Here is a 144,179-nt window from a genome sequence, read left to right as displayed (position 1 = left end):
TGAAGTGTGGGCAAGGGTCCGAGGGGGCACCGGAGTGGATGGAGTTCATGGTGGCTTTGGTCTCTTCCGTGTTGATGTGGGTCCAGGCGTTGAGGGTGATGGCTGGGGTTGTGGGTTCTGTGGTGGTCGGCTGGGTCTGGTGTCCGAAGCTGTCGTGTAGGTCGGTGATCTTACGATGGAAGAAGGTGGCGAGGGAGTTGCAAAGGTCTTGTGAGCGCGTGATGGCATTGGCGTTGGCGTTGGGGTTGGAGAGCTCTTTGACGATGTTGAAGAGTTCTCTGCTGTTGTGGCTGTTTTTGTCCAGTTTGGCGGCGCGGATCAGTTGGTGGTGTTCGCGGGTAGTGTTCTTGAGGGCAGTCATGTTATCTGCAGTGTGGTCCTTACGCCAGGTTTTCTCGAGAGTGCAGCAGTTTTTTTTTTATTCCTTAAGGGTGTCAGTGAACCAGAGAATAGACTATAAGAAGGGGAGCTTAATGGCCCCAAAATTGTCAACTTTCAAGCAGGCAGTCAGGCCGTCCGAGGTGGAGAAGACTCTCTGAATCAAAGAGCATCCTTTGAAGTGTACAGAAGAGCGTGGCTCCACCTTCCACCACTGTGTCCCACCAGGCTTACAGGGATTCAACAATCACAAACCTGTCTGGGGAATTGCTCTACCTCCTCATGTTACTCAAGTTAGTCTTGGGTCTAAAAAAATGGAACCCAGAATCTTCCATGTATTGCACCATTCGCAGGCACACATACACCCAGCACATGCATTTAGTATGCATTCTCTGCACTGTACCACAGCCTTTATTGGCTGTTCCCATATGCAAATCAGTCTCGACCCTACTACAGTCCGTTTGAACCTCCAGGCCAGGTCCTTCTTGAACTTGAACTCAAGCACAACCAAGCCGGTTTCACTTTATTAGGGCTCAGCAGTTGGGCATAGCTTGGTGCAGGAGCACATGTTTCACATGGCGGGCAGGGAATCACCTCTGTGTGATCACTGCTTACAGTAATGCCCACAGCGCATGGATAAATTCTCTGAGGTGCTTTGTGTCCTGAATATATGAGGACGCTTGCTGTCACCTTGAATTATGTGTGCTGTGATATAAGCTTGCGCCAACTTAACAGTATTGAATTTTGTTCTGAATTTCTCAAAACAAAAAGATGTTTTCAAAAAATATATACTCACCTTGATGATATAGTGGCGGTTGATATTCAATGTTTTTTTCTGGTTTATATTAATAACTTGGGCCCTGATTTAGAATTTGGCGGACTAGTTCCTCCGTCACAAATGTGACAGACATCCCATCCGCCATATTATAATCTATAATGGATCACTAAATGGCAGACAGTATATTTGTCACCTTTGGGAGTAACCCCATCTGTCAATTTCTAAATCAGGCCCTCAGTATTTTCAAAGAACACTGCAGCATCTTTTTCATAGTCCAGTGTTCTTTGTAGCTTGGATGTTGGATAATTCAAAAAAATGTACTCCTGTCTTTAGTGTCCACACGAATGAGGATTTCATCCTATTGATCTATGAAGTGTTGTTTTGTTTTCCTTTCATCACTCCCTTCTGGTCCTTGGCTCCCAGGCTGGTCTTGACTCTCATGCTTCCATGATGAGGCGAGTTCTCTGACTGGGCAGGTCTCTTCCAAATGTTTGGTGGGTTCCTCTGTTCATCTTTTTAGTATCACAATGCAGCACTATTTGGCCTGAGTGGTTTGTTTGTGCAGGGCACTGCTTAATTTGTAAATAAAAATGTGCTGGTACCCAAAGCCCTGCTCTAAAACATGCGGCTGCTGCAATTAAATATGCGAGCACTGAATACCGAGGCAGCGTAATCCTGAAGCCATCTCGGGACTCTTTAATCCATTTACAGCCACTCCCTGCCCCTCCAGCTGACTCCTGCAGCTTTCTGCTGTCTACCATTGTGACGCTTTTACATTTTTCTCTTCCTCCATCTTTCCCATATGTGTCTTTTGCTCTCAGTAAATGCTTGAGGCAGAAAAATAAGTTCCGGCCCTCAAAAATAGGTGCTGGTGCTCCGCACCGGAAACAAAAATCAAAATGAAGCACTGGTGCAGTGTGTTGTGTGGCACGGTGTGAGTGTGCTTGTCTGCTGTATTGATCAGTATTGAACTCTTAGTATAATTGATGGCCATGTAAATTGGAAGGTTGGCTCAGTGCATTTGATTCCTGACTGCGTTGCCCAACAAGTCCTTTAGTAAATCTAGACATGAAGGTTTAACCACAAGGAAAGGCGGAGGCACCTGCACAGGTTACTGGGTTTCTTGCTGGTTTTCAAGGGGTTACTAGTCTTGGTTGCTGAGATTGTTGGTAAAGCGGGATCACATGTGATAATATGGAGCTATTGAAGATGTGGGTGTTTAAGATGATAGCAGTGTTAGGGCCCAATGACATCACCTACAGCTCCTGGTGCCACAATGATGAGAAATAGATCAGAGGACAGGCTGGACGAGCACAGCTGTGCCGGACAGGTGGCCTTGTAGATAAAAGTCTAAAGTTTTATGAAATTGCAAGGAGTGTTCAGTCAAGCAGAGACACGCCTATAGTTTCAAGAGATATTTACTGTGCGACCCATATGCGTGAGGATCAGGTGTGCAGTCCAAGGTGACCGCTTCTAAATGCAGGGTGATGCTGACAGGTGAACCCTGCTGGGAGACATGTAAACAAAGCCAAAGAATTCTGCACTTTACAAACATAACACAACCCTAGGTTGTCAGGGCAGTTTTATGAACCAAGGCAGAGGTAGTTAAGGCGCGAGTGTCACAAACCTTTCACAGAAAGATGTCTCTTTCAGTTGTTTGCTGTTTTGTTTCGGATGATTGACGTCATATGTGCTGAATGATTGCCAAGCAGGCCTCAGTTTGCCCCAGTGTCTGTCAGTCCCTTGGGTCCTGAGTCACAGTAAGGTGTTTGGAAGTGTAAAACCTTTAACGTAAACAAGGAGGCAGGAAACGAACAAAGATGGTGGGGATGGCTGGTGGCACAAATGGAAACCACTCTCCTGTGACCTTAAGAATCATTACTACAATCGAGAACAACTTGGGAGAGATGAGAACCGCGTCACAAGAAACTACCCCCCCCTCCTCTCCTCCACCCCCCGCGCAGAAAAATTGTGAATTATCACAGACGGACCAGAGCATGATCCAAACACACAAACAGAAGCTCATTGGGATAAAGGAGAGACGTGCAATACAATGCACTCAGTGGACGGTGCACTGATAACAATGCACTATATCCATCAAACTGTTAGCTGAGAGGCGAGGGCGCGCACAGAAACTGAGCCGGAGAGAAAGGCTTTCAGTGGCAATGAATCAGTGATGTCTGGGCTTGAGTATTACTCGGGGCAGGTCAAGGAATGAAAACCCCGCGTTTCTGGAACCTTCCGAATAAAGTCAGATACCTGCCCCCCCCCCCCCCCCCTCCCCATAGTTACAGTGACCAACGGGGAACACCGACGTCTAAGGCAAACGTGTGTGCATGTAACTCCATCGTCCGTTTATGAAACTCCCACTGAGCCCAAACACAAACAAAACATTTACCACTTCCATCCATTACTGACAAGCCTCACTCTCTACACTTTTCCTTAAGAAACTCCAAACTGCTTTGGTTACAGTAATGTAATCTTTTGCAAACTTCACTTCAGCACAAAAAAACAACAACATCTTTGTTATTCATCTAGTTCCATCAACAAAGGCCTGCATGTCGCTTCTTTTTGACTTAATACTTTCTTTCCCAATACATTGGCTTAAACAGTCCAGTTCTCCTGACAAATTTTGCATTTTTTTTGCTTTAGACTTAAATAATCTAGAACATTCTCCAAGTTCCGATGGTGTTCAGGTTCATATCTCTCAAAAGCTAGAATATTTTGAATTGTGAGTACCTCATCCAAACTTTCCAGAATAATGTCCACACATCTACCCATGCCAATCCAAGTGGAATGGATTTCTTTTGGATGATTGTTTGGCAGCAACCAAAAACCATAAAGAGTTTTGATGTAAATAGAGGTTGACTCTCAAACCATATCTGTTAGAAATTGGGTTACTGGTTGACTAAGGTCACTCCTGGTCAAGCAATACCCACAATCCTAGTCAGGGTAAGAGGCAGACAAACCCTAAATGAACCTGTGTTCACCCTCCGGTAGGTTGGCATAGAGCATAAGGCTTAACTCTAGAGTCAATGTGTAAAGTATTTGTGCAACACTTTAAACAGTAACACAGTGAACACAGTACACAAAATGATACCACACCAAGGCAGACAAGCATTTGCAATATAATAAGTCTCGCACTTGTTTGAGTTATAGCTAATGGCATTGTAAATTTATAACTGGACATTTCTTGCCACATAAATTGCTCAACCCTACCTCATAATTTGGTCTTTTCCTGCCTCATAATGCGAGTGGCCCTGCACATAATTAAATCACTTCCATTTACCTTCTTCCTCTACCTGCAGCAAAAAATGAAAATGTTGTCATTTTGCATCCTATTTTAAATCTGCCATCACTGTTCAGAAATGTCATAATATGACAGGGGGTCAGGCCACTGTCTTGACAACTGCCTCCCCTCCGCCATATTGGAGTTTGTGGCGATTCAACTGCCCAACTCATAATCAGACTCTAAGTATAATTTGCCAGAATTGATTATCCTAGAATGATGTGATTAACTGTAAGCAAATTTGAACAACATGAATACATCTTTGGAATATAGTCATAGTCTCAATAATTAAAAAGGCACAAGTACTGCAGCAGGTGCCTCATGCTACTACATATGTAAATGGCTTTACCTATTTGTCAATGTGTGATACTCTCCTTCATTATATGCTGTTTATGGAGCCATTGGTGAGTTTTTAGTGAAAATGGTGAATCAAATCCTGCCCGCAAAAAAGGGAGCAGTGAAATCTACAAGATTTAATTCCACATTTCTTCTGTCATTTTTAATGTCTGCACGGGTGAGCAGTGTGCTTTACAGATTGTTGATTGATTGATTGATTGATTGATGGGCCTCCCTAGTACTTTTCTGGACTTGGATGTAATTAATGGCGCTAATCCAGCAAAACACCACAGTAGCGTCATAAATTCTGACGCTATAGTGCTAACGTGTGCCAGACGCAGAGGGAATTACACGGCTGTACTGTATCCAAGTAAATATGGCACATCACTGTGTATCTAAACTGCTGCAGTGTAATGCATCACATCTTGCAACTGACTAGAGCCATGCCAAATGAGGAAATATCTGCCCTAAAGCTTGCAACCTGTGGAACACAACCCATACCGGGTGAACCCACAACAACTCACACACAACCATTTGTGTCATTTGGGAATGTCCACAAAATAAAATGCATACAACACATTGTTCATGTATGTGAACATCATGTGTGCAGCTGAACAAGAGGGTGCAATCTCACCATTTGACAAGATAGAGGGTGAGATCAAACAGAAAATGATGGTGCGTGCTGCTGTGCAAAATTAGGCAGCATCACGCACCGTCATTATAAAAATGCAGGGATGCACCATATACATAAAAATACACAGCACCCCTGTTTACCTCCCTGCGCAAGTGGAAATTAGATGTGTGCCATTGCAGCCACCCTTGCATCATAGCGCAAGGATGGCTGCGTTGAGGGGGACAGTGTTTATATGCAGATAGGAACACCATCCCGCACAACAACAACCTTAAAGTGCAACTTGCTCTTACTCTGTGTGCAGCATAATGCAGCATACATAGTATAAGCAAGAAATGCAGTACAAATGTAAGCATTAATCCTAGATTTTGCCATGCTAAACCCATGACTGGGCTGGTGTCAGATATTGGCACAGTGTCTTGAATACCAATACTCAACATTCTGAGGCAGTGTCAAAATTCAATGAGTGTTGGCTTGGTACGCCCACAGCAACACCCATTGCACACATCTTCCAGGCAAAGTGTTGGGTGTGAGCGGCCATATATACAAGGTGGCATCAAGGCACAAAAACTGGCTTCATGCAACCTAGTACATACGGGGCAGGGCATTGTGCCACATGAGCCTCACCAAAAGTCACACTCAGGTGGCATTTGGGCCACCTACATATGCCCTAAAAATCCCTAGGGGCATATTTATGAACTCCAAGCACCACCGGACCATCACTTTTTGTGATGCTTCAGTGGCGCAATTCCGTGTGTTGTATTTACAAGGCAGTGTTAGGCCACTTTTTGTGCCTAAACACCACCCTGTAAATATGGCCCCTACACACCAGCACTTTGTGTGGAAAGGGCATGCAATGGGTGTTACTGTGGGCGTGCAAAAGCAATACCCATTGCATTTTGACACTGCCTCAGATTCAAATCAAATCAAATCATAAACAATTTTAAAGCGCGCTACTCACCCGTGCGGGTCTCAAGGCGCTAGGGGGAAGGGGTTACTGCTGCTCGAAAAGCCAGGTCTTGAGTAGTCTCCGGAATGCGGAGTGGTCCTGGGTGGTCCTGAGGATGGTGGGGAGGGAGTTCCAAGTCTTGGCCGCCAGGTAGGAGAAGGACCTCCCACCCGCCGTGGAGCGGCGGATGCGAGGGATGGCGGCAAGAGCGAGGCTGGTGGAGCGAAGAAGACGGGTGGGAGTGTAGAAGCTGAGCCGGCGGTTGAGGTATTCGCGTCCCTTGTTGTGGAGGACTTTGTGTGCACGGGTGAGGAGTCGGAAGGTGATCCTTTTGCTGACGGGAAGCCAGTGCAGGTGTCTCAAGTGGGCGGAGATGTGGCTGTTGCAGGGTATGTTGAGGATGATGCGGGCGGAGGCGTTTTGAATTAGTTGCAGACGTTTCTGGAGTTTAGCGGTGGTTCCGGCATATAGGGTGTTGCTGAAGTCCAGGCAGCTCGTGACGAGGGCGTGGGTCACGGTCTTTCTGGTGTCGGCGGGGATCCAACGGAAGATCTTTCGGAGCATGCGGAGGGTGAGGAAGCAGGAGGATGATACGGCGTTGACTTGTTTGGTCATGGTGAGAAGTGGGTCCAGGATGAAACCGAGGTTGCGTGCGTGGTCTGAGGGGGTCGGTGCGGTGCCAAGGGCCGTGGGCCACCAGGAGTCGTCCCAGGCGGTCGGGGTGTTTCCGAGGATGAGGACTTCCGTTTTGTCTGAGTTCAGTTTCAGACGGCTGAGTTTTATCCAGTCTGCAACGTCTTTCATTCCATCTTGCAGGTTGGTCTTGGCGCTGGTAGGGTCCTTGGTGAGGGAAGGTATCAGCTGAGTGTCGTCGGCGTAGGAGGTGATGATGATGCTGTGTTTACGTACGATGTCGGCGAGGGGGCTCATGTAGACATTGAAGAGAGTCGGGCTGAGCGAGGAGCCTTGTGGGACGCCGCAGATGATCTCGGTGGGGTCTGAGCGGAAAGGTGGGAGGTAGACTCTTTGGGAGCAGTTGGAGAGGAAGTAGGTGATCCAGTCTAGGGCCTGTCCTTGGATCCCGGTGGAGCGGAGGCGGGTTATTAGGGTGCGGTGGCAGACGGTGTCGAAGGCAGCCGAGAGGTCGAGGAGGATGAGGGCGACTGTTTCTCTGTTGTCCATCAGGGTTCTGATGTCGTCTGTGACTGAGATGAGGGCGGTTTCTGTGCTGTGGTTGGCTCAGAATCCGGACTGAGAGGGGTCGAGAAGGTTGTTGTCTTCAAGGAAGTTGGTAAGCTGCTTGTTGACGGTCTTCTCTATGACTTTGGCAGAGAAGGGGAGGAGCGAGATGGGGCGGAAGTTCTTCTGGTCGCTTTGGTCCGCCGTAGATTTCTTCAGTAGTGCGTTGACTTCAGCGTGTTTCCAGCTCTCGGGGAAGGTAGCAGACGAAAAGGAGCTGTTGATGATGGTCTGGAGGTGAGGGGCGATGATGTCGTCAGCTTTGTTGAAGATGAAGTGTGGGCAAGGGTCCGAGGGGGCACCGGAGTGGATGGAGTTCATGGTGGCTTTGGTCTCTTCCGTGTTGATGTGGGTCCAGGCGTTGAGGGTGATGGCTGGGGTTGTGGGTTCTGTGGTGGTCGGCTGGGTCTGGTGTCCGAAGCTGTCGTGTAGGTCGGTGATCTTACGATGGAAGAAGGTGGCGAGGGAGTTGCAAAGGTCTTGTGAGCGCGTGATGGCATTGGCGTTGGCGTTGGGGTTGGAGAGCTCTTTGACGATGTTGAAGAGTTCTCTGCTGTTGTGGCTGTTTTTGTCCAGTTTGGCGGCGCGGATCAGTTGGTGGTGTTCGCGGGTAGTGTTCTTGAGGGCAGTCATGTTATCTGCAGTGTGGTCCTTACGCCAGGTTTTCTCGAGAGTGCAGCAGTTTTTTTTTTATTCCTTAAGGGTGTCAGTGAACCAGAGAATAGACTATAAGAAGGGGAGCTTAATGGCCCCAAAATTGTCAACTTTCAAGCAGGCAGTCAGGCCGTCCGAGGTGGAGAAGACTCTCTGAATCAAAGAGCATCCTTTGAAGTGTACAGAAGAGCGTGGCTCCACCTTCCACCACTGTGTCCCACCAGGCTTACAGGGATTCAACAATCACAAACCTGTCTGGGGAATTGCTCTACCTCCTCATGTTACTCAAGTTAGTCTTGGGTCAAAAAAAATGGAACCCAGAATCTTCCATGTATTGCACCATTCGCAGGCACACATACACCCAGCACATGCATTTAGTATGCATTCTCTGCACTGTACCACAGCCTTTATTGGCTGTTCCCATATGCAAATCAGTCTCGACCCTACTACAGTCCGTTTGAACCTCCAGGCCAGGTCCTTCTTGAACTTGAACTCAAGCACAACCAAGCCGGTTTCACTTTATTAGGGCTCAGCAGTTGGGCATAGCTTGGTGCAGGAGCACATGTTTCACATGGCGGGCAGGGAATCACCTCTGTGTGATCACTGCTTACAGTAATGCCCACAGCGCATGGATAAATTCTCTGAGGTGCTTTGTGTCCTGAATATATGAGGACGCTTGCTGTCACCTTGAATTATGTGTGCTGTGATATAAGCTTGCGCCAACTTAACAGTATTGAATTTTGTTCTGAATTTCTCAAAACAAAAAGATGTTTTCAAAAAATATATACTCACCTTGATGATATAGTGGCGGTTGATATTCAATGTTTTTTTCTGGTTTATATTAATAACTTGGGCCCTGATTTAGAATTTGGCGGACTAGTTCCTCCGTCACAAATGTGACAGACATCCCATCCGCCATATTATAATCTATAATGGATCACTAAATGGCAGACAGTATATTTGTCACCTTTGGGAGTAACCCCATCTGTCAATTTCTAAATCAGGCCCTCAGTATTTTCAAAGAACACTGCAGCATCTTTTTCATAGTCCAGTGTTCTTTGTAGCTTGGATGTTGGATAATTCAAAAAAATGTACTCCTGTCTTTAGTGTCCACACGAATGAGGATTTCATCCTATTGATCTATGAAGTGTTGTTTTGTTTTCCTTTCATCACTCCCTTCTGGTCCTTGGCTCCCAGGCTGGTCTTGACTCTCATGCTTCCATGATGAGGCGAGTTCTCTGACTGGGCAGGTCTCTTCCAAATGTTTGGTGGGTTCCTCTGTTCATCTTTTTAGTATCACAATGCAGCACTATTTGGCCTGAGTGGTTTGTTTGTGCAGGGCACTGCTTAATTTGTAAATAAAAATGTGCTGGTACCCAAAGCCCTGCTCTAAAACATGCGGCTGCTGCAATTAAATATGCGAGCACTGAATACCGAGGCAGCGTAATCCTGAAGCCATCTCGGGACTCTTTAATCCATTTACAGCCACTCCCTGCCCCTCCAGCTGACTCCTGCAGCTTTCTGCTGTCTACCATTGTGACGCTTTTACATTTTTCTCTTCCTCCATCTTTCCCATATGTGTCTTTTGCTCTCAGTAAATGCTTGAGGCAGAAAAATAAGTTCCGGCCCTCAAAAATAGGTGCTGGTGCTCCGCACCGGAAACAAAAATCAAAATGAAGCACTGGTGCAGTGTGTTGTGTGGCACGGTGTGAGTGTGCTTGTCTGCTGTATTGATCAGTATTGAACTCTTAGTATAATTGATGGCCATGTAAATTGGAAGGTTGGCTCAGTGCATTTGATTCCTGACTGCGTTGCCCAACAAGTCCTTTAGTAAATCTAGACATGAAGGTTTAACCACAAGGAAAGGCGGAGGCACCTGCACAGGTTACTGGGTTTCTTGCTGGTTTTCAAGGGGTTACTAGTCTTGGTTGCTGAGATTGTTGGTAAAGCGGGATCACATGTGATAATATGGAGCTATTGAAGATGTGGGTGTTTAAGATGATAGCAGTGTTAGGGCCCAATGACATCACCTACAGCTCCTGGTGCCACAATGATGAGAAATAGATCAGAGGACAGGCTGGACGAGCACAGCTGTGCCGGACAGGTGGCCTTGTAGATAAAAGTCTAAAGTTTTATGAAATTGCAAGGAGTGTTCAGTCAAGCAGAGACACGCCTATAGTTTCAAGAGATATTTACTGTGCGACCCATATGCGTGAGGATCAGGTGTGCAGTCCAAGGTGACCGCTTCTAAATGCAGGGTGATGCTGACAGGTGAACCCTGCTGGGAGACATGTAAACAAAGCCAAAGAATTCTGCACTTTACAAACATAACACAACCCTAGGTTGTCAGGGCAGTTTTATGAACCAAGGCAGAGGTAGTTAAGGCGCGAGTGTCACAAACCTTTCACAGAAAGATGTCTCTTTCAGTTGTTTGCTGTTTTGTTTCGGATGATTGACGTCATATGTGCTGAATGATTGCCAAGCAGGCCTCAGTTTGCCCCAGTGTCTGTCAGTCCCTTGGGTCCTGAGTCACAGTAAGGTGTTTGGAAGTGTAAAACCTTTAACGTAAACAAGGAGGCAGGAAACGAACAAAGATGGTGGGGATGGCTGGTGGCACAAATGGAAACCACTCTCCTGTGACCTTAAGAATCATTACTACAATCGAGAACAACTTGGGAGAGATGAGAACCGCGTCACAAGAAACTACCCCCCCCCCTCCTCTCCTCCACCCCCCGCGCAGAAAAATTGTGAATTATCACAGACGGACCAGAGCATGATCCAAACACACAAACAGAAGCTCATTGGGATAAAGGAGAGACGTGCAATACAATGCACTCAGTGGACGGTGCACTGATAACAATGCACTATATCCATCAAACTGTTAGCTGAGAGGCGAGGGCGCGCACAGAAACTGAGCCGGAGAGAAAGGCTTTCAGTGGCAATGAATCAGTGATGTCTGGGCTTGAGTATTACTCGGGGCAGGTCAAGGAATGAAAACCCCGCGTTTCTGGAACCTTCCGAATAAAGTCAGATACCTGCCCCCCCCCCCCCCCCCCCTCCCCATAGTTACAGTGACCAACGGGGAACACCGACGTCTAAGGCAAACGTGTGTGCATGTAACTCCATCGTCCGTTTATGAAACTCCCACTGAGCCCAAACACAAACAAAACATTTACCACTTCCATCCATTACTGACAAGCCTCACTCTCTACACTTTTCCTTAAGAAACTCCAAACTGCTTTGGTTACAGTAATGTAATCTTTTGCAAACTTCACTTCAGCACAAAAAAACAACAACATCTTTGTTATTCATCTAGTTCCATCAACAAAGGCCTGCATGTCGCTTCTTTTTGACTTAATACTTTCTTTCCCAATACATTGGCTTAAACAGTCCAGTTCTCCTGACAAATTTTGCATTTTTTTTGCTTTAGACTTAAATAATCTAGAACATTCTCCAAGTTCCGATGGTGTTCAGGTTCATATCTCTCAAAAGCTAGAATATTTTGAATTGTGAGTACCTCATCCAAACTTTCCAGAATAATGTCCACACATCTACCCATGCCAATCCAAGTGGAATGGATTTCTTTTGGATGATTGTTTGGCAGCAACCAAAAACCATAAAGAGTTTTGATGTAAATAGAGGTTGACTCTCAAACCATATCTGTTAGAAATTGGGTTACTGGTTGACTAAGGTCACTCCTGGTCAAGCAATACCCACAATCCTAGTCAGGGTAAGAGGCAGACAAACCCTAAATGAACCTGTGTTCACCCTCCGGTAGGTTGGCATAGAGCATAAGGCTTAACTCTAGAGTCAATGTGTAAAGTATTTGTGCAACACTTTAAACAGTAACACAGTGAACACAGTACACAAAATGATACCACACCAAGGCAGACAAGCATTTGCAATATAATAAGTCTCGCACTTGTTTGAGTTATAGCTAATGGCATTGTAAATTTATAACTGGACATTTCTTGCCACATAAATTGCTCAACCCTACCTCATAATTTGGTCTTTTCCTGCCTCATAATGCGAGTGGCCCTGCACATAATTAAATCACTTCCATTTACCTTCTTCCTCTACCTGCAGCAAAAAATGAAAATGTTGTCATTTTGCATCCTATTTTAAATCTGCCATCACTGTTCAGAAATGTCATAATATGACAGGGGGTCAGGCCACTGTCTTGACAACTGCCTCCCCTCCGCCATATTGGAGTTTGTGGCGATTCAACTGCCCAACTCATAATCAGACTCTAAGTATAATTTGCCAGAATTGATTATCCTAGAATGATGTGATTAACTGTAAGCAAATTTGAACAACATGAATACATCTTTGGAATATAGTCATAGTCTCAATAATTAAAAAGGCACAAGTACTGCAGCAGGTGCCTCATGCTACTACATATGTAAATGGCTTTACCTATTTGTCAATGTGTGATACTCTCCTTCATTATATGCTGTTTATGGAGCCATTGGTGAGTTTTTAGTGAAAATGGTGAATCAAATCCTGCCCGCAAAAAAGGGAGCAGTGAAATCTACAAGATTTAATTCCACATTTCTTCTGTCATTTTTAATGTCTGCACGGGTGAGCAGTGTGCTTTACAGATTGTTGATTGATTGATTGATTGATTGATGGGCCTCCCTAGTACTTTTCTGGACTTGGATGTAATTAATGGCGCTAATCCAGCAAAACACCACAGTAGCGTCATAAATTCTGACGCTATAGTGCTAACGTGTGCCAGACGCAGAGGGAATTACACGGCTGTACTGTATCCAAGTAAATATGGCACATCACTGTGTATCTAAACTGCTGCAGTGTAATGCATCACATCTTGCAACTGACTAGAGCCATGCCAAATGAGGAAATATCTGCCCTAAAGCTTGCAACCTGTGGAACACAACCCATACCGGGTGAACCCACAACAACTCACACACAACCATTTGTGTCATTTGGGAATGTCCACAAAATAAAATGCATACAACACATTGTTCATGTATGTGAACATCATGTGTGCAGCTGAACAAGAGGGTGCAATCTCACCATTTGACAAGATAGAGGGTGAGATCAAACAGAAAATGATGGTGCGTGCTGCTGTGCAAAATTAGGCAGCATCACGCACCGTCATTATAAAAATGCAGGGATGCACCATATACATAAAAATACACAGCACCCCTGTTTACCTCCCTGCGCAAGTGGAAATTAGATGTGTGCCATTGCAGCCACCCTTGCATCATAGCGCAAGGATGGCTGCGTTGAGGGGGACAGTGTTTATATGCAGATAGGAACACCATCCCGCACAACAACAACCTTAAAGTGCAACTTGCTCTTACTCTGTGTGCAGCATAATGCAGCATACATAGTATAAGCAAGAAATGCAGTACAAATGTAAGCATTAATCCTAGATTTTGCCATGCTAAACCCATGACTGGGCTGGTGTCAGATATTGGCACAGTGTCTTGAATACCAATACTCAACATTCTGAGGCAGTGTCAAAATTCAATGAGTGTTGGCTTGGTACGCCCACAGCAACACCCATTGCACACATCTTCCAGGCAAAGTGTTGGGTGTGAGCGGCCATATATACAAGGTGGCATCAAGGCACAAAAACTGGCTTCATGCAACCTAGTACATACGGGGCAGGGCATTGTGCCACATGAGCCTCACCAAAAGTCACACTCAGGTGGCATTTGGGCCACCTACATATGCCCTAAAAATCCCTAGGGGCATATTTATGAACTCCAAGCACCACCGGACCATCACTTTTTGTGATGCTTCAGTGGCGCAATTCCGTGTGTTGTATTTACAAGGCAGTGTTAGGCCACTTTTTGTGCCTAAACACCACCCTGTAAATATGGCCCCTACACACCAGCACTTTGTGTGGAAAGGGCATGCAATGGGTGTTACTGTGGGCGTGCAAAAGCAATACCCATTGCATTTTGACACTGCCTCAGATTCAAATCAAATCAAATCATAAACATTTATAAAGCGCGCTACTCACCCGTGCGGGTCTCAAGGCGCTAGGGGGAAGGGGTTACTGCTGCTCGAAAAGCCAGGTCTTGAGTAGTCTCCGGAATGCGGAGTGGTCCTGGGTGGTCCTGAGGATGGTGGGGAGGGAGTTCCAAGTCTTGGCCGCCAGGTAGGAGAAGGACCTCCCACCCGCCGTGGAGCGGCGGATGCGAGGGATGGCGGCAAGAGCGAGGCTGGTGGAGCGAAGAAGACGGGTGGGAGTGTAGAAGCTGAGCCGGCGGTTGAGGTATTCGCGTCCCTTGTTGTGGAGGACTTTGTGTGCACGGGTGAGGAGTCGGAAGGTGATCCTTTTGCTGACGGGAAGCCAGTGCAGGTGTCTCAAGTGGGCGGAGATGTGGCTGTTGCAGGGTATGTTGAGGATGATGCGGGCGGAGGCGTTTTGAATTAGTTGCAGACGTTTCTGGAGTTTAGCGGTGGTTCCGGCATATAGGGTGTTGCTGAAGTCCAGGCAGCTCGTGACGAGGGCGTGGGTCACGGTCTTTCTGGTGTCGGCGGGGATCCAACGGAAGATCTTTCGGAGCATGCGGAGGGTGAGGAAGCAGGAGGATGATACGGCGTTGACTTGTTTGGTCATGGTGAGAAGTGGGTCCAGGATGAAACCGAGGTTGCGTGCGTGGTCTGAGGGGGTCGGTGCGGTGCCAAGGGCCGTGGGCCACCAGGAGTCGTCCCAGGCGGTCGGGGTGTTTCCGAGGATGAGGACTTCCGTTTTGTCTGAGTTCAGTTTCAGACGGCTGAGTTTTATCCAGTCTGCAACGTCTTTCATTCCATCTTGCAGGTTGGTCTTGGCGCTGGTAGGGTCCTTGGTGAGGGAAGGTATCAGCTGAGTGTCGTCGGCGTAGGAGGTGATGATGATGCTGTGTTTACGTACGATGTCGGCGAGGGGGCTCATGTAGACATTGAAGAGAGTCGGGCTGAGCGAGGAGCCTTGTGGGACGCCGCAGATGATCTCGGTGGGGTCTGAGCGGAAAGGTGGGAGGTAGACTCTTTGGGAGCAGTTGGAGAGGAAGTAGGTGATCCAGTCTAGGGCCTGTCCTTGGATCCCGGTGGAGCGGAGGCGGGTTATTAGGGTGCGGTGGCAGACGGTGTCGAAGGCAGCCGAGAGGTCGAGGAGGATGAGGGCGACTGTTTCTCTGTTGTCCATCAGGGTTCTGATGTCGTCTGTGACTGAGATGAGGGCGGTTTCTGTGCTGTGGTTGGCTCAGAATCCGGACTGAGAGGGGTCGAGAAGGTTGTTGTCTTCAAGGAAGTTGGTAAGCTGCTTGTTGACGGTCTTCTCTATGACTTTGGCAGAGAAGGGGAGGAGCGAGATGGGGCGGAAGTTCTTCAGGTCGCTTTGGTCCGCCGTAGATTTCTTCAGTAGTGCGTTGACTTCAGCGTGTTTCCAGCTCTCGGGGAAGGTAGCAGACGAAAAGGAGCTGTTGATGATGGTCTGGAGGTGAGGGGCGATGATGTCGTCAGCTTTGTTGAAGATGAAGTGTGGGCAAGGGTCCGAGGGGGCACCGGAGTGGATGGAGTTCATGGTGGCTTTGGTCTCTTCCGTGTTGATGTGGGTCCAGGCGTTGAGGGTGATGGCTGGGGTTGTGGGTTCTGTGGTGGTCGGCTGGGTCTGGTGTCCGAAGCTGTCGTGTAGGTCGGTGATCTTACGATGGAAGAAGGTGGCGAGGGAGTTGCAAAGGTCTTGTGAGCGCGTGATGGCATTGGCGTTGGCGTTGGGGTTGGAGAGCTCTTTGACGATGTTGAAGAGTTCTCTGCTGTTGTGGCTGTTTTTGTCCAGTTTGGCGGCGCGGATCAGTTGGTGGTGTTCGCGGGTAGCGTTCTTGAGGGCAGTCATGTTATCTGCGGTGTGGTCCTTATGCCAGGCTTTCTCGAGAGTGCAGCAGTTTTTTTTTTATTCCTTAAGGGTGTCAGTGAACCAGAGAGGTTTTTTGGTGTTGGTCTGTCTTGGGAGGCGTCTGAGGGGAGCGAGGTTGTCTGCGCAGTTTGTGATCCAATTCATGAGGCTGAGGGCTGCGTCGTTGGGGTCGGAAGAGAAGGTGGGTTGGTTGTCGATGAGGGTGGAGAGAAGCTGTTCTTCGGGGAATTTGTTCCACGTTTACGAGGATCAGTAAACCTGAGGGAGTGCCAAATTCAAACTCCATCCCAGGGGTGGTGTTAGCAAGTGCAACGAGGAGGAATACTTTTATTTGAGACCAACAACTCCTGGACAGCTCCCAGTCTGGCTTCAGCAGCAACCACAGCATGGAGACAGCCCTCCTTGCAGCCACCGACGACCTCCGATTATTCCTAGACCGCGGCCACACCGCAGCACTCATACTCCTCAACCTCTCAGCAGCATTCGACACGGTCTCCCACAGCACTCTGCGCACCAGACTCCAGGACATAGGAATCCTCGGAAGAGCCCTGGAATAGATACACTCCTTCCTCTCCGGGAGGACGCAAAGGGTCAGACTCCCGCCCTACACTTACAGACCCACAGGAGTCAACTGCGGAGTACCCCAAAGATCTTCACTGAGTCCCACACTGTTCAACATATACATGACCCCTCTCGCTGCCATCGTCAGCAGCCACAGTATGAACATCGTGTCGTATGCCGATGACACACAACTCATCATTTCCCTCACCGAAGACCCAGGCACGGTCAAAAGGAACTTCCACTCAGGAATTGAAGCCGTCGCCACCTGGATGAGAGAAAGGTGCGTCAAGCTCAACCCCAACAAGACTAAGCTCATGATCTTCGGAAATGCCACCTCAGCTTGGGACGACTCATGGTAGCCCACATCCCTCAGCACCCCCCTGCACCGACTGAACACGCCCACAACTTAGGAATCATCCGCGAGTCCTCCCTATCCATGACCCGCCAGGTAAACTTTGTTCCCTCCTCCTGCTGGCACACACTCCGCAAACTTTGGAAGATGTTCAGATGGATTCCAGCAGACTGTCGCAGGACAGTCACCCACGCCTTAGTCACTAGCAAACTCGACTACGGCAACACCCTCTATGCCGGCACCTCAACTAGGGACATTAAAAAACAACAACTCATCCAGAACGCCTCTGCCAGACTCATTCTGGACCTCCCTCGTCAAGAACACATCTCCCAACACATGAGGACCCTCCACTGGCTACCGGTCGAGAAGCAAATCACCTTCAAGCTTCTCACCCACACGTACAAGGCCCTACACAATGCAGGACCAGCCTACCTGAACCACTGCGTCTCCTTCCACACCCCCGCCAGATCGCTCTGCTCCACTCAGATGGCCCTGTCCACCATCCCTTCCATCAGCAAAACCACCGCTGGAGGACAATCCTGGTGTCCCTTCCTGCACATAAACAATCATTTGAAAATGACGCTTTGGCACTTCTGCACGTTCTTCAGAATGCAGCACACACAGAATTGCCAAATCACCAATAGTGATTGTTTATGTGCAGGAAGGGACACCTTCCCACACATAAACAATCACACCCCTCAATGCAGAAGTCCTTGCACGATGGTGCTAGGATGCCTGCATTGGCGCTGACAGCTAAATTTAGCACCAGCGCAGGGGACAACATAGGGGTGCGCCGTATTCAATTAAATACGGGGCATCCCTGCGTTGTGATAGGGGGTAGTTGTAAAGGGCTTGGGTTGGAATGGGGATTGGGCAGATTAGGGTAGGGGGTTGTGCTAATATTGTTTTAGGTTTCAGGGATTGGGTGGATTAAGGGTTTGGGTTAGGTGGGGCGTTTAAGCTGAATGTTATTTTTTAGGGCTGGGGTGGGGGTGTTGGGTATTTTTGGGTAGGGGATTGTGCTATTTTTATTTTTTAGGTTTGGGGGTTGGGTGGAATAAGGGCTTGCAGTGGGTGGGGAGTGGTATGATAGAACCACACATGCCGTTTTCACTCATGCCTTTGCTAGGCATGCTTTTGCAACGTAAAATTGTTGAAAAGGCATATGTGGTAAAGACATGCGTGGTAACAACACAGTCATTCCGACCATGTTGTTAAGGCATGCGTGGTTCCAGCATGCATGGTTACATCATGCATTAATTGTAAACATGCATGCTATGTACATAAACAGCTGCCCTCAGTCATATCATAGTAGACACCAATGAATTACTGGCCACTCATGTCAATTCCCATTTCACACAATTCCATGCCATCACACGTTGCCCCTTGAACGACATGCAAGCCATTCTCATTGCACAACATTCCAACATACATGATGTCACCATCCATTCTCCAGTGATATCAGGTCATTGGTCAGGCAAAACCATCTTACATTGCATTCCACACTTCAGACTGACTCACACCAAACCCTGGATTAGTAGCCATGACAGACAAGATGACACTTACTGGATACATCAGGGTATTCGAATTGGGCAACCTCTCCTACTCCTATCACCATTGATACATGGCATTGTCATGCAGGTGTCCGTTAGCTCAACACCCCCATGACTATATGGGACTGCTTGACACTGTATATTGCATCTGATGGGCATGCAATGGTTGTTTCAGTGGCTGTCCCATTATGACACCCATAGCATTAGCGCCTGCCTCAGATGTTGTAGTCATATGCCTCATTGTCACAGCAAACTGACAAACGACTACCCAGGAGTTGCAACAGATCCTCACAACTTCTACTGAGTACATTGGGGGCCCACCTCATACATTTTCATCCCCCCAGATCACACCTGCTCTCTGCAGCCTTTCAGAGTGCAGGTAAAATTGTCCTAAGGGATTTCTCAGCTTACTCATTGGTTCATATATATGCCACCCAAACATGTTTTTGGACCCCCTTCCATACATGATACATGGTGCAGGCCTCATTCGGTGCTGCTCATTACCGAGTTGCCCTGTGCATGCATCACAACACTATTAAATGGTTGTGCTGGGACAATGGTACATCTGCCCAGCATCGGCTACATTATTATACACCTGACTTGCAGGCCTAAGGTGGTGCTTGGACTCATCATACAGGTAGCATACGACATGTCCACATCCACAAACATTACATGCAGCACTCAAACGTATCTGCAACTGTCACGCACATGCAAAACTAAGGACTTTGTATGGTAATGTGAGACTTACCAACTGCTCCACCAATCTCAGTTCCCAGATGATCCAGAAGGTCCTTCTCCCTTGTCACCAGATCTGCCCATTGGTGTTTCAGTTGGTGGTAGTTCCTGCCACTGCTGAAGATTCTTGTGAGGTGGTGGAGCACGTAGCTCCACTGCAGCTGCTGTGCCTCTGTGGGGTAGCCAAGGATTACACAGCCACCCATTTGAGGCATCAAAGGAAGGTAGTGCTGCACAAGCCAGATTAACCCCCAGCTCATCAGCAGACATATGTGGCATCCTCCCTTTCCTACTTATACTGCAAATGCATTTCACCCAAATAAACTAAATGCAAAACACCTAATTCCTAACCCAACTACCCCAAATACCCCAACAACTATTCTACCCCAGACAAACACCCCACAATACAGAGACAAAAACAAGACAATCATACTACAAAAGACAAGTTTGAAGGCAACCAAGGACAAAACCTACAAGACACAGCACAAAAAACACTACTAATACTCAAAAATTCACCAATCTAACAACAACACCAGCACCACACACCCTCCTAAAGTCACAGACAAAAAGACTGTAAAGTGAAACTAAACTCACTGTATACTATTTGCGTGAAAAGGCCTGTGCATGTGCGATAGACGCACAGGGGTTAGGCGTCTATTAGCTTGCGGGTATTGTATGGCATATGTGTATGCGTGAAAATTGTTGACGCATGACGACATTGCGTGGATTTTTGCATTGTGTGCCTTGAGTGAACACTTATTGACTTAACATGTTATATGGGCTGTACAACAATGCTGTATATGTGGTATGGCAACATGTGGGTGAATGTCCAGTACTGTCATTACGGTGACAATGGTGTGTTGGACCTATGGGTTTGTTTGTGAGTCTGCTGCATGCGATTACTCATACCTTATGCGCATGTGCATTTGTAGCTTCACTGTATCCACATACATGTTGGCACATGTGTGCTATGTGTGTATACATGTGTATATATACTAATTTGGGGGTGGACTACATTTTTATGTCTGAGATACAGATGTGCACATACCTACAACACCAAACATGTTTGGTGGCCTATGTCCAACACATGGTAAAACATGTGACAACCATGACAGTTTCTACTCACAGTATTCAGTATACTTGGACTGCACTGACATCACGTAAACCCTACCAGTTTTTGTGTGCATGTGTGTCCACTCCATGGTGTGTCGTTGAATTTTCCTTCATGTTGCTCTGCTACACGTGTGCCATTTCTACCCCCGTGCACCTCAGTTGCAGGAGATGTCATGTACATATGTGTTGAAGACTGGTATATGCCGTGTGTGTGTGTATAGGCATGTGTTTTGTAATTTCCTGTCACATATGACAACAGTGGTGTGTTCATGGGATGTGAAACTCCAAATTACTTTCTTCCTTCAAGGACACATGTTGGCATTTGACAAATGCATGTGTTGTCACATCAGTGCCACCTCTATTTCTGTATGTCGGAACACATGTGAAGGTCATTTCTGACAGTCACTGATCTTGTGAAACCTATGCCCTTACTATTGTGCTAGGTTGCCTTTTGCTCTGAATCCATACACATTTCCATGCCTGAGCTAATACAGTGGTGCATATGTGCAGAGATATCTGGCATATGTATGCATGCCATCAACTAGGCACTCATATTTGTCCACATCATGTTTGTATTGACTGTCACAAACAATGGCATACCACTGTGTAACAGTGTTGCAGTCTGGCATAGCTGGCAGCCTACTCATCATCACAACAGTGTGCGTTTCTATAGCAACACAAACCCATGGTTGCATGTGAAGGAGAAAGTCAATGGAGCCCCAGTTTAATCAGCCCCCTGTGCATGTGCATAATACCCCTGACAATTTGATACATTAATGTAGCTAGAGCAGTGGTGTGTGGGTTCATTGAGCAGGGACACACACTTTTCATGATTTCTACCTAGCAGACAGACACATGCACAACTGTGGTTATACAGACCTGGATCTCACATTTACCTCTGCAGTACTTGATGTCAGCTTTCCACTCTCATATACAACGCTTGGGTTTTGCACTGTTGGGACATGTGACATGTTTTGATGTCCTTAGTTGTTTCCTTGGGCAGCTTGTTGAGCTTGTATCTCTGTTGTGACTTAAATATTGGAAACGTGCCAGGGTACAGATGGTGTTGTCTGTCACAGCCTCCTGTCATGGCGGCATAAGATGGGCAAACACCATAGTATGCTAGTGGCCGACATGACTGGGTTATGTACTGACTTGGCCAGTTTCTCTGTACATATGTGAAATGTTGTCATGCAGACATTGATCCATTGAGCAGTCTGTGTTGGTCTTTGTGTGTCCCTTCTCCATGTATTCCTGCACTATTGGTGAGGCATGTATTGTCACCTACATTGCTCCCATTCTTTAGGCTGTTTGCACTTTGTACACATTCTACTGCAACATTGTCTATTCATACATGGACATGATACAACATGTGACTTGTGTACATGGAAGATGTAGACATCTCCTTCTCCTGCCTACTTGATAGTTACACTTCCATTGACCGTATTCGTGAGTTGTCATGAATTCCACACACACATGTCATCACTCCTGTCACAGCACTTGTGTTGTCTCCATTTCACCTCCTGTGTTGTATTTACAAGTATCTGTGGGTGTCTGGGAGCAGTCTATCCACAACCTCCATTGTTTATGTGTTTGCATTTCTTCCAGCATGCCACAACCTAGGTAACTCTTACCATGACTGAATGATATTGAGGTGTGAAATCATCTCTGTGCTGTAGAGTTCATTTGCCAATTGCAACATATATGGGTAGGTCTACTCCCACTCAGTTTGGCGTTGTGTCTCAGACATTTTTCAACAATGCTGAACATAGTAGCACATCCCACACCTGATTGCGATGAGGCCACAGCATGTATGGGACTATTTGTTAATGTTGCTATCATGCACTTGTTCTGTCATGTGAGTGACAATGAGTGGTGTGTATTGCTTTGTGCTGTGTGATGTAGTTGTACACAGCATACTAGATATACATGCTGACACGTCAAGGATTGTTGATCCTGGCAAGCCTGTTGCTACCTAGGATATACACCCATACATCAGTCTTCACATATTTTCCAGGATTTGCTCTAGCCATGTATCAAGACAGCAGATTTGTGTGACAAGTGTGCACCTTCTGTACATAGTGAATAATTGAAACTCTCCCTACATCAACTCCAGTTGAAAATGTGGTGGTGCATTTTAAATCGATGGATCGTGACTATGGGTTGTGTGTTTGGATAGTGATTCTGCATCCATAGCTGAATATGTAATCAAGGCAACCCTTTGTGCACTCCACAGCCAACGTGTGTGCCATACCTGAGGTACAGTCCACCTTGTGCCAGGGTTGTGCACATTGGCAATGCCAGGACACAATCCCATGGATACACTGTGCAGGCTCAGCATCGGACATTGGTTACAATCCCTGGACATTTACTGAAGGACCACAGTTAGCAATGATGTTCCACCCTTGTCATACATGTACCATGTAGGTAAAGCTACCGTCACTATGATCTGTGACAGTGTTCTGTTCCTACATAACTTGATATCCATTTATTGACAGCCCCTACCTCATTTGTGCCCCACTTGCATACATCCTGTTATGCATGGTGTTGTTGTGGTGAATGAGCTAAGTATTTGCACCTTGCCTACTTGACGGGACAATATATGTAGTGGTGCATGGATCTAGACTTTCAGGAGTCACATGCCCGCAAATTGTGTGCCACTGATATGTGAGATGGTGGCAGTAGACCCTCTTATGTCACAAACATTCCTGCTACCATACTTGTCACATTTGTGTTACTTACCTGCTCACTGAGGTTTGGTTCACATTCCAATGGTGTATGTAATGGAGAATGAGTAGACCAAGGAGAATCATGTGCAAAGTCATTTATTTGTGCAATTTACAATGTGATGTTCATATTATTGTGACTATGCTTAGAAGTTCTTAACAATGTGGTGTCTCCTACAAACTCCTGCAGCTGTGTTCTGTTTTTCGCCCTCCACAGTATCAGCTCCATCATCATCACCCTCCTCATTGAGGACATCAACCTGTGCATCCCAGGGGATATTTGTTGTCACACAGATGTTGTGCAGGATTGCACATGCCAGAATTATCTTGCAAACAATTGGTGGACATACAAGAGCCTTCCTCCTGTCAGGGCCAGGCACCTGAACCTGGATTTCAGGAGCCCAAATGTCCTCTCCACCACACTGAGAGTTTTCCTGTGTCCCTTATTGTAGGCCTGCTCTTCCACCATTGTGGGATTAGCAACTGGGGTCGTCACCCACAGCTGCATGTCGTATCCTTGGTCAGCCGCAAAGGATAGAGAGAGGATGAGTTGGTGAGTGTTGATAGTGGTTCAGAACATACCATGACAGTTGTACTTTTTAGTTGGAGTGGCGACACAGACTCCCTTGTGGTGTAGTGTATGTTCTTGTGAAATTATTTCTTTGGACTGTGTTGATGGACATGACAATCTTCGGTAGTGGCTCAAGAGCCTGAGAACTTTTTAAGTTGATCCCAAAAGTGATGGTTATGATTTAGGTAAATGTGCTGTCCATATTTGAAGCAGTGTTCTATTCTTACATGGCACATACCACCTCCTAGCACCACAATGGTGCCAGATGTTGAAACAGCATAGTTGCCCTACAAAGCCAGACTGTTCCGTCCATCTTACCATGTGGCACTATGCATGCAGTTTGATACTTTGTGACCGTTTGTGGCAGATGATGGTTGTGCCAGCCATCAAGTGTACAAGAGTATGTATCCCACATTGGTAGGATGATGTCATTTGGTGCAGTAGTATCTCCTAGCTTTCAATACATGATTTCTGACAGACACTTTCTACACATGCACAGTGCAGGCTTTGGGAGGGGGTGCAGCTATTTTTCATATGGGTCCCTTAGTACGGTGCATGTAAGGTTAGGTATCTCCTCTATACTCCTACCACGTCCTACTATGACATCCATGAATGTTAGTGTTTTTTCACAGACTCAGCACCATGGTGGACCATTTCTGGTATTTGCAACAGACATGGTGTTCTTAGGGGGCAATAACAGTGCATGTGAGGTGCCACTGGAGTAGGTGCTGCCCCATTTCTCATGATTCAGACCCATGGTCTTCAATGGCAGATATTTTTGTATACGTATGTGTGGGACACAATGCAGCAGATAGGTGTATGTGCACACTACAGGTATGTCAGGTATGTGTAGCTGATATATATTTGGTTATGGCACCACTTGGGTGGCATTGTATTTAGGTTCTGCCCGAGGCTTGCACACCATGGTTTACGAGGGACTGTGCCTATGTGTGACAAAATGACCACAGCCTATGCCATTTACATGCCTGTGCGCTTCTTTGTTTGGTGTAATGTGTGTGTGTGATCTGTATTTCATTGTGGACACTTGTAGTAATTTGTGAGCAGCTTCTGTATTGAAAGGGGACTTTGCTCCACCTGTCCACACGTGGTTTGCCAGTCAGGGTGTTGCTGTTTTATGTACATTTGGGTGCATGTGTTTGTGACATGCAATGTGTGCAGTGTAGTGTGGCATGTTGCATATGTGTTGTTGCCTGGACATCTCTGTGACCCTGCCCATGTGTATTTATTGTGGTGTTTGTCTTGTTTGTCCTCGATGGTTGCTGTGTTCTGTGGTATGATTGGTATGGTGGCTTACCTATAAGTAGCCCATTGCCATATTGGCAATCCTGGAACCGCTCGTTGATGGTGCAATGGTGAAAGATGTATGCATCATGGACGCTGCCAGGATATTTCGCAAGGATGTTGGTGAAGAACCCACGATGGTCCAGGATGGCCTGCACATTGATAGAATGTGTGTGCTTGCGGTTCCTATATTGGTGTTCTGTTGCTGCAGGTGGCACCAGTTGCACACGGGTACAGTCCACTGCACGCAGTACCTGTGGAAACTCAGCAATTTGATAGAAACCGTGCTTAATCTCCTGCTGCAGCTGATGGGTGTTTGGGAAGCAGATGTGTTGGGCTGTGAGGCGTAGGATTGTGTCCAGAATGGGAAGCAGCCTAAACCATGATCCCGAAACAACGACGTTGTTGTCCACGAAAACGGAAAACCGCTTTCCTGAACAACGACCCAGTTTTCCTCTGCCTTAACCACGCATGTCCGGAGCAACGAACATGCGTGGTTAAGGCAGAGAAAAACAGATTCTGGATTGGAGAGAACGGGGTCAGGTAAGTGGGGCTGGGGTAGGGTTGAGGGGGTGGGGGTAGTTTTAGTTTTTTAGGGGTGGGGGTTGGGGGTAATATTAGGATTTAATGGTGGGGTGGTGTTTTGGGGTAGTTTTAGGGGGGTTGGGGTAATTTTAGTAGTTAGGTGCGGGGTGAAGGGTTGGGGTAGTTTTAGGGGTGGGGGTTGGGGTAGTTTAAGTTTTAGAGGCGGGTGGGTGGGTCAGGGTAGTTTTAGGTTTTAGGGTTGGGGAGTCGGGGTAGTTTTATGTTTTAGAGGCAGGGGTGGGAGGTCGCTGTAGTTTTAGGGCTGGGGTGGGGGGGTTGGGGTAGTTTTAGGTTTTATGCTTGGGGCTGGGGGGTCACAGTAGTTTAGGGGTCGGTGGGGGGGTGGGGTAATTTTAGGTTTTAGGGGCGGTGGTGGAGGGTCAGGGTAGTTTTAGATTTTAGAGGCTGGGTGGGGGGTCGGGATAGATTTAGGGGCGGATGTGTGGGGTCAGGGTAGTTTAGGTTTTAGGGGCGAGAGTGGAGGGTCACAGTCGTTTCAGGGGCAGGGGTGGGGGTAATTTTAGTATTTAGGGGCAGGGGATCAGGGTTGTTTTAGGTTTTAGAGGTGGGGTCGGGGTAGTTTTAGGGGCGTGGTGGTGGGTAGTTTTAGGGGCAGGGTTGGGGGGTCGAGGTAATTTTAGTTTCCAGGGGCTGGGGTTGGGGTAGTTTAGCTTTTAGGGGCAGGGGTGGGGGTCGCCGTAGTTTTAGGCGTGGTGGTGGGTGTCAGGGGGATTGCATGCTGGAACCATGCATGCCGTTCCACGCATGTCTTTACCAGGCATGCCTTTACAATGAAAAATCATTGTTAAATATTCGTGGTAGAGGCATTAGTGGTAACAACGCGGTCGTTGTTCCGACCATGTTCAGGCATGCGTGGTTCCAGCATGTGTTGTTCCGACGTATATTCGTCCAAGGCCTTTGGTAGGAAGATGGAGAAGGATGACTGGGAGATACCAGTCACTTGTGAACCTATTATCTGGAATGATCCAAACGTCATCATGTGGAGGACAGCAAGGAGTTTTGTCATGGGTGCAATGGGTGGGAGTTTGCAGCCTTGTCATGAGGTGTGGCGCAATCTGGTGTAGCAGGCATACAATGGACTCCCGGTTGAGTCTGGACCACATCTTGTTCCCTCATTCCAAGGATGGTTGTGCTCTGTGTGAAGATCCTCTCTCTCCTTCTGCGCTGCCTTTCTGCGGGTCTAGCGTCAAAATATAAGTATGGAGTTAGGTTAGCGCCGTTTTAGCGTCAAAATAAATGATGTTAAAATGGCTCTACCCAGGTATAAATGTGCACCTAAGGGCGGCGTAAGAAATGTGGTGCACCAGGACTGATGCACCAGTTTCTTGTAGACCTGGTCCTATGTTGAAAGAGAGATTCAGATACATTTTTTTTATTAAAACTTTATTAAACATGTTTATAACAATCACTTTTATTAAACATATCATTGTGTGAATTACTGGAATGTACATTTGATTAAAAATATTGGTGATTTCTGGAGAAAGATGATACATCTGATTTATAAATATATTGATGTGGTCACCCCTTGCTAAAGCCAATAGTCACACTTTTTATATTTTGGTGACTCTTTAAAAAAGACAGTAGGTGTGCTTTCCGAGTGTTGGACAGAGAGCTTGCCACAGGCCATGCCCTGCACTCATGCACTAAGGTAACTCTAACTCATGCCCTTGAAATGCACTGCTAATGACCCCACTAACTATGGCACTCATGAAATCTGTGATAACATCATTGATAATATCAATGTAATATTTGCAGTAAAATCTTTGATGAAAAAACTGCATGGCGAGGGCGAGTTATTGTTGCCTTAGGGCACTTGTTATAGTTACTTGAGGTAACTCTAACTATAACTGGTGAATTTCTAAGGTTTTTGTACGTTTAAAATGTGAGCCTAACTATAACGTCCCTGTAACCTTTGATTTTTTTAATGAATTTCTATGGTTATTTTAATTCTATATACTAACTATAATGCCCCTGTAAGCTTAGGGGTTTTCAGTGAATGTCTATATTTTTTTTAACATATAGTAATTTTCCTTACTATACTTTAATCCAACCTCTGCTGCGCAAAGCTTTTGAGCCAAGCACGTGGCGGTTGGCCAAAGGGCCTGGCCTGTGGCCCGGTCCTAAGACCAACCCCCTATAAGCACCCAACCTAGCACCATGCTTGGCCTTCGTCTGTGCACAGTGGAGGTTGGCTGTAAGACCTGGCCTACAGCCAGATCCCGCGGTCAAACCGCCTAACCACCCAACCCCACACTGTACACAGCCCTTTGGCTATGCATGGTGGGAGTTGGCCGTGGCCTCTTTGCGTGTGAGAATAGGTGTGAGAGGGTGTATCTAGGTGTGAGAGTGGCTGTAAGAGTGTCTGTCTGGGTGTGAGAGTGCCTATATCAGTGTTTTAGTGGGTGCCTGAGTGTGTGCGCGGGTATGTGGGTGGGTGCATCAGGGTGTCAGTGGGTCTGTGAGTGGGTGCGGAAGTGTCTGAGTGGGTGGGAGAAATTGATTGAAAGAGAGACCGAGAGAGAGTGAGAGAGAAAGAAAGTGAAAGGGAAAGATATACAGAGTTCTGTCATCTGTAAAAATCAAATTAATTTGTACTTAAAAAAAAAAAAGGAGAGGCAAGAGAGTACGGCTTGACTCAAACCCTGAGTGCTCAGTATGACGGTCTGAGACCTTCACACTGAGCTATAGCTTTTTTTTTTTTTTTTTCTACCTCTTTGTGGGCTATATGTTACCATGAGGGAGCATTTAAGGGCTCCCCAGTGGTCCCTACTTATTTATTTATTTTCCTATGTTTAGTCACTAAAATGCCCTTACGGGCTATCTGGCACCATGGGGGAAGCCTTAAGACTTCCCTCGCAGTGCCATTGCTTCAGCAATTACAGAGCTGCTATAACAGTAGCTCCTTGCTCGCTGATGCTTTTCATCTCTGTCCCCTGCTCTCATGCACAGGATAGAGATGAAAGCTTCCGTTTTTGACAGCGGGACCTGCTTTACAGATCCCGCAGTCAAAAACCAAAGTGTTTGATGTGGCTTGGCTGAAGCTGCAAAGCTGCAAGCAAGCCACAGCAAACAGCTATGTCCTGGGGGTGGGTACCCCAGGAGATAGCAGGAGCTGGCCTTGGGGGTGGCGCTCCCCAAGGCCATCAGATGCTCCTAGATGGGAGCCACGCTACCCCTCTCCAACGTGAAGGTAGCCCAGGGGAATTGGGGGTCCCAGGGGCTAATGGGAAGTCCGAAACAGAACCCCCTTTCCATATTTTTACTCTTTGCTCCGGGGAGGTGGTGGTTCATGGGGCGCAGGAGGCGGCTGCCCCCCACATATATTATATTCAAAGCCCCAGCGAGGTGGGGATCTCCTCCACATCATATATAGACATTGCCCCGGGGAGGTGGTTGTCCCGGGGCTTTGGGGAGCAGCACCCCCCCATATGTACTATAAATAAAGCCCCAGGAGGGTAGAGGTACCCAGGTCTGTGGGGGGGCAGGAGGCCCCCCCCACAGAATTATCAATGCCCCCGGGACCTGGCCCACCCGGGGGCCTATCATAATACAAGCATGGGATCCTGCATTTGTTTTTTTATTTTTTTTTACCAGGAATTCGTGAATTCTGCGAATTTGCAGCAAAAAAAATAATGAATAAAATGCTTTTTTTCTCTGTGGTTTATCCTTCTGGGACCTCCCCACCAGAGCCAGGGAGTCAGGGTGACTCTACCCTGGCCCCTCTTCTTTTTTTGGTTACTTTTTTACTGGGACTTGGCTGAAGCTGAGTACCAAGATGGCTCCCAACACTTCCTGGTTTGAGGTGTTGGCAGCCAATCAGAGCTGTGCCTTTCCCCGCATGAGCTCGTCTTTGTTTGTGACTACTTCGTGGCTAGATTTATACAGATTTGAACTTCCCTACATTTCTCAAAAACTACTGATTGGATTTACACCACAAAAGCTACAGATCAATCTGCATACAGAAAGCTAGCTTTCTGCCAAATTTGGTGTAATTCCATCCAGTGGTTCGGGCAGTAGACATGTCTAAAGGTCCCATGGGAAATAACATGGGAAATTCTACTGTTTTGACCCTTCTTTTTTCTCAGCCCTCACTTGACGGATCACTCTGAACCTTTCAGTGCACAACAAGAATCACCTCAATGCTTTTTTTTAAAACTTTTGTGACGATTCCTCAAACAGAGCCAAATGAAATAACCAAGGCAAGAAACGCCTTTTCTATGGAAACAAGTCCTAACTATAACTACATAGTGGCTACCGCCCACCGCTAGGTAATATGTATATATATATATATATATATATATATATATATATGCAAAATACAAGCGAGAACTCTGGGTAGTTCCCAAATTTAGGCGGAGAGCAGCTCCAACAAGGAGCACTCTACAACACCAGCGACACTCTAGATTTGCTCACCTCAAATGTCTGTTTATCTAGCAAAGATTTTAAGCATAGGATAAGCACAGTGCTATCCACGCCGAGCTAGATAGGGACAAAGTCTTTTGCCATTTGTACAGCAAAATCTTTAAGCATGGGATTGACATAGTGTCATCCTTGCCGAGCTGTAAAATGACAAAAGCTATTTACCACTCCAGATATATATCAACTCTTAGACCCTTTAACTATGATCAAACAGATGGCTTCAGACTTTAGCACTGCATCCAGCTATAAATTCAATTGTACTAAAACTCAGATTATATTGTTGGAGATGGAATTTATCATCCATAGGGTGTTTTCTGCAAAGTCATGTTTAGATGTTATACAGGTATGTTACATTGACATTTGTAGGGAATACATTTGGAGTCATTACATTGTTAAGGTTACATTGTGAGTCGTTGCATCTAAAGTACATTTTCAGTTTTTTCTTTTGCAGGCCTTTACTTAGGAAGTGCCCTCATTTTTATTGTCAATAAGGACCCATATGAGGGTATGAGACTGGCAGAAATTATTAAATTAAAGAAAGAAATAACCATGCCCCCCCAGGTACAATCACAGAAGCAGTCAGTCATTTGGGAAACAATTCTGTAAAATGAGCAGTTATTAGAAATAGGGTCTCTGGTTGGAAGTCAATTTGTACTCTTTCCAAGCAGGGACCCTCGCTCTAGTCACGGCAATGGAGATACACACTTCAGATAACCCCTGCTCAACACCTTGGTAGCTTAGCATAAGAAGAAAGGCTTATCTCAGAGGTTATTTGTAAAATATTTGTACCAACACACACAGTGATATAGTGAAAACACTACAAAATAGAGATCACACCAGTTTAGACAAATAGTCAATATTTATCTAAATCAAACAAGACCAAAACAACAAATTTCCAACATACACAAGTCAAGATATGAATTTTTAAAATAATAAGAGTCTTACTCCATAGAAAACAATGGAAACACAAGTACCTGGTTTGCGTCAAAAATAAAGCTGCACGGGTGAGCGTGCGTTGATTCCTTATTCGCAAGTGAGGCCGTGCGTCGTTTCATCTTTAGTTGGGTTGGCGCTGTGTCGTTTTTCTCTACCGTAGGAGAGCGATGTGTCAATTTCCAGACGGGCACCTTGGATCCCTGAAGGCTTGCATTGATCTTTGACGGGCAACAATGACGCGTGAGAAATCCTAGTTGTGCGGTGATGGAAAACTACGTTGGGTGGGGTTTGCACCATTTTCAGAAGCCGTAAGCGGGTGTTGTTTCAGTTCTTCAGCTGTGGTGCAGGTAATGTGTTGAAATCAGCCATGAAGTGGGTGGAGCATCATTGTTCAGCCACGTTGCAGGTGGTGCGAACATTTCCCCTCACAGCTCCCTGTGCATGTATTTCAGTTCTTGTTCTACCAGCTTACCTTTCAAATGCCCAGGGACTGCATAGAGCACCATTTGCAAAGGCAGAAGGCTCAGCAGAGAGTCCAGGTAATGGCAGAGGATGTCTTTGATGGCCCTGAGACTTCAAAACAGGAGGCAAGCTCAGTCCAAGACCTTAGAGATTCTTCACAAGTGGGAATATACCACAAAGTCCAGTCCTTGTCCTCTTTCAGGCAGAAGCAGCAACTGCAGGCCAACCCAGCAAAGCACAGTCACAGGCAAAGGGGCAGCTCTCCTCCCCCAGCTCTCCAGATCGTCTCCTTGGCAGAGTTCCCTCTTGAATCCAGACGTAATCTGAAAATCTGGAGTTTTGGGTCCACTACTTATACCCCTTTCTGCCTTAGAAGTTGGCAAACTTCAAAGGAACGTCTCTGTTGTTTAAAAGATCCTGCCTTGCCCAGGCCTGGCTCCATGCTCATACCAGGGGGTTGAAGACTGCATTGTGTGAGGGAAGGCGCAGCCCATTCAGGTGTAAGTAACCAATCCTCCCCCCACTCTAGCCCAAATGGCACATCAGGGTATGCAGGCTACACCCCAGCTCCCTTTGTGTCATTGTTTAGTGCAGTTTCACAAACAGCTCAAATGTCGGTCTGATCCAGACAGGGAATACACAAGCAGCCAGAGTCATAGAATGGTTTAAGCAAGAAAATGCCCACTTTCTAGAAGTGGCATTTTTAAACAGACAATTTAAAAAACAACTTTACCAAAATATGTATTTTTAAATTGTGAGTTCAGAGACCCCAAACTCCATAACTCCATCTACTCCTAAAGAGAAACTACACTTAAAAGATGTTTAAAGGCAGCACCCATGTAAATCTATGAGAGATTGGCCTTGCAACAGTGAAAAACGAATTTGGCAGTATTAGCAGGACATGTAAAACACATCAGTACATGTCCCACCTTTACCATACACTGCACCCTGCCCATGGGGCTACCTAGGGCCTACCTTAGGGATGCCATACATGTATAGAAAGGGAAGATTTGGGCCTGGGAAGTGGGTACACTTGCCAGATCGAATTGGCAGTTTAAAACTGCACACACAAACACTGCAGTGGCAGGTCTCAGCCATGTTTACAGGGCTACTCATGTAGGTGGCACAATCAGGTCTACAGACCAACTAGTAGCATTTGATTTACAGGCCCTGGGCACCTCTAGTGCACTTTACTAGGGACTGACTAGTAAATCAAATATGCCAATCATGGAAAAGCCAATTACACGTACAATTTACCCAGCGAGCACTTGCACTTTAGCACTGGTCAGCAGTGGTAAAGTTCCCAGAGTACCAAAAACAGTAAAAACCGAGTCCAGCACACAGTCAAAACATGGTAAGCAGAGGCCAGAAATACAGAAGAGACGGCACCAAGGATGCCAGGTCTAACAATTCAGAAGGTAGGCTTTGGTATTTCTCTGTGTGCTACAAAATTTGCAGAACACATAGAAGTGCTAAATCGCCATATTAGATTGTTTATGTGCAGGAAAGGAGACCTTCCTGCACATAAACAATCTATCCCCTGAACACAGACACCCTTGCACAATGGTGCAAAGATGCTTGCTGTTAGACCTGACAGCCTTAGGGTAGTCACCCCTAACTTTTTGCCTGCCTCCCTCCACTTTGTGGATACTGTTTTTGCTGGTTTTTAGACTCTGCGCACTTTACCACTGCTAACCAGTGCTAAAGTGCATATGCTCTCTCTCTGTAAACATGGTAACTTTGGATCATACCTGATTGGACTATTTAATCTACTTATAAATCCCCCATAATGTGCACTCCAGGTGCCTAGGGCCTATAGATTAAATGCTACTAGTGGACCTGCAGCACGGATTGTGCCACCCACTTAAGTAGCCCCTTTTCCTTGTCTCAGGCCTACCATTGCTAGGCCTGTGTGGGCAGTTTCACTGCCACCTCGACTTGGCATTTAAAAGTACCTGCCAAGCATAGAGCTCCCCTTTTTCTACATATAAGCCACCCTTAATGTGTGCCCTGGGTATCCCCTAGAGCAGGGTGCTGTGTAGGTAAAAGGCAGGACATGTACCTGTGTAGTTATATGTCCTGGTAGTGTAAAAAAAAACCCTCAATTCGTTTTTGCACTGCTGTGAGGCCTGCTCCCTTCATAGGCTAACATTGGGGCTGCCCTCATACACTGTTGAAGTGGCAGCTGCTGATCTGAAAGGAGCAGGGAGGTCATATTTAGTATGGCCAGAATGGTAATACAAAATCCTACTGACTGGTGAAGTCGGATTTAATATTACTATTCTAGAAATGCCACTTTTAGAAAGTGAGCATTTCTTTGCACTTAAATCCTTCTGTGCCTTACAATCCACGTCTGACTAGGTTTAGTTGACAGCTCCTTGTGCATTCACTCAGACACACCCCAAACACAGGGTACTCAGCCTCACTTGCATACATCTGCATTTTGAATGGGTCTTCCTGGGCTGGGAGGGTGGAGGGCCTACCCTCACACAAAGGACTGCCACACCCCCTACTGGGACCCTGGCAGACAGGATTGAACTGAAAGGGGACCTGGTGCACTTCTTAGCCACTCTTTGAAGTCTCCCCCACTTCAAAGGCACATTTGGGTATAAAACAGGGCCTCTGCCCTACCTCATCAGACACTTGCTGGAGAAGAAACCGGAACCAGAAACTACATCCTGCCAAGAAGAACTGCCTGGCTGCTCAAAGGACTCACCTGTCTGCTTTCTACAAAGGACTGCTGTCTTGCTGTTGCCCTGCTGCCTTGCTGAACTCTTGTCTGGCTGTGAAAGTGCTCTCCAAGGGCTTGGATAGAGCTTGCCTCCTGTTCCTTGAAGCCTCAGGACCAAAAAGACTTCTTCCTTTCACTTGGACACTCCGTGCGCCGAAAATTTCGACGCACAGCTTGTTTCGCGGCGAGAAAAACGCCGCACACCGACGCTGATCGACGCGACGCCCTCGGGACGATCGAGACTTCGACGCACAACCTCGCAAGGACAAAGCCGCCCGACTTTCCAGGAGAAATCGACGCGACGCCTACCGTGAGTGCGAAACTTTGACGCACGGCCTCGCAAGGACAACGCCGCCCGACTTCCAAGGAGAAATCGACGCGACGCCTGCCGTGAGACCAAACTTTCGACGCACGGCCTCGCAAGGACAACGCCGCCCGACTTCCAAGGAGAAATCGACGCGACGCCTACCGTGAGATCGAAACTTCGACGCGCAGCCCCGCAGAACGACGCGCAGCCGGAAAACAAGCAGGAGAATCCACGCACAGACCCGGGACATCTGGTAATCCCCGCGATCCACAAAAAGAGACTGTCTGCGCGCCGGAAAACGACGCCCGACTTCCCCGCGTGGAAAAGAACGACGCAAGTCTTTGTGTGCTGAGGAGAAATCGACGCACACACCCTTTTTCCACGCATCCCTTTTCCTGTGGCCCTCTGAGGAGATTTTCCACCAGAAACCAGGTACTTTGTGCTTGAAAGACACTGTATTGCATTCTAAAGACTTAAGACACTTTATATCACTTTCCTGTGATAGTTCTACAATTTTCCATTGCATCTTTATTCTTTTTGACCTACAATTATCCTGATAAATATTATATATTTTTCTAAACACTGTGTGGTGTATTTTTGTGGTGTTATATGGTGGTATTGTATGACTTATTGCACAAATACTTTACACATTGCCTTCTAAGTTAAGCCTGACTGCTCGTGCCAAGCTACCAGAGGGTGGGCACAGGATAATCTTGGATAGTGTGTGACTTACCCTGACTAGAGTGAGGGCTTTTGCTTGGACAGAGGGTAACCTGACTGCCAACCAAAAACCCCATTTCTAACATTGGTGATCAGCGGTGAGGATAGGACTTGTATTTGTGCAGTGACATACAGTAGCTAAGTATTTCACTACCTACCCACAGTTGAAGGTCAACTTGGTTTTTATCTCTTTTTGAAAATCCGTTTTTTCCTGACAATTTTCAAAAACTAAATCCTCACTCAACATGTCTCTGACTGGGTCTCAGACAGGGGACTTTGACCTAGTCCAGTTGGATACATACACGGTCAAACAACTAAGAGGATTCTGCAGGGCATTAAGGGTACCCACCCAAGGGGCCTCCAGAAAGGAGGACTTTCAAGTGGCGCTGAGGGCCTGGGCAGAAGCCCATTTAGAGGATGAGGAGGAAGAGGAGCCAGAAAATGGCCCCTCAGAAGGATTTTCACTATCTATGGATGGTGTTACCACTGCAATTGTGCACCCTTCCAGACCAGGGAGCAGTGTCTCCATGCAAAGCCTGACCGCAGAGGAAAGGAGAGAGGAAAGGGAGTTCCAATTGCATATGGCAAAACTGAAAATTGAGGCACAACAGGAGGAGAGGAGGGCAGAAAGAGAAGCCAAACAAGCTGAGGCTGAAAGAGCAGCCAAACAGATTGAAGCTGAAAGGACAGCCAAACAGATTCAAGCAGAAGCTGAAAGGGCAGCCAAACAAGCAGAAGCTGAAAGAGCAGCCAAACAAGTGGAAGCTGAAAGAGCTTTGGCTGAAAAGAAACTATTGTTAGCTCATGAACTGAGTCTCAAGGAGCTGGAGATCAAGGCAAGACAGTCTGAATCCAGCAATAATGGTGGCAGCATACAGACAGGACCTGCTGGAGAAAAGAAGGTTCGTATACCCAAAAATGTGGTGCCCAGTTTTGTGGTGGGAGATGACATAGATAAATGGTTAGCTGCTTATGAAGTTGCACTAAGGGCTCATGAGGTTCCTGAAGGGCAATGGGGGGTAGCTATGTGGGGTTATGTGCCGCCATTGGGGAGGGACACACTTCTCACATTGGATCCACCGGATCAAAACACATACCCACTCCAGAAAGCCACTTTACTTGCCAAGTTTGGGCTGACCCCTGAGGGATACCGTCAGAGGTTCAGGGACAGCACCAAACAAACCACACAAACATGGGTAGATTTCTTTGATTTCTCTAGTAAGGCACTGAATGGATGGGTGCGGGGCAACAAAGTAGCAGATTATAAAGGTTTATATGACTTGATCCTGAGAGAGCATATGCTTAATGTTACTTATACAGATTTGCGCCAGCACCTAGTGGATAGTAAGCTGACTGATCCCAGGAAGCTTGCTGAGGAGGCGGACCTCTGGGTTAGCACCAGAGTGTCCAAAAAGGTACCTGGGGGGGACTCCCACAAAGGTGGTCAGGGTTCCCAACAGAAGAAAGAGGGGGGAGATAAACTTACAGATAAGGAACTCTCTAAAGGCCCCCAAAAGAATTCCCAGGGAGGGGGTGGCAACCCTTCCTTTTCCAAATTTGGGAAAAAGCCAGGGACATTTGACAGGTCAGGAAAATCTAGCCCCAAATGCATGGAGTGTTACCAATATGGTCACTACAAAGGCGATCCACAGTGCCCCAAGAGGGCACCGTCCACTACCGGACAGGCACCTGGGTTGACTAGTGTAGCACTCGGGGGGGAGATGGACCCAACTAGCTTTGGGGAGCAGGTAGAGATTTCCCTAGTGTCCCTGGGAGAAGGAGAAATGGTGCCCAAGGCCCACATGCCCAGAAATACTTCCAAGTACCGGCAGTGGGTCACCATTGATGGGCAGAGGGTGGAGGCTCTGCGTGACACAGGAGCCAGTATGACTACTATCAAGAGTCAGCTGGTGTCAGCAGAGCAGATAGTACCTAATGCATTCCACCAGGTCAGAGTCGCTGACAATCGCGAGAGTCACCTACCGGTGGCTCTGGTTCCCTTTGAGTGGGGGGGGTCTCTGGTACTCTGAAAGTAGCTGTGAGTCCTGCCATGCCTGTAGATTGTCTGTTAGGCAATGACCTTGAGCACACTGCCTGGAAAGAAGTGGAGCTCAGGTCTCACCTCGAGATGTTAGGGTTACCTGAGTGGGTCTGCATGACCACACGGTCCATGGCTGACCGAGAGGGAAGTCAAGGGCATCTGGAGCCTGGAACGATGGCCCAGAGAGCTGCCAGGAGGAGGGACCAGGGGTGCGGGAAACCGGCCCCCGCTGTTCCCACAGTGGCTGACGGGGCTCCTGAGGAGGAGGCTTCCGAGCCAACTGGGGAAGACATCGCCGCCCTAGGTGACTTACCTGAGCTTGCTGGCTGGCAAGTTGAGGGTGGACCCACCAGGGAGGAATTCTGCAAGGCGCAGAAAGAATGTCCCACTCTAGAAGGTTTGAGGAAACAAGCCTCAAACCAGGCAGCCGGCGACGCCTCTGGCGATCACCACCTATATTGGGAGAATGATCTCCTCTACAGTGAGCCTAAGGTTCCGGGCTTTGGGGCAGCACGTATGCTGGTGGTCCCCCAATGTTACCGAACCTTCCTACTGGGTCTGGCTCACGACATTCCCCTGGCAGGACATTTGGGGCAGGGCAAGACCTTTAACAGGCTTGTCACCCACTTTTTTTGGCCCAAAATAAGGACACACTCAGACAAATTCTGCAGATCCTGTCCTACCTGCCAGGCTAGTGGTAAAGCAGGAAAAAGGATTAAAACCCCCCTGATTCCACTTCCTGTCGTTGGCACCCCCTTTGAAAGGGTGGGCATCGACATTGTTGGTCCCTTGGACCCCAAAACTGCCTTAGGCAACAGGTTCATCCTGGTTTTGGTGGACCATGCCACCCGTTACCCAGAGGCAATCCCTCTAAGGACAGTAACTGCACCGGTGGTGGCCAGAACCCTGATGGGGATATTTACCCGTGTGGGATTCCCCAAGGAAATAGTGTCTGACAGAGGCACTAACTTCATGTCTGCATACATGAAGTCTCTGTGGGATGCGTGTGGGGTAACCTACAAGTTCACCACACCCTATCACCCCCAGACGAACGGTCTTGTGGAGAGATTCAACAAGACCCTGAAAGGCATGATTGGTGGCCTTCCTGAGGCCATGAGGCGTAAGTGGGACGTCCTCTTACCATGCCTTCTCTTTGCTTACAGAGAGGTCCCCCAGAGAGGGGTAGGGTTCAGTCCCTTTGAACTTCTCTATGGGTACCCTGTCAGGGGACCCTTAAGCATTGTCCAGGAGGGATTGGAGAAAGCTCCAAAGACACCCCCTCAGGATGTGGTCAGCTATATGTTGGCCCTCCGCAACCAGATGACCCGCTTCTGGAAAGAAGCCCAAGATAACCTTGAGGCCAGTCAAGAGGTGATGAAACAATGGTATGACCAGAAGGCCACCCTGGTAGAGTTTCAACCTGGAGACAAAGTGTGGGTAATGGAGCCAGTAGAGCCCAGAGCTCTCCAGGACCGCTGGTCTGGCCCATTTGAAATAAAGGAGCGGAAAGGGGAGGCCACTTACCTAGTGGACCTCAAAACCCCTAGGAATCCCCTAAGGGTGCTCCATGTGAACCGACTAAAAGCTCATTGTGAGAGGTCGGAGATCAACATGCTTCTGGTCACAGATGAAGGAACGGAAGAGGAGAGTGAACCTCTCCCCGACCTCCTCTCTGCACAAGAAGGTGATGGGTCAGTAAGCGGGGTCATTCTGTCTGACTCCCTGACTCTAAATCAGAAAGGAGACTGTTATGAGCTGTTGGAGCAGTTCTCCCCCCTATTCTCCCTTACTCCTGGGCTGACCCACCTCTGTGTTCATGATATTGACACCGGTGACAGTCTCCCTGTGAAAAACAAAATGTACAGGTTGTCGGATAAGGTGAAGGCCAGCATCAAGGAGGAGGTCTCCAAGATGTTGACTCTAGGGGTCATTGAGAAATCCAGTAGTCCCTGGGCCAGCCCAGTGGTATTGGTCCCTAAGGCTACTGCCCCAGGTGCGAAGCCAGAACTCCGGTTCTGTGTGGACTACCGGGGTCTCAACTCAGTCACACGGACTGATGCTCACCCCATCCCCCGAGCTGATGAGCTCGTGGACAGGCTAGGCGCTGCCAAGTTCCTGAGTACGTTTGATCTTACTTCAGGGTACTGGCAGATCGGCCTAACTGAGGGGGCCAAGGAAAGATCCGCATTTTCAACCCCGGATGGCCATTACCAGTTCCGGGTGATGCCGTTTGGGTTGAAAAATGCCCCCGCTACCTTCCAACGGTTGGTTAACGGGGTCCTAGCTGGCAAGGATGCCTTCTGTGCAGCCTACCTGGATGACATAGCTGTCTACAGTTCCAGCTGGGAGGAACACCTGCTTCACCTCAAGGAGGTGCTTCAGGCCCTGCAACAGGCAGGCCTGACCATCAAGGTCAGTAAGTGCCAGATTGGGCAGGGTTCCGTGGTGAACTTAGGACACCTAGTGGGTGGTGGCAAGGTGCAGCCACTCCAGGCCAAGATTGCAACTATCAAGGCCTGGCAACCACCCCGAACACAGACGGAGGTGAGAGCCTTTCTAGGCCTCACAGGATACTACCGCCGATTTGTCAAGGGCTATGGTACCATTGCAACACCCTTGACAGAACTCACTTCCAAGAAGCAACCTAGGTTGGTGAATTGGACAGAGGCTTGTCAGAAAGCCTTTGACGCCCTGAAGGAAGCCATGTGCACGGCCCCCGTGCTCAAGGCCCCTGACTACTCCCAGGAATTTATCGTGCAGACAGACGCTTCAGAGCATGGCATAGGGGCAGTTCTAGCACAGCTAAATGAGGAGGGCAGAGATCAACCGGTAGTCTTTATTAGCAGAAGACTATTACCACGGGAACAGAGGTGGAGTGCTATTGAAAGAGAAGCTTTTGCTGTGGTCTGGGCACTGAAGAAGCTGAGACCCTACCTGTTTGGGACTCACTTCCTAGTTCAGACAGACCACAGGCCCCTCAGATGGCTCATGCAGATGAGGGGTGAGAATCCAAAACTCTTGAGGTGGTCCATTTCCCTACAGGGGATGGACTTTACGGTGGAACATCGCCCAGGGGTTGACCACGCCAATGCTGATGGTCTCTCCAGGTACTTCCGCCTTAGCGATGAGAGCTCCCAAGAGGTCGGGTAGCTCTCCCCACTTTCAGCTGGGGGGGACACATGTTAGACCTGACAGCCTTAGGGTAGTCACCCCTAACTTTTTGCCTGCCTCCCTCCACTTTGTGGATACTGTTTTTGCTGGTTTTTAGACTCTGCGCACTTTACCACTGCTAACCAGTGCTAAAGTGCATATGCTCTCTCTCTGTAAACATGGTAACTTTGGATCATACCTGATTGGACTATTTAATCTACTTATAAATCCCCCGTAATGTGCACTCCAGGTGCCTAGGGCCTATAGATTAAATGCTACTAGTGGACCTGCAGCACGGATTGTGCCACCCACTTAAGTAGCCCCTTTTCCTTGTCTCAGGCCTACCATTGCTAGGCCTGTGTGGGCAGTTTCACTGCCACCTCGACTTGGCATTTAAAAGTACCTGCCAAGCATAGAGCTCCCCTTTTTCTACATATAAGCCACCCTTAATGTGTGCCCTGGGTATCCCCTAGAGCAGGGTGCTGTGTAGGTAAAAGGCAGGACATGTACCTGTGTAGTTATATGTCCTGGTAGTGTAAAAAAAAAACCTCAATTCGTTTTTGCACTGCTGTGAGGCCTGCTCCCTTCATAGGCTAACATTGGGGCTGCCCTCATACACTGTTGAAGTGGCAGCTGCTGATCTGAAAGGAGCAGGGAGGTCATATTTAGTATGGCCAGAATGGTAATACAAAATCCTACTGACTGGTGAAGTCGGATTTAATATTACTATTCTAGAAATGCCACTTTTAGAAAGTGAGCATTTCTTTGCACTTAAATCCTTCTGTGCCTTACAATCCACGTCTGACTAGGTTTAGTTGACAGCTCCTTGTGCATTCACTCAGACACACCCCAAACACAGGGTACTCAGCCTCACTTGCATACATCTGCATTTTGAATGGGTCTTCCTGGGCTGGGAGGGTGGAGGGCCTACCCTCACACAAAGGACTGCCACACCCCCTACTGGGACCCTGGCAGACAGGATTGAACTGAAAGGGGACCTGGTGCACTTCTTAGCCACTCTTTGAAGTCTCCCCCACTTCAAAGGCACATTTGGGTATAAAACAGGGCCTCTGCCCTACCTCATCAGACACTTGCTGGAGAAGAAACCGGAACCAGAAACTACATCCTGCCAAGAAGAACTGCCTGGCTGCTCAAAGGACTCACCTGTCTGCTTTCTACAAAGGAGTGCTGTCTTGCTGTTGCCCTGCTGCCTTGCTGAACTCTTGTCTGGCTGTGAAAGTGCTCTCCAAGGGCTTGGATAGAGCTTGCCTCCTGTTCCTTGAAGTCTCAGGACCAAAAAGACTTCTTCCTTTCACTTGGACACTCCGTGCGCCGAAAATTTCGACGCACAGCTTGTTTCGCGGCGAGAAAAACGCCGCACAACCTCGCAAGGACAAAGCCGCCCGACTTTCCAGGAGAAATCGACGCGACGCCTACTGTGAGTGCGAAACTTTGACGCACGGCCTCGCAAGGACAACGCCGCCCGACTTCCAAGGAGAAATCGACGCGACGCCTGCCGTGAGACCAAACTTTCGACGCACGGCCTCGCAAGGACAACGCCGCCCGACTTCCAAGGAGAAATCGACGCGACGCCTACCGTGAGATCGAAACTTCGACGCGCAGCCCCGCAGAACGACGCGCAGCCGGAAAACAAGCAGGAGAATCCACGCACAGACCCGGGACATCTGGTAATCCCCGCGATCCACAAAAAGAGACTGTCTGCGCGCCGGAAAACGACGCCCGACTTCCCCGCGTGGAAAAGAACGACGCAAGTCTTTGTGTGCTGAGGAGAAATCGACGCACACACCCTTTTTCCACGCATCCCTTTTCCTGTGGCCCTCTGAGGAGATTTTCCACCAGAAACCAGGTACTTTGTGCTTGAAAGACACTGTATTGCATTCTAAAGACTTAAGACACTTTATATCACTTTCCTGTGATAGTTCTACAATTTTCCATTGCATCTTTATTCTTTTTGACCTACAATTATCCTGATAAATATTATATATTTTTCTAAACACTGTGTGGTGTATTTTTGTGGTGTTATATGGTGGTATTGTATGACTTATTGCACAAATACTTTACACATTGCCTTCTAAGTTAAGCCTGACTGCTCGTGCCAAGCTACCAGAGGGTGGGCACAGGATAATCTTGGATAGTGTGTGACTTACCCTGACTAGAGTGAGGGCTTTTGCTTGGACAGAGGGTAACCTGACTGCCAACCAAAAACCCCATTTCTAACACTTGCGTTGCTGCAGGCAGCTTAATTTAGCTATTTTTGGCACAGCACCGCGCTTCACCACTTTGGCTTAAATCAGGGCCTTAGATACAAAACACCAGGCTCCCCTGACTGTAAGCCCAGTCACAAACCTTAGAGGGGTGGCCCAGCCCAGCCTCCTTCGGGCTCTGACAGGGGCAGACAGGCCGCTTTTGGGCTGGCCTTTACCCGGGCCATGCCTGGGCACATCCTGCATGTGTCCTATGTTGTGGGATGCTGCATCACGCTTATTAGCACCCCCCTCAGCCCCTCCCTAATCTGGTCAGCTGTGAGGCATGGGAGATCTGTGAGGAGCTGTGAGGTGTGGAGGATCCTGGGTTTGGTATTCCAGCCCTGTCCAAGAGATGACGCTGCCGGATAAGAAACCCATGTTGGGAATGCTACACCGTGATTAGTAGCACTCCAGCTGCAGCCCCGCCTTATCCTGGTCAGCTTTGAGGTGTGGGGCATCCTGGGCTTGGAAGTCCATCCTTGTCCAAGACATGAGGCTGCCGGGTGAAAAACCCATGTCGGGAATGCTGCTCCGTGATTAGAAGTGCTCCAGCTGCAGCCCCTCCTTATCCCTGTCAGCTGTGAGGCGTGGGGGATCCTGGGCTCAGTAGTCCAGTCCCATCCAAAAGATGGAGCAGCCATCAAAGAAACCCACCTGAAGCACCCAGCAAGGAAACCCGCCATAACAATTCAAAATAAACAAGTCTAGAGGAAGTGTTGGATTTTGAAGGATCCAGATTTAATATTCTAACATCAATCTAAGCAAATGCAGAAAAGTGTTGAACTCTAGATGAATTGTGGTGCATATATATGGTTTTTGACGCAAAACTGCACTGACACAGTTTTGCGTCAAAATCCTTAGCGCCTGCTAGAGCTATTCCAAAGTGGCAGCTGGGCGCTATATCTATGGAATGGCGCACACAGGCACTAAGGAATGGCTAGCGTCTAAGAAAAAGACGCTAGCCGGGAAGGGATGGCAGTAGAGAAAAAGGCGTTAGTGGGCTAGAAATTACGCTAGGTTGGTTAGCAGCAATAAATATGCCACTAACCAGCCTAGCGTCATTTTCTGATGCACTAGCACCCAAATATGACTCCTGTCTTAGTAAAGACAGGAGTCATGCGCGCCACCCCAATGGCCAGCACAGGGGGCCTGGGCAAGGCCAGAAGACCTAGTGCCAGGTAAAGTACAAGTTAAAGTGAGCTCAGGTAACTATAACTGGTGAATATCTGTGGTTGTTTAAGTTCAAAACGTTAATGTTGCAACTGACAAATTCACCTAAGTATAATGTTACTTTAACCTTTGTATTTTTCAGTGGATATCTATATATATATGATAGCAATATGTTTTTAGGGTTGAGCATGCAAAAGCATGTGCTAGTGCATGCGTCTTGCTCGCGGGATCCTGTTGTATCCAGTAAAGGCCTCAGGACACGCCCATGCTTACCACTTATCTGCTTCTGAGTCAATGTTCGCTGTGGCTGTTTTAATTCACCAGTGCAGCCAAAACACCACTTTTGCTGCTTGCTGTGGATCAGGGACCAAGCACAGATTGATTCAATGTAATCAGTGCCCATCCGCCGCTCCCCACACTATTCAGTCACTGTTTTTTTGGCCAGCTGCATCGCTCAGTTTACTGATTAAATTACAGTTGTATGGCACTGTTTTTATGTTATTTTAGTGTACAGTTGCTGGTGGTGGCACCAAACTCAGTCTGGATAATGATGCAGTTTGCGTTGAACTAATGTTAGCACTGAATAAAGGTGGGTTGATTGCTTGCAACCCCACATACTTGATGAATAAGTTGTGGTTGCAGTGCACAGCTTTCTTTTTAGTTCATAGCGGTTGATTCTGGTTTTTCTTGTTTTCTTTCCAGTGGAACGCTCTATGAGAGAGCACTTATTTTATAATGGTGTCCATCAGATGCTTCTCTCCCCCACTCGTGTTGCTGCCAAGCAATGTGTGCTTCTGTTGGCCCCAGCGTTCCACATTACAGTTTTGTGCATGTGTTTTTGTCCTCCCTACCACACCTATTGCTACCCTCTCTGCCCCACCCCCTCAGTATTCCTCCATGTGCTTTTCCCTGCATTCCTGCAACCGCTTTACCCAGCTCGCTTTTCAGGTAAAGTTTTGTCAGGATATCTTTGGGAGCAAGGAGTACAGACAGACCAGGCCTGCACCTGGAATGCTGTCTGAGGAGCTGTAAAAGGTGGCTTTTTATCACAAACTGTGCCATTGCAGCTGTATGAAGACCCGGTCCTGGGTCGCACTCATTAAAGAACATATTGAAGGCCTCATTTACAAGAATCTGACGCATCAACATCTATGCGTCAGATTCCTTGCATGTCCCTAAGATCCCCTAACTACGCCATGGATGTGCTGTATGTACAATGCAGAGCTCCATGGCACACATTTCACAGATGCGTCAGAAATTCTGATGCATCTGTTGGCGCTAAATTCATGCAGTGCTGGAGTAGCATCATAAAAATGATAGCAGTGCGAGGAGTCTCCCATAGAGAAAAGCCCTGCATCACTTTTACCCCTGCTCTGAGCAGGTGATACATTTTTGATGCAGTGAAGTGGCTGAATGACGCAATGAAATTGTATAAATGTCAGTTCTACTTGGCTTTTCTCGTGGGAACACTTACCCTGCATACATTACACCTGGTGCAGGTATAACGTGAGGCAAGGGTTTACAAAATGACACATTGGGCCCAATGCGTCACTTTGAAATCTGGAGCAGTGTGGTGCACTGCCAGCACCACTGATACGTCGAAAGGGCCTTGCGAATGAGACCCTGAGTTTTTATTATTAAAGCAACAGCCTGCCACCTTGCTGAGACTCCCCAACTCTTGCACTCAATCCTTCCCAGATGGCATGTTTTTTGCATGGCAGTTCCGCACCCCAACATTTTGGAGGTGAGACTTGCCAGTTAGAATGTTTCCGGCTTTTAAACACACCAGGTGGTGGGAGGCCAGCACAATCTGCACCCCCCCTCCTTTGGCTCTTAGTTGACATGTGGCCAGGCAGGCCCTGGTAGCCTGCCAAGGGGCAGCTGTTGGCAAATGGAGGTGCCCCTGCTGGTAGCACCTGGGTAGTGTGGGTGGTTCTAGTGCCTTAAAGAGACCAACATAACTCTCCCTCTGTTATTCATAGATGAATTCTTGAAAAGAAAGCCTGGCTTCCTCACTCGAGGCACTAGCTCAGCCTGGAGAGAGTCAGTCTGCCATATAAAAGTAGCTATTTCCTGCAGATATAAAACTTCATCGCTCACACCTTACAGCTGCGGAGTTGTAAGTTGTCTGCACATTTCAGTTTGGTGCAGCTCGGGTGGAATGCACCACCTAGAAGTCATTCTATCTTGTGGTGAAACCTGTTTGTTCCAGTAGATGGTTGGTGGTTTCTTTGGTTTCTGCAAGGCCCTGGGTCCTGGTGTCTGCGCCACTCTCACTCTCCTGCACAGGAGGTGCTGCACATTCTTTAGAAACTGCAGCCCAAACTGCTGCTGGGAGACTCTGCTATGTGATAGGGAGCAGGCGTCATAGCAGGCACAGAGCAGGTGTATGGCATCACTAGAGGTCAGACACAGATGTCTGCAGCTAGTACACTAACTGAGCGCAGCCCGCCCCATCTTGCTTCAGCCTCCTGTGCTCCTTCCTCCCCACTCACTTAAAAAGAAAACATGTTACGTTTTTTCTTTTTTTAATTATCGATTCAACTTGGATCACAAGTTACAAAAAATGGCTACATCAAAGGCTATTTTTTTTTATTCTGTAGCTATGTTTCAACGCATCGGGGATGCTGCACAGCATGTCTAACAATCACTGGCAAAGCCAGTTGGTCACAAAGACGAGATGTATTGGCTTTACCAATGCTTGTTTTAAGAGTGTTCATATAGTTGTTTGAAGGTATAAATGACGCATGGATGCGAGGAAGTGGTCATGAGGTTCGGGCAGATATTCACCTGGAGAAGCCTTGCTTTAGATTTGAAAGCACAGCAGACTTACCCCGAGCATCTCTAAAGGCCCGGAAATCACCATGTACAGAGACACACATGCACACTGATCATCAATCAGGCAAGCACCCATATGTGGACAAAACGTACACATGTCTCCATAAAACACTCACAGACAGGCATCCACGGTGAGGAGACACCTGCAAATCTGGGGTGCACACATGGCGAGGACAAGCATCATGGGGGCGCCTCTGATGTGTTCAGTAAAGTTAAAGAAAACCGTTTAAGGACGAGGCCTCTACGTGCACCCGCACCTATGGGGGAACTCCGGAAATGTTCTTCTGATACGTTACCAAGAATCATTTAAAGGAGGAAGCATCGGCAAAGGATAGCTTGGCACCCAATACCAGACATATTGCCTTTACCAATGCTTGTTTAACTTAGGATAGAGATGTAAGGTCGGGAGTAAAAGTAAGGCAGTAAGGACTGGGGCGAGGAAGACGTGCGACGGGGACCGAAGAGGGCAACGGAAACAGAAAGGCACTGAGTTACTAAAGAGAAGATACTTTAAATGGACCTTGCTAAGGGAGTGTCGGGCGCTTGTTTACCTTCCATTCACTCACTCAGGTGCAGATCTCCACACCCCCCTGAGGTTCCCTCCACCGCGTCCTGGCCCCACATACTTTCACTTCAGACTGAAACAATACTCCCCTGAGGCTGCCAGGGCACGTGCACAGCGCAGGTGTGCCTAGTTACCGAACCCGCGGGGTGTGTTACTACCAACAGGTGAAGGGTATATTTACTGAGGGGGCCTGGAAGGGCAGCAGAGCTGGTCAGTGCCCCGACGGAGGAGGAACGGTAAGTGCTCCTGTGAGCTCACCCCTCATTCCTGTCAGTGCATTGTGGGATAGCTAGAAGGGGGGCGCCCAGCTGGCCCTGCATGAATGATGCTGAAGGGACTGCAGCTGCCACACTCAGCTCTCTGGGGTCTCTGCTGCCAGACCAACCCGATGTGGGACTGGGGCTAGGAGCAGCTATAATGACAAATGGGATGTAATGTGACCGTAACTGCACTGACCTCCTGGTCAGCCTCTGCTGCCCTCCCCAGCTCCCCTGGCTGCTGCTGCCTCTGCATCTTGCCTGGGACTCCTGACTCTCAGTTCGAGGCCCTCCTCTAACTGCAGGCTCATCCCTGCGCCTCATCCTGGGTGGACCAGTGGCCATCACAAGGAAGTATTTTCCTTTTCTTTTCTTCTCTCTGTCGCTCTTTCACTCTTACATTTTCTGCCTTTTTCTTCTATCATCCCTCGTTTTTCCCTAGTGCTCTTTCCTTTCCTTTCTCCCCTCTTCCTCTGCCCCCGTGAAGCACCTTTCCCTCCCTCCCGCCTCCCAGCTAACTGCTCCCCGCCCCCCTCCCCTTCTTAATGACAGCCAAAGCACTGTGAAAGGTCAGCTGCACTGACCTCCTGGTCAGCGTCTGCTGCCCTCCCCAGCTCGTCTGGCTGCTGCTGCTGCTGCCTCTGCCTCTTGCCTGGGACGAACTGAGAATCTCCTGACTCTCAGTTCGAGGCCCTCCTCCAACTGCAGGCTCGTCCCTGCGCCTCATCCCTGGTGGTCTAGTGGCCATCACAAGCACTTTCCTTTTCTTTTCTTCTCTCGCTCTTTCACTCTTGCATTTTCTGCCTTTTTCTTCTATAATTTTTCTTTTCTTTTCTTCTCTCTGTCACTCTTTCACTCTTGCATTTTCTGACATTTTCTTCTATCATCCCTCGTTTTCCCCCAGTGCTCTTTCCTTTCTCCCCTTTTCCTCTGCCCCTCGCCCCTCCCGCGAAGCACCCCCTCCGCCCGGCAGCAACCCCTCTGCCTGGAACGATTCCTGGTGGCCTACCGCCCTAGGAGCCACACCCACACCCACCACTCAAGCACGAAACCTGGGAATCATCCTGGACTCAGCACTCAGCATGGCTCAACAGGTCAAGGCAATCTCCTCTTCCTGATACAACACCCTTTGCATGCTCTGCAAGATTTTCATGTGGATTCCCATAGAAACCAGAAAAACAGTCACCCACACCCTGATCAGCGGCCGACTGGACTACGGAAACGCACTCTATGCAGGAACTATGGCCAAACTACAAATGAAAATGCAACGTATCCAAAGCCCTCTCCAGCGCATTGAGACTCTGACGGGTGAGTAGCGCTTTATAAATTACTTGATTGATTGATTTCCCGCCCTCCCACCTCCCAGCTGACTGCTTCCCCCACCCTCTCACCTTCTTAATGGAGGCTGCAGTGCGGCTGCTCCGCAGGTGCGCCTCTGGCACGCCAAAGGCACCCCTGTCTGTGACTGTCTGCGCTTGGATCGCACCCAGTGCCAAGAACCCAAAATCTCTGTTAAACCACCCCCTGGACTGCCTCTGTTATGACTCTGAGACCCTCCTCCACCTCAACACCAGACGTCTCAACAACTGTTGCACCATCTCCCCCAAGGACACCCATGGACCTTTCACCTGCAGGGACTGCAACTTCAGCGCCAACCCCAATATATGGCACACAACGATACCAACAACCTCCACAATTCCATCAGCAGCCTGCTCCTGAACATCCGCTCCCTCCCCAAACATGCCACCAAACACTGGGACCTGATTGACACCACCCAACTGGACCTCGCCTTCCTCACCGTGACCTGCACCAACCCCACCTCGGGTCCAGACATCGCCATCACCATTCCCGACAGCTACAGCATCCTAAGGAGGGACCGGCCCTCCCGCCCAGATGGATGACTCGCCATCGTACACAAGCCCTCACTATGTGTAAATGCCGTCCAAGAAGATCACTGCACCACCATGGAATACCTTCACTTCCTGGTCCACTCCAACCACAACTACTCCATCCACAGGACCCTGGTGTACAGGCCACCTGGCCCCCACCCAGCTTTCATAGATGATGTCGTAGACATCGCTGCCTCCAGGCTCTGGCATCAGTCGACTACCTCCTCCTCTGCGACCTGAACTTCCACCTCAAGACCAGCACTGACCCAAACACCACTGCTCTACTCGACAACCTTGCCACCCTCGGCCTCAGACAGCTGGTCTCCACAGCCACACACATCGCAGGACACACACTGGACCCCATCTCCATCAAGACCATCTCCACCCCAGACTGGACTGACCACGGCTGCATACACTTCACAATCACCGCACCCAGCAGCCACACCTGCACCTCCAGGACCCACCCCACAGGAAATGGAACAAAATCACCAACGAGCCACTCACCTCATCACTCGCCAAATCCCTCCCTACCCTCTCTGATGACGCCAACACAGCAGCACACAATCTCAAAGGAATGGATTATCGAATGCGCCAACACTCTAGCTGCTCTCCTGGCTAATATCGGCTAAACACTTACCTAAGAAGGACAGCTGGTTCACCATGAACTCCAAGATTCAAAGCGTACCCGCAGACGTTTAGAGAAAAAATGGAGGAACAGCCAATTCAGCCAAGACCTCACCTCATTCAGAGCTGCAACTGCCGCCCCCGCCGAAAGATCAAGAACGCAAGGAAGGACTCACTCCGGGAGTGCATCAACTCCTCTGCACACAACTCAAAGGAACTCTTCTCAGTCATCAACGAGTTCACATATCCCCCTTCTGAAGCCACCAGCATCCCTGTCACAGGACCTCAGCGACAAACTCGCCTCCTTTTTCCACCACAAGATCCAGGGCATCTCCAACAGCTTCCTGTCACCTGGCACCGGAAGCTGCAACCGACCCAGGGCCCCCAGAACCCACCCAGACCATCCACAACTGGTCCACCCTCACCACAGAGAAAACAGTCAATATCATGAATAGCACCCACTCTGGAGACCCCTCGGACCTCTGCACGCACCACATATACATCAGAGCCAGCACGTCCATCGCCCGAGCTTCGTAATACAATTAACTGTTCCATCAGCATGGGCACCTTCCCTGAGGACTGAAAACATGCCGAAATACGCCCTCTCTTGAAGAAACCTTCGGCCAACCCATCAGAACTAAAGAATTTCCGGCCCATCTCGCTGGTACCCTAGCCAGCCAAAGTACTAGAGAAAGCAATCAATGCACAACTACGGAATTTCATCGAGGCCAACAACTCCCTGGACAGCTCCCAGTCCTGCTTCCACAGCAATCACAACATGGAGACAGCACTCCTGGCAGCCACCGACGACATCCGATTACTCCTAGACTGCAGCCACACCGCAGCACTCATACTCCTCAACCTCTCAGCAGCTTTCCACACTGTCTCCCACAGCACTCTGTGCACCAGAATCCAGGACATAGGAATCCGCAGAAGAGCCCTGGAATGGAGCCACTCCTTCCTCTCCAGGAGGACGTAGAGGGTCAGACTCCCGCCCTACACCTCCAGACCCACAGGAATCAACTGAGGAGTCCCCCAAAGATCCTCACTGAGTGCCACACTGTTCAAGGTATACATGGCCCCTCTTGCTGCCATCGTCAGAAGCCATGGTATGAACATTGTGTCATATGCTGATGACACACAACTCATCATTTCCCTCACCGAAGACCCGGACATGGCCAAAAGGAACTTTCACGCAGGAATGGAAGCCGTCGCCACCTGCATGAGAGAAAGCTGCCTCAAACTCTATTCCGACAAGATGGGGCTCATCATCTTCGGAAACGCCACCTCAGCTTGGGACGACTCCTGGTGGGCCACATCCCTCAGCCCCACCCCCTGCGCCGACCGAGCACACCCACAACTTAGGAATCATCCTCGACTCCTCCCTATCCATGACCCGCCAGGTAAACTCTGTTGCCTCCTCCTGCTGGCACACACTTCGCAAACTCCGAAAGATCTTCAGATGGATCCCAGCAGACTATCGCAGGACAGTCACCCATGCCTTAGCCACGAGCAAGCTCGACTACGGCAACGCCCTCTACACTGGCACCTCAACTAGGAATATCAAAAAACTTAAACTCATCCACAGTGCCACCGCCAGACTCAATCTGGACCTCCCTCTCTGAGAACACATCTCCCAACACCTGAGGACCCTCCACTGGGTACTGATCTAGAAGCAAATCACCTTCAAGCTTCTCACCCACACATACAAGGCCATACACAATACAGGACCAGCCTACCTGAACCACTGCGTCTCCTTCCACACCCTTGCCAGATCCCTCCGCTCTGCCCAGATGGCCCTGGCTACCGTCCCTCGCATCTGCAAAACCACCGCTGGAGGATGATCTTTTACCTACAGTGCAGCGAAGAGCTGGAACAACCTCTCCCTGCACCTCAGACAAACCCCGTCGCTCACCATCTTCAGGAAGAACCTCAAGACGTGGCTCTTCGGGTGAGGTCCCTCCACTCCCCCCCAGCGCCTTGAGACCCTCACGGGTGAGTAGCCACTCTTTTCAAATACTGATTAATTGAGTGACCGAAGAAACGCACATGTTGTAGATCTGGTTATATTCAACTTCCCCATGACACCTATGGGAGCAGACTCTGCCTCTTTTATTCAAACCATTGATTGATTGATTGATTGATTGATTGAAGGAACTTAGGTGCATAATTATGGGGATTTAGCACAGGGTGGTGCAGCAAGTCACCTTGGTGCACTGCCCTACGCCAAAGTGAAAGGGCAGAAATGACCCTATTTATCCAATACAGCACATTTCTGTCCTCTCCCCAAGCACCCGGGCCCACGGTGCATAGGTGCCTGCCTTGCACACAGGATTGTTTTTGTGCAGGAAGGGGAACCTTCCTGCACAAAAAACAATCACAAGAGGCGGTTTCCTCTTTCAATGGGTTCTGAAGAACGCAGCACACATGGAAACAGGAAAAAATGAGTAGAAATAAAAAATATTTCTCTTTGTACCTTTTTGGCACATTTCCATGTTCCAAGGTCTTGTAAATCTGCTGATGTGTCACAATCCACTGGCGTTGCTTTGGAACACCCTCCGCAATGCCCATGGAACGCCTCCCCCTCACAGTGTAGGGCAATGCAGAGATTTGCGCAGCCTTGCCTTACTCCACATCTACGAGGCCATTCAAAGCCATGCAAAGTGGCTTTGTGTCAATCAATCAATCAACCAGTCAAGGATTTGTAAGGCGGGGCTAATCACCGATAGGGTCTCAAGGCTTGGCCTCATAATTATGATTTTGTTCTTTGCAGAAAAAGTGATGCTACGGCAGCATAAGGGGTTCATAAATATGTCCTTGTGTACAAACTGGGTGAAGTCTGGGTAGACGGTGATCTTAGTACCAGATAATTTTTTTTTTTCCTCACAAGTTTCGATATCTTATAGCAGTCTCTACATCACGGCACGCAATGACAGTGACGATGTGTGATAGGATTTACTCCCACTTCTCGCAGTTGCTTCAGACGTTGCCTGTGCATCCGTGCATTCACGCTCCTGCAGCTTCCAGGAGCAGATATATCTTTCCTTCTTGCCCCAGATCCTTCTGCTCGGCATTCAGCAGCATACATTGCAGACTTTCCCCTCCCTCAGGAGCTGTAGTAGGGTGAGACCAGAGCCACCATCTACACTGCTCCATCTCTTATGCGCTATGCGTGAGGGCTCTGTAGCTACGCTGACCTCTCTCTCCCATTGAGCCCTGTTTTGTTTCAGGCCCTATGCCCATGTGCTTATATTAATAATGACATGGCACCACTGGTGCTGATAGACAATTGGCCCGAGGCTCGTGCTCCCAGGCCTATTTATTAACAGGGTCACTTGATTTGTGAAGCCTGTGAGAGCTGAGTGTGGGGTGGGTGCACCAGTGGCATAACAATTACCCCCGCAATCCCTGCGGTGTGGGGGGCCCAAGCTCCAGGGGGCCCCCTCTGGCAATGTGCACGGGTAGCAACTGAGAGCTCCTGAATCATTTTGGAGCGTGAGGGGCCTCTCTCTATGTACTTTGCAGGGGGGCTCCCCTCAAGCAAGTTTCGTTATTCCACTGGTAGCTAAACCCCCAGAGAGGGGCTGCCTCATGATGTCTCCAGTAGGACACTATGGGGTATATTTACAGGAAGGTGGCGCAGCGTGGTGCTGAGCCAAAATTGTCAGCGCATCGCCGTGTCACTTCTGAAACACAGGAATGTGCTACATTTACAAAAATATGGTGCACCCCTGTGTTTCCCCTTGCACTGGCGCTAAATTAAGCTGCATAGCACTGATGCAGGCACCCTTGAACCATAATGCAAGGGTGTCTGCATTGAAGGGAATGTTTGTTTTGTTTATGTTCAGGAAGAGAAACCTTCCTGCACATAAACAATAATTCATGGCGGTTTTGCTCTTTCTATGTGTGCCGCAGAATGCAGCACACATAGGCCCTCATTACAACATAGGCGGTAAATGTCACCTACCGCCACGGCGACGGCTGCCAAAAGACTGTCGCCGTGGCTACCAGCTGACTGCCATATTATGACCGTAGGTGGAATACCGCCAGGAGGATGGCGGTATTCCGTCTACGGGCATGGCGGTGGACGGTGGTAAGGTGGCGCTGCTGCCAGCAGCAGCGCCACGCCAGAAGAGCGCCGACGACTGTATTATGACACATGATACGACCTGGCGGTGTTCCGCTGGCGGACGCTGCTGCTGGCAGCAGCGCCGAGTCCTGTCGCCTGCCGGAGGACCCCCTGCAAGCAGGTAAGTCAGGTTCTCCAACAGGCGAGGGGGTTTAGGGGGTGCTGTGTGTGTGGGTGTGTGTGTGATTGTTTATGTATGCGTCCATGCGGGTGTGAGGTGTATGTAATGCGTGTGTGCATGAATGGGTGTGAGTCTGCGTGTATGTTGTGTCGTGTGAATGTGTGTATGCTTCTATGTATGTTAGTGTGTGTTGCGGTGTGTGTGTATGAATGTATGCATGCGTGGGTGGATGTGGGTATGCGTGTGTGTATGTGTGTGTGTATGGCATGTATGTGTGTGTATGTCAGGGGTTCGGGAGGGGGAAGAGTCTGGAGAGGGGGAGGGAGGTGGGGGAGACCCATATCAGTGTCAGGGAAAGAATTCTCTGGCACTCACAGTGCCTACCGCCATGGTTTTCGTGGCAGTAGAAAAGCCACGGAAACCATGGCGGTGGGCGGGGTCATAATCCAGCGGGCGACCTAGTGACGGCCGCTGGGTTGGGGACTGTAGTCTCCAGCCCGGCGGTCGTTACCGCTGTGGCGGTCGGTGTGGTACTGTTGGCGGTACTACCGCCACTATACCACCGACTGCCGGGGTCGCAATGACCCCCATAGTGTAGGAGGCTGTCCTGGTATGTAGTGGGTGCCTAAGGTACTTATACCTTATATCAGGACCAGTTATCCCTTATTAGTGAAATGTAGGCAGTGTCTAGAAGCCAGGCTCTCTAAGGGTAGTGTGGATTAGCAGCCAAGGCCTAACTAAGAGACCTACAAAGCTCATGCAATATCACTACAGTCACACAGTACTCACACACATGAAAGAAAATACTCAAGGTTACAAAAATAAAGGTACTTTATTTTGGTGACACGAATACCAAAAATTCCATAGAGACTATACTTCCTTAGGAGGTAAGGAGTACAAAAATTATATATACTAGTATGCAGAAATGTGCAAGAAAACAGTAAGAAAACTGCGCAATTAGTGAAAATCACAATAGTTAGAAATGGGCCTGGGGGAACACAAACCATATACTAAGAAAGTGGAATGCGAAAGTCCATTTCCCACCTAGGCAAGTGCAGTGTGTAGGGGGTGCTGGGAGTATTAGAAAACAACAAAGGTAAGTAATAGAACCCACCCCAGATCCCAGAGAAGTAGGAGTAAACACAGGAACTTTCCCAGAACGCACTTAGAAATGAAAAGAAGGATTATGCACGAACCAGAAGAGACTGCAAGACACCAACAGTGGATTCCTGGACCTGAAGACCTATGGAAGAAGGGGACCAAGTCGAAGAAGCACAGAAGAGTCCAGGGAGAACAGGGGACCCTGCTAAACCAGATGAAGGTGCAAAAAAAGAACTACCGCTGAACAAGAATAGTCAGTACTGCACCCAAGAAGACGGATTCAGGTTCCTGGTTAGTGCAGATGATGTCCCACGCTGTATGGAAGATTGCAGTATGGTTTGCATCACAGGATTCCGCCAACAAACCTTGGCACATGCAAAACTTGCTGCCTGGGACCAGGAGGGACATGGTGGACTCTACCTAGGACGGGGAGTCAGAGGGAGCTCTCAGCAACTCAGAGCACCCACAGAATACCAGGCAGAATGCACAGGAGTCCCAGAGCATGGGTACAAGGAAGGTGCAAAAGAGGCCCATGCAGCACTACGACAAAGGCTCCAACATCGCCGGGGAACCACTCAAGAAGCAGTGCGTCGCAGGATAGAGTGCTGAGGGCCGGAGCTGAACGGTGCATGAAGAACTTTGTGGAAGGATGCCAACAAGCCTTTGCAGCTGCAAAACACACGGTGCATGGGGGTACTGTCTTGTGTGGGAAGGCAAGCTCTTACCTCCACCAAAGTCTTACAGTTGGAAGAAAGGAGCGCCGGGGCCACTTCAGTCCACCATCCATGATGCAGGACCCAGGCAGCTTGGCAGGAGAGGAGATTCACACAGCCAGTCGTCGTTGGGGTTAGTGCCTGCAGAAGCAGGGGAGCGACTCCTTCACCCCAAGGGAGATTCCTTCGCTGTTTTGGTGCATTGGTGAAGAGGGGCTGTCCACAGAGGATGCACGATTGGAAAACAGTTGTAGTTGTTAGCAGGAGCTGAAGATACAATGTTACAGAAGGCGTTTTGCTTCTTTGTTGCAGTTTGTAGAGTTCCTGGAGGGTCGAGATGCAGTTTCTTTGGTGAGAAGTTGAAGTGGAGGATGCCGAGGATTCCTGCTAGAGTCTTGCAATCCGAATCTGAAGAACCACCCAAAAGAGAGACCCTAAATAGCCCTGAAAGGGGGATGGGTCACCTAACCAGATAAGCACCTATCAGGGGAGGGCTCTGGCATCACTTGGTGGCACTGGCCACTCAGGTGCTCCCAGAGTTCCCTGCCAACGTTGAATTTAAGATGGCAAAACCTAGGGACCCTCTGGAGGAGCTCTGAGCACCACCCCTTGGGGAGATGATGGACAGGGGAGTAGTCACTCCCCTTTCCATTGTCCAGTTTTGCACCAGAACAGGGGTCCCTGAACCGGTGTGGACTGGATTATGCAAGGAGGGCACCAAATGTGCCCTTCAAAGCATTTCCAGTGGGCTGGGGAGGCTACCCCTCCCAAGCCTGTAACACCTATTTCCAAAGGGAGAGGGTGTAACACCCCTCTTCCAAAGGAAATTCTTTGTTCTGCCTTCCTGGGCTCGAGCTGCTCGAGCAACAAGAGGGCAGAAACCTGTCTGGGAAGTGGCAGCAGCTTGGGCTGCCTGGAAACCTTCAGAAGGCTGTAATAGCAGTACTGGTGGTAATCTAAGGAGTCCTGGAAAATGGTCCTGGAGGTCATTACACACAGGTACTCTGCACCCTGCCTTCAGGGCTGGAAGGCCTGGTATAGGGGTGACTTATAAGTTACCTGGTGCATTGTAAATGGCAGTAAAAGGGCGCATGCACCTTTTCACACAGACTGCAATGGCAGTCCTGCAGCACCCTTTGCATGGGCTCCCTATGGGTGGAAAAAAATATACTGCAGCCCATAGGGATCTCCTGGAACCCCAATGCCCTGGGCACCTAAGTACCATATAATAGGGACTTATAAGGGGGCACCAGTATGCCAATTGTGTGTTAAATACTGAGTTACCAGTATGCAACAACCATAATTTAAGGGAGTGAGCATATCTACTGGGGTCCTAATTAGCAGGGTCCCAGTAGACTCAGTCAAACACACTGACAAACCGGTCAAAAGTGGGGGTAACCAAGCTAGAAAGAGGCTACTTTCCTACACATAGAAAAAGCAAAAACTAAGAGAAATTAAACTATTTCTCCTCGTTGTGCTATGGGGTGGTGTTACTTTTTGGTGCTGCCTCAGATCTACATTTCCTTGTAAATCGGGGGCAGCATCAAAAGCAATGGGTGTTGCGGTAGAACGCCCACGGCAACAGCCATTGCACGCCCCCTGCTGCAGAAAACTGCTTGGGAGGGGTTCATAATTACAAGGTGTTGTTAAGCCACAAAAAGTGGCTTAGCGCTGCCTTCTAAATATGGCACAGTGCCATCCGACCGTCACAAAAAGTGACGCCCCGATAGTGCTAGGGGCTTGTAAATATGACCCTACATTCCTCCCAAAACCCAAAAAAAGGATAATGGGCCAGATGTATCATGAAATGGCCTTGCGAATCGCAAATAGCGATTTTTAAGAAATCGCTATTTCCGAGTCGCAATAGGCCATGTTTCATAATTGCGAATCGGAATTAGCGATTTCTTAAATATCGCTATTTGTGGTTTGCGAGGCCCAAATACCGAATCGCAATTTGAGATTCAGTACTTGAAAATCACAAATTGCGAGAACGCACACCTGGAGGAGCCTGATGACATCACAAGCAGGAAGTGAGTCATCCCAGGTAGTTTGCAGGTGCCACACCCAAACCAGCACTCCGAGAGAGTCAGCCCAGCCACACTGAGCAAGTCTCTGAAGAAGGCAGCACAGCAGAACCAACATGGACACCTCTGCCCAGGGAAAGGAGAAGGGAGAAAGGAAGTGCAAACTGAAGTTTAGTGAGCAAGAGCTGGAGGTGCTCAAAGAGGAGGTGGTCAGGAGCCAGGACCGTTAGTTCGGCAAAAGCTCACTCCAGGTGCCTGAGAGTGAAAAGCGCAGACTCTGGTCATATATCCAGACCAAAATCTGTGCTGTTGGGGTGGCGCATCGCTCTGTTGAGGAAATCAAGAAGAGGTACGACCTGCGGTCCCGTGCAAAGGAGAGGGTGGCAAGACGACTGCAGGAGGCCAGGAGCACAGGAGGCTGACCACCCACAGAGACACCCTCCACCCTGATGGAAGACCTAGTGGAGTCCACACTCCTCCCAGAAGCACTGTGCCTCAGGACGTAACCATTACGTCTTGGGCACAGAATGGGTTAAAAAATCTGCCATAGTTAGAAGAAGTTACAGATTAAAATGTAGACACAAATCGACGTTTTTTCAAATCAATTTCAATGTTTGTTTATTTCAACTGATACTTTCTATCTACATAAATGACCCATTGCTGAATCCAGAATTGTGTCTACTTTTCAGAAATGTATAGCTTTCCGGGATCCACTGTCGGTTTCACACCCATTTCTACCACTAACTCGAAGGAGGTTGAAAGCACAAAAAATAGGAAAAATGGGCATTGTCCCAGTAAAATGCCAAAACTGTGGTGAAAAGTTTTGTTCTCTGACTCAAGTCTTCCTGTTCCTGAAAGCTGGGAAGTTGGTGATTTAACCATGCAAATCCTTCATTACTGCCATTTGCAGGGGGAAAAAAAGAGACTTTCTTATGCAGCACTTTTTTCTCTGTTTTTTCTATTTTTGCTAATTTCTTGGACCCCTCCAGGGGAGTCCACAAACCCTGGATACCTTTGAACCTGTAGGATGTTGGAAAAAAAGGATGCAAATTTGACATGGATACCTTATGTGGACAAAAAGTTATGGAGGTCTATGGGCAAACTACCCCAAATAGCCCCCAAAAAAGGCTTAGCACGATGGGGGAGGGAGACCTAGCAGTCAAGGGGTTACCAGGCACACCTAAATCACTAGTTTTTCAGCGTGAAAGTTTAAAGCCTTCACTGTGGCTTTGGCAAAGGCTATGTCCAGGGTACTCCTTAGCTGCCTTGTTGATGTTGAAAGGACTTATCAGACTGCTAACCAGATCTTCTTTCTGAAGAGGCATTCCATTTTGCGCCTGGTTGCACATTCCTTCATCTTGTACCTGGATGCACAGTATTAGGCTCCCCAGTAGCACTCTGCAGCCCGCCAAGGTTGAACCGCCAAGCAGCCGCCTATGCGTCCGCAAACTCGCCGGACGCATTTCAACATCCCGCTGGGCCGGTGGGTGGAAACAGAGTTTCCGGTCGCTGGCCCAGCGGGGATGTCGGCCGTAACATTGCAGCCGCCTCCTAATGGAGCTGGCGGTATTCACTGTCTGCTGGGCAGACAGTGAAAAGCGGGGTGGGGCTGTGCCTGGGGGCCCCTGCACTGCCCATGCCAAGTGCATGGGCAGTGCAGGGGCCCCCAGGGGCCCGTGACTCCCCTTCCCGCCAACCTTTCCATGGCATGGTTGGTTTGGCAGCAGTGGCGGCTGGGTGTAGCCCATGGGGAGGTCTCCATCAGGTGATTAGCCAGGGGCTGAAACTGCAGGGCTGGGTGAGGGTGGGGGAGTGAGGTGGGCATAAGACGCACCCTCAACCCTTCCTACAGTTGCCTAGTGCTAATGTCCGTGCCTCAGGCTGCTTAAATACTTATGCAACCCGGCCAAATCTCTCCCAAGCCACACTGAGGTCACAGTCCCCCTACAGGACTCTTCATGAGCTGCCAAACACTTCAGCAGACTCTGCCACAGTCAAAACTTTCCTGAGCTGGGAAACACCAGCATCCTTTACAGTACTCCCATCAGCGGCAGCTACTCTGTTAGGGCGCTGGAGTGTCGCCTCCCGCTAGCAACGACGGCTGAGAAACCTTTACAGAGTAGGAGAGAAATTGGATCACTGTCAGAATATCGGCAACAGAAATATTGTGTGGACAGGATATTGTGCCATAAATATCGAGGGCCAAAAGTAACGAGAAAGTAAGTGCAAATAGGTCAGCATAGATGTACTATTCCTAACTCCGCATATACTTACCATGAAGATATATACATCATCAACGTACATGTATGTGGGGCTATATATAGTAAAACATATCCTCAGTGCTTTATTTGTCCTCGATATTCTTGTCACGATATTTAGTCCACGTGATATTTTTCCCGATATGTTGTCTAAATACTGAGAAATCAAAGGAAAGTAAGAGACTGAAAAGGAAAGAAAAGGAGATAGAATTAGAAGAGAAAAAATGCAATGTTTATGATGACGATGGAATAAGAGGAGTCTAAATATGAATGGTATCTTGGACTGTCATGAAGGGAAATTGGGAATGTTCTGTGTGATGGCTCTGTGGGTTATTGGATACGGGAATTGGTGATGCGTTGTCACTAGTTTTCATTTTTGTTTGTTTGTATGTAATTGCACGTCACACATAATCTTTGCTTTCTCACATTTCAGTGTGGTTTTATATTTATTTGACCATAGTCAGTGATTTCTACTTTAATAATTAACTGTTGTTAGAGTGTGTTCATGTTAAGTTAGCCGTAGTCACTGTAGGCCTCAATTTGAAAGGCCTCATATTAAATGAAATGTTGAGCTGTGCATAATCTCTTCTCTCATTTCAGAAACCAAGTTCCAGCAGTGTATTCATTCTTGTTATACTCTACTGTTATTGTTAGATTGTGGGTGAAGGCCACTAGATGTATCTTTCTGAATCTCATCACCTGTTGTTGAGAGGTACTGGTGGAGAAGAATTCTCTTTTGTGTGATATCTTTGAATGCCATGGAACTGAAATCTTCCATTGAATGAGTCATGAGAAGAGATCCGTCACAGTTTTGTGAATGTTTTGTTTTAATTTGTTCCTTCTCTGTAGTGACTTTAAGGAGTGTCTATCTTACTGAATTTCATGTTTTACTTATGTATGACTGACTCGTTCCTGCCCACCTTTGAAGGTAGATACCCCTTTGCCATTCTTGAGATCCCATGCTTCCTTTATTCCTGATCATAAAGGTAACCTCTCGCTGCTTAAACTTCCCCGACTTCACCTCTGAAACTTTAGCTTAGTATTAGAAAATTTCCCTTCAGGGGAACAAGGGGCCATATTTATACTTTTTGACGCAAAACTGCGCTAATGCAGTTTTGCGTCAAAAAAATTAGCGCCGGCTAACGCCATTCTGAAGCACCATGTGGGCGCCGTATTTATTCAATGACGTTACCCGGCGTTAGCCGCCGGCGCTGCCTGGTGTGCGTGAAAAAAAACGACGGACACCAGGCAGCGCCGGCGTAGGGGGAAAATGGAGTATGGGCGTCCAAAAATGGTGCAAGTCAGGCTGAGGCAAAAAAATCGCCTCAACCCGATTTGCGCCATTTTTTACAACGGCCAACCCCATTGAAATGACTCCTGTCTTAGCAAAGACAGGAGTCATGCCCCCTTGCCCAATGGCCATGCCCAGGGGACTTATGTCCCCTGGGCATGGTCATTGGGCATAGTGGCATGTAGGGGGGCACAAATCAGGCCCCCCTATGCCACAAAAAAAAAATATATATATATACTTACCTGAACTTACCTTAATGTCCCTGGGGTGGGTCCCTCCATCCTTGGGTGTCCTCCTGGGGTGGGCAAGGGTGGCAGGGGGTGTCCCTGGGGGCAGGGGAGGGCACCTCTGGGCTCATTCTGAGCCCACAGGTCCCTTAACGCCTGCCCTGACCCAGGCGTTAAAATCCGGCGCTAATGCGGGTTTTTTAGACCCGCCCACTCCCGGGCGTCATTTTCGCCCGGGAGTATAAATACGACGCATATGCATCAGAGTCATTTTTTAAGACGGGAACGCCTACCTTGCATATCATTAACGCAAGGAAGGTGTTCAAGCAAAAAAATGACGCTAACTCCATGAACTTTGGCGCTAGACGCGTCTAACGCCAAAGTATAAATATGGAGTTAGTTTTGAGTCGAATTTGCGTCGAAAAAAACGACGCAAATTCGGCGCAAACGGAGTATAAATATGCCTCTGAATCTTTCATGATTTGTTTGCTAGATCTTTAAATAACTTGTTTTCACATTTGCTGTTTGACCTGTCTGGATTTTATTCCTTTGTGCCGAAATCAGGTGATTATTGATTTATGACTAAACTGATTGATTTGACTTGTAAATTTACTGCTTTGCTAATAAAACCTTCATGGTTTGTTGAGGGCTAATAGAAATAAGAAATAGTTTGTCCTTACCACATGACGACTGCCATTTCCAATGCCAAAAAGCAATTAGCGGTCTAGTTGATTTTTTTTTAGTTGAGGAGGGCTACAAAAGGAGCAATCGGGCCTGACCGCACAGTGGACATGTGCAGCGTGTGTGCGCCAAAGGCAAGCCCGTCTGCGCCCATCCGCGACCCAGATGTGGCCAGAGCCAGCCATGTTGCCAGTTTGGATTGGGAACAAACTGGACAATCCTGGAGACTCACCTACACAAGGAAGGAATTACATGAACGGAGACCTAAACAGATGAAGGAGGGTTAGGGACTAAAGCAACCTGAGGAAGGAGGGTTAGGGACTAAAGCAACCTGAGGAAGGAGAGTTAGGGACTAAAGCAACCTGAGGAAGGAGGGTTAGGGACTAAAGCAACCTGAGGAAGGAGAGTTAGGGACAAAAGCAACCTGAGGAAGGAGGGTTGGGGACTAAAGATCTAAAAGCCGGAGGTGGGAGAAAGAGCAAATAAGACTTAGGTGGTCATTACAACCTCGGCGGTCTTTTAACAAGACCGCTGAGGGACCGCCGTGCGGAAGACCGCCAGTACTGGCGGTTTGCCGCTCGGCGTATTATGACTGTTGGCTGCTCTCTGTCCTTTTTACGACAGAGAGCCGCCAACAGCCATACTGGCGGGCGGCGGGGAAGTGGAGGTTGCTCCACCTCCACCGCCACGCCAACAGAACACCGCCCAGCGAATCACGTCCTGTGATTCGGCTCGACAGTGTTCTGTTGGCGATGTGGTGTCGGCGGAGCAGCCCCCATGGCTCCCGTCCCCTCCCGGAGGATCGACGGACAAGGTAAGTCGATCGTCCGTAAGGGGAGGGGGGTGAGGGGGTGTTGTGTGGGTGCATGGGGGTGTGCGTCTGTGTATGTAGAGGGGGTGTGAGTGCGTGTATGCTTGTGGGTGTGTTGCGTGTGTTTGGAATGAGTGCGTGTATGTCTGTATATGGGTGTGCATGTCTGACTGAGTGTGTGGATGTAGACATGTATGTTGGTGTGTGTGCGTGTATGTGTGTTGGTGGTGCCTGCGTGTGTGTCGTGTGTGTGTGAGTTATGTGATGTTGGGGGTCAGGGTGGGGAGGGGGGCCCTGCCACCTTTGGGGGGTGGCAGGGGTGGTGGGGGGTGTAGGGGAGGGTGTCGGGGTGGGGGGTAGGGGAGACCTCTATCAGTGCCAGGGAAGGAATTCCCTGGCACGGATAGGGCTTACCGCCATGGATTTCATGGCGGTTCCTACCGCTGGAAATCCAGGTCTCCAGCCCAGCGGTCGTCTCCACCCTGGCGGGTGGAACGGTGAAGCAGCGGATGACCATGGCGGTAACCGCCATGGTCATAATACTCAAAAAAAGACCGCAGCCTGTTGGCGGTTTTACCGCCGCTTTAACACCGTCCGCCAGGGTTGTAATGACCCCCTTAATGTCATTAAAGTGCAGTTTAATTAACGCACGCTCTTCGGTAAAACATGTGGATGAACTAAATAAACCTCCTACTTGAATTTAATAACTAGGATCTGCACTTGATTACAGAAACTTGGATCCCACCTGATTTGGCGATAGACTTGGGCTTTATCTGCACTATAGGTTATAGGGTGATTTACCAACCGAGGCTTGGAAAGAGAGGGGGAGGAGTAGCGATTAGTGGAAGGTAATTATGCTGCAAATTGATAAAATGCAAGATATTAAATTAAATTACTGGGCTCTGTCCTTAGAGGGTATGTTAGGGTATCAGCCTCTGGCCTTTTATGTTTTAGACCTCCAGAGCCCCTACAGGAACTTAATCAACCATTCATGAAGTTTGTTACTGATCTTGCCCTCTCCCATGCTACTAGGGATTTTAATATCTGGGCAGCTATCAGAGTCTGCCCTTATGGTAGAGATTTAAATGACTCCTGTGAACTACTGGTTCTGGAGCAACAGGTTCAGGGTCTAACACATCAAGGAGGCCTTACTTTAGATTTAATAATGGCACCACCAGACCCGATTACAGTTAAGGTTGTGGTTCAGGTATGCTGGTCTGATCACTCCCTAGTCACCTTTGAACTATTAAAATCTAAGCCAGGACTTCTAGAGACAGGTGATAAAAAATCTAGATTAGGCAGAGCCTGGTTTAAGCTAGGGAAGGAAAAAGATGTCAGTATATTTGAGCTACAGAACTGCTTCAATGACGATGACTTGGTGCAAGAAAACTATGATCATCTCCAGGTTATAATCAAGGAGACTTTCGATAGAATCATTCCTATTAAATCCATTAAGCATAAGGCGAAACAATCAGCTCCCTGGTTCACAACAACCTGAAAAGAAACTAAAGTTAAGTGTAGAAAGTTAGAAAGGCAGTGGCGAAAGACCTATTCACATGGTGATAAAACGGTTTTAATAGAAGATTAGAAAAACTAAGGAATTGTACTACGCCTCAACTATTATAGGAACATTTTTTTGAAATAGTAAGAGATCTGGCGGATCCAGACTTTGTTAAAAGTATGGTAACTCCATCGCAGGAAATGTGCGATAAGCCCTCTGTTTTTTTCACAATAAGATTGAAGTAATTCTGAAAGATAATGAGGAATATTCTGAGACTAAAGATAACCCCCAGTTGGAAAACAGATTGAGTTCTGAGACCCCACTGTCGGATTCAGGAGGTAAGAAGGATTTAGTCGATAAATTAGACATCATAGAGCCTGTGAGTAGTGAGATGTTTAAGGAACTAGCGATGTCCGTCTCCTCTGGTTCCTCACTAGACCCCATTCCACATAGGGTCTGGAAAGAAAGATATGGCTGAAGATTTGTGTAATCAATCCTTCATTTCTGGTAAGGTCCCGCCAGCATGGAAAAAAGCACTTATCAAACCATTGCCTAAAAAGCCGGAGGCTGACATTAATGATCTTAGTAATTATTGCCCTGTCTCTCAACTTCCATATCCAGTAAAGTTGCTGATAAATATGTTAGCAGGAAGCTAGCAAGATTCCTGGAAGATAATAATATTTTGGAAAGGGACCAAACAGGTTTCAGACCAGCACATGGCACCGAAACAGCTCAAATCAATGCGTTAGATGAGCTGAGAATGACAATTGATGGTGAGAAAGTGGCACTACTAACTCTACTAGACTTATCTGCCGCTTTCGATACTGCCAATCGCCGACTTCTATGTGATAGAATGAAGGAAACTGGAATGGAAGGCAAGTGCTTGCACTGGGTAGAGTCATATCTAACTGATAGATTCCAGGCCATTGCACTTCCCCCTTTCCAATCTAAATGCATAAATATTAAACATGGTGCCCCAGTCACTGCTCTGAGGGACACAGGGGCTAGTCATACCATGATGGTGGAGAGACTAGTTTCCCCAGAACAGTACTCCGGCCAGGTGTAGGGTGACTCCAGCCCATGGGGAGGATTTCTTCCACCCTATGGCCCTGGTATCCCTGGAATGGGGTGGGGAGGTGACCCAGAGGAGGGTCATAGTTAGTCCTCAGATGCCCATGGACTGCATTCTGGGGAATGAGTTACCCCTGGTGGCAGGAGAACTGAGAGGGGTGACCCCTAAGGGTGCCCTGACAGTTCAGTTGTCTGGCAGTACCACTCCCAGAGGAGGGTACAGGAGCCCAGATGTAGGGGCAAGGTGAGGGAGGACTCACCCCTGTCCCCTGTTCAGCCTCAGGGTACATACCCTGGGTTGATGGACCAGTGTCAGGATACCATCCCAGAGCTGGAGGGAGGTAGAGTGGAAGTAGGGGCAAACCCCCTGGGGCTACTGTCCCCCACTGTGAGACGCCTCAGATGTCAGGGAAACCTCATGAGCCCCTAGGGAACTCCCTGCCTGCCCCAAGGCTGGAGGAGAAGCTTCCCCAATGGCCCCACTCAGGTCCTCCACCTAGCAGTGGATGGTCTGGGGCCTGGCTCTTGACACTGACAGCTCTCAGTGGCCTCTGTTTGTTACTGTTCTTATGGACAGAGTTTTCCCTGGGTTGGGGACAAACGTCAGACCTAAGGTGTGGAACAGACCACATCACTTTGTTGGCCATGGTGGTACTGTCTACCCACTGGGATGCATCTGTGAGCAAATTAAACTTAGGAGGTTCACAGATGGAGTCCACAGATGAGGAGAAGGATTCCCCATAGGTCAGTTCAGTGGCCCCAGAGAGTATAGACAGAGGAGCCTCACTGAGTTCAGAAAGGTGTAGAACTGGCAAGTGCCCCTGCAGTAGTGGGCCATTGTCCATGTTCTATCGCCTTAAGTAGAGAAGTCCATCAGAGTATTGATTAGCCTACTATGGCTTTAGGCTAGAAGGGGGATATGTTGGAAATGGCCTTTCTGCAGGGTCATCCCCAAACTTTTTTTCTTCCTCCTCTTCTTTTTCTGGCCTCATTTTTGCTGACTTGGGGACTCTGGGCACTTCCACTGCTAACCAGTGCTAAAGTGCTCTCTTCCTAAAAACATAGTAACATTGTCTCATACCAAATTGGCATATTTAATTTACTTGTAAGTCCCTAATAAAATGCACTACATGTGCCCAGGGCCTGTAAATTAAATAATACAAGTGGGACTGCAGCACTGCTTGTGCCACCCACAGAAGTAGCCCCTTAACTATGTCTCAGGCCTGCCATTGCAAGGCCTGTGTGTGCACTGCCACTTTGACTTGGCATTTAAAAGTACTTGCCAAGCCTTAAACTCCTCTTTTTCTACATATAAGTCACCCCTAAGGTAGGCCCTAGGTAACCAATAGGGCAGGGTGCTATGTAGGTAAAAGGCAGGACATGTACGGATGTGTTTTATATGTCCTGGTAGTGAAAAACTACTACATTTGTTTTCCACTACTGTGAGGCCTGCTCCTTTCATAGACAAGCACTAGGACTGCTCTCATATACTTTTTGAGTGGTTGATTCTGATCTGAAAGGGGTAACCAGGTCATATTTAGTATGGCCAGAATGGTAATAGAAAATCCTGATTATTGGTGAGGTTGGATTTTATATTACTATTTTAGAAATGCCACGTTTAGAAAGTGAGCATTTCTCTTCACTTAAAATCCTTCTGTGCCTTACAGCCTGTCTCCAATCAACGTCTGGGCTGGGCTGCTTCACAGCTCCCTTGTGCATTTCACCCAGACAACCACAAACACAGGACACTCAGTCACACCTGCACACATCTGCACAATGAATGAGTCTTCTTTGGCTGAAAAGGTGGAGGGCCTGACACTTACATTCCAAAGGCCAATGGCCTGCCCTCACACAATGGACTGATAACCCACCACTGGGACCCTGGCAGACAGGACTAAACTGAAAGGGGACCTTGTGCACTTCAAGTCCACTCTTTGAAGTCTCCCCCACTTCAAAGGCATTTTCGGGTATATAAACTGGGTCTCTGAACCCACCAACACAGACACTTCTGAACCTGCACGTGAACTCTGTCAGAACTGCCTGGCTGTCCAAAGGACTCTCTGGACTGCTTTGCTGAGAAGGACTGCTGCCCTGCTGCCTGCTGGCCTCTGACTGCCTCAAAAGTCCTCTCCAAGGGCTTGGATTGAGCTTGCCTCCTGTTCTGGGGTCTCAGGGACAACAAAGACGTCCACTTCTAGCTTTGTGCTAGTACACCGACTTCAGCGAATTCAGAACGACTTTATTGATGCCGCAGTGTGCTCCCCCTCGCTGAGCTGCAACAACCTTAACCTGCAACACAAGTCCGATGTTGCGGTCATCGTGACCCTGCAAAGTCAATACATCATGTCCTGATGGACCGGAACCAGCAACCCCGCCAGGTCACAAGCAATCGACGTATGACGGATGACGGCGCATCATCTCCCCCTGCATCTGGGTGGGAATGACACCGCACTTCCACCTGCTTCGCAGTACGGAACCAACACCTCTCTCCTTGAATGCTGTAAGGGACTGATGCCACACTGACTCCGGCTACAGCTCTTTCCGACTCTGAGTGACATCCTTGTTCTTCGTTTTCAAAAAGTACTGTACCTGGGGGTCCCTGTGACTCCGTGACCGACACCGGTGGTGTTGGATTATTGGGAACGACTCCATCAACGATGCCGCGATAGCCCCAGTGAAGCTATTGTGTTTTCTAGACTCTTTAATTGGATTTAATCTTTAAAAATTCATAACTTTGTTTGTGTGCATTGGATTCTCATCATTTCAACAGTACTTTATTCAGATAAATATTATCTATTTTTCTAAACCCGTTTGGTGTATTTTTGTGGTGTTTTCACTGTGTTTACACATTGCATTCTAAGTTAACCCTGACTGCTCAGTGCCAATCTACCAGAGGGTGGGCACAGGATAATTTGGATTGTGTGTGAGTTACCCTGACTAGGATTGTGGTCCCTACTTGTACAATGGTGTATAAGTCTTCCAACTAGAAACCCCATTTCTAACAAAACCCTATTTGATTATGGCAATGGTGAATGTACAAAAGCGGGTTTTTATGTAGCAATGATGTACGTCCTTCATACATAATAAATCTGCAACCCTTTGCTCAGAAACAATGACTCTTTTGTAGTACTGGCATCTGTCAAGGTAGTGAGGCAGGGCAGTCCAAGGCCTACTTTACAAAGCACTCACTGCTCATACTACACCTTAAATTGCACATGTGCACAAAATGTCAGGTGGAAATACTCAGTGAGAAAGCTGCTAACAGTTTGCACTCCTACCCAACCTATGCTTAGTGCCATATAACAGGGTGCAATAATTACAAGTGAGACTACTAACTTTGTCAGGGTGTCACCAGACCTATAAAAGTAGAAACATATCATGATAAACCTAATACAGAAATACTAAAATGGTGCACAATTATATCACCATTCAATAACACTGAAAATCATGTAAAATGTTTTTTCAATATGGGTAAAGCATTCTTATTCAACAGTACCCAAAATGAGCATTTTCTTTTTCTGTTGAACAACTGCTACAAAGCAGTCTTAGACCTGAAAACATAGACATCTACACCCTAAAGCCCTTAGATTGAGAATACCAATTCCAGGAATACTTGAAATCAAATAAAAGTTTTCCCAGGATCATTAATGTGGCCAGCTGGCTTCGGGTACCTATATCTGAAATTTTCAAAAGGTTTTCTGGGGGGTTGCACTCTTGGCAGCCCCTCAAACAGTTTACATTTTTCTGATGATGCCCCTGCCTTCCTTTGAACATAACCAGGCAAAAAATGGAAATTTGGGGGATTATGGGCAATTCTTCAGGAAAGATTTCTTTGTTTCAATTTCTTTTCATCAATACGCTCCCAGGAGCTGAATTTTTCTTTTTTTTCTTTAAGACTTCATGGTGCCTGGTCCCATGCAGGCAACCTGAGTGCTCAGTGATGTTCGAGGCTGCGAGGCCGTGCTAGCTCCCTTCCACCTGGCAACCTGATCTGAGACGGTGTGGAACCTAGCTGCTTTTGTCTTCTCCCTCTCGCTGTTACCTCAGGCAACAAGCTGCTGTCAGAGTGAGCCCTGGCCCCAGACATCAGCTCAGGAGTGATGGTGTGTTATCCTAGCAAAGTGGTGGGATGCCTAACTTCTGGCACTTTCCACCCCCCTCTTAAAAACCTCTGGACAAGGGAGAGACAAGCAAAACAATCATGGACCCTAAAGAAGACCAGACTTGGGATGAGATTCTGTGGGTCCATCTCTCTCCATGGCAAGTGGTCCTGGCCTCCAATACTCTGTGGAGGACATTAGAGCAATAGATCTGCTGAGGTCCCCTGGAAGAAAGTGGGAGTTCTAACCAAAGGCCGGCAAACTCTACCCTGGGACATGTAGATCCTTGTGGGAGCATGTGGAGAGCTTCTGCTTCCGACAAGTCATAATAACCATGGGGAGAGTCAAGGCCCAAGCGGTCACCATAAAAAAGTGGGTCTGGTGTGGGGTCATACTTGCCATCCCCCACCCTTGAGGATGGGGATTGTCTCCGGAGGATGCCAGTGCAAGCACAAACAACTGCGCATTGTCGTGCTGTTTCTTTCAAATTTTCCCATGAGACAGCCAGTGCCCCAGGGATCTATGTAGAATGGGAAGAAGACAAGCAGCATCACGCCGTCGCAGTGGGACCCGCAGTGCCCCAGGGACAGAAGAGGATTGGAGCACTGCCGAGATCCCCAGCACCAGCCCCTGTGGAAGACAAGAGCCCAGGAGTTGCATTTGTAACCTTCCTGCACAACATTTTCAAACTTTTTAAAATTATGACTTCAGGTGGTCTCTTGAAAGAGCTATTTAAGGGCCAGATGTATCAAGCTCCCGGTTTGCATTTCTTAATTAGTTAATTTTAAGAAATCGCTATTTTAGAAATGCAAAATGGGATGTATGAAAATAGCGAGTCGGTAATAGTGATTTCTTAAAATTCGCAATCGAAATCTGCGAGTTGCAAATACCGAATCGCAAAAAATAGCGAATCGGTATTTGCCAATCACAGATTGCGAAAACGGCAACCTGGAACAGCCTGATGACATCACAACCAGGAAGTGAGTCAGTCCATGATGTTTCCAGAAGCCCCACCCACAGGAGCAGGCAGAGAGACCCAGCCAAGCACCAGGGAGGCAGCCTTGAGAGCCAGCCAGGACCAAACAGGATTATGGCTACTGATGGGAATGCAAAGGAGAAAGGAGACAGGAAGGGCAAGCTCAAATTCAGTTAGCAGGAATTGGAGGTGCTCTCCAAGGAGGTGGTTAGGAACCACAACAAACTCTTTGGAAAAAACTCGCTCCAGGTACCTGAAAGTGAGAAGAGGAAACTGTGGTCAGACGTCCAGACCAAAATATGCGCAGTGGGTGTTGCGCAGCGCTCCGTCAAGTAGATACACAAGCGCTGGTCCAACTTGCGTTCACGTGCCAAAGAGAGGGTAGCAAGCAGGCTGAAGGAGGCAAGGATCACCGGAGAAGGACCACCCACACAGACACCGTCTACACCAATGGAACACATGGTGGAGTCCACACTGCTTCCTGAAGCTGTCAGTGGTGTCACTGATATTGACACCTCAGGCACACCCAGCACCAGCAAAGGTAAGGGCAGTAATGATGTGTTTCCTCATATGTGCATATACAAATGCCCCTTAGAAAATAGCTATGGCACTTTGCAGTGTGATAAGTAGTCCATGCCACATCTTACATACAACACAACAATGCCTTATGGGAGTAGTAGTCCACACCCCTAAAGTGCAAATTCCACAGAAATAGTAAGATAGTGCAAAACCAAACAGAGAAACAGCACAAAAGACTCTCAGTGATACTATGCCAGTGTAAAATTAGTACTATTACGCAACTATTTGGGTACAAATCATAAATGACATGCTGCACATTGTTGTTGCAGATGTTCCGGGCCCTGGCGCAGCAGAAGGTGGAAATGTGGGAGATAGCGAAACTCAGCCACAGTCCGACTCAAACACCAGTGAGTCCTGCATACAATCACCAACTAGACGCAGGGCAAGAGTGCTGCCTCTCCCTGAGTATAACCTGGACTCTGATGAAATGCCTGATGAAGTACCCACACCACCCCCAGAGGCTAGAAGCACTGGCAGACAGCAGTCCCTACCCCAGCGTCAGTCCACTCCCCTCATAAAGCATCGCAAGGCAGGCAGACAGTGCACATAGGAAGGTGAGGGCCCATCACTGTTTGGTGGCCTTGAGGCTTCCATGCTGAAAGTGCAGCACCTGTAATGTAAACACATGAGGTCAATGCACAGGCAGTTGTTGTCAATTGATCATAACACGGGCGCAGTGCACAGGCAGTTTGAGTCCCACAATGAAAACATGGAATCAATGCACAAGCAGTTCGAGTCTCTCAATGAAAACATGGGATCAATGCACAAGCAGTTCGAGACTCTTAATGAAAACATGTGCAAGCTGCATGCGGGACAGCAAACAGCAGCAGAAAACGCAAAGGAGATGACAAACGCCATTAGGGACCTCTGCACTGTGATGCAGCAGGAGCATGTCAGCTACCGTAGGTGCCATCACCAATTGATGCGCAGGTTGGATGGGTTCTGCAGATCTGTCAATCGGCTCACGACCACAACTGCTTTGGTATCACGACGTGCTGTGGGCATACAAGTGCAGATGGCACATTGCAGTCGGGACGTTGCACTAGGATTGGTGCAAATAACCAATGTTTTGGAGACAATGCAGACAGCACAGAGTGCTACAAACAGCGAACTGGGTGGTGGGGATAGAGAGGAGCTCTCTAGCCTCAGCAGTCTCACAGCCCCTGTGATGGATACTAGACGTCGCAGTACCAGACACAGTACTGTCTCGGAACCCGCTACAAGAGGTGCCACCGAGGCCACTGAGCATTCAAGTGGAGTACGTGGACGTAGGAAGTGATGATGAGGGCTACAGGGGACTAGCTTAACATGTAGCAAAGCAGTGATGCCATGATGCTAATAGTGTGACACTGTTACTCGCACCTGTTTGTTTATAGTGCATACCTATGTCCTAATCACACATATTACCTGAAGTCAAGGCAATAAAGATGCTACCTACAGCAATACATTAAATTAGACATGGTATTGTCATTACTTACATCAGCAATAGTTGCGCGTGATCTCAGCACGTCTGTATCTGCCCTCTGCTGTGCTGCTTCTGTCTACTGGCTGAAGAGGTGGCGAGGGATCATCATCCTCATCTGAGTCAGGCTCAGTGGGTTCCACAGGTGTGCCCTTCATTGTTGAAATGTTGTGCAACATGGCACAAGTAGCCACGATTTTGCATGTGTTTTCAGGGCTGTATTGTAGTGCACCACCACACTTGTGTAGGCACCTGAAACGGCTTTTCAGCAGGCCAAAGGTCCTCTCTACAACGCTGTGGGTTGTCCTGTGAGCAGCATTATACCTCCTTTCAGCTGGCGTTGCAGGATTCAGATAGGGCGTCAGTATGAAGGACCGCACGGCATAGGCACTGTCTCCTAGAATGAAAGGAGAGTAAAATGAGTAATTTTTATGCGTGACATCACATATACATCAAGGTGACATTGTCTACTATTACATTACCAAGTAGATATCCTTTGCCAAACTCCCCAGCAAGTAATCTCGTGTATATTCCACTGTGCAGAAAGATGTAGGAGTCATGGGTGCTACCTTGGTATCTGGCCACGAGATCCTTTATTATGTTGAAGGCATTGCTAATTACTTGTATGTTCATGGAATGCGTACTTTTACGGTTCCGATAAACTTACTCTGTGGCGGATGGTGGACAGATCAATGGCACCTATTACATATGGGAATTGGGCAATCTGGTAGAAATTGAATTTTGTTTGTAGTTATTCCTGTGGGGTGTTGGGGAATCTTATGTGCTGTTGAATTTTGCTCTGCATGGCATTGAGAAATGCATTGAAGAAGCGTGAGAGAGCACTCTGTGAGACCCCTCAAGCTGCTGCTATGACCCCTTGATAGTTCCTTGAGGCTAATAGGTGGAGGGAGCATAATACCTGCACATGGGTGGGTATGCTATTGGTCCTGTGTGTGTTTTGCTGCAGTAGGGGTTGTAGATCAGCTATCAGGTCTAGCATCATGGCTGAGCTTAACCTGTACTTATCATATATCTCCTCCTCTGTCTGGTTAAAAAGGGTAATGCGCACTCTGAAAATGCGCTCCTGTCTCCTCCTCCCTCTCCTCAAACCTGCCAGGATCCTTATACTCCTTGTCATGACGTAGAGTGCAGCCATTGTGAAAAAGAGGCTGAGTCATTCTGGGCCTTTTTATGTAGGTTGCACCTGTTTACCACCTGATTTCACTTCGTGGTAAATTGCATGTGCCAAAGGCCATTCTGCTAATATTAGCAATTTGCGATTTGTTGATGCAATGCATTCCGAAACAGAATTTGTGATTCGCATTCTGCGATTTGCAAATTCTGGTAGCCATTTGCGATTTGCATTCTGCAATTCGCAAATTCTGCTTGATATTTGCAATTTGCATTCTGCACCCCGCAAATTCATGTCGCAAATGCAAGGAATCGCTATTTTAGCAATTCCTTATATTTGCTCTGTGAATGCCTTTCATACTTCGTGAAAGGCGATTTTGCATTCGTAAACAGTGGAATTTACCGATTTGCACCGTTTGCGTATGCAAAATCCTTTGATACATCTGGCCCTAAGAGCCTTATGACGCACCCTAGACTGACACAGCTGCCTGGTCCCTTCTCGCCAAATCTTCCAAGGAGAGTTCCTCTCATGATTGGTTCTAGAGTTGTGGCTGCCATTCTTTATTCTCCTTGGAATTAACATTCCCAAGCTTTGTGCAATGCGTAAAGAGGTCTTTGGCACATTCAGAATCTGTCCCCGCCCTTTTGCATAAAAAAACAGGGCTACACTCTAGCAATTTGCACTCTTGTGTGCGAAAAAGCTATAGTCCCCCAGCTGGTCAGCAGAGTAATTAACTTGGTCCAGCTGGGGGATTAAAATCAAAAATCTAATTAAGAATACAGATCAGAGAGTTATGAAAACTGGGAAGCATCAGAAGAAGTGCATATATGATAAAATGAAAATCAAATGTATCAGCTCCCCGGTCGGCACCCATCGCGGTGCTCCTGCAACATTTCAATGGGCGCAGGCTGGGGATCCGTCATGGCCTTCTATTGCCGTGAGTGTCACATAGGGCACAGGACACTAACACAATTTTAGTGTTGCAGCCCGCATGATTAGGTCCCTGTAGCCTGTTAATTGCTCGGGGAGTGGTCCACATCTACCTCCCCTTCTGAAATTTTTTTAGTCCTTGGGAGATGGCATCCCCAGGGCCTCTGGAGGGTTCTGGGAGGGGGGCCTCATGCTCCTCCTTATAACCCACATTGTGCTGCCCCCCTGAGCCCTGGCTGACCCCAGGTGGCTTCTAAATTAAAAGGGCAGGAGCACACATTTTTTAATGGGGATGCAGATTTGTGAATCCACCTTCCCATTAAAAAACTATAATGTTTTTGGACCCTGGGGGTGTCCCTCTGTGATGCCATCACCAGACAAAGGAGGGGAGTTTATTCCTACCTCGCCCCGTATACGTTGTTTTTTTACTGTTTTTCTGGACATTGAACTAGGTCTGAGAGTCCTAAAATGGCTGCTGTCACATCTTTGTTGATATGATGGCAGATCTTATCCCTGGGTTTGTTGGCTCCGTAGATCCTCTGTGGCTTTCTAGGAAGGAACTAAGATGGATAAGACTTTTTTGGGAAAGTGAAGATTTGTCAAACTCCAACCAAGTTATAAGTAACTCAAAAATTCAGTTTACTATGGAAATGTGGTCCTAGCTATAACTATGTGTGTGTGTGTATACTAGGTACTTATAGTTAGGACCTAGTTTCTATAGAAAAAGCATTTTTTGTTTTGCTAATAACTTTGGCAGTGTTTGATGAATCTTCACAAAAATTTCCCAAACAAACAGTGCTCCCTTCAGCTGTTGTCTGGAACGTTTGGGGGTCATTACAACATCGGCTGTAAAAGCCGCTTACCGCCGTGCAGAAGACCGCCAACACACCGCCGCGGCCGTGGAATTCCGCCACAGCTATTATGACCCACATTTCGAAATCCGACAAAATTCAGACACCCACACAAGTCCGCCACACCCAAGGTCAGTGATAAACTGACGAAAACAAAACCGACACCGTCACGCCAACAGAAATACGCCCACGCTATCACGACACATGAATCTACGCGGCGGTCTTTCAACCGCGGTATTCCATTGGCGGTACACACGGCCGCACTCAAAATACACACACACATACAAAACACCGCCACATTGGACAATTCGAAATACACACACCTGATACACATACACACACCTCTCCCACACACCCAATACTATATAAAACACACACCCACATCACCCACAAACCCCTACGACAAACAATCACGACCGAAGGCCAGAGAGAGACACCACCATCCATAAACTAGCATCCACAGGCACTCAACACCAACACCCACACAACTTCCACGCACAAAACACCACACACCACTACATATCATCACACTTATCACCACACACCCCACCCCACACATCACCCACACCACCCCATGGCACGGCAAAGACAACCCAGGTTCTCGGAGGAGGAGCTCAGGGTCGTGGTGGAGGAAATCGTCCGGGTAGAGCCACAACTATTTGGAGCACAGGTGCAGCACACCTCCATTGCAAGGAAGATGGAGCTATGGCAAAGAATAGTCGACAGGGTCAACACAGTGGGACAACACCCAAGAAATCGGGACGACATCAGGAAGAGGTTGAACAACCTACGGGGGAAGATGCGTTCCGTGGTCTCAAGACACCACCAGGCGGTTCAGCGGAATGGCGGCGGACCCCCACCTCCTCACCCACAACTAACAACATGGGAGGAGCACATCTTGGCGATTCTGCATCCTGAGGGCCTCGCAGGAGTCGGTGGAGGAATGGACTCTGGTAAGTCCCACATTTAACTACCATATCCCCCACCCTACCTGCATGCCATCATATACCCCCACCCTCACCCCCATCACTCCAACTCCTCACAAATGTCCCAATATCACAAACCACCCATCCCACCACCAAGCCCTGCATGCAACTACAAAGCATGGACACCCATCACTAAAGCATGCCCACTGCACATACCCATACACCCCCCTAAACCATCATCACACAAGCCCCCACACAGGAATGCAAGCACTGGGGTACACGGTCACCCACCCATTGCACACCATGACACACACAGATGCAATAATCATGCATTTCCACCCCTGCAGGACCACTACCCAACGTCACCAGACAGGAGGGTCCAGACATCTCCACCCCACCCACTGAAAAGGCCCACAGTGATGACAGCAGCTCTGTCCAACTGGATCTAGATGACCAGCCCGGACCATCGTGGGCCTCGGGACAGTCGGTTCCCCTCACACAGGCACAGGCCACCACAGACCTTCCACCCTCTGGTAACAAGAGCACAGCACCCACCCAGCGGGCCCATACCTCGGTCCCAAGGACACGTCAATCAGCTGTGTGTCCACCACTACAGGGAACCCAGGATAACCCACCATCCCAACAACAACAGGGACCTGGGGGCAGTGGCAGTGGGCACACGGTCCAGGGGACGGAGGCCCAGGAACACAGGGGAACTGGGAGGGCTGCTGTGCGACAGGGGGCAGACAGGCCAAGGGACCCACTCTCCACGAGGCCCTCTCCTCCATCATGGGAGCATACCACCACACCCAGGAGACGATGGCAACGGTCCTGGCCAAGTTTCAGGAGACCCAGCGCATGCAGCAGGAACAATATTTGGGCTTCAGGGGGGAACTCAGAACCATCAGCTCTGCCCTGGGCACCATTGTAGGGGTGCTGAAGGAAATACTCAACACCAGGAGGGACACTGTGGCACTACAAGGGGCCCCTGACACTAGCACGGACGATGAACTGCCCACCACCTCCGCCGGTGCTAGTGGACAGGAGGCACAGCCACAGGACCACCACACCAGCACCCCACCCCTGGAGAACCATCCCGCAAGCGGTCTCTGAGATCCAGGAACAAGACAGAGCACGAAACCAAGACCCCCGCCAAAAAATGAGACCACCCTGATTGTCAACCCACTGTCCCACTTTGTCACCCTGCCCATATTGGAACTGCCCCAGCTCCACTTCCTATGCCCATATGGCAATGCACCTATGAGACAAATAGACTGGACTCTGCCATGAACACTCCTCCGCCATCACCCCATACCACTTAATTTCCCCCTCCAATATTTTGTAAGTAAATAAACACACCTAAACCACCAAAAGATCTGGAGTCTGTCTGTGATTTTGAAATAATGTATTTGCAATTACAGTGACAAAATATCCAGCAAATAGTAATGTCAACATACCTATGTCACACAGCACTAGTCCATGAGGAATCTAAGCAGATGACAATCGTTGGGACCCACACCTGTGAAACCGTAAGGGAAAGTGACAACTCAGTGACCATACATTGGGTGAAATCGACAGACAGGAGAGAGGTAGAAGTGTAAAAGCACCTGTAGTAGGCAGGAATGTATTCTCACCTGTGTTTCACTGGAAATATTGCTGGATGATTGAGTCCCTGTTGTCAATGTCTTCTTCCTCTGCTTCCTCCTCATCACTTTTCACAGGCTCCACAGCTGCCACAACACCGCCATCTGGACCATCCTCCTGCAGAAAAGGCACCTGTCGTCGCAAAGCCAAGGTATCAAGCATACAGCAGGCCACGATGATCTGGCACACCTTCTTTGGTGAGTAGAATAGAGATCCACCTATCATATGGAGGCACCTAAACCTGGCCTTCAGGAGGCCGAAGGTGCGTTTGATCACCCTCCTAGTCTGCCCATGGGCCACATTGTAGAGTGCCTCTGCCCTGGTCCTGGGATTCCTCACCGGGGTCAGTAGCCATGACAGGTTGGGGTAACCAGAGTCACCTAATAGCCACACCTGGTGCCTCTGTAGTTGACCCATCACATAAGGGATGCTGCTATTCCGCATGATGTAGGCGTCATGCACTGAGCCAGGGAACATGGCATTCACATGGGAGATGTACTGGTCTGCCAAACATACCATCTGTACATTCATGGAATGATAACTCTTCTGGTTCCTGTACACCTGTCCACTCCTGTGGGGGGGGGGACTAAAGCCACATGAGTCACATCAATGGCACCTATGATGTTGGGGATATGTCCAAGGGCATAGAAGTCACCTTTCACTGTAGGCAAGTCCTCCACCTGAGGGAAAACGATGTAGCTCCGCATGTGTTTCAGCAGGGCAGACAACACTCTGGACAATATGTTGGAAAACATAGGCTGGAACATCCCTGATGCCATGGCCACAGTTGTTTGAAAAGACCTACTTGCGAGGAAATGGAGCACTGATAGCACCTGCACTTGTGGGGGGATTCCTGTGGGTTGGCGGATTGCTGACATCAGGTCTGGTTCCAACTGGGTACACAGTTCCTGGATTGTGGCACGGTCAAACCTGTAGGTGATGATAAAATTTCTTTCCTCCATTGTCGACAGGTCCACCAGCGGTCGGTACACCGGAGTATTCCGCCATCTCCTCACATGTCCCAGCAGACGGTGCCTAGGAAGGACAACAGCGAGCACAGAGTCAAACAACTCAGAGGTATGTACCCACAGTCTACACAGAACACCATTCATACACAAAATCTGGCCTGGATGTGTGTTGAGAGTAGTCCTAGGTATGTGTGACGCAGTTGGTAATTAGGCTAATTAGGCCATGTGGGCCCCTGAAATGGCGGCTGCCTGACCTCTAAAGCGGGACAATGGGATGCGAGGTAACAGCACTGGCGGTGTACACCGTTGTGGTAGGCGGTCGAAGACCGCAGCGCAATGCTGCATTGGTTAACATCGGACCCTATGGGTCCCAGGAGCCAATGACGATGTACGCCGGCGGTGATGGTACGCACCGCCGCGGACGTGACCGCTGCGGACGTAACCGCCATTTTCTAGCTGTTGAATCACTCGATACCTGATCATCGACAGGAGAGGACCTACACTGCAAGTGCAGCTGTGACCTCGGTCTGGAAGAGACAATGGCTCGTGCGTCTGGGGAAAGGGCCCCTGCCTTCACATCAGAGGACTTGGAGAAGCTTGTGGACGGGGTCCTCCCACAGTACACGCTACTCTATGGTCCTCCAGACCAACAGGTAAGTACACAGGGAGAATGCTGTATGGGCTATGCCTGTGTGGAGAGGGCTGGTTGTAAGAAGGAAGGGGACAGAGTTCTGAGTGAATGGAAGACTGTGGGTGCATGTGCCACATGGCAAGGGTAGGGATGGGGGCCACTAACTTTGACGGTGCAGTTGGTAATGACTTCTCTTCTTCCCCTGTACATTTCATATAGGTCAGCGCCCACCAGAAGAAGGATATTTGGCGTGCCATCGCCAAGGACGTCCGGACCCTGGGGGTCCACCACAGACGGAGCACCCACTGCCGGAAGCGATGGGGGGACATTTGCCACTGGAGCAAGAAGACGGCGGAGGCTCAGCTGGGGATGGCATCCCAGCGTGGGAGGGGTGCCCGTCGAACCATGAACCCCCTGATGGGAGCTCCCTTGTGGTGGCGGCAACATCTGTGCCCCCCACTTCAACAGGTACAGCCGCCACCCCCCCTACCAGCACCGCCCTCCCAGAAGCCCCTCAGCCTTCGCCCCGTGCCCGCTCACCCAGGAGGCTGGGCATCACCTTCGCCCTGGGCACTTCAGCCCCTGCCCCTGTCACCTCTGCTGCCCTCAGTGAGGAGGCCATTGACCTCCTCAGGTCCCTCATTGTTGGGCAGTCTACCATTTTGAATGCCATCCAGGGTGTAGAAAGGGAGTTGCAACACACAAATGCATTCCTGGAGGGCATTCATTCTGGTCAGGCTGCCCTTCATCGAACTGTTCAAACTCTGGCCTCAGCACTGATGGCAGCCATTGTCCCTGTGTCTAGCCTCCCCCCTCCAACTTCCTCCACCAAGACCCAAACCCCTGTACCTCTGCCTATCCCAAGCACACAATCAGACCAGCCTGCACACACCTCACCACACAAGGGAAGCTCAGGCAAACATAAGCACCACACATCCCACAGGCACTCACGCAAGCATCACACACATACAGACACACCAACATCCACTGCCTCCACTGTGTCCCCCTCCTCGTCGTCTCCCTCTTCCCTCCCAGTCTCGTCTACACTCATACCTGCATGCACTACCACTACAGCCACTACGTCCCTCTCCAGCACACCCACCACCACCACACCCCGCTCAAGTGCAGTCACCACCCCCACTACCTTTCACACGTCCCCTGTGTCCTCTTCCAGTGTGTCTGTGACACCCCCTCCGAAGATACACAAACGCAGGCACACACCCACCCAACAGCCATCCACCTCACGACAGCCTCGGGCACATGCACCTGCACCCAAATCCACAAAAGTTACACCTCCTACAACCACCGCCTCTTCCTTCACTCCCAAACCCCCTCCACCTACCCGTCCCAGTGTCTCCAAACAACTTTTCCTGTCCACCCTTAACCTATTTCCCACCACCCCCCGTCCAACTCATAGGTCCCGTACTAGCACCTCAGCCACAAAATCACCGGGACCAGTGGTGCCTGTTGTCACAGGTATGTGGAGTGCACCGGCCACCAGTTCAGCCAGTGTATCACGGAGCCAGAGCACAGCCAGTCCCCCCCGTGAAGCACCAGAAGTTGGCCAGTGCCTGGCGGGAGAGGGGGAAAACTCCAGCTACCCAAGCCGCTCACAGGGGTCCCGGGGGGAGTGTGGACTCAGCTGTGACTCCTCCCAAGGTGGGAGAGGGGCAGAAGAAACCCGCATCATCCCTGCTAGCCAGCCCCATCGTCGCTGTCCAGGAGGGCCCCGCCAGCCACAGCCCAGCTGGGCAATGAAGGACCCCGCCAGCCACAGCCCAGCTGCACAGGAGGGCCCGCCAGCCACAGCCCAGCTGCACAGGAGGGCCCTGCCAGCCACAGCCCAGCTGGGAAATGAAGGACCGCCAAGTCAAGCACCGCTGGACAGGGCAAGGACCGCCAAGTCAAGCACCGCTGAACAGGGCAAGGACCACCAAGTCAAGCACCGCTGAACAGGGCAAGCACCGCCAAGTCAAGCACCGCTGAACAGGGCAAGCACCGCTGAACAGGGCAAGCACCGCCAACTCAAGCACCGCTAGCCCATGAGTGGCAGGGGCAGTGATGCAACAGGGACCGTTACGGGGTGAGTGATGCACTCTGGGCACCAGTCCCCCTCCAGAACCAGTGGAGACATGCATCCACTCCGAATGTCCTGCACAGGATGAAGCACTCTGGTCACCAGTCCCCCTCCAGAACCAGTGGAGACTGTTATCCACTTGAGAGACTGTGGCTTTGCACTCCCCAGGATTGAACAGTGGGCAAACCACCCACTGTAGAGACTTGAGAGACTGTGGCTTTGCACTCCCCAGGATTGAACAGTGGGCAAACCACCCACTGTGGAGACTTGAGAGACTGTGGCTTTGCACTCCCCAGGATTGAACAGTGGGCAACCCACCCACTGTAGAGACTTGAGAGACTGTGGCTTTGCACTCCCCAGGATACAGCAGTGGGCAAACCACCCACTGGAGAGACTTGAGAGACTGTGGCTTTGCACTCCCCAGGATACAGCAGTGGGCAAACCACCCACTGGAGAGATTTGAGAGACTGTGGCTTTGCACTCCCCAGGATACATCACTGGGCATGGAGCCCCCTCGTGGATCTGGTGTTGTGCACTCATCCGGTTGAGGTGCCCCCCTTCCCTTCCCCCTGAGGTGCCTGTTGTGTTTCAATCTGATGCCCCTGCAGTGTTCTCTCCGTCATGTTTGGGTACCTTGCGTGGGCCTCGCCCATGCATTTTGGGCCCAGTGGTCCACGGACTATGAATGGTGCATTACCTGGACTACTATTCGTGGTGTATATTTTGTTAATAGTGTATATATGTATATTTTTGCTTGCTCTATTTAGATATATTACAATGGTTACACTCATTTCCTTTCGTCTTTGCATTCTTCAGGGAGGGTTGAGGAGTGTTACTGTAATGTTTGGATATGCATTGGTGTGTGTGTTGTAGTGGGTGAGGGTGGGGGTGGGGGTTGGGGTGTTGTGTGTGTGTGTCCCAGTTTTTTGCCTCCCCCTCCCCTGTGTCGTAGGTGCAGTACTCACGGTGGTCTTCGCCGCCGGCGTTGGTGCTCCTGGTGCAGGAGCAGGAAGACTATCGCAGGAAGAATATGGAGTTCCGGCTCCATGGTGTCATCGTTCCTCGTGGAATGTGTAGAGGTGAGCGTTTTCCCTTCGAAATGCCTGTTTCCGCCGTGTTTTTCTCCGCGGTGAATCCGCCCCGGAAAAGGTGGCGGATTGGCCTGTCATAATAGTGTGGGCGGTACATTGTCTCCCACCTGTCTGTTGGCGGTGACCGCCGTGCTGTTTGTTTGTACCGCCGTGGCGGTCGGAGTTTTAAAGTGGCTGTCTTTGTTGGCGGTTTCGGCCACGGTCGTAATTGCAAATTTTTTACCGCCGGCCTGTTGGCGGTCCTACCGCTGCTTTAACACCGACCGCCAGGGTTGTAATGACCACCTTTAACTAGACATCAATGTTACCTTTAAAAGCCTCTAGGTAGTCTGATTGGCCTTGCATGCAAATCGCTGGGTACCTCATTGCAGCTTTTCTTATTCTCTTGCCTTTTCTCTTTGCAGGTCTGGATCGCAGTGCTGTAGAGTGGAGGAACGACGATGATCAGACAACTCCTTTAGTGACATAGGGGGTCATTATGACCCTGGTGGAAGGCGGAGAAGCGGCGGTAAGACCGCCAACAGGCTGGCTGTCTTTTTTTTTTAATTATGACCATGGCGGTTACCGCCATGGTCATCCGCCGGTTCTCCGTTCCGCCCACCAGGGCGGAGACGACCGCCGGGCTGGAGACCTGGGTTTGCATGTCCCGTACTGGGGGGCATGCATCTTGGAATTTGAAGTCACTACGCATAAGGAACACCCGGTATTGATTTGGAAGGAACACAGTTCCAGCATTTTGGATCCTTTTACTTTTGGTAGGTCCTTCATTTGTGGTAGGTTCTCAAACCTTCACCTCATTTCTCCTCTCAGCTCTAAATATTTTCAATTTTTGCTAAAAATATTTTACTTTTGTGCTAATTTCATATTAGTATTATTGAGGTTAACTCTTGAGTAAACACTGTGTTTTCCAATTTTTATCTTGCCTAGTCAGATCTATTTCATCGTGTGGGGTTCTAACTTGAACACCATCAGCCACTTTTTTTCTCTAAAAAGTATATCTAGAGGTAAATCAAGAGTATAACGGACTTTGTTGGACAGTATCCTAAATTGCATATATATAACTCGTTGTTTTCTTCCTTTTTCTTTTCTCTTTTTTCTTCTTTTTTCATCTATGTTTGCCTCTTTTTATGTCTCCCACTCTACTCATTATAAATAATGTTCTCTCCAGACACTTCTGTAGTGTTATTAAAGCACTGGGTTCACTTAGGGTGATCATCTATCCCCCTTCTTTGCATTTTCTTTCAAATGCATGCAAAGTAACAGTCCACAGGGTTTTCTCTACTTATTATTATTTCTTCACGTTGGGACATAATCACTTTGTCTTTTATACGTGCATGATCTGCACGTTTCAAAACTTAGCTACCAGAGGGTAGTGCTAATAATTGTAAATAGTTCCCCTTTGTTTCTTTCTGCAGCCTTGAAAAAGTCCGAGAGGACGAAACACGTGTTGGCTGTTTTGTTGCTTATTCCATGCCTGTTCATTCTGAGGAGTCAGTTTGTTATTGTAACCTGCTATATACTTTCTCGTATGTGGATTCAAACATTTTTGAACTATGTTTCAACGACCGATCACTGAGGATTAAACGTGTCTACACTAAGTCACCCGACTTTTGGACTCTTTCTGTTTGGAGTGCCCTGGTTGCTCTTTCCTTAGATTCTGTAACCTACAGCGCATGACAGAGGTGTTTGTCGCCATCCACCTTTGTGTGTGTGCACCTCGAAACCCTCGGTGGTTGGGTTTCTCTGCACCAGGCTGGCACCCGCCACAGGACTTTCTGACAACATACTTTTTTGTTTTTTGTTTCTTGGTTTCAGATGTGCGTCGCAAAGCATCAACCACCTTTTCTCAACATTATAATTATACCACCGGCGGTATTTGGACCCGGCTCACCGCCATGGATTTCATGCGGTTTGAAACCGCCATGAAATCCATGGCGGTAAGCACTATCAGTGCCAGGGAATACTTTCCCTGGCACTGATAGGGGTCTCCCCCACCCCCTGGGCCCACCCTGACTCCCTCCCCTACACCCCCCACCACCCCCCAAAGGTGGCAGGACACCCCTCCCCGACCCCCAACATCACAGCACTCACTCACACACGACACACACACAGGCACCACCAACACACACACGCACACACACCGACATACATGCCAACATCCACACACACAGTCAGACATGCACACCCACAGTCAAACATACACGCACACATCCATACAGACATACCCACAGACATACACGCACTCATTCCCAATCACACAACACCCCCGCAAGCATACACGCACTCACACACCCCCTCTACATACACAGACGCACACTCCCATGCACGCACACAACACACAACACCCTCCTCCCCTAACGGACGATCGACTTACCTTGTCCGTCGATCCTCCGGGAGGGGACGGGATCCATGGGGGCTGCTCCGCCGACACCACACCGCCAACAGAACACCGCCACGCCGAGTCACAGGACGTGATTCGGTGGGCGGTGTTCTGTTGGCATTGCGTGGAGGTGGAGCAACCTCCACTTCCCTGCCTCCCGCCAGTATGGCTGTTGGCGGCTCTCCGTCCAAAAAAGGACGGAGAGCTGCCAACGGTCATAATACGCCGAGCGGCAAACCGCCACCACTGGCGGTCTTCCGCACGGCGGTCCCTCGGCGGTCTTGGCAAAAGACCGCCGAGGTCAAAATGACCCCCAAAATCTTTTCAGGTAAGCAGGCTTGGGGGGGCACTTCTCTGGACAGGAATCTCAAGTCAAAGCATGCGGTATGCATTGGGTGGAGTTTAAGTAGCCTCGCATCCCTTGCTGCTGCAATGGGCATGGTTCCTGTGGTGGGCATGGTTTGGCAGAACTTGGGTTCATGGCGAATGCACGTGAGTGGTCAGAGGTAGCAAAATGTTCCACATCCCAGCAAAACAATCTTATGGCTAAAATAAACATAGAGTATTTTCTACACAATATCAATTCTCTGTTCCCATATCTAGGATTCATCAGAATATACTGTACTCCATGAAATTAAATTTGTCTCTCTTGGGCTTTGGTATAGCAAGTAGATTAATGTAAAGTTATTGGGACCATAATTTGTTCAAGTTCTATTGTGTGCTTGCTAGTACTTAAAATAATGATTGGATTTGATCGGCCATATGGGGGGTGGACCGTACACGTGTGAAAAGATTCTCAGCCAATGAAGAGAACTTAAAATTGATGACTACATAATCCCACTTATATTGTTTGGGCAGAGGGCCTACCCATTACACCCTCCTGAATAACAATAGGTTGTCATAATGGGCAACATTAAAATCAGAATTTTTAGTTAGCCAGTAGCATATCTTTTTCTTTAACTGCAATTTTGTTTCAGCTTTATTAGGTGGGAGCACCAGAACATTCACTAGTATTGCCACTTATAGATAGGGGTGTGCGGACCTCGCTGAATTCTAATGAGTTACATAAAAACTCCATGAGATTCTGCAGAGTTCTCCGAATGGAGGAAATTTGGCACGCCACACTGCTCGCACTGATTTTTAGCACTGGGAGACTAATCCGTGCTGCAAAATCAGTGTGAATGGCACCATGTGACATGCCAGAGGGTGCTGCTTCTTTGCTGCCGCAAAAGTAGATCTTCTTCTCGAGCTGCAGCTTTCTCATAGCGAATGATCGTGACTTGCCACAACCTCTTGCGTTGAGAATTCTTGACGGGTGCTCTTCTAGCATCCGAAAATTGATCTAGGGGATGCAGATTCTCACTCACGCTTGCCAACTTAATGTTGGCCAGCCATGCACAAGCAAAAACTCAACCATGCATTGGTTGGTGGAGTTTGTACTCTGCATTACAAGCATAATGCGGGATGGGCAAAACTCTGTGAACACTCCCTGTGGAGCAGAATTTATCGCCCACCCCCTCTTGTAGGCAGGCTCCGGTCAGAGATTTAGGCAGGGGGATGGAGTGAGATGACCATTAACCCAAATATGCTCATTGTCAATGCCTTCTGCACTAGAGAGAGCAGTAACAGATGAGTTTTTCCCATTCCATATTGATTGCTCTGATAGTTTGCCAATGATCAGAATATCTAAATAATTATGTCTGTCACTACCTCTTGTTTGTAGGAGCCAAGAACCAATTGTTGGACATCTTATCAACTCCATAAAACATAAGCTTTGGTTTCTCTAACTAACATAATTTCCTTACTGGTCAAGATTAGTTTCATATTGGAGCTCTAGGGAGGTAGCATATCATCAGCAAAGAAAAGGACAAGAACATGCTTGCTCTCCAACGTAAGTTATGTTATGAAAATGTATAGAGCGCATGCCTATCCAAAGGCCTCCCAGCGCTATACAGAAATCTTCTAAAACACTGCCTTAGGGATAGAGATTGAAACAGCCATGTTTTGAGTAGCCGATGGAAGGATCATTCGTGGCTAGTTTGATGTAAGGCCAAAGGTAGAGAATTCCACATTTTGGCACCAAGATAAGACATAGATCTTCCACCCCATTTGGCCTTTTTTATTGATGGAATTACCGCTAAAGCTGGCGATAATGACCTAAGATGTCTAACAGGCTTATGGAAAGTGGTCAGGGTTCGCAAGAACAGGGGCCTTTGCCATATAGAGTTCCATGAATGCAGCATAATGATTTGAACTGTATCCGTTGCTCCAATGGGAGCCAATGCAGGGCTGAAAGAGCTGGCTTGGCCGATTCATGCCTGGGTATATTGAAGAGAAGGCAGGCACCAATATTCTGCACCACCTTCAATTTCTTTTTAACATGTTTTGGAGCACCAAGAAACAAGGCATTCCCATAGTCCAGGCGCGAGATGATTAGTGCCTGTATGATAAGTCTCTTTGCAATAAGTGGAAGTATTTTGAACACCTTTCTAAGAAATCTGAATAAACCAAAACAAGTGGAGGATATTTTCTTCGCCTGATGGTCCATGGTCAGTCATGGATCGAGCCATACTCCAGGACTCTTGATGTGTCCCATGGGCGAGTAAAGTTCTCCTAGCGAATGCAAAGCAGGTGAGATTAGATTTGGTTGAGCATGATGACCCAAGATCATAACCTCTGTCTTGTCTCCGTTCAACTTGCGTTTACAATCCGACATCCATTTGGATACTGCCCGTAGACAGGGGGCAAGTAATGAGTCAAATGAGTTCTGTGTGGTGGAGAAAGATGCCACCAGCTGGGTGTCATCTGCATATGATACTAGGGAGAGGCCATATGGTTCCACTACCTTTGCCAGTGGCGCCATATAGATATTGAACAACGTAGGGCCTAGAGAGGAGCCCTGTGTCACTCCCCAACAGCTATTGAAGCAACTAGAATAGAAAGAACGATCAAGTACCTGAAATGATCTTGCATCTAAAAAGGCGGTAAACCAACTTAAAACATTCCCTCTGACTCCAATTTCCCCCATTCTCAGAAGTAAGATATTGTGATCTACAGTGTCCAAGGCGGCACTGAGGTAAAGAAGCACAATTGCCGAGACCAGTCCCTGATCCAGGCGCTTCCTGACTTCCTCCGTAACTTCAATCAATGCTGATTCTGTGCTGTGTAAGGGTCTAAAGCACATCTGAGAGGGGTGAAGAATGTTATTGTCTTCCAAGAAGGTAGAGAGATATGTGTGTTCACATGTTTTTCAAGTATCTTAGCGAGAGCTGGCAACATGGAGATAGATCTATAGTTGTTGGGTATGGATGGGTCTAGGTTGGGTTTCTTAAGCAGAGGTTTCACTGTGGCGTGTTTCCACTGTGGAGGGATGGTACTACTAGCCAGTGAAAGATTCAGCAGGTCGGTCAAAATGGGGACTATTGTTGATGATCCTTGTGCTAAAATTAATGGGGTGCAGGATCCAAAGGAGATCCCGATTTAAGGGTGACCAATGATACTAAAACCATTTCCGGAAAGAGAGGCGGAATCCATGTGAACCTCGCTGAGCCATTAAAACATTGCTCACCTATAGCTTGGGGACTGTGGGAACCTACCGGGAAGGCTGAATAAATATCTGACATTTGTTTCTGAAAGAATAGGCCTAGGTCATTTCTATGTTTATAAGAGGCTTCTTCGGCTTCAACTTGTGGATGTGGGAAGGCAATTTCTCTTAGTAAATGAAAAATGTATTTAGGGGAGTTAGCGCTCTGCTCTATTTTGGCCGCATAGTAGGCACTTTGTGCTACTTTAATTTCCGTATGAAACTGTCTGATAGCCTTCCTATAATCTTCTTTGAGTAAAGTGTCATAGGATTTTCTCCATTTTCTTTCCAGATGTCTGCAGTTCCTCTTTAGTAGACGAAGATGGGTGGAAAAGCAAGGAGCGGTTTTTTTGCAATGCCCTCCCAACCTTGGCATATAAGGGAGAGTAATATCTAGGCTGTTAGTGACCCAATTATTAAATATTTTTAAGGAACAGGCCATATTCCCCTTCAGGGCAGGTTCTGAACTCTCTAAAATACCAATCCACTAATTAACCTTAAGCGAGAGCCAACGCCTATGGGGTTGGGTTATGGTTTGGGGAGGTTTGCCCAATGCTAAGGTAAGAATGTTAAAAGAAATAAAAAAATTATCGGACCAAGCTAGAGGGGTGGGAAGTAAGGCAGTTAAATGGGCTATGTTGCTAAAAACAAGGTCAATAGTGTGACCTTTATTGTGAGTGCGGCCCCTGACCAATTGCGTCAGGTCTAAGGGCCTCACATCAGACAAAAAACTTTTGGCTGCAGCATTGTCTTGATTCTCTGCCTGGATATTAAAATCACCAAGAATTGTGAAATTTGGCCTGTTGCGCATTAATTTGGCAACTTGCTCGTGGAAAGCTTGTAAAAAGTATTGTACTGGGCAAGGGGGACGATTTATTAGGGCCCCAGAGAAGCTGTATTGAGAGTTTAAAAAAATAGAAAAAGACAAACTCTCACAGTTTGGCAACTGGAGGGGACAAGAGGTGTCTCTAAAGATGATAGCAATCCCCCCCCTACCCACTTTCCCAGAGGCTCTGTCAAGCTTGGTTATTGAGTAGTTGTTAGGCAAAGCTAGGACGTCATCTGGAGCTGAGCCCTCATGGAGCCAAATCTCTGTTAAAAACAGAGCTATAGGTCTCTGCACGCTCAGAAGATTGATGTCTAAATTATGAGCAGCCAGAGATCTACAGTTTACCAGAAGAAACGTGCCTTGCAGAACTTTCTGAGGCGCAATGATGGTGGGTACTGACGGCTGTGAGCGTCCATGGCAATCTGTGCGGGCAGGGTGGCTTCCACAAAAACCACCTGCTCCATGCATCCATCTAATGGATCTGGTCTAAGTGAGTGAAGAAACTCAGCATCGTAGGATATCCTATCTGTACTGGAATGGGCATGGGTGCTGGCCCCTGGGCCCGGTAGGGTGCGGACGGGCACAGACGGGCTTGCCTTAGGCGCGCCTTCAGTGCACCCACGGCGCGTCCGCTGTGCGACCGCAGCATCACCGGCTTTAAATAAGTTCCCAAAATCAGGAGAGTCGAGTGGCTAGACCGCTGACCTCCAAAGATGGCGTCAGCAAATGTGCCGATGTGGGGATGGAAAAAAGGCTGCCGTCTATATGCTCCAAAGACGAGCCAATACAGTACTCCACCAGGGGGAGAAAGGGCCCAACTGGTAATCCAGCTAAAAATGAAGTGCTCCAGAAGAGAAGGAAGGAGGGGTTCAATAAATCAATTTTCAAAAAATTAAGTGAAATCTATCTTTAAATTCCTCGGTCTCAAGCAAACATCACTGCTAGACGTGCTGAAAAGAAGATGAACACTTTGTCCTACTTAATAGTTGCTGCAAATGATTATTGATAGTTTTAGCCCCATGATACTTGACACTTCTCATGTTCTATGATGCAACCTCTTGGTAATGTGATCGAACCAATGTGGTGCTCCCCCTTTTAGAATCTTGGTGTATAGCCCTGTCTACCTTGTCAAGTGCGGTGTTCAGGTCCACAAATGCAAAGTACAGTGTATGGCATACAATTTGTATGGCTGACTTGGCCATGACAGCCAAGTGCCCTGCATATTGTGGGTATCCCCATGCGAAAACCAGTGTGAAATGTCTGCATGATTTTCTGGGTCACCATTCATTGTCATTTTTCTGCCATGGAAGACCCTTCATAAAAACCAACCATCCTGGACTTCTGGATCCCAGCAATAATTTCATAATCTTGACAATGATTATGGTATTTGTGGTGCAATAGAAAATCCAATATCCATTGATGCTGCAGGACAACCGAAGCCAAAAAGTTGTTTCATGTGGATACATATTTACCTACTTGGGAATCAGTCCTCCAGAATTAGGAGCAATCTGCCTCAGTCAATATTGCTACTGAGAGGAACATTTTTATGTAACGCTTGTTTCAGTCCCATTTATTGTGTTCTGTATAAAAAAAGAATGCACCGACTGCTTGTGTGGCTTGGGTTTAAGGATGTGTGCTTCCCGGCCACTTCGACTGCTACCTCTAGAGAGAGGTTCTGACGACATCTAGGTCCACAGGTCTGAGAGCGAGAGAGTTCGAAAATTTTACCCCAAACATTTTGTTGTCAAGAGAAGCCAATACGTCTTCCCGTAAAGCCCGATTTGCAATATTATGGTTCAAACTTCACACTGCAATGGCAATAAGAGTTTTTGTCCCACTGAGTCCATATCAAGTCAAGTTTATTTGGTCAAATTAATGAAAACCATTACATTACAGTTTCAAAAACACCATATATAGTACATTCAGTTGTGAAAAGTTATTTAAATTCATTCAGACAAAAAACATCGATCTAAGAATCCCCTCAAAATAAGCAACTATAAAAAGACGTTCTTAACACGCTCAACTAGAGTATGAGACAGAACACTTTAAAACCTTTTCCTTTTCCTAACATAAAATCAGTTCCTAAGGGATCTTGCAATTTGGATGTAATGATTCTAGCAATACGAGAACTTCCAGGCCCCGGGTGATCCTAGGCACTTTCCCTGTGTTTTACTAAGGCCAGATGTGTCGCTCTATGAGCCCCTTGTTTGCAACAGTAAAGTGCACTTCGCTAGTGAAGGTAAGTGCCCTTGTGACCAGTTTATAAAGTGTGTCATTTGCACAGGAGTTCTGTAAAGGTAACCTCACTTTGCCTCATCACATTCCCACCAAATGCTTTTTCGGCAACTTAAAAGTCACCCTTTTGCGAGAGGGTTATAAAGTGCACGTATACCCCTTAAGCTAGGGTTATAAAGTTTAATAGGCATGTGCAAAAGGGTTTTAAACAAAGTAGTCTATAATGGGTTTGTAAGCCCTTTCACAAGTCGACCTCTTGAAGATGAATGTTCTTGGAGATAGCGTATCCTTGGTCTTTCACTGGTCAAGATCTTTTAGGAGAAGTCTTGAAAATGTTACTCCCTTGCAGGCTAGGGACATTAAGCTGCCGCTTAAGCGGGTAACTACTGCTTGCTGGCAGAAACAAACTTCTAGCTTTATGTAAGTTGGTTTCAACATCCTGTTTCGTTCAGCTAAGGGAACAGACTTAGGCAGGATATGTGCATTACGGACTCCTGGTGATTTCCGCATAGATGGCAGCTTTGGATTTGCAACTGCTTTTTCCATGATGGAATGAGGTCTTTCGTGTCCATGAACCCCAGTCTTGTAACATAAATTTCTGTTTCATGACCTGAGAGAAGTGTGCAGATAGATATTCCCGAGGTCTCAATCCTTTATGTGAGTTAATCACTGTTCAGGGATGTCTTCTTCTTGTGACCTTTTTTTTTGTCTATGTACAGAGACTGAAATTGTGTTGAGGAGATTGTTGCTCGATTAAAGGCTTCTTTTCCTATACTGATGGCCCATAATTCCTGAATACTTAAGTCCTCAATGGCCTGGCTTACATATTTTCCCCAAGAGCCTTTCTGGTTGCAGTGTTGTTGCGCCTCAATTTCAAGCCATCATAGATTGTTAATGGAGCCACTTTCTGAGGCCTGCAAACTCCAGCACAGTTTGGCAAAAGTGCTCTTACTTTGAATTGATTGATTTTAAGAGCCAAACTCTAGTCGAACTTGCTGTGGTGAAACTCTTTTTGGTATAGAAAACACTGATTTGTGCGCCCTCGCTTGGATCTTGTTGAGTGTAGATATTTACGGTTCATGTAGGATATCCGTGCCATAAGCCACTGTTGGCATTAACTCTGATGACATTATAGTTAATAAATGGCTAAAAGACGGACAGTTCAATTATCACTATCGATCCAGAAAGTTTTTACAAGTGGGCTTTGCAATGTGTCACAGTGCATGCATTCCACCACTTTGTAACCCCTTGCACCACATATACCTGCGCCAGGGATAATGTGTGCAAGGGGGGGGGGGCGTTCTCCCACAGGAAGGCATGTAAAAATGGAGCAGTGACATTGCAACATTTCAATGCCCATTTTTTTGCTTCATTTTTAATGCCCGCTCAGAGCAGACATTGAAATGACACGCCCATTATTTTCATTGGGCTTCCCTTTTCTTTGTACGATTAGCGCTAATCCTACAAAGTACCACAATGGCATCATAAATTTTGACGCTATTGTCCTAATGTGCGATATGGTGCACCGTATAGTAAATACAGCACACACATGGTGTCCAGGGGTACGGCGGGCGCAAGAAAAGTGGCGTATCGTAGCTGATGCACCACTTTCTTGTAAATCTGGCCCTAAGTCTTCCAGAAGTCATGGAGTGTGTGTGTGTGCGTTTTTGTTTGTGTGAGTAAAAATTGCTGGTGAAATTCAATAAACACTTCACTAAACCTGACTGAAAGCCCCTAGACCCAATTATTTATCAGAAAATACCTTAATTGGAGGCGGGTGGGTACGCCCCTGCCTGCCCTTCCAAGTCCCGCACCTCTGTGTCATTCCCACAAGGACTGAGCCTGCTGCTGCCTTGCCCGGAGCACTGGGTTTCAGTAGTGTTACCTCTAGTTCTGCCAGCTGTACTTGAACCAGGGCCTGCCTGTACTCACTGACCTCTTCTGTCATTTCCTTTCAGATTCTGAAGCCAAGATGGAAACAGAGGCTTCTGCAAGTGGAGGATCCACGGTACAAGCAGGTGAGTGTGAATAACAAGGGTCTACAATGTGTTGTGAATGACTGAAGAACCTCGACATCACCCTATGCAAGTAACCTCCTTGCAAAGCAAGAGATGGTCTTGGGAGCATCTTCAGGAACGAAGACTTCCAAGACTTCCTTGTGTTCTCCATTCATGCACCGTTCTCGCCTCCTCATTTCCCTGTCTTTACTTGCACAGTTGTCCAGGGTGATACCTCTCCCACCTCCTGAAAGTCCTTTTGTGTTTTCTCCTCCCAAGATACCTCTTCCATTACCCTCCCTTAATCAATCAATCAATCAATCAAAGGCATTTGTATAGCGCACTGCTCACCCAGAGGGTCTCAAGGCGCTGGGGGGGTGGGCGGGAACGCTACTTCTCGAACAGCCAGGTCTTGAGTTGCCTCCTGAAGGCGAGATGGTCTTGCGTTGTCCGGAGGTGGATGGGGAGGGAGTTCCATGTCTTGGCTGCCAGGTAGGAGAAGGATCTTCCTCCGGCGGTGGCTCTGCGGATGCGGGGGACGGTGGCGCGAGCGAGGCTGGCGGAGCGGAGCTGGCGGGTGGGCTTGTGGAAGGTCAGGCGGCTGTTGAGGAACTTGGGGCCCAGGTCGTGGAGAGCCTTGTGTGCGTGGGTGAGGAGTCGGAACGTGATTCTTTTGTTGACGGGGAGCCAGTGCAGGTCTCTCAGGTGTCCGGAGATGTGGCTGTGTCGGGGGATGTCCAGGATGAGTCGTGCTGAGGCGTTCTGGATCCGTTGGAGTTTCTTCTGGAGTTTGGCGGCAGTGCCGGCGTAGAGGGTGTTCCCGTAGTCCAGCCGACTGGTGACGAGGGCCTGGGTGACCGTCTTCCTGGTCTCAGTGGGGATCCACCGGAAGATCTTTCGAAGCATGCGCAGGGTGTTGAAGCATGAAGATGAGACGGCGTTGACTTGTCTGGTCATCGAGAGGGAGGAGCCCAGGATGAAGCCTAGGTTGCGAGCGTGGTCCGTTGGCTTGGGGGTGGCTCCCATGGCGGGGGGCCACCAGGAGTCGTCCCAGGCGGAGGGTGATGATCCCAGGATGAGGACCTCCGTCTTGTCTGAGTTCAGTTTCAGGCGGCTGTTCTTCATCCATTCGGCGACGTCTTTCATCCCTTTGTGTAGGCTGGCTCTGGCGGCGTCCGGGTCGCTGGTGAGGGAGAGGATCAGCTGGGTGTCGTCGGCGTAGGTGATAATCTTGAGGTTGTGTTGACGTGCGATGGTTGCGAGGGGGCTCATGTAGACGTTGAAGAGGGTGGGGCTGAGCGATGACCCTTGTGCAACGCCGCAGATGACTTCGGTGGCCGCTGACCGGAACGGGGGGAGGCGGACTCTCTGGGTTCTTCCGGCGAGGAATGAGGTGATCCACTCCAGGGCCTTCTCCTGGATGCCGGTGTTGTTCAGGCGCTGTACCAGGGTGCGGTGGCAGACAGTGTCGAACGCTGCGGAGAGGTCCAGGAGGATGAGGGCCGCAGTTTCCCCATTGTCCATTAGGGATCTGATGTCGTCTGTGGCTGCGATGAGGGCGGTCTCCGTGCTGTGGTTGGCTCGGAAGCCGGATTGCGAGTGGTCGAGGGATCCGTTGGTCTCGAGGAAGGCGGCTAGCTGTCTGTTGACGGTCTTCTCGATGACTTTGGCAGGAAACGGGAGGAGCGAGATGGGGCGGTAGTTCTTGAGGTCGGAGGGGTCTGCAGTTGGTTTCTTCAGCAGGGCACTGATCTCGGCGTGTTTCCAGCACTCCGGGAAGGTGGCGGTGTTGAAGGAGGCGTTGACGATGTCGCGGAGGTGGGGTGCGATGATGTGGTCGGCCGTGTTGAAGATGTGGTGTGGGCAGGGGTCCGTATGGGATCCGGAGTGGATGGTGTTCATTGTGCGTGTTGTGTCTTCGGTGCTGACTGGGGTCCAGGTGCGGAGGGTGGCGGTGGGGGGCATCGGTTCGGTGGTGGGGTTCGTGGTTGGTGGGCCGAAGCTGTTGTGAATGTTGGCGATCTTGTCGTGGAAGAAGGCTGCGAGGGAGTCGCAGAGGTCTTGCGAGGGAGTGATGTCATTGTTTCCGGCGTCGGGGTTGGAGAGCTCTTTGACGATGCTGAAGAGTTCCTTGCTGTTGTGGGTGTTGTTGTCCAGTCGTTCCTTGAAGGCTGTCTTCTTTGTGGCACGGATCAGTTGGTGGTGTTTGCGGGTGGCGTGTTTGAGGGCCGTCATGTTGTCTGTGGTCTGGTTGGTGCGCCAGGTGTTCTCCAGGGAGCGGCAGTTCTTCTTGGAGGTGATGAGCTCGTCGGTGAACCAGGAGGCTTTCTTGCTGCTGCGTCTGCTGGGGGGGTTCTTCTTCAGTGGTGCGAGGGCGTCTGCGCAGTTGGTGATCCACTGTGTGAGGTTGTTGGCGGCTTCGTTGGGGTCCGTTGAGCTGGTGGGGGGGTACTGGCTGAGGAAGGTGGTGAGCTGGTCGCCGGTGATCTTGTTCCAGCTCCTGCGGGGGGCTTGTTGAGGGTGGTGGTGGGTCGTCGTTTTACTGAAGCTGAAGTGGACGCAGCTGTGGTCAGTCCACTGGAGATTGGTGAAGTGGCTGAAGGTGACGTATTTGCTGGATGAGAAGACTGGGTCAAGCGTGTGGCCGGCGTGGTGGGTGGGGGTGGTTACCAGTTGCTTGAGTCCGAGGTTGTCCAGGTTGTCCAGTAGAGCAGTGGTGTTGCGGTCCTTGTCGTCCTCCAGGTGGAAGTTGAGGTCCCCCAGGAGGATGTAGTCGGTGGAATTGATGACGTGGGGGCTGACGAAGTCTGTGATGTCTTCGCTGAACTGTGTGCGTGGTCCCGGTGGTCTGTAGATGAGGGTGCCTCTGAGCGTGGTCTTGGGGTCGGTGTGTATCTGGAAGTGGAGGTGTTCGGCGGAGGTGAAGGTGTCATCGGAGTTGGTTGTGATGCGGATGGTGTTCTTGTGGATGATGGCGATGCCTCCTCCTGTCTGGTTGACGCAGTCCCTCCTGGTGATTTTGTAGCCTTCTGGGACGGCGATTGCGACGTCGGGCGCTGAGGAGGCGTTCATCCAGGTTTCCGTCAGGAAGGCGATGTCTGGTGCTGTCGAGTCGAGGAGGTTCCAGAGTTCGACGGCATGCCTGTGAACGGAGCGGGTGTTGAGCAGGATGCACATCAGGTGTTTGTTGCTGGGGCTCAGTTTAGTAGGTGCGGTGTTGGGTCGGAGGCTAGTGAAGCGGCAGGTCAGGCAGGTGAAGGGTCCGTGGGTGCGTCTCGGGGTGGCTCGGTAGCAGGCGGTGTTTCGGCCGGCGTTGAGTGCGTGGAGGGTTTTGGCATCGTAGATGTGCAGGGTGTGCTGGCGAGGGCGAGGACCAGGGGGTCTGGCGCTGGGCGCGGTCCAGGCGCGGACGGGCGCAGACGGGCTTACCTTTGGCGCACCTTCGGCGCTCAGTCGGTGCTCCCGCTGCGCGCGTCCGCTGCGCGGTCGCTCTGGGGGCGTCATAAGTAAGGAGCCGGGAGGGAGGAGCAGCTGGGTGGCGGGAGCGGGGCGGCGAATGGAATCACAGGGGGGCGGGGCCGCAGGGAGGCAGCGGCGGGAAATACCAAGAAGCAGCGGGCAGCGGGAAATTCCCAGGAGCAGCGAGCGAAGGAATCTGCAGGCAGGAGGCGGCAAAGGCAGGCAGGAGCGGCAGCAGTGAGTGGGGCGACCAAGCCCTGTGGAGTCACCCTTAATGCCTATGTTTACTTTTTGTCTGAGATGATGCTCTCCACCCTACTCCGGGATTTAATAGAGTTTGCGAGGATTGTTCCTATCTGCCTCAGTGGCATCACAAAGGACCCCCGAGGTGCAGGGACCCCCTCAGCACAGTACCTGGGCCTGAGAGCTCCTGAGAGAGTCTGGAGGAGGTCCCTTCATCTTCTGTGCAGGGACCCCCTCAGGACAGTACCCGGGCCTGAGAGCTCCTGAGAGAGTCCAGAGGTGGCCCCTCTGTGTACTATGCAGGGGCCCCCTCAGCACAGGCCCAGGCCTGGGAGCTCCTGAGAGAGTCTAGAGGGGGCCCCTCAATCTAATGGCAGGGGCCCCCTCAGCACATTCCCAGGCATGGGAGCTCCTGAGAGAGTCTAGAGGGGGCCCCTCAATCTAATGGCAGGGGCCCCCTCAGCACATTCCCAGGCATGGGAGCTCCTGAGAGATTCCAGAGGGGGCCCCCTCCATCTACTGTGCAGGGGCCCCCTCAGTGCAGCACCGGACCTGAGAACTTCTGAGAGAGTCTGGAGGGGGCCCCTCTGTCTACTGTGCAGGGGCCCCCTCAGCGCAGTAACAGACCTGAGAGAGTCTGGTGGGGGCCCCACCATCTACTGTGCAGGGTCCCCCTCAGCACAGTACCTGGCCTGAGAGCTCCTGAGAGAGTCCAGAGGAGACCCCTCTGTCTACTGACCGGGGTCTTCTCAGCACAGTACTCGAGTCTGAGAGCTCTTGAGAGACTCTGGAGGGGGCCCCTCCGTCTACTGTACAGGGGCCCCCTCAGCACAGTACCCGGGCCTGAGAGCTACTGAGAGAGTCCGGAGGGGGCCCCTCGGTCTACTGTGCAGGGGCCCCCTCAGCACTGCCCCAGGCCCGAGAGCTTCTGAGAGAGTCCGGAGGGGGCCCCTCGGTCTACTGTGCAGGGGCCCCATCAGCACTGTCCTGGGTCGAGAGCTCCTGAGAGAGTCCAGAGGGGGCCCCTCGGTCTACTGTGCAGGGGCCCCTTCAGGACAGTACCCGGGCCTGAGAGCTCCTGTGAGAGTCCAGAGGAGGCCCCTCCATCTACTGTGCAGGGACCCCCTCAGGACAGTCCCGGGCCTAGGAGCTCCTGAGAGAGTTCAGAAGAAGCCCCTCCGTCTGCTGTGCAGGGGCCCCTTCAACACAGCACCAAGGCCTGAGAGCTCCTGAGAGTCCAGAGGGGGACCCTCCGTCTACTGTACGTGGGCCCCCTCATTACCCGGGCCTTTCAAGAAAGCTCTTTTTCAAGGGTCTGATATCAAACAACCCAGGGTGCAGAGTGGACGAAAATGTGTTTTGGGATCCTTCCCCCTTTCTCCCCGGCCTGTTTTCTTGCCCTCCCCACCCCCTTGAACTTTCCAAGCAGCAGCTGACGGGCTGGCACTGGAAAAAAGTTTTGGAAAGTTTGGTAAAGATTCGTCATGCGGCGCCAAAGATATAGGCAAGTAAAAATCACTTTTTATATAGAAACTAGGCCCTAACTATAACTACCTAGAGCTGACCGCCACTAGGTAATACATATTATATATATATATATATTTATATATAGTTAGGTGAATTTGTCAATGACAGCATTAACATTTTGAATTACAAAAAACACAGAAATTTACCAGTTATAGTTAGCAGCATGGCCCCCTCCCTTAAAGTAATGACTGGGGGTGGGCTCTCTATGTCCTCTGGCAGTTCGGAAAGGGATGGCACTTTCCCCTTTATAAAACAGCTTGGGATTCAGCTCCATTGGGCATAAACCAATGAATGTAGCCCGGGCACAATATATTTTTATTTTATTTTTCGATCCCACCAGAGTCTAGCGGGATCGCAGCATTTTTTGCTGTTTTTGGTTTTCATTTTGGCCCAAAGTGGGTGTCTTTGTGTCACCAGTATGAGGCCTATGGGGTCAGGGTATCCCTACCCTGCCCTCTTGTATTATTTTATTGTTTTGAAGTTCAGGACAGGGGACTGAGTCCCGAGTTCTGTAATGGCTGCCAGCCACATTTTTCTCATTTTGCTGGCTGCCAATCAGAGCACTCGCTCTTGCATGGGAGCGAGATGGCCCAAGGGAAATAAAGTTCCCTGATGCAATCAGAATGCTCTATTTTTAAACTGGTGCACCCAAATGCCAAATATATAAAAATTATTTTTGACCCTAAATTTCTCATAAACTACAGAACGGATTTACATCAATTCACAGAAAGCACAATCTGCAGACCAAGATCTAGCTTCCTGCTGAATATGGTGTAATTCTGTTCAGCAATTTTTGCTGAGCCCGTCTTAAAGTAGTCTATGAAAGATGCATAGGGAGTTTGCATTTTAGGACCTGCCTTTTTTCTCGGCTCCCACTTGACAGATGACCCAGAAACTTTCCAGGAAGGAGGTGAGGTGGATGAACTTTTTCTTTGGAAAGTTTTGTGAAGATTCATCAAACAATGTCAAAATAATTAGCAAACAAAAAACCTCTATCTATGAAAAAGAAGGCCTAACTATAAGAACCTAGCTGAGACCGCCACTAGGTTATATATTAGGGTAGCCACTCTGTAGTTCTAGTTAAAATTCCCATAGATAAGAATTCCTCAGATTATTGCTCGGATTTATGGCAGAAGATGGAAAATTTAGCAGAGATTTGTCAGGGCAGTGCAAAATAAACCTGCATTTGCACTTCAATTCAATTCAAAGGAGCTTTATTGCGGCTACAGGAGCCAAAAATGCGCAAGCAATAATAAATACAAATAAATACCCAAAATGATGATTACAATAATAAATATAATGAAAAAAGGGAGTAAAAGATAAGAAAAGATGGAATGAAAAAAATTGAATAAAATGCACTCGCGCAGGACGATGGGACAGTCTTAGTTGGAGTCTTTATACAGAAGGGATTTCCCTCTAACAAGCCAGCTAGCTCAGAGGAATTTGGCGACGGCGATCACTAGCGTTGGCCTAGTGTCTGATCTGAGGATTTGCAGGGCTAGCTCAGAGCTGCGGACTCCCAGTAGTCTGCATGCCGGGGCCAGCCATTTCCTGCGTGGGGCGGTGTACGTGGGGCAGGCAAAAAGGACATGAGGGAGATTCTCGACGGGGGCTTTGCAAGCTGGGCATGCGGTTGATTCGTTGTGTGACCAGCTGCTGGTGAGAAGTTTTAATGGGAGTGTTCCAATGCGGAGCTGGAAGTACAGTTTCCTTTCCCTTGGGGCCGTGATTAGGTCCCAAAAAGCTTCGTACTTGCATGACTCTTTTAGGTTGGCAAAGTCACAAGATAGTGGGGTGTGGAGTGCAGCCCTTGTGTCTTCGTAATTTGCCATTTGCCAATATAGTTTCTTTAGTTCGCTTTTCAAGGGGAAGACGGACGTGGTTGGTGAGTTCCAGAGATCATCTAGCCCGAGTGAGTACAGTGAACCCTTGATGCGTCGTAGCCATGGAATTCTGTGAAGATGGTCGGCTTTTAGAATGGCCTGTGGAGCTTCAATGAAGATGTCGAGCTCAGGGGTGGTCCAGAGACGCCGCCAGTACAGCAGAGGTCGCAGGCGGGCTTTGTGTCCAATGCGTTTGATACCGAGGTCCTTAAAAAGGGGGAACAGTGGGGTGCTTTGCGGAAGGGACACAAGGTTTCTCAGGAAGTTATTTTCAGCAGTGGTTAAGTCTTGAGTTTTGGTATAGCCCCATAGTTCAGCCCCGTAAAGCGCTGAGGAGACAGCCTGGGCTTCGTATAACTGTAATGCTGGGCAAATTGGTTTGGTGTGTGAGAGGTGAAAGTTTTTTAGTAGTACCCCTGTTGTTTGTTTTAGTTTTAGAACTTGCTTTCCTATGTGTGGTTTCCAAGACATGTTGTGAGTGAATGATATGCCCAGGTAGCTGAAAGTGCCCACCTTCTCAATTGTGGAGCCCTCTAAATTAAAATTCCCTTTAAAAGATCTATGGGGATTGAGGGTCATTAGTTTTGTTTTCGAGGCGTTGATTTCGAGTCCCTGTGATGAGCAGAATTTCTCGAAGCACGTAAGGAGTTTCCTTAGGCCGCTAGGGGTCTTGGATATCAGAAGAGTGTCATCGGCAAAGAGTAAGACTGGGATTTTTTGTGTGCCAAGTGAAGGTGCTTCAGCCTGCAATCTGAGGAGGGAGGGGACGATTTCATTGATATACAGGGAAAAGAGGGTCGGGGCAAGGACGCACCCTTGCCGCACACCCCTGGAAACGTGGATTCTATCAGTTAGTTGGCCCTTGTTGCCCCACCTGACTCATGCGTAGTTGTCCTCGTGGAGTCGTATCAGTATGGCAAGAATGTGCTCCGGGATTCCCAACCAAGAGAGTGTGTCCCATAGTTTGTTGCAAGGTACTAGGTCAAAAGCAGATTTGAGGTCCACAAAAGCTACATAAAGGCTGCCTTTACCAATGAGCACTGTTTTCCAATATAATAATAGGAATCTGAGGGCTTGATCAGTGGTGGAATTTTTCATCCGGAAGCCGGCTTGGAGGGGGCTAAGGATGTCATGTTCAGTCATCCATTCTTCGATCTTTCCTAGGAGGCAGTGGCAGAAGACTTTTTGGACTCAGTCAATTAAGCTAATAGGTCTATAGTTGCAATGAAGTGATCTGTCGCCCTTTTTAAAGATTGGAATAACAATAGCCGCTTTCCAGGACTCGGGGATTGGCGCCCCAGATGCTATTGCGTTTGCTATAATGGTGAGGTATCTTGAACAGGATGCTAGGTCTGTTGAGAACAGGTCTGCTGGGACGGAGTCTGATCCAAGGGCCCTGCCGCGTTTTAGGGTGCTTAGGGAATAGGTTATGTCACTTAGGGAGAACAACAGGGGTGCTGCGGTGGTGGGTGCTAATGAGGGATATAGGTGGGGGCCCATGCAAACAGGAATGGGGCTATCATGGTCAGGGGAGTACAGGCTACTAAAGTGAACTACCCAGTCTTTCGGGGCAATATTGGTTGCGATGTCCAAACCACTGGTTTCTGGGCCTCGCGCTGCCAGGGACCAGAACAGACCATGGTTCCTCTCGCGCACAGCGTCACTGAGTGCTGTCCACCATTTATAATCTTGGTCACGCTTGGCTTTGCGTATTGCAGATTTATAGGACTTCCTAGCTACGTGGATGGCGGTGGGGTCCTTGGATTTAATGGCTTGAACTAAGCGCTTGTTTAGGGACCAACACGTTTTGTTGAACCAGCGGTGCCTACCTATGTGTCGTTTGTTCTCATGGGCTGGGGGTACTGAAAAGTGGGCTGCGATATCCCTAAAACAGGAGGTGTGGATTGAGCTTATATCCTGATAGGGAATTGCAGGACCTGCCTCTAGGTCCATTAGTGTGGATTTTAGGGTGTTATTAGCAGCGTTGATGAGTGCGGGCCGAGCCACGACCTTGTCCCATTTTAAGTGTTGTTTATTGTTGGCCAGGCTAATACCCTCAGGTGCTACTGCTGGGGAGTTAAACGTGGATGGGAGAATGCCTAGAGCTAATGTGTGGGCAGAGAGAGGGTTGTGATTGCTTTCAGTCCTTTCAATGATCGTCATGTCGATGACTAAGGGCCATAGTCTTATGTCGAATAGACAGTAGTCGATTCTGCTGGTGTGATTGGTTTTGTTGAACGTGTGACAGCCATTGGTGTCTGATTTGGTTCTGCCATTTAACGCCCTAAGCCCGAACTCCATGGTTAGTGATTTGACCTGGACAGCGACCTGCGTCCATTTCTTGATGGGTGGGATTGACAGGGCAGGGATAGACCAGGCTTGAGCCTCCTCGTAAGTGGACCTGAGATCGTCCCAGTCAAGGGATTTGAATGTGACGTTGAAGTCCCCTGCCACAATGGTTTTATGATGGCGGGGATAGTTTTGTAAGAGGGCTACGAGGGCGCAGAGGGTTTTGGAGACTTGACCCCCCCTGACCCCTCGAGTGTAGATGTTAAAGATGTTCACCACAGAGTCAGGCCCAAAGGATAGACGAAGGCCTAACAGATCGGGAGAGTCAGTAGGTAGCTGTGATATATGGCAGCTAAGTGATGTTTTGATCCAGATGGTCAGACCCCCTGAGGGCCTGCCTCTCGTACTGGCCACAGCGGGGATGTGGAAGTTTGAAATAACCTGTTCGAAAAAGTGGGTCGAGTGACCATGTCTCTTGGAGAAGACATATGTCATGTTCGTCAATAAAGGAGGAGAAGGATGGAAGGGGGAGAATAGATTTCAAACCTGCCACGTTCCACGAGACAAGTCTTACCCCAGTCAGTGGCTGAACTACCCTATCTAAATGCCTGGGGTTTGTATGGTTGGCTGTCGGAGGTTGATCTGGCAGATGTTGTTGAGTGGGAAGAAGTGGGTCAATACCAATGTTTACCCGTGGGGCCTTAGGTGATTGGTGATATTCCCCTGTTGGAGCTGACCTGGTCCTGATCCGGGAGGTGCTTGCAGGCCTAGCCAGCAGCACTGGGTTTGGTGGGCAATGTGCCTGCAAGATGAAAGGTGCATCGTTGTCATGGTTGCTCAGTGGACTGGCAGTGGCCTTGGTATCATGGATAGGGGAGGCAATACATGGGCAGACAGTGGTGGGGTTTAAGGCAGACCTGGGGGTGATAGATGTTAGAAGGTTGGAAGGTTTGCCAGCATAGATTTTAGGTGAGGCTGTAAGTCAATCATTTTTACCAGGAGTGGACACATTTTCTGCTGGGTGGTAACTCGGGCACTCCTCGTGGTGCGTAGGTGGCCTGGGGTATTTAAACTGGATGCGTGAGTGTGCTGGTGGGCTTGTTCTTGCATCTAGGGCCACCAAATTGTTCACCATGGTCCCGTCCTTGAGTGTCAGTTTTAGGATGTCAAAATGTGTTCCCGGGTCTGGCCGTCGTACTACATTAATTAAGTCCTCGCGTATTATGGAGCGGCAGCCTCTAACATGGCGAATCCAATGGATTGCCTTGTTTTTGATAGAGTCTGCCCCTTCCTTGTGTGTCGATGTGGTTAACTTGGGAACGTTAACCATTAGAACTATATTACCTGAATGGGACCGATCAGTGGCAGGCAGTGCAAAGTTTATTGAGGCAGTGTTGCTCGTGGGTTTGGGGGTTTTGTGATGGACGTCTAATGAATTTCCTATGCCTGAATTGTGGAAGAGGGGTGTCTGGTATGAGTTTGTGGTCTTATCTCTGATAGGGAGGGGGCCGACATGGCTGGAAGCTGAGAAGTTGGGCAGGTTTGTTGTGATGCCTGATAGGGTTGGGTTTTGTGCAGGGTTCGTGGTGGCTGTGTTATTTGCGTGAGTTAGCTGTTTTACTAAGACGATTAAGGAATTAACCATAAGCTTGAGTTCTATAACTTCCTTTCTTAGATCTTGTATACATCCGATATGCTGTGGGGTTACGTGAGGAAAATGCATGTTTGTGGCTGCTGGTCCATCTGCCAGGGTGCCTGGATTGATGTCGTCGTGTGATTCGGGGGTGTTGATTAAGGGATTAAAGCGGTTACTGAGCTGGATGAAATCGTTGGTGCCCAGTGGTAGGTCTTCTACTAGAGAAGGGGCGGTATGGGTGATAACATTCCTGCTCTTGCCCTGCCCTATAGTGTCAGTGACTTGTTGTCCACGTTTCACGAAAATCTCAGCGATTTTCATAGGACCATCCTTCCTGTTGATTGGTGAGGGCTCCCCCCCCAGTTTCAACAGAATTATTTCCCTGGGGGCTAGTTAATATTCCATTGCATTCACCCAGGAGAGAGTCGATTCTGTACATGACGCAGTTGCTAGCAGCATGCTTATGTCTTTTTCACTTGGCTTTTAGCACAACCCCGGCCCCAGTCTCTATTGTTTTCCTTTTGCCCATCTGGAGTTGAAGTTAGTGCAAGGTTGAACTATAAGGTGTCAGATTAAGTAGAGCAGCTTACCGGGGGCACAGTGTTGGCAATAGCAAATGGGGCTAAGTCCAATGAGGCCTGCTTGGGTGGTAAATGTCAGGGGGGTGGCCCAGCCCAGCCTCTGTCAGTCGCTGACGGGCGCAGGACGGGCCCGCCCTTGGCCCGGGCGCCGCCTGCGCACGTCCCGCGTAGCGGGAGCGCTACATGAGTTTTAAAGGGCTCCTGCCCAATGAAGAGAGCCTGGCACGTCCCGAGTGGCGGGAGCACTACGTGAGTTTTAAAGGGCTCCTGTCCAATGAAGAGAGTCTGGCGCGTCCCGAGTGGCGGGAGCGCTACGTGAGTTTTAAAGGGCTCCTGCCCAATGAAGAGAGTCTGGCGCGACCAATTCAATAGGTCTTGCATATGCGAGATTGAGAGCTATTGGCGTTGTAAATGACAATGTCTTTTGTTTATTTGTTTTGGTTTGGAGTGTAGGGGATATATGTGGTGTGGAGTAGAAATTTGTGGTTCGTATTTGAATTGTTACTAGTGGAATTGGGCAGTGTGGAATTGTGTGGCATGGTGAATATATGTGGGTGAGAGCTGCATTGAATAGATAGAAAGGAAGATAGAGAGGGATAGGTAGTTTATTTAGGAACTGAGAAACAATGCAAGCTTCCCTCACAGAGAATGTATCATGCAAGCTTCCTTCACACACAACAGATGCAGCACAGCCACAATACAAGCTTCCCTTAGACACAGAGCAGATACAGCAAAGACAGCAGCAGTGCAAGCTTCCCTCACATACAGACCAGATACAGCACAGGCAGAAGCAGTGCAAGCTTCCCTCACACACAGCAGATAGAGCAGCAGTGCAAGCTTCCCTCACACACAGTACAGATACAGCACAGCAGCTTTGCAGGCTTCCCTCACACACAGCAGATACACCACAGGCAGCAGCAGTGGAAGCTTTACTCACACACAGCAGATACAGTACAGGCAGCAATGCAAGCTTCCCTTACACAGAGAGCAGACACAGCAAATGCAGCAGCAGCAAGATTCCCTCACACACAGCAGATACAGCACAGAAGCAGTGCAAGTTACCCTCACATACAGCAGATACAGTAGAGGCAGCAGCAGTGCAAGCTTCCCTCACACACAGAAGATACAGAACAAGCAACAGCAGTGTAAGCTTCCATTACACACAGCAGGTACAACACAGCTGCAGTGCAAGCTTCCCTCACACACAGCACAGATACAGCACGGCCGCAGTGCAAGCTTCCCTCACACACAGCTGATACAGCACAGCAGCAGTGCAAGCCTCCCTCACATACAGAGCAGATACAGCACAGGCAGCAGCAGTGCAAGATTTCCTCATACAGCAGCAGACACCGTACAGCAGCAGCAAAAATGTCCCTCACATTCAGAGCAGATACAGCACAGGCAGCAGCAGTGCAAGCTTCTCTCTCACACAGCAGATTCAGCACAGCAGTCATGCAAGCTTCCCTTACACCCAGTGCAGATTCAACACAGACAGCAGCAGTGCAAATGTCACTGACACACAGCCGTTACAGCACAGAAACAGTGCAAGCTTCCCTCACACACAGAGCAGATACAGCACAGGCAGCCGTGCATTCTCCTTCACAGAGAAGGTACAATGCAAGCTTCCCTCATACACAGCAGATACAGTACAGGCAGCAGTGCAAACTTCCCTTTTGCACCGTGCAGATACAGCACAGCATCAGTGCAAGCTCCCCTCGCATACAGCAGATATAGCAGAGGCAGCAGCAGTACAAGCTTCCCTCACACGCAGCAGATACAGCAAGGCAGCAGAGCAAGCTTCTCTCACACGCAGCAGATACAGCACAGCAGCAGTGTACGTTTACCTCAGACACACACCTTATACAGCCAAGGCAACAGCACATGCTTCCTCACAGAGAATGTAAAATGCAAGTCTCCCTCATAGCAGCAGCAGTGCAAGCTTCCCTTTCACAGAACAGATACAGCACAGCAGCAATGCAGGCTTCCCTCACATACAGAGCTGATACAGCACCGGCAGCAGCACTGCAAGCTTCCCTCACACACAGCAGAGACAGCATAACAGCTATGCAAGCTTCCCACATACACAAAGCAGATACAGCACAGGCAGTAGGTCATAATCCCTCACAGAGAAGGTACACTGCAAGCTTCCCTCATACAGAGCACATACAATACAGGCAGCAGTGCAACCTTCCCTCACACACAGCACAGATAGAGCACAGCAGCAGTGCATTTTTCCCTCACACACAGCAGATTCTGCACATGCAGCAGCATTGCAAGCTTCCCTCACACACAGCAGATACAGCACAGGTAGTAGCAGTGCAAGCTTCCCTCACACACAGCAGATACAGCACAGGCAGCAGTGCAGCCTTCCCTCATACACAGCAGATACAACACAGCAGCAATGCAAGCTTCCCACACTCAGAACTGATACAGCACAAGCAGCAGCAGTGCAAGCTTCCCTCAAGCAGATACAGCACAGGCAGCAGCAGTGCAAGCTTCCATCACACACAGCAGATATACCACAGACAGCAGTGCATGCTTCCCTCCCACAGAGCAGATACAGCAGAGGCGACAGCAGTGCAAGCTTCCCTCACACAGAGCAGATACAGCAGAGGCAGTATCAGTGAAAGCTTCCCTCACACAGTAGATACAGCACAGGCAGCAGGGCAAGCTTCCCTTACATAGCACAGATACAGCACAGCAGCAGTGCAAGCGTCCCTCACACACAGCAGACAGAAGGTTGATGCAAGCTTTCCTCAATTAAAGGTACAATGCAAGTGTTTGCAATGCAATAGGTCTAGCATTTGTGAGAGTAGAGTTATTGGCGCTGTAAATGACAATGTCTTTTATCTATGTGTTTTGGTTGGGTGTGTAGTGGATGTATGAACAGAGAGGCAACTGCAGCACAGAGATACTAGACATGTTTTTGGTTTCAATTGTGTACCAGAGCTGTTTGACCTTGTATATTGTTGTTTTTTTTCAATCAGTTAATCCTTAAACCTTGTCAGTGTTGCTATTTCTGAGGATTCTGCAACGCACTTGTTGTATGCTGTTCATTTCACCTCTGCCTCTATTTGCTTGTCTGTGATTGATGCCTTTGAAATAGGCAAGCTTGTGCTCTGATTGATTCTGTTAGGTGAAAGCGGTTACCTAGCACCAGGTTTGTAACAAGTCCTGGAATTCAGTTTGGCCCATCAGGCAATAAGGTCCTCTTTAAATTTCAAGTCTTGGACAGGGTTGCCCAGCCCTTCCAGGCCTACATGTTTAGCAGGTCACCATTTTACAGTTAAGCATGTGGATAATTTTATGGAAGAAGTTGAAATTAATAGAACAAGCCACCAAAATAAAAAACATAAGTCTAGCTGTTATTTTCCTAAGAATGTCTGTGACGCCCTCTCGCCTATTGTGTTTGTGAGCACAATGCAGGTTGTCCTCCTTCTTCTTTAAAGTGAAAACCATATAGTAAACACAAGATGTTTTGAGTGACATCACAAATAGCTGCACGTGGCGTCAGCCAGTCCACTCCTCTCAAAAATGCATCAAACCCCCCCAAAGACAACCACCGCCCTGCATAAACCGGTTCAATTCACAGATCCATGGCCTGCTTTAAATTTGTTTGTTTGGGGTGTAACCCACCTGTACTGTTGTTTGTAGCAACAGTTTCTTTTAATACATCTGTTCACAGTATAAATTACAGTTTCTAAGCTCTGCAGCAACCTCCCCCCACCCAGTAAGGGCATAAGGCTGACAAGAACTTCTGGTATGTAGCTCAGCACGCTTCAGTGGCAAACGCTTTACTCAGTGATCCATTCTGCAGACTAGCCCAAAATCATTCAAGTTTATTTGGGCAGTGACTGGTCAGAGGCATTTTCTCCTGGCCTACAGTAATATTCTCTGAATTACAATTGTCCTGAACACAGTCCTGCCATAGATGTCATAAAAATCATACAGTCATTAAATTACTAAACATTAGAGGAGGTTTAGTAAAAGTAAAACAACTTTTCCAATGCCTAAAAACACCACATAATTTTGCATAATTTGAAGAAAAAAATGAATGAACTGTTGCAGGGCCAGGAGTAAACACATGCATGCATGTCTGGGCTGTATCCTTTAAGCAGGGCTACCTGAATTGTACAGCAGGGAGAACAAAGTTATGTGATAGGTTTGAATAAACTGTCTCAAGAAAAATCTAATTATGCAGTGTAAGAACGGAACGTTTTGTGACAGTACTACTTCATTATTTGGACATTTTAAAACATCCACGCTTGTCAGCATTTTCACCTCGTTGATAACCAGTTTATCATGCACGTACAGCAGACAACTGAAAGGTGAACAGGTTTCTTTTCAAAGGATCTTCCATCATGAAGCAGTAGCAGTGAGGCAAACTCATAAATATGCACTCGTGCAGCAGCAAGTTGTAATACTGGTGGCCCTATCAGTCTGCTAATAAGCATTCAGTCTCCTTGCTTCCTACGGGGGGCAAAGCCAAGCCCTTTGGAGAGGTATGTGAAGTGAGAGAGGGCCCTGTACACTACCTATTACCTCACCACCCTACGTCTGCCTCAAGGTGTACTACTGGAGAAAAAGAAGGAAAGTGGGTGTAAGAGCCACAGTGACGCGATTGTGACTCAAGGTACAGTCCGCGTTGCTCTCTGAGCTGGACACTGTCACAGAAGATGCCTGTTGTTAAGCCCGAAAATATAATCCAGTCGGGCTAAAATCATGCTGGGAAAATACTCACCTGCACCGATGCAGTGCATATGGATTTTCTGAACTGCAGAGGTGAAAGCCAGTACTGGATATCTAGAACCCACCCCCACCCACCCCAACATAGCTGCAGAATGGGTGGAATAGCACACGGACAAGAACGCGCAGTATGGCAGAGTTGTACAGCACTTACATCTGCTGCTCCCTGAGGCTGAGCCACAAAAGAAAAAATAATGCGTGAATGAAAGAAAAATGGCCCAAAAGTGAAAGGCTACAAGTAACAGGGGCCGTCCCTTGGGCGTGAGCAGCACATCAAAAGGAGGGACAAATGTAAGCATCTGCCCACAGAAAAGCAAGGATTTTCAAAGAGAAGGCAAAGGAACGAATCACAAGAGGTAGACGTGTTCTAAGCCCACAGATGAGATACACCATGTCTCGTAGAGGCAGCGCAAGTGCTGCCTATTTGAGACCTAGAAGGAGGTCCCAAAACGCATTTTGGTCCTAATGCATTTTCCATAGTCTTTTTACAAAAGTTAAAGCCAGCCATGTTGTTTTAAGTGCACTTTACTTGTCTTCTGGGTTAGGGCCTTAGATATAGACAAGTAATATGTTTTATATGTTTCCCTACCTAGTACCACTTTACTAAAGTGGTAATAGGTAGGGGAAATTATTTATGTATTCCTGTCTAATTTAAAAAAAAATGTTTGTGGTACTGCAATGATTCAAAGAAAATACCAAAGTACTTAAAAGAATGTAAAATAAAATGTTAACAAATTAACACTATTGGGGTCATTATGACCCCGGCGGTCGGCGGTATAGTGGCGATAGTACTGCCAACAGGCCGGTGGTACATACCGCCATATTATGACATTGGCGGTTTGGCCAAAGCCAAACCGTCAATGTACCACATCAACCGCCAGGATTATGACCCCGCCTACCGCCATGGTTTCCATGGCTTTTATACAGCCACGAAAATCATGGTGGTAGGCACTATCATTGCCGCGGAATTCCTTCCCTGGCACTGATAGGGGTCTCCCCCACCCCTCCCTCCCTCCCCAGGGTTATCCCCACCCTCCCCCTCCCAAACCCCTAACATACACACACCTACATGCACATACATACACAAGCATACCCACATCCACCCACGCATGCATACATTCATACACACACACCGCAACACACACTAACATACATAGAAACACACACACATTCACATGACACAACATACACGTACACTCACACCCATTCATGCACACACGCATTACATACGCCTCACACCCGCATGCACGTATACATAAACAATCACACACACACCCCCCACACACATAACACCCTCCACCCCCCTCCCCTGTTGGAGAACCCGACTTACCTGCTTGCAGTGGGTCCTCTGGTAGGATACGGGACGCAGAGCTGATGCCAGCAGCAGCGTCTGAAAGAGGGACACCGCCAGGCCGTATCATGTGTCATGATACGGTCGGCGGGGTTTTCTGGCGTGACGCTGCTGCTGGCAGCAGCGCCACCTTACCATCGTCAACCGCCATGACCGTAGATGGAATACCGCCATCCTCCTGGTGGTATTCCGCCTGCGGTCATAATATGGCGGTCGGCTGGCAGCCACGGCGACAGTCTTTTGGGGGCCGTCGCCGTGGCGGTAGGCAGCATTTACCGTCTACGTTGTACTAAGGGCCTATATTTCATAAATATAGTGTACTACAGTGTATTTACATTTTTTTTTATACTTCATCTTTATTAAAAAAAAGGTTGTAATACTCTACTGTACGCACTCCACTCTACACTATTCCACTGTATGTCACTCCACTCTACAGCACTCCACTGTATACAACTCCACTCTATAGTACTCCACTTTGTGTCACTCCACTGTGTGCCACTCTACTGTATGCCACTCTACTATACACCACTCCACTCTACATTACTTCACTCTACACCAACCCACTCTATGCTATTCCACTGTTTACAACTTCACTCCACACCACTCCACTGTACGCTATTCCACTGTGCACTCCTCCAATGTATTCCATAGCACTCTAAGTCACTCCACTGTATACTAATCCACTCCAAGACACTCCACTCTATGCTATTTCACTCTACCCCTCCAATGTATGCCACTGTACTGTACATCACTCCACTGTACGCTACTCCACTCTACGCTCTTCCACCCTATGCCACCCCACTGTACACCACTCAACTCTATCCTATTCCACTGTATGCCACTCCACTCTACACTGCTCCACTTTATGCCATTCCACTCTACAGTATTCCACTCTGTGCCACTACACTCTACAGCATTTCACTCTACACCACTCTTCTCTACAGCACTCCACTCTATGTCACTCCAATCTATGTCACTCCACTTTATGTCACTACAGTCTACCCCACTCCACTGTGCGCTATTCCACTGTATGCCACTTCACTCTAAGCTACTCTATTGTACGCCACTCCACATTACACCACTCCATTTTATGCCACTTCACTCTACCATATTCTACTCTATTCCACTCTACACTACACCACTCTACACCAGTCCTCTGTACGCCACCCAACTCTATGTTATTCCACTCTATGCCACTCCACTCTACGACACTCCAACCTACGCCGCTCCAATTTATGTTATTCCACTGTACGCCACTCAACTCTATGCCACTCCAAGCCACTCCTTTCTAAGGGCCAGTTGTATCAAAGTTCCATTTTGCATTACCTAAATAGCAAATTTTAAGAAATTGCTATTTAGGTAATGCAAAATGAAATGTAACAAAATAGCGACTCCCTCATAGCGATTTCTAAAAATTTGCAATCTAAGTTAGGGAATCGCTATTAGGGAATGAGATTCCATTTGTTCTGATAGGGCCTTTAGGTGTGAATAGTTTTGCATTTCCTAATTTGCTAATTCCTCTTAGGAATTCGAAAATTAGGTAATGCAAAAACAAGGGTGCGGAGGGCCTGAGGCCCCCTTTGATGAACCCCCAAAAACAATTGTGCACATGTAAAGCTCACACATGCCCTAGGGGCATGTGTGCACTACATGACACTTTAAAAAAATGCATTTTTAATTAATTTTTTCAAAGTGCACATGGTTACCACAAACTTGGAGTTGGTGATAATTGAATTTCCTAAATGCCCAGTTCGCATTTAGGAAATGCTTGATACATGTGTATAGGAAATCACAAATTGCGATTCCCTAAAACTGGACTGCAATGCCTTTCATACATCGTGAAAGGCTATTTTGCATTTGCAATCTTGCGATTTGCACCGTTTGTGAATGCAAAATGTTTTGATACATCTGTTTCTAAGCTGTTCCACTCTATGCCAGTCCCCTGTATGCTATTCCACTCTACGCCTCTCCACTCTATGCCACTCTACTGTATGCTACTGCAATCTACGCCTCTCCACTCTATTCCACTCCACTGTCTGCTACTCCACTGTTCGCTACTCTACTGTATGCCATGCTACTGTACTCTATTCCAGTGTATGCCATTCCACTCTACGACAATCAATTCTATGATATTCAACTCTGTACCACTTCACTCTATGCTATTCCACTCTATGTGACTCTACTCTATGCCACTCCATTTTACGCTATTCTCCTGTACACCACTCCACTTTATGCCACTCAATGCTATTCCACTCTACGACACTCCACTCTACACCACTGCACTCTACATCGCTCAACTCTGCGCTATTCCACTCTATGTCACACCACTCTACACCATGCTATGCCTTTCCACTGGACAACACTCAAATCTATGCACTTCACTTTACACCAGACCACTGTACACCACTACAGTCAATGCCATTCCACTTTATGTCACTGCACTCTAAGCCACTCCAATCTATGCCACTTCACTCTATGCCACTCTATGATATCGCACTGTATGCCACTTTACGCCACTCAACGCCACTCCACTTTATGCTATTCTATGCCACTCTACTTTACGCCACTCTACTGTATGCCACGCCACTCTACAAAACTCCATTCTATGCCACTCCACTCAATGCCACTCCACTCTATGCTAATCTACTCTATCTCACTCCACTCTACGCAGCTCCACTGTACGCCGCTCCACTCTGCCCAGCTGTACGCCACTCCACTCTATGGCATTTCACCCTTAGCCACTCCACTCTAGGCCATTCCACTCTACGTACTCCACTCAACTTTATGCCATTCAACTCTATACAACTCCACTGCATGCCACTTTATTTCACACTATTCAACTCTGTGCCCCTCCACTCTTTGCCACTGTACTGTACACCACTCCACTCTACATAATTCCACTCCAGATTATTACACTCTATGCCACTCCACTCTATGCCACTCAACTCTACAGGACTTCACTCTAAGCCACTCCACGTTATTCCACGATACACCACTCAACTGTACAATACTCCACTCTATGCAATTCCACTCTACACCACTTCACTCTATGCCACTCCATTTTACACCACTCAGTTCCATGCCACTCCACTGTATGTTATTCCACCTATACCACTCCATTCTATTCCACTGTATTGCACACCACTCATCTCTACACTATTCCACTCTACACCATTTGACTCTACACCACTTTATGCACCTCCACTCTACAGCACTCCACTCTAAGGCATTCCACTCTATGCCACTCAGCTGTATGCCTCTCTATGCCACCTGTCTCTGTGCTATTCCACTCTATGCCACTCCATTTTATGCCACTCCAGTGCATGATATTACACTCTACAACACTTCACTTTGTCACTCCACTCTATGCTATTCCACTCTGTGCCACTCCACTCTACACTATTGTACTCTATGCCACTCCACTCTATGAAACTCCTCTGTGCACCACTCCACTGTATGCTATTCCACTCTACACCACTCAACTGTATGTATTCTACTCTATTCCACTTCATTGGATGCCACTCCACTCTATGCCATTCCACTCCACTCAATGCAACTTGACTCCACGTTATTTCATTATATGCCTCTCCACTCTATCCTTTTCTACTCTAAGCTACTCTGCTTTACGACGCTCTACTGTACACCACTCCACTCTACACCACTCTACGCCACTCAACACTATTCCACTCTACACCAGTCTACACCACTCCACTCTACGGTATTCCACTCTGCGAAACTTCACTCTAAGTCATTTACTCTATACCACTGCACTCTACTCTATCCATTTTACGCCACTTAGCTCTAAGCCACTCCACTCTACCCCACTCTACTCTATGCCCCTCAACGCCATTAAACTCTGCACCACCCCACTCTATGCCACTTAACTTTATGCCACTTCTCTCTATGCCACTGCACTCTACGCCACTCCAGTCTATGCTATTCTATTCTACGCCACTCTGCTCTCCACCACAGCTCTACGCCACTCCACTGTATGCCACTCTACGCTATCCCACTGTATGTCACTTGACCCTATGCACTTACCTTCATGCCACTTCTCTCTATGCCACTGCACTCTATGCCACTCCAGTCTACAGTATTCTATTCTACGCCACTCTGCTCTCCACCACCACTCTAAGCCACTCCACTGTATGCCCCTCTATGCCATTCCACTGTACACCACTTGACTCTATGCCACTGTCAGCCACTCCAATCTACACTAGTCCCCTCTAGGCCACTCCAGTCTACTCCCCTCTATGACACTCCAGTGTATGAAACTGCACTGTATGACAATGTCCTCCACTGTACCCTATAAGAGTTCACTTAACAACATTCCACTCAATGACACTGCACTCTACGATCTGAAACACTTTCTTATTAAAAAAATAAAAGGCATTGACGTTCAATGGAAAAAACAAAGGATACAACTTTGTTACAGTTAAGAAAACTATATTTATTCTTACTGTTCAAAGCAAACTTAAACTACACAAACATTGGAAATTCTAAAGTTGTGTGGCAAAGGAGTTGCGTTGTAAAAACATTGTTGTAAAGGCTGTCGCCCATGTTTTAACTTTATTACAGTTTTGGTTCTGCATAAAAGCTTTGCACATTGCCCTAAGTTAAGCCTCTCTGCTCTGTGCCATAGCTACCAGGGGGTTATTGTCAGGTTAATGTAGTGAATTTGAGATTTCACCTGGTCAAGGATTGGGATTATTACCTGAGGTGGATAGTCACCTCCCTTAATTAATAACCCAGTTTCTTACACACTACAATAACATCCCTTTGGTCTACTGGGTATAGATGACTTCAAAGTTTTGTCTATGAAGGTGACCTTTTTAGAGGCTGTCATTTCGGCACAGAGAACAGCAGAAACTGTTCCTTCTTCTGTTGTTCTCCATTTCTTTCTGTCAGAGAAGAAGTGGTTGTTGTTTGTATAGATCCGGCTTCCATGGTAAAAGAGGTATTGGTGTTGAATGCATCGCAGGAGATTTCCTTACCTGTCTTCTTTCCTGCCTCATCATCCCTAGAACTAGAGATCTGACATTTGCTTGATGTCAAAAGAGCCTTTGTAGTCTATCTTAGAGGGAAAGAGTACATCACAAGCCCAGTGCACACTCGAATGTCACTTTTTTAGATGTTCTGGTGGTGCACAGTGCAGAGCCACATCTATGAGGCCACATAAAGCCACCCAGCATGGCTTTTCATGGCCTTGCAGATATGGTGTGAGGCATTGCAGTGTAAGTTGTTATGTTGCCTCACATTGACTCAGGGAGGTGTGCCATCGGAGTTGCGGTGGGTGTTCTCACTCAACGTCCATGGTTTTTGACACATTCCCAGATTTACAACATAGAATAATTCTGGGAATGCGTCAAAGCCCTGTCCCTCCCCTGGGGTGGCACAGCGTTTGTGTTTGTGAAGCAAGGCGTCCCTTCCGCACAAAAACAACCTGATTTCAATGCAGTCACCCTTGCACCATGGCTTGAGAAATCCAGAGTAACTTGCTGTGTTGTGTTACGCACCCATGGATTTTCGGTGCATTCCCAGATTTACCAACAATGGTAAACCTGGGAATGTGTCAAAATGCTACGCGTCCAAAATATGTTTATTTCTCCTTGTTTTGTCCTCTATGTGTGTTGAATTCTGCACTACACATACAATAAGGAAAACGCCTCAGGGGATTGTTTTTGTTCTGTGCCTACAATGCAGGTATCCTTGTGTCATGGTGCAAGGGTGGCTGCGTTGTCGTCATAGGCTGCACACTGTGCTCCAGTGCTTGGAAATGACAGGGATGTGTGGCACAGTGTTAAGTACTGCATTACACAGAGTAGTACATCGAGGGAACGTGCTGTTTGTACTGTGTGGTTTACAAGTGCCAATGATATAGCAGTAATGATGGATACCTGTAAAGAATGACCTCATGTTAACATATAACACCCACTTCTCTTTTTCAGGTTATTTCCATGAACAAGAACCGAAAGCAAAGATGTTAATGCGTGCTCTCGCGGAGAAACATCCTGCAAAGGAAAGGAAGAATCTAGCAGTCTACGCCCTCCCACTTACAGAGAAAGTCTCTGGCCTTGAGAACGGGCAGCGGAAGTACTCCTTTGGGCAAGAAACTGTGAAAGTAAATGAAAAGGTGATACTGATGGTCGGAGAATCAGGCTCCGGGAAGAGCACCCTCATCAATGCGATGATGAACTATCTTCTGGGAGTGGAGTTCGAGGACCAGTTCAGATTCAAACTAATAGATGAGGATGTGAAGAGGTCGCAGGCCCAGAGTCAAACGGCGACAGTGACCGCATATGAGGTGCAGAGTGAGCCGGGATTAAGGATCTCTTACCCCGTCACCGTGGTGGACACCCCGGGGTTTGGTGACACGGGGGGCTTAGGAAGAGACAGGGAGACAGTGAAGCAGTTAACTGAGTGTTTTTCTTCTCTTCAGTTTATTGCTCATTTGAATGTAGTTTGCTTTGTAATTTCAGCCTGTTTACCACGACTGACCGCAGCCCAGAAATATATTTTCAGCTCAGTTCTCTCCATTTTTGGGAAGGATATAGCAGAGAATATTCTTTTCATGTTCACGTTTGCAGACTCCAGTGAGATACGAACATTAGCTGCTATCGAGGAGGCTCGTCTCCCCTGTATTAAAGGCGAAGACGGCGCCCCCCTGCATTACTCCTTCAACAACGGGGCACTCTTTAATCAAAATGACGAGCTCAGCCGACTACTTTGGAAAAAGTCTATGGGCAGCATGAAGTCATTCTTTCATCACGTGGAATACTTGGGCCCTAAAAGTTTAACGTTAACCAAAGAAGTGTTGACGGAACGAGCTGTCCTGGACGCCACTTTACAAGTTCTTGTACCTGAAATAAAAGCGGGGTTGGCGGTATCGCAGGCTCTGAGAATGAGAGCGAAAGCCTTGAAAGAGAATTTGGATACAATGGAAGAGAATAAAATGTTCACTCTCGAGCTAGACGTTGTCGTTAAGGAACAAGAGGCCATTGAGACGGATTCCGCGATGAATTGCCAGGTCTGTGACGTCACCTGCCACTACCCCTGTAAAGTTGTGGGTCGTCCTTTTAACTATTTCTGTGAGGTGATAGGCCTGAGCGGTAATTGCAAAGTCTGCCCTAGCGAGTGCAAGGTAGGGGATCACAAACTGGAGAAACACAAGTGGGTTACACGTGTGATGACTCACAAGGAAGAAGTGAAAGACGTGAAAGGACAGTATGAGTCGGCCTACAAGGAGGTGATGACGGGGGCGCGGATTCTTGAGAAGATGGAGGACGAGATCGCAGCAGTGAAACAAAGGGTCCTGCAGCACATCGAGAAAGCCACAAAGTGTCTTGGGCGCCTCAAAGAAATTGCTTTGATGCCTGAGCAAATAGACTGTTCCGACTATATGGATTTAATGGCAATAAGAGAACAGGCGGCCGGAGAACCAGGGTTCCAAGACCGAATAATGAATTTAATGGAGCTTAAACAATATACCGAGATCCTGAAGAAGGTGGAAAGAAATCAAAACCTGCTGCCTGATGAAGAACACATCTACAGCGATTATAAAGAAATGATGAAAAGAGTATCTAAAGAGGGGGTAAAAGCATTGTTTTGTCTGTGCCAAAGAGCCGGTAAAACTACAGCATTGTTTATAAGTAATAAATGGCATAAAATCATAGACGTCAGTCCACCGAAAAACCAGGGGTAGCGGAAGTGACATCACGCGCCCTTTACCTCCACTCACTCACACTCACACATACATACTTACACATACATCCAAATTCACACTTAAACACACATTCTCTCACATAAACACACTCTCATCCGCATGCATGCACACACCATAAATCTAAAAGCATTTTTACTTACTTCAGTTGCCACGGAAGGACATATTCCAGCTAATTGTACCCCATTTTTATTCACCTAATAGTGATTAATATTTTATTGTTCAATTTTAGTGTAATAAAAATTGACAGAAAACAAAGAAAGCTGCCACTGTATCCCTGGCGCTGAATTTCCCACCTCTGAAGCTTCCAGTCGCAAAGACACTGCCAGGGATCGCAAAGGGCAGCCAGGGGTCGCAACTGCGACCCCTGGCGACCCTAAATCACGTCCATGGATAAATGTAATTAAAACATAGCATTTTTTGTTTCTTCGCCTTTGCATTCGTGTTTTCTAGAGGACCTTCAGGACATCTGTAAAACTTGCTCACATATTCTTAAAAGGCTGGTAAATTGTTCTGGGATGCAATGTCATATATTTCATGAAAGGCTTGAACACCCCTCAGGATCTGCATCCCTAGGTTGCTCACAAGGCCTTCCTCCTTGCGCTAGCATCGGCCATTCCTATAGATCCTCCCCCAAGTAAGAGCATCATTCGTGAAAGAGCTGCTTATTATTCAGAAAGGCGCAGCTCCTTTGCTATGACGGAGGAGCGTTGTCCCCCCCCTTTCCCCTGTCAGCAGCTGCAAACCTTATAGCACTCCCCCTCAGTGCGCATGTATGTTTGGCCGGCCATCTTGGTGGCCAAACAGACATGCGCACTCTTCTTTCTCGAGCCCGGCACTGTGTTGCCGGGCTGGAGAGAGCAGACACAGGCTCCCAGTCTGCCTGGGACCACCGTGGCTGGGCGCTCCGGCCAATCCAAATCCCAGCAGCATGACAGTAGCGTTTGGATTGGCTGCACAGCAGGCTGGGAGCCTGTGCCTGCAGCTGCAGCAGAGGAGCGGCACGGTGGTGGCGGCGGCAATAAAGGTAAGCGTTTAAAAAAAAAAAAAAAAAAAATCCATCCTCCCTCCCTCCCCCACACATGCTGCCCCGCCCCTACAAAGTGCCTTGAGCTGCTCCTGGAAACTTCAGCATTTCTTCTGTCACAAGAACACCTTTAATATAAGCCACCCCCTAGTCGTGCACCAAACCATTGCAAAATCACTCACTTAGGCAGACTGAAAGATATAAACATGCTCAATGTGATAATATTTTCCTGGGCTGACATGCAAGCTGACCATGTCTTTCCCTCGATGGAGAATAACCTGAGAATAACGGGCCCAATTCCAATTTTTTCTCAATTCTGAGATAGATAAAGAACTGAACCCCCATGGTGCTGGTGGGGGCTTTTTGGTTGCCCTGTGTGTCCTTGAGCTGAGGGCTGGCAGCTGATCAGAGGCCCTTTCCCTTCAGCTGTGGGGAGTGGTTTCTACCCCCCCAAGGTGCTGTATGCTGGTGGCGGGGCCAGGGAACAGCAGTGGCTTAACAATAGCCATTTTGGTGCCCGAGGGGCCAGAGCTCCAGGGGGCACCCTCTAGCGCTATGCCCAGGTGGCACCTATGGCCTGAGAACTCCTGACTCGTCCTGGAGCATTGGGGTCCCTCTTCACATACTTTGCAGGCCCCCCTCATTTTCTTATACCACTGAGAGGTGGTCCCTACATGTACTTTGCAGGGGGGCCCTTCAAGTTTCGTTAAACCACTGAGAGGAGGACCCCTCCATGTACTTTGTAGGCAGGCCCCCTTAAGTTTCCTTACACCACCTGGGAGCTGGACCTGCCGGAAGCCCCATGGCTCCGCAGGAGTCTCCGGATCGGTGTCTCCAGCATGAATTATCAGGTCCAGTTCAAGGACCTGCTAATTTCAGCCCCAGAGACACTGGAAACCTTGCAGCTGCCTGGAGTGGTATCCCCTTATGAATACCACTCCAAGCAACTCATAACATGAGCAAAGTGAGTACTGGAAGTGTTAAAGTATGAAGAAGTCATAAAGGTTGTAGCATTCACTCAGGGCTTCCTTTCCCCCATCTGAGGTTTATAACATAAGCACCAGAGAGTTATATTAATACTTATAAAAAATTGGGAGTACTAGTTGAGGGGGTAAGTACACACCTCTAGGGGGTAAGCACCTGCCCTGCTGAACCACTAAAGTTACCTACATTGACCTGGGCTCAGCCCCTTGGTAGCTATGGCATAGAGCACTCATGCATAGCTTTGAGGCAAGGTGTAAAGTATTTGTCCAGTACTAAACAATAGTAAAGTCAAAACACAATAAAAATCCCAATGAAAAATAAAGATTTTACTAAATAAATTACACCAGAGTGACAAACATCAATAACAGGAACTGGAGAAATGAAGATTTTAAAGTTTAAATACAAAAATAGCACCAAAAGCATTGAGTGCCAACCACGGGCCTCCAGTACCTGGGTCCAAGTTAAAGCTTACTCCAATGAAGCATGGGTCAGATAAAGAAACCAGGGGGCAGATTTAAGAAAAGTGATGCTGCACTTAGTGCAGCACCACTTTCAATGCACCCCTTAACTCCACCCTGCCACCACCATGTGTAGGCCGTAATTAAAATACGGCACACCGTGGTGCAGGGTAGGGGCAATTGCGTCATTTTTTATTACGCTATTGAGGTACTCTGCAGGAGTAGCACCAACATTTTGGCGCTACTCGCGCAGTGTACATAGGGACCCATTAGAAATAATGGAAGCCCCCTTAATACAGTGCAGAAAAAATAGCACCAGTGATTTTTGCATAATTAAATATGTGCCATATTTGCCACATAATCCATCATCTGCTGCATAATCAGGAGAAGACTTTAACAAAAGAAAATGTGTTTCTAGCTCAAACGGTTCAAAAGTTACTAAAAATGCAGCAACACCTGTTGCTGTGCCGTGGAAGGCCCTTTGCAAAGCTGAACTGGTCACCTTTCTTTTGGGTGTTAAATTGGTACTAATGAAGAGCAGCTATTGTGTACACAGTGTTATAAAGTTTATAAATGATGAAATAATTAAGTAATACTATTACAAAATGTGCTGCATAATGCCACATTGTTTGCCTTTTCGTGCCACATAATTTACTAGAGCCTCCCACATAATTTGGCCATCCCCTGCTGCATAGTTCCAGTGGCCCTGCAGATAGCAACGCAGTCTCTACTACGTAAAGCTTGGAATCCTGACTGGGAAGGGTGTAGAAGATTGTTAGCTTCAATGTTCTATGACGAATTCTGTAATCTTGGCAAGTAGTGGCAGTAGGGGCATGGATGAAATGAAATTGATAGCTGTCATTGATTCCAAGGATCTTTATTTAAGTTCAGGTTCATTACCAAAGCCACCATACTTTGCCTCTCTCTGCCAATCGCTTTCCTCACCAACTGCTCTTCAGTTCTCTGGCCCCAACTTCATGGACACCAAGAGCTTCTTTTACATACATTGTGATGTTGCCACATTCCATTGCCAGCAAGTGTAGCTGCTAAGAGGATACTACACACCTCCCTCTCATTACTACAACAAATTGAACATGATACTAACTTATATACAGTTGTGAACTTTAACCTGTTTAACAGGTCAATAACCAATAAATACAATACTCCGAGCACTCAACGTTTCAAATATGTCGTTATCCAGTATCATAGTTGTTAAGACTTCTCAGTGCTTTTATTCCAGATCCATCCAGCAGCAGCAATATATTTAACACAAGAATCTTGTCTTGATCCACCATGCAGTTGTTACAACGTCAGCGGGTAATAGAGACAGCTACATCTTTGCTCCATCATACAGTTCATACAACATCAGTGTCTCGCATGAACAGCCAACATGCGTTTCGTCATATGGCAATAAGCCTTTGACTTCTTCAGGGCTGAGAATAATCAACTGTATGCATCCCAGATCTCACAAACTTAAACACCGTACGTGTATCCATCTTCAGCGAGTATGTAATAAGGCTATTTTCCTTTTAAAACCAAAGAGTGCTCTGCGTTAGTCTCGCCGTGTGTGCATACAGTTGGTACAATCAGGAATCAAGCATGCCATTGCTTCTGCAGGGTTCGTTTGTAAGATTTTAGAAAATGTAAAATATTTCCTCAGACTTGCACTCAGGCTCCTGGCAAGTAAACTGCTTGTGCTAAAATATTAAAAACTGTTGCCAACTGTTCAAAGTTAGATCTTAAAAAAAGTAGTTAGCGCCAAATTAGTCATGGTTAGGTCAGAATTTCCACATGGAAGATATTTTTGTTTTCTTATTAACTTGGGTGGCATTTCTTGAATCTGCACAAAGCTTTCCAAGAAAAGTCCATCCACTTCAGATTCTTCGTGTCAAGTTTAGTGTAGATCCATAAAGTGGGGGGCAATAAAAAGGGGTTGTAAAAGTGTTATTTCACAATTTAATTCCCATAGGATACTTTGCTCTTCGATACAGGAAAAACGGCTGAACTGATTTACAACAAATTTTGATGAAGGAAGAATTTTACTCAAGGATTGTTCTTTTATTGTATTGGTGTAAACCTATTCAGTAGTTTTGAAGAAATTGGCTTTTAAAAGAGATGCTTAGGTTGGGCATGAAGAGGCTACATTTTAGAAATACCACAATCCTTTGCAGATCCTCCCTGAATTTGTGAATCCACAGTGGATATGTGACTCCATTTAAAACAATAAAGGCACCCCATTGGATTAGGGAGATTTTTCTATCCTCATGCACTGGGAATCTGTAAATCCAGCTTCAGATTCATGACTCCACCAAGTCTTGAGTGGTTAGCCATTACTGAAGCATTTCTGTTGCAGAAAAAGGCCATAAGGAGGCAGGTTAACCCCGCTCTGACCCCAGATCCATGTGAAGAGGAGCTCCCTTTTATTAAACTAAAAATAAAAAACATATTTTTATCACTGGATGGGCCTCAGGATTTGCAATTCCAGCACAGGATTTGTGAATACTGCAAACAATTAAACAAAAATGAAGTATTCAGAACATTAAACCTGTTCTTGGCCAATGGCCACATGTGGGAGTTGGGAGTCATTGGCAGAGTGTCAACATGGTGTGGCCGTGGTTACCTGTAAGTGGAGTGTTTGGCATGGGGCCTAGCTAGAGGACAATCTAATCCGTCACCTCCCATTGTGGATAGTCAAAGGCTGGGCACTGTCGGTGTCGATCACCTTCAGAGAGTTAGGAGTAGGGCCAGGCTTCAATCTGACCTTGGAGTTAACCCTACTGCACACTGCAAGAGACCTGGAATTCTAGCACTACAGGCAACCCTGTTGAATATGCTCTTTCATAGTTGGGTTGGCTGCTCACAGAGTGTTGGGCGTGTGCAAACACACACACCCAAACACTCACACCCACATGCCCTTTCTCCCCTTTGTAATTAGGACTAAAAGACATAGAAACTCATCAGGAAGCCCCATCCAAACACTTCACAAGCTCCACTACATTAGGATGGTACTTCTCACATCTATCTTCTTGTACCAGTGGAAGGAGGGACCCAATGATGAAGCATGCTACCCATTGGGATGGGTGAGGACTTTGCTCAATGTAATGACAAAAGTCTTGGAACCCCTTTTCAGATGTGTCAACGCCACATTGTCAAGCAGACACTGGGGACAGCCTCAGGTGGTCTTTGACACAGATCTCTGCTCCTTATGATGTCTCCAATTGGTGTTGGCTCTTAATTGCAAAGCATTTCGTGCTTCCGGACTTAGGTGTATTGTTGTATGGTGTTTATATTGTTTTTTTCTACAATTCACTTTTTGAAGATTTTTTTCTTGGCAATGACTTTATTCTTTTGATGAGATCAAAACTAGCTGAAAACCAAGTATCGTGCGGTGGTAGGTTATGTAATCTGTTCCCTTCATCTGGACTACCCATTGGCCTGAGGCCGGGATAATCTCGTGGGCCTGATTTACAGTTTGGTAGATCGTTGTGACGGATATCCCGTCCGCCCTATTACGATCTCCATAGGCTACAATGGGATCGTAATATGGTGGACGGGATATCAGTCATGTTTGCGATAGAGTAAACACATCCACCAAACTGTAAATCTGTTCTTAGTCTGGTAACAACACAAATGTCTTTTCACTAAAATACCAGGGGTAAAGGAAGGAATATTGCATAGGAAGTAGTATTGCATAGGTAATAATATTGCATGCCATTCAGTCCTGTTGACATTCCTGGGGTGGCCCCTTGTCCCACCCACAGCCTGTCAAGAGCTTTCTTTTGCTGCAGTCTGTTTAGAGGAAGGACAAGAAGGATCTAAATTCATGACCCAGGGGCTGGTGCAGCATGTTCCAGCAGTATTAAAGAGCATGCCGGACATAGTAGTTGCCAAAGCCGGCAACCACTAGTGTATAACTTGGGCAGCAGCTTCCTTAAGACCTAGCCAGGTACACTTCAAATGATCATAGACCCCCACTAGAATTCTGAGGCTACATCCTGGTTATTCATTTTAAAAGGTTTGTAGGATTCATCCTACCATTCTGAGAGATGATTCTGTCCTCAGCATGTTTCCATCATCGACTTCTCGCTGTTCATCAGTGTCTTACCACCCAAAGATCTCCTGCAGGATTGTTTTTCTAGAACTTCAGTTCACTGTTGTCATTCTCCGAAGAGGTGGACTAAACCCGATCCTCCTCAAGTATTCTGTGTCTTTATGGTTTCTGAATTGTGGGGTTTACTAGCCTTCCCTAAACTGCATGCAGTCAACACTGCTCCTGCTGGGAAAGAGAGGTCCTCGCATTGTGAAATCCTTCACTCTCTAAGTGATGGTGCATATGAATAAAGACTGAGAAGCAAAAAGGCTGTTGTATCTGTGTGTGTGGTATTTAGATAGCATAAACCAAACCGAAGGAAGCAGAGCTCTGTACAAGGTCAAAGACACAGTCAGCATGCAATTGAGGGGTAGCTTATTTCTAAAAGCGAATTGGCCTACTAGTGCTTCATGATGTAGGTTCCTTTAATTGGGTGTGTCTTTACCTGCTTCCTAAATTAGAGCAGGGTGGGTACAGAACTGACTGATAAAGGGATGTTATTCCAGAGCCTGGGGCCATGGATAGAAGAAGCCTATTGCACTGTTTTTCAGTTTTTTACACTTCTTTGTCTCCATTCTGATGGTGTCCTGTGGGTGTGCCAAGAGCCTTTCAGTCATTTGACCGTATCGCAGGGTTCAAACTCTTGCCATAGTTATTTAAATCTTGCAGTCCTTGGTTTTGCCACGTAAAACCCATTAACATTTGTCTCAGGAAAAACTTAAAAATTCTAGTTTTTGCATCTTGGTACAAGGAAAAGCTAGCAGGGTGGCCAAATTATCCCTCATTCTGCAATGTGGTACTTGGAGTAGGAATGCAGTTCCGTACTTGGTAAATACCACTTCCTGCAGTATCTGTTTTTACTTGCGGGTATATTATCCCCCCCAGGATAAAAAGTATATCAGAGCGAGGACCGCACAAAGTTGGCCTGTGTCTGGGCACATCTTACTGCACCTGTTTCCCCATGATACTATACAAGCCACTTCTCATTGCATGTTTTAAAAGTTGAACTACATATACCCTGCCAGGATGGCATGCTTCCGCACCATGCCATGCCCCTGATAGAAGTGCTGTGGCTCCGCTTTGGACATTATACCTATAGCACACATGGATTGATTAGAATAGTTGAAGAGGTCACAGTCCTCAGCTGAGGTAAAAAACAGGTGCCAAAGAGTCAACAGTCTGAAGGGTGCAGCAAAGGAAGTAGAAGCCCTTCTCTGGAGTGCCCCCTACAGGCTGTGATTGATAATGACAATATGTGGTGAGATTTGGCATCATGGCATGACCCGTCACTGGCGGTCCAGTGAGGAACACATGAGGTATAGTATAGAGATGAAATTGTGTAAGTTTCCACAAAATATTTTCTCTGCCTGTGGCTCAGTTTGGAGACCCCTGAACTTGAAAACTTTTGCCCCACTTTAAATGTTGGTATTATGAAGCAATATGAAACCCACCAGCCACTGGGCCACAGGGCTATGCACAAAGGTAAGTTACATTTGTGAATAATATACACTTAGCTTTACTCTTACACAGTGGAGTAACCTTACCACTTTTGGCTGTCACAAACTCAGAGTGTAAAGTTACTCAAAAGTATAGACTTGCACTTCTGCATCCCCTGGGAAAGGGGGTGGAGCCAAATTTACAAGTAGTAATTCCAGCGCTACACTTGTCCAACCATCAGTACTGCAACACCCTCCCCTAGAAAATAGTGGAGGGCGGGACTTAAATGTAAATCCCATAGAAAAAAAATTGAAAAATTCAATTTAACAATTTAAAATTGTTAAAAATATAAATAACCTTAATTTAATGTTAATCTATAAAACAGTATATATTGGTAATTTAATTATAACATATTTTAATAACGTTTTGCAATTAAAAATGAATGTAATGCATTTTACTCAACATAATTAAATCACTTTAAATTAGCCATATATATCACTTTTAATAATTATCAATGGTTAATAAAAAATAACTGTTGAGATTTAATTTTTGTATTTAAACCTGTGAAAAATAATTAAAGTGTAATTTAATATATTTAAAATAATTTGTAAACAGATGTTTAATAGTTTTGTAGCATTTTTGTTATTTAGTTCTTCATATAAAATACATGTAAAACATCAATTTACATTAATATTTAACATTAAAATATTATAATAAACGTTTTTGCAATTTCTGAATACTTGACCATGTACAGCTCTCAGCCCTAACTGGAGAGGTCTTTCTAAGATAAAGTAGAGGGAAAAGTCCCTGATCTCTGCCCCAACTGTGGACACTCCTTTGTAGAGTGCATGGAAAAGTAAAAAGGTTTATTAAATTTGGAAAAAGTTTGTGAAAACATTTTGGGGGTGATTCTAACTTCGGCGGGCGGCGGAGGCCGCCCGCCGAAGTTCCCCCACCAAAATACCGCTCTGCGGTCGAAAGACCGCTGAGGGTATTTTGGGATTTGCCCTGGGCTGGCGGGCGGCCGCCAAAAGGCCGCCCGCCAGCCCAGGGCAAATCAGCCTTCCCACGAGGACGCCGGCTCAGAATTGAGCCGGCGTAGTGGGAAGGTGCGACGGGTGCAGTGGCACCCGTCGCGTATTTCAGTGTCTGCATAGCAGACACTGAAATACTTTGTGGGGCCCTCTTACGGGGGCCCCTGCAGTGCCCATGCCATTGGCATGGGCACTCAGGGGCCCCCAGGGGCCCCGCGGCACCCCCTACCGCCATCCTGTTCCTGGCGGGAGTCCCACCAGGAACAGGATGGCGGTAGGGGGTGTCAGAATCCCCATGGCGGCGGAGCACGCTCCGCCGCCATGGAGGATTCTGCAGGGCAGCGGTAAACCGGCGGGAGACCGCCGGTTTACCCTTTCTGGCCGCGGCTGAACCGCCGCGGTCAGAATGCCCTTAGGAGCACCGCCAGCCTGTTGGCGGTGCTCCCGTGGTCGGTGACCCTGGCGGTCACCGACCGCCAGGGTCAGAATGACCCTCTTTGTGTTAAATATTAATGTAAATGGATTTTCTACATTTATTTTAAATGTAGAGCTAAATAAAAAATGCTACAACACTAATGCAATTGTGAATTCAAATAAATGATTTAAAATATATTAAAGAAAAATATTTTCTCAAGTTTAAATTAAAAAGCAAATTTGCTCCTAAAGTGAAACAATATATTTTTGGCTGTAGTACTTTTAATGTGGTAGATTTGCTCACTCTTATGTGCGTGGGTACACATCCCTCCCTAAACTCCTCTCTTAACCCCTCCTTCATCCTTCCTAAACCTTTACTAGTGAGGATTCCACATTTTCATGCCACTTCCTCCATCCCTCTCACATTTACTACTAAAACGTGACCATATGTGAGAGGAGACTCTGCTGTCGGGGCATCCCATGCCTGTTCCCATTCATCCACCCATGATTTCTGGTGCATTCCCGGATTTACTAATACTAGTAAACCTAGGAATGCATCAAAATGGTACACCTTCCCAGGGGTGGCGTAACAAGGAGAAATATGTTTATTTCTCCTAGTTTTTCCCTCTTCCTACATGTTCTGCATGCCACAGCACACATAGAAAGAGGAAAAAGCCTTGGAGGTTTCTGTTTGGGATCCCTTCCCACACAAACCCAGTCCTGGTGGTAACGTAGGACCCTTGAACCATGGTGCAAGGGTGCCTGCGTTGGCAGCCACAAGTGCGCCGGCACTGCGGGAGAACTGGAAAGCCCCATATTTTAGTAGATATTGCACATTCCTGCCCTGTCCATTTGATGCAGCACAGCAAATGGTCTTGCTGCATTGCACCAAATATTAATAAATCTGCCCCAAGGTGTATTGGAATCTTTGTTCCTCTTTGAGAAAGGAATATAGAGAAGGAATGAGTTTAATCGTCTTTAGGAAGCAGGTCCTAAGTTTTGTTATATAGGATCAACTTGAAAAAAAGGTGCAGTGGGGTAGGGGCATATTTATTAAGGGCTTGCATCGCCCTTGCATGATGCAAGTCAATGCAGGGCAACGTAAGTCTTTAAATGGTACTTACAAAGCCATGCAAAACCACCTTGCGTGGCTCTGTGTGGTTTAGTAAATCCAACATAATGCAAGGCAGCGCATATCGTTACCTTGAATTACCTTGCAGCAGGGAGCCGTGCCATGGATAGAGTGTGGTTGTTCCCACCCTTCCATCCATGGCTTTTTCACACAGTCCCAGACTTACTAAAGAAATCCTGGGATTGCGCCAAAATGCTGGCCTTGCCTGACTGAGATGTACGAAGGAGAAATATGTTTATTTCTTCATGTTACTTCCTCTTTCTATGAGTGCTGCTTTCTGAAGCACACATAGGGGGTCATTCTGACCCAGGCGGTCTAAGACCGCCGGGGCCAGGGTCGGCGGGAGCACCGCCGACAGGCCGGCGGTGCCCCGCAGGGCATTCTGACTGCGGCGGTTCGGCCGCGGTCAGAAGAGGCAAACCGGCGGTCTCCCACCGGTTTACCGCTGCCCTTAGAATCCCGCCACGGGGGATTCTGACACCCCCTACCGCCATCCTGTTCCTGGCGGTTCGCCCGCCAGGAACAGGATGGCGGTAGGGGGTGCCGCGGGGCCCCTGGGGGCCCCTGCCGTGCCCATGCCAATGGCATGGGCACGGCAGGGACCCCCGTAAGAGGGCCCCGCAAAGTATTTCAGTGTCTGCTAAGCAGACACTGAAATACGCGACGGGTGCAACTGCACCCGTCGCACCCCTGCAACTCCGCCGGCTCAATTCTGAGCCGGCGTCCTCGTTGCAGGGGCATTTCCTCTGGGCCGGCGGGCGCTCTTTTGGAGAGCACCCGCCGGCCCAGAGGAAATGTCTAAATGGCCGCCGCGGTCTTTTGACCGCGGTGCGGTCATTCAGCGGCGGTACCTTGGCGGACGGCCTCCGCCGTCCGCCAGGGTCATAATCAGGCCCATAGAATGGGGGCAACGCCTCAAGGGATTGTTTGTGTTCAGGAAAGTGCCTGTTCCAGCACAAAAACAACCGTCTTGGTAACCCAGATACTCTTGCAGCATGGCACAAGATTGCCATATGTTAGAACTGTAAATCATACGGTACAACTGTGAATCTCCGTGGAAGGGGGATAGCAATAATATAGAGGTCTCATACTCTCCGGCAGCACATACAGTAGCAAAGCTATACAGATGGCACAGAACCATTGAGCAGTGCTGTCACTCAAGTTAAAGACACACTAATATTAAGGATTCAGACAGAAGTACTGATTGCCATGTGCCTATCTGCTTTAAGTATATATTTGAAAACAGAATAGGTTTATCCCCAAGCATAACAAAATCGGTTTATGAAAATGCACAGAATTTGCTATCAAATTCATGTTTTGCATTTTTTAACAATAAAATTGATCCCTTCAAACTAAAACTTACCATTTTTGCTAAGTTCATGGTCAATGCCCAAACATCAATTTTTCATTTGCATCAAGTACTCACATGCAATACTGCCCCATAACAACAAACTCTGCCTTACATGCTCATCTCATGCCATGGCTGCCACACAATGAGCCAGGAATTACAATATTATTTAGGACCAACAGTGTACAAGGGGTGACACTGGGAACTATCATGTCATGGATGGTCCCAATTTATCCAAAGTAGTCAACAGTATGACACAGCCAGCAGTCTGTCAGTGGTGTACACCATACAGCAATAAATGCCTCCAAAATACCAAGAATTAATACCAGTATGCCATGGATGACCCAAAATGCTATGAATTGCCACTTATATGCCAGGGGCCAGTATTTTCTCCAGGGAGGGCACCAATCTGCCAGTGTGAGTCCCAAAATGCCAGGCATTGCCCTCAATAACTATTGGTGGGCTCAAATTTCTAAGAATTATCATCAGTATACTAGGGCCAATATTGTTTCCCAACAGTGCGGCATCTCACCCTTTAGTGAGTACCATCCTGGAACAAGAGGCATCTCTCCTCCCATGCCTTGAATGATGACAGTCAGAGCACCTGACCCTCTCAAATGGCCTTTTGCCCCCTAGGTTCCCAACTTCCTTATACCCTGAAGTGGGTTGGGACTTTTCTTCTTTGTAAGAACTTTGTGGCCCTATTAGGTTCTCACTTTTCACCTTCTGCCGGTTACCTCACCCCCCTCCTTGTAGTCACCTCTGGTACCTACTTTTAAACTCTCATGCTGAACCAAAGGTCCACTTCCTTCCCAGCCTCTTGAGGAATAATAAGCTTGGAGTCTAGCTGATGCTGGTGCAACTCTGTAAAGCAATTATTCAAGATGTGCTCTCTCATAATGAGTGAAACATGTATCAGTGTTATCCCGCACCACACATGTAGACATCAGGTCTTTCGGAATGTGTAACTTTTAGTTATTTCTCATAGGAACTTCTGAATCTCTGCCACAATTATCACTGCAATCTGATCTTTGCTGGGACTGCAAGTCAATCCTCCTCTAGCTCCTTTCATGAGCTGGTATGGCCTTCTGCTCCTCCAAGCCCAATTTCTTCTACTCTAGCACAAGAGCTGCCCTTCTTGTGTCTCCTCAGTAGACAGGACTGCAGCTGCCTTCTTCCTTTCAGCTGCCAACCTCAGCTCCTCCCGAGTGAGGGCTGCCCTCTTCTCTTCCAGGGCCACCTCTTGGGCAGCCTCTGCCGTTTTCTCCTCCGCTTCCAGGGATGCCTTCTTCTCCTGGGACATCATCTTTCTTCTCCACTGCAGTCATATTCTTATGCTCTTCAAAACCATCTTCTCAATGGCCCTACGGGTTTTCTCATACTCTCCTTCTTGGCCTTCAAGCTCATCTCGAGGTTCCTCTTGTGTGAGAGAGCCTTCTCCTCAATCACAGTAATGGTAGCCAGGGCATCCGGATCGGCCTCCATGTTCCTCAAAGACTTAAGAGGCAAAAAGTTGAGTGCAAGTGTGAATTTAGTAAAAAAAGAAAAATTATACAATTAAAACCAAAAGCAAATTAACAATACAAAATGTAAACTTTTACCGTCAATATAAAAAGGGATTTTTAATTCCGACTTAAATCACTGTATGGTACAGCAAAAAAAAATATTGGGTCCCACTACTGAACAGTAATATAAGGAAGTGGATTATTATTTGGGGACGCCAGTTGCCAACCTCAAGGAATAATAACACTAATTGCCAGGATGAACCCCAAAATCAATAAATTAACGTGAGCTCAACATCTTGGTAGCTATAGCACAGAGAAGTGAGGCTTAACTTAGGGCAATGTATAAAGTATATATGCAGTACACAAACAATAATAAAGTCACAATACCAAACAATAAAAATCCTGAAATGAATGAGAAAAACAGAGTAAGCTTTAATAAAAAAGGATTACATCAAAGTAATGAAAATCCAATAAGGGGAAGCAGCTATATACATTTCTAAAATTTTGAAGGATAATTGACCCAAAAAGCTCTGAGAATGATATTCTATGGATAGTATAGGCTGGGGCCTATGTGTGGTTTCAGATCAATCGTAATGGAGAGTGGGTTGGATACAACTAGTAGGTTTACCATGGTCAAAGATTTTACCTTCTGAGTTTGTCTTTTTTATCCTCAAGTGGGACAAGCCTCAAGCTGTATGTGACGAAGTTGCATCAGAATCAGATACCTTTGCCATGATGTACCGCCACAGCGATGGAGTCTAGGAAGTCGAAATATTTTCTTAGTCATAAGTTTTCAGGGTTTCTGGAGCAGATCCCCTGGATCACTTCTATGGCTCCCTGGCCCTCAGTGACAGCGCTTAGAGGCTGATACTCCAGCTGAAGCAGCCAGGAAGGTCCAGTCCAGCAGTTGGTGCTGGTCAACTGATATTTAATAAAAAGACCTCTTGCATGTTGTTGTAGCCACTTGGGAGGTCAGCCAACTGACTCTTGAATCCCACTTCTTTGTTCTGGGTACATTAGGGAGCATATCCTCGTCAGGGCTTCTCTAAGGTCCTAGACAGAATTCCCAGCTCTCTTCTGATCTTCCACAGGTCCAGAAAGTGGTTTGCCACATCCATGGATTCTACTAGGCATTGGGTAGTGCTGACCCCTGCACACTCCTTAGCCAATGGGGAAGAAGTTGCCAGGGTGACCCCTACCCCTTTTTTTGCAGCTCATCCTGTTTGCCTTACTGCAATCTGTTCCACATTACATGTGTCTAAAGAGAATGCAAGGTGGCATAGGCCTTCTGTCTGTGGAGGGGGATTGTGTGTCACTCACAGGTATGTTTAGGAAAATGAGCATTTCCCTCACCGGTTTTCTTGTAAAACCAGTTCCGAGGGTAGTATCCCTCCCACTGGATTGGAGACAACCTGGCCATATTAAGCCTTAGGGACAAGTGCTTTCACTCATGCAGGTCACCCCATTCATTTAACTATAAATGGACAGGTTTCAACTTTCTTGGGTCCAGGTCAAATATTTTTCTGGACTTATAAGGATCACATCTCCAACACCCACTTCATCCTGTCATCAGGCCTAAGACATTGTTCTTTTCTAGAAGCAGTTTTTATACCTCATTAAGGTCAAGCACTGGCTGCTGGTGGGCAAATTCAAATTAACATCCAGGAGCTCCAAACGTTTTCTTGTCTATTTATTAACATGTAAATAACTTCACCAATGAAATGTACTTTTAATAAATATGAAAGATAGACTTTTAATGACTTTTTAGCCATTTCCCACTAACAGATAAAGAGTAAGGTTTATATTGTGTTCTTTGACATTTGTAGGGATCCAGCTACAGACCTGCCAGTGAAAATTATCCTCAGAAGTGGTCGCAAATCAACTCGCAGTTACTATGCACTTGAAGTGGATGGTAACTCATTCGCAAACGGGAAACTTCCCCTTTGTGAATGATCACAAAATTATTTTTTCCTATGGACCACTGCCTACTCTGAAAAAAACCGAAACAAAAGGTTTCGGTATTTTTTTCTATTTTTTAAGGAAAACGGGCAGCAAATAGAAAAAAAACTGCTTTATTTAAAAGCAGTCACGGACATGGTGGTCTGCTGTCTCCAGCAGGCCACCATCCCCACGAGTGCCTTGACTCACTATGGGGTCGCAAACTGCGAACCACCTCATTAATATTCATGAGGTGGGTCTTTGCGACCCCATAGCGAGTCGCAGAAGGTGTCTGAGACACCTTTCTGCATCGCGAAATGAGAGTTGCAATTTGCCACCTACTTACATCTGGCCCTTGGTCACTCGAGGAACATGCAAACCTTAAATTCGTACATGTTCCACTTTTAAGTATCTGACACCCTTCCTGTTGGACTACAAGGTACACTTAGGGGTGACTCAATAGTATTTAAAAGCAGGGTGTCCCACATGTCAAAAAATGTTATTTTTACAGGTCTGACAGCAGGTTTGTAGGGTACTGAAGTCAAGCTATGCTTGGTGGGCCTGAAGCCATGTTTTACTGGCCAACTCTGTGGATGGCACAATGGGTGCTGCAGTCCACAGGTGGCACTGAACGTCCAGTCTCTGAGTGCATTTTGTTCACCATACACTAGGGACTTATAGGCAAGTTAAATGTCAGTCAGGGCTATACCACTGTAACAATGTTCAAAGGAGGTGCACAGGTATTTTACTCATGCTTAGCAGGGGCAAAGTGCACAGAGATCTAACACCAGAGAAATAGGCTCTAGAAAAAGGCAAAAGATCTGAGATGACCATGCAGAAAAGGTGGACTTGACACACCTATGCATGAGTAATTCCTAGTACAGCTTGACTCATTCATTTAGAGTTAAATACGGTAAATGTATACTTACCTTTATATACTTACTTTTATGATAAGTTTGCTGCAGCTAGGTACATCATGATAGTTTGGTAGAACTATATTTCTATCCTTAGAATTCTGACAAACAACCAATTGAAATGTAAAGTATAGTTGTTAGGAGAGTTAGCATGGCAGAACCTTCCCACGCATAGAGCTCTCTGGGATGCAAGATATTTTAGTATTTGTAGTTTATTGAAAAGGACCTCAGATGGTCCTGAATAGAGCAATTAGAATAACTTGATTGGGGAGTAATGCGGAATGGGTCAATATCTGTTAATATGCTTGCCACAACATAAACCATTCAGCACAATTTGATAAACCCATTCCCTAGACCAGTCTCAGGGGTCAGTGACACATGGTCAGTGGCTCTAACTTAGTTCTCACTGTCTCTTCAGCTCACTCACTCACCCAGTTACATACCTTACCTAAAGCTTTTTGGGCAAGGGGCTCCTTGTAGGAGACATGTTATCCCTTCCAGGAGCGGTGACATTCAAACCCTAGCGGTGTACATATCTGGCTCCTTATGGTAGACAGAAGTCCCTTTATTGGCTTAATTTCCATCAATTTTCACGTGCTATCATACTGTGCTGGGAGAGGTTTTTTAAGTTCCCTGATAGGTACAGCGAGTCACTTCTATCCATACATATATCATATTAGACAAACAGTTCATTGTGGATATAATTTTGCAGCAAGTGTGCTTCTTGGGCCCTGCTTCATTAGTGTAAATGTTCTCTTAGATCTTCTGGGCTATTTCACAAAACCTGGCCTGAGCGCGCCTTACTGACAGACAATATAACTGTGACAAAGCGCTGTCTGGGGCTAGGACCTATTATCCAGACACAGCACCTCTGGGACTCTCTCTCTTTATCAGGATTTAAAGCTCTATCTCTAGCTGTATTAGGATAAATATTAGGCGTGCTCCACAGGCACGCAACATCACCAGACCGAGTCCGTGGAATGAAGATAGACTTCCCACAAACTCTTTTTTTTTTTTAAACTTGCTGTTGTGGCTCAAATAAGCACGTCTTGGTTTGCAAATACCTGATTATGTACAGCTGGGGGTACCTTATCCCAGATATTATTCAGACAGTAGAGGAGGATAACTTGTCTGACACAAGATCTCAGACAGAAGACCATGCTCTGACCTTAGTTGCATCAATTTACATGAATTGATACACGATAATGAGTGAGTCAATTTTAAGCCTCCCATGAGAACGGCGGATGGCTCCTGTAATACAGGAGTGATACCCGGCAGCTGGTTCTCCGCGTACATAATTTAGGCAGACGGCGTGTTTCTTGAGCTTTGCTTTGTTAGTATAAATATTCTCTTATATCTTCCAGGCTGTCTCACAAACCCAGGGATGAGCGTGCTTTACTGGCAGACAATGTAACTGTAATGAAGCACTGTCTGAAGGGATGGGAGCTATTATCCTCCAGATTGGACACCTGTGGGATGCTCTCCTTCATTAGGATTCAAAGCTCTCTCTGTAGTTGTATCATGATAAATATGAGGCATGCAGCACAACCAGAGCAAACGCGTGGACCAGGCCTGTGGATAATGGCTCACGTAGGTCTCCCCAAATTAACAAATCACTGACACCATCAACAGCTCTCGCCTTTTATGCGTGAAGGTTTCCTTCATTGATTACATGTATGTATGGGGGTGGAAGGGTGATGGGTGAATGCAAGAACGAGTTATTGGTTAGAACATGTGAGAACATGAAAGCATGATTATTGAGGCAAAGGGTGGATGAACAGATGGATGGGTGGCTGGGTGCATGTGTTGAAGTATGACATGCGTTGATGGGTTGATAAATGGAACTTGCTAGAAATATATAGATAGGCTGGGGTTGTGACTTGCCACCAGAAGAGTAAGATGCAATAGATCTCTGTTTCTCAACTCATCAGATATTTAACCTAACTGGGGTTATATTAGCTACATTTGGCACTATCCTGCTATGGAAGCCCACATAGTATAACGAACTGCCAACATGATGCCTCAGCAAGAAATGTCCTATGGCTAGGAACCAACCTTTACTGGATGTCCATATAAAGCCATGAATTACTACTCTTATGCCAATAACTACCACCATTATGCCATGGATGGGCCTCAGCATGCCAGAGTCTGAATTCAGTGAGCAGTGGATGAGGGCAGAGGATGTTCAGACGATGCCTGGATGACCTGGACATGATGCCAAAATAATTGGAGGAAACAGAACAAAGTCAATTAATGCATATTTACGATTCAGCTCTGAAGATGAGCAGACATGTATACCAGCCTTGTTGCACCGGAGCAATCCGTGAAACTCTGAACCTGTGGAATGTAGAGAGTTATTCTACGTCAGACTTAACCGCAATGTTAAAGTCAGCCGTTTTGGTAGTATTTTTAGAGCTGAGATCTTGACCGTCAGGATGCGTGGAGGACTTGCACGTCTCAGCTCTCCATATTTGTAGCTGTAACTGCTCCTTCCTGGGCAGAGAGCAGGACATGGTTGTAAACTTTGCACTTGTATAGCGCACTACTCACCCGTTAGGGTCTCAAGGCACTGTCCGCATACGCTATGGAACCCCTCCTGGCTTTTCCCTGTGAGGTGCCCACTCCTGGGCACCCCCAGGCATCCAAGCGCTGTTGGGGCCATTGTGGAGATTAAGCAAGCTATTGCCCAGAGTTACTGAGTGGGACCCATTAATTAGATTAGGCACTGAGGTGAGAATTATCTGGTCCAAGGGAATTGAGCCCAAGACCTGCTGAGGCAGGACTTGAACCCTGGTCCTGAGCTAGATCTCTGCTTCACGGTCTGCCGCTCTAACCATTGTGCCACACTTCTCCACTTGTATGGACTTTCCCCACTGCCACGAGCAGCTGGGTGAAGAAGGCTCTTCGGGGTCCAATCACCTGCGCGCAGCTGGTGGTGTAGTCAGGGACGTCCTCCTGGCAACAATCTGGAAAACTGTGCATCCTTCGAGAAGAACGAAAAGTAAAAGTCTAATGTATATTAAGAGTAAATGTTTTTGGCATTGGAAGAATTATATTTTCATGTCAGTTCCTTTATCATATACAATGTGAGGGCCCGATTCACAAGTGTAAATTTAGACCTGAAGTCTAAGCTTAGACCTAAAGTCTAACTTCAGACTTGAAGTCTAAACTAAGGTCTAAACTTAGACTTCAGGTCTAAGTTTACCTTTGTAAATCAGGTCTAAGCTTAGACTTTAGGTCTAAACTTAGACTTAGTCTAAGTTTATCTTTGTGAATTGGGCCTAAGTTTAGCTCTAAACTTTGAATTCATCTGTAAGTTTATCTTTGTGAATCAGGCCTAAGTTTAGACTTCAGGTCTAAAGTTAGACTTTAGGTCTAAACTTAAAATTAATGTCTAAGTTTAACTTTGTAAATCAGGTCTAAATTTAGTCCTCAGATCTAAAGTTAGACTTTAGGTGTAAACTTAGTTTTCAGGTCTAAATTTACCTTTGTGAATCCCAGAATTGGGGAAAACAAAATCAAGCCACCTCTTTGTGTGACTGGATACTTGAAAAGTGCCTATCCACTGCAGGTAGAACTTGCTTGATGAGATGCAACAACATTTAGGAGTCAATATGTCTGTTGAGGAGAGGCTGTCACATGAACACAGGGGCACGCGTGTTTGGAATGTATGTGTTGTCACTCAGGGGAGGCAGCCGTGCCGCCAGTAAGAGAAAGCAGAATCTGTCCGGGGGAGGGGCTCGGGACCTGGGGGTAAGTGTGTTTGGGGGGGGGGGGGATCCTGAGACTGTGGCAGGAAACAGCACGAGGCAGAATATAAATGACGGAGACAGAGAGAGCCCTGTCTCCCCTGGCTTTGGAGAGAGGTGACCGCTGCACTGTGAAATTAAATTGTCTCACACTTGGCGGGTCTTGAGTGAAAGACAGTGGGAAGAAGCTGTGGGTTCTCTGAAGCTTTCAGAGGCCCCCTCCTCCCCACACCCCACCCCGGGGAGGAAGGGGGATGTGTAAGAAGGGGGACCCAGGCATATTTCTGGCACAGTGATCCCTGGTGCTGGTTGGTAATTAAGCGTGTTTTGCTTTTTTCTAGTTTCAGCCTCTGCTGTGCACACAGACAAGAGCAGTTGTCAATCGGGGCAGGCTCTAGGGCGGTGCGACCGGTGCCACCGCACCGGGCGCTGCCTTTGAGTGGGGTCGCCGTCTTTGCAAGTATATTATGACTTTCAAATCACCTGCTGCTGCGTTCCTCGCCTCCAGCAATTTTCACACAACAAGGGAATGTCAAGATAACTCAGTGACTGATGATCTTCCTGGAGATAAATATTTTTTCTGGTGGAAGTTTTTGACTCATGGCAAGTTAGCACGAAGGGTTAATAGGCCTGCTGCAAAGAGTGTGGCCCATGCAGATCACAGAAGTGCATGTAATGCAAATAGGTCAGTGAGTTGCTGCTTTTGTCGGAGAGATCCTTTTCTTACTTGCAATTTAGAGGTTGAAATCCCAACCTAGACGAGTGAGTTATTGGCTGTCATCAAAGAGCTGCATGCCCAGGGCAAGGTAGAGATTAGAGACTTATGTATTTTCCCCAGTCTTTCATTTTCCCAATGTTGCAATTGGGGTTCATTTGGGTAGAAATCAATTTTTATTATTAAATTAAACACCCAACCAGGATGTTACGTTTTAAATTCTGAGTCTCTGCTTCCTCAGTCCAAGCCTACTTCAAGTATACCGCCTACCAGTGTGGATGACATGTGACTCCCACAGCTTACAGTCAGCCCGCTGTCATGCAACATTTCCTACACACTGATGTACACATGTATGATGATCGTCTCCGTGTAATGTGTGTGATATAAAGTGCTCTAACACCCTACAGTGGTACGAGGGATGCTATAAAACTATTAAATGCACCTGGAAGAGAGTGGTTATGGAGACTTGAGGGGCTCGGTTAAAGGGAATCTGTGGCGGAGGTGGTCCTTGGAGGGCGCCGCCAAACATTGTTGCACCGGGCACCACCAGCGCGAAAGCTGGGACTGGTTGTTGTGACAGCTCCATCCACCAGGGACGCTCTCCATGATCAGTGCATGGTTATCAGAGTCCATGACAACAACACTGCCGCTATAGGTCGCAGGGTCATGGCATCTGACCAATACCTACAAAGATTGGGAGTCGGGGCTCAGAACATAAGTAGCCGCGTGGTGCAAATGGTGAAACTGCTCTCCTGGGTTCCTTGAGCTGGGCATGAGAGATCCACAGATTAACATACTACAGGGGTGACACGGCAAGTGTGCTGCCTGCCTGTGATTGGCTGGTCCACGCGCTGTCTGCATGCTCACAGTAGAACACCATCTGACTGGTCTTGAGGGCAGAATATCTGCGTGGGATTGATGGCGTGATGGAGCCTGGGATATCTAGGAGGAGGCTAGGGTGGGTGTTCCGGAACCTTTGATTGAGCACTGGCCAACCTGTAACATTTCTATTAAGATAACTGTCATAGAAGATAAGCCAACGCTGGACTACCTAACAACACACCTGAGAAATGCAGAGATTTCAGTGCACGTGGGAGTGTGTGGAGCAACAGGCTATTGGTGTTGCCAATACTGGCACCTCAGTACCACTGACTACACAACATGCTCCTCTGTCCTGTCTCCGCCTACTGCAGGCCAAGAAACGATTACCCCACTTGATGTAATTAAATCAGCATGAAGAGATCAGGTGAAGTTCTGGGGAACATGCCACATAACATAAAGAACAAAACAAAGCACAAAAAGAAATATGGGCGGGGAAAGAAGGGGTACAGCTGCACCAAGGCTGGATGGATGTGGAAGACGACGCCAGTTTTGCTTCCCGGTTCTGGTTGTAACTCACCCCTAAAGTGCCTATATTCCCAAATACCTTTCCCATGCCTGTGCCAACATGTTTTGGCAAAGGAAAAAATGTTACACAGGGGTGGAGGAAGGAGATAGCCCTGGTTGATGTGGAGGTTACGGAGATGTGGAAGACTGTATAATCAAACAAGCACTGGCAAAGGCAATACGTTTCAGGTCTGAAACCTATTGGCTTTGCTGATATTTTATGCTTGGAGGCTGCCACAGATGTGCACAAGTTATTGGAGAACATTTAGCATAAAACAAAAAGCACTAGCAAAGCCAATAGATTTCATGGTGGGCCCTAGTGGGTTTGCCAATGCTTGTTTACTAAACCATACTACCATCCCTCTACTGAAAATGTTACACACATTATTTTGGAATTTTGCAAATGCACACAGAGGCAATTGTCCAAATCAGCTAGATTGTAGCAATTGTTTGAAACTTTAAAGCAGTTTCCCTTTATCTGAGCCACTGTTGCATTTTCCACTGATCTGAGCTTTCTTTCAGTTGCCTCTAGTCTGAAACTTTGTTACAATGGCCTTTCGACTGGCTGCCTCGGCTAATTTATTTCCACTTGAACGGATTATTACCTGGGGTTTAAAACACTTAAACACAATTTGACTAGTAAAGCCGTAGAACAGGTGAATGCATTGTGTGCACTGACAGAGGAAGTGTTAATGAACATTGCAAGAAACAGCAGAGAGAGTGAGTGGATTTGGGAGCTGAAAAAAAGAGACTGAAGAAAAGGCAAGAAAAACTTTTTTGTGTTCCTCTTCCTCGCTTTCGTTGTGTGCACACAGCTGAGTTTGGTCCTTGCAGAAAAGTCACACACTGAGACAGGGGTTTGTATTGTGCAAGAAGGTACCATCTCTGGCAGTTAATGGAAGGTTTGGTGGTTAAAACCCATCCAGGGATAAACTGTTTTTCTTTGCAAACCCAATTTATGCATATAGCGTGAAAAAGCTGTCACAACATGAAAACTAAGGGCCTGATTTCGGGTTTGAGGGACAGGGTCTACCCTCACAATGCTACAGAGTATTCTGCCTGTGAAACCCTAAATCAGCTGTAAGTATTCTATCAATGGAGCCCCAGTTACATGTGTTGATGGAATACTTCCTCAGATAATCCAAGAGACCAGTGTCCATCAGAGGAAGAACATTATCCACACTAATTGGGGCAAAACTGGTGGTGAGAGACAGGAAAAAAGTCAAAAGGACCCCCACACCCTGGCAGTCCCCAGGTTCAAGAAAAGTGGCGATTCGTGTCATGGAGCGCCACTTTTCTTGCTGCCTATTGCGCCCCCTTACACCACCCTGTTGTAGGAAAGTACCATCTTGCCTGGCATGTTACCCCCATTTTTCACTGTATATATGTTGTTTTAGTTGTATGTGTCACTGGGACCCTGGTAACCCAGGGCCCCAGTGCTCATAAGTGTGCCTGAATGTGTTACCTGTGTAGTGACTAACTGTCTCACTGAGGCTCTGCTAATCAGAACCTCAGTGGTTATGCTCTCTCATTTCTTTCCAAACTGTCACTGACAGGCTAGTGACCATTTTTACCAATTTACATTGGCTTACTGGAACACCCTTATAATTCCCTAGTATATGGTACTGAGGTACCCAGGGTATTGGGGTTCCAGGAGATCCCTATGGGCTGCAGCATTTCTTTTGCCACCCATAGGGAGCTCTGACAATTCTTACACAGGCCTGCCACTGCAGCCTGAGTGAAATAACGTCCACGTTATTTCACAGCCATTTTACACTGCACTTAAGTAACTTATAAGTCACCTATATGTCTAACCTTTACCTGGTAAAGGTTAGGTGCAAAGTTACTTAGTGTGAGGGCACCCTGGCACTAGCCAAGGTGCCCCCACATTGTTCAGAGCCAATTCCCTGAACTTTGTGAGTGCGGGGACACCATTACACGCGTGCACTACATATAGGTCACTACCTATATGTAGCTTCACAATGGTAACTCCGAATATGGCCATGTAACATGTCTATGATCATGGAATTGCCCCCTCTATGCCATCCTGGCATAGTTGGCACAATCCCATGATCCCAGTGGTCTGTAGCACAGACCCTGGTACTGCCAAACTGCCCTTCCTGGGGTTTCACTGCAGCTGCTGCTGCTGCCAACCCCTCAGACAGGCATCTGCCCTCCTGGGGTCCAGCCAGGCCTGGCCCAGGATGGCAGAACAAAGAACTTCCTCTGAGAGAGGGTGTGACACCCTCTCCCTTTGGAAAATGATGTG

General features: G+C 47.9%; 1 protein-coding gene across 1 annotated transcript; it reads left to right on the top strand.

The window, feature by feature from the left end:
• The first annotated feature begins 47,452 nt into the window (after positions 1–47,452).
• LOC138266494 (uncharacterized) lies at positions 47,453–120,029 on the top strand. The gene is made up of 3 exons (XM_069215351.1): positions 47,453–47,491; positions 94,306–94,365; positions 118,008–120,029. The coding sequence occupies exons 2-3, from the start codon at positions 94,320–94,322 to the stop codon at positions 119,759–119,761; spliced, it is 1,800 nt and encodes a 599-aa protein (XP_069071452.1). The 5' UTR covers positions 47,453–47,491; positions 94,306–94,319; the 3' UTR covers positions 119,762–120,029.
• The last annotated feature ends 24,150 nt before the right edge of the window (positions 120,030–144,179 follow it).

The sequence above is a fragment of the Pleurodeles waltl genome, chromosome 11 (assembly GCF_031143425.1).
Source record: "Pleurodeles waltl isolate 20211129_DDA chromosome 11, aPleWal1.hap1.20221129, whole genome shotgun sequence".
Taxonomy (NCBI): domain Eukaryota; kingdom Metazoa; phylum Chordata; class Amphibia; order Caudata; family Salamandridae; genus Pleurodeles; species Pleurodeles waltl.
The sequence above is the reverse complement of the archived record's forward strand: the minus strand, read 5'-3'. Positions and strand labels throughout refer to the sequence as shown.

Excerpts from the sequence above, each read along its gene's own strand:
- LOC138266494 (XM_069215351.1), top strand. The coding sequence starts at position 94,320 with ATGGAAACAGAGGCTTCTGCAAGTGGAGGATCCACGGTACAAGCAG. Across the intron at positions 94,366-118,007 it reads AGGATCCACGGTACAAGCAG|GTTATTTCCATGAACAAGAA; the intron begins GTGAGTGTGAAT and ends TCTCTTTTTCAG.